Source organism: Hyaena hyaena, unplaced genomic scaffold (genome assembly GCF_003009895.1).
Source record: "Hyaena hyaena isolate Hyena2069 unplaced genomic scaffold, ASM300989v1 scaffold_418, whole genome shotgun sequence".
Lineage (NCBI taxonomy): Eukaryota > Metazoa > Chordata > Mammalia > Carnivora > Hyaenidae > Hyaena > Hyaena hyaena.
Window position 1 is genome coordinate 1,395,038 of NW_024081051.1, and position 144,179 is coordinate 1,539,216.

Consider the following 144,179-nt stretch of genomic DNA (forward strand, 5'->3'; position numbering starts at 1 on the left):
TTCCCAGAGGCAGCCACTTTCAAATTTCCTGATTATTTTATCTGGTATTTATGCCCAAATTTCTAACCAATATGTTTATAATAAATCAATTCTTTTTATAGTGAGATGGCATCAATCGGCTCCTGCTATGATCGATGAGTATTATTCTTCCTTATATCATCACAAACACATACACTTCACAATCTTCCCAGAATAACAGTTTGACATTATGTAATATATGAACTTTATGTTAGGACAATATAAGTATTGCTTCCTGTTGAACCACATGGAATACTGTGATCAATTCCTTTACTACACGACTGATTGTTCTAGAGTTAACAAAAAAATTATATTTCTACCTGCTTAGTTTTCCATGTGCCTGTATTAATTTTTCTTCCAAACTCTATTGGTAATATATATAGGAATCAGTCGAGTTTCTCTTTCTTCTCCCCCTACCCTGCTCCTTCCTCCCTCTCTTCTTCCTCTTCTCCTCCTCCTTCTTAGAAAGTGAGAGAGAGAGAGAGGGCAAAAGCACAGGACAGGCAGCAGAAGAGGGAGTGAATCTTAAGTAGGGTCCACACTGCGCATGAGATCTCACCACTGTAAGATCATGATCTGAGCCAGAATCAAGAATTGGACACTTAAATGACTGAGCCACCCAGGCACCCTTCAAGAAGGTACCAAATTTATCTTTCCAAGAGGTATAAATCATCCAAGCCACTTTCTATTCCTGGCTTTTGTTCCAAACTCTGGAAATTCTCACTTCCCTTATCTTCCATAACCTTGTCCTCTTCTGGTTTGCTATTGATCTAGCCATTCCTGTTTGGTCTCCCTCATCTTTTATCCATGTATCCCTTCAATTTCAGCTTTCCTCACAGTCATAGACTTCTTTATTATCCTAGGCTCCTGAGAGAACTAGGCCATTGGTAACAAAAGCTGGAAATAAAAGGAACTTCAAAACACAGAAGTATTTTTCTCTCTTATAAATGAAGTCCAGTGGAAGCAGATCCAGTGCCAATATGGCCACTCCAGTGTCATCAAGGACCCAAGCTTTTGTCTTTCTGATCTGTAATCACAAAACCGCTGCTTCTGCTCTAGGCATCATATCTGTTTTTCAGGAAGAAGAGAAGAGGAAGGAGTGAGGGGGGCACACCTGGGTGGCTCAATCGGTAAAGCATCCGACTTCAGGTCAGGTTCTAATCTCACAGTTTGTGAGTTTGAGCCCTGCATGGGTCTCTCTGCTCTCAGTGCAGAGCCTGATTTGGATCCTCTGTTCCCTCCCTAGCTTTCATGTGTGCGCTCTCTCTCTCTCTCTCCCAAAAATAAATAAACATTTTAAAAAGTTTTTTTTTTTTTTAAGAGGAAGGAGTGAGGGGAGGAAAAAAGGTACCTGGCGAGTATCTGCCCACCTTCTCAAGGAGCTCTTGATGAGTTCCCATCCAACTTTGGGACTCACAGCAAATTTAGTCACATGGCTACACCTAGCTCTAAAGAAGCTTAGGAAATAAAGTCTTTTGGCTAGGCATAGTGTCACCTGCATATAATTAGTGTCATTTACTAAGGAAGAGAAATAGATTGGTTATATGCTAGGCAAGTAGCTGTCTCTGCCATGATTATTATAGCTCACACCCTTGGCTTTAACTGTCTGGTCCAGCATCTGTACCCTTTCCTTTGGTGACAGCACCTCAGTTTTCCCTCCATTTTTCCTGGCCTGAAGTCTTGGTGGGACTCTCAGTCAGGATGCCAATATGTTCTCTTGATCAAAAAGTAAATATTTAGATGGGCCAATCACATACTCTTTACCTGTAACTTGACTCTTAGATCCATGAAGTAGTTCTGATTCCTATAAGTGTTGTCTTTCAATTCTTCAAGCTGCCTGCATTCTTTTAATAAATCCCCTTTCCTCTCAAAGTTAGAGTCACTTTCTGCTGCTTGCAACCAACGCATCCTACTTGCTGCCACTCAGCCTCTCCCATCTCCATTCTGAAGGCCTCTGCACTGCACAGCTCCAGAAGGTGCCATTTGTGCTGCATTCTTTTGAGCTGTGAATGGTGCCTTGACATTGTGCAAAAGATGGCCCTATCATGCCTATTTGCTCTCTACCCCACTGCTAGAGTTAGCTGTCTAAAGAAAGCTATGTATATATGTATCAACATGCCACCTCCTTCCTTGAAAATCTTCAGTGGCTCTCCATTACAATAAAGAATAATAGCCAAATGGACTTCAATACACTTCATAATCTGGCTGCCATTAGATTCCTTAGCACGAACTACACATTTCTCCTCTCCTTGCCATCTCACACCCACAGTTGCCCCCACAGCTGGGCATACTGGACAAGCCATATTTTAATACATCCTGTGTTATTTACCCCCATGCCTGGTCCAGTGTGGGAACCTCTTCCCCTTTTTTCCCAATACCCCAGCAGTCAACATCCTAACCACCATTGAAGGCATTGACATTCTACTGTCACTGATTTCCTAGCTCTTCTGGTCAGAATGTATCACCTCATCTTCCACTGGTCATTATACTTTGTGCCCCTAAATACTATACTTCCCACGTCTTCTCTGTAATGATAGTCTTAATCAGAAGTCCCTTTCCTCCATTTTATCATAAGCCCCTAAAACGCAATGACTATCCTGTCTGCTTGGTGTGCCCCATGGCTTCCCAGCAAAGTTCCTCACTCTGTTCATGTTTTCCACCAAACAGAATGGAAACCTTTAAAATTAGACAGGAAGCAGTTCAGGGAGCTGGAGAGAGTCACTTTGGGAATCACAGGTAAGTGATTCTTCTGAGCTGGCTCTGTCTTCTTCTGTTGCCCACCATACGAGGCTCTCTAAGTTCTGTGCTCTCAGCTCTGCTGGGGGCTTTGGGTCCCTATGCAGCTTTATTACACCAATGCAACCAACAAGAAAATCTTCATCTTTATGTAAATTACTAAAGAACAACATGCAAAGAAACTGAAAGAATGAATTAACTAAATGAATAAATACATTAAAGATATTTTCTCTAAAAACAGGTGTTTCTTCAAATATTAAATGATCTATCACCATTCTTGTAATTCTATTTCCTGAGAGACTGAGGATACATGTGATTTTAGTAACGTCTTGGAAATAATATCTTAAATTTCAGTAAAAGGAAAAGTAGAATTATATATATATATAAAAGAGTCACATTATTATTCAATAACTTATTATCTTATTAAAACATGTGAGACTGTACCCAGAATAAAATAATAATAGAATTTAAGGGGCAATCATCAAGGAGTCTAATTCTCTTACTGGGAATTTCTGAATACTTAAATGTGGGCTATATTAAAAACTATAGTATTTTATTTTAGTAACATGTTCCCTCCCTGGTAGAAAATTCATCCCTGTAACTTCTATGACCTTTTATTGCTTTTAACCTAACGTGGTGACTCATTTCCTGTACTGAATCACGTACTGTAATTTCCTAATGAAAGGTAATATTACCTTTTATGTGTTATGGTTCCTCTGAAACATTCTCATTCTTGATTCTCATGAAGAATTCCTTAATGATGGTAGGAAGGAAGGAGGGGATGAAAGTAGGGAGAGAAAGAAGAAGAGAGAGAGGAGAAAGAGAAAGGAAGAGCCTTCTGCTTTTTCTGCTGCTAGTGATCACTGAACCAGATTCAGAGGCAAGCTTCTCAAAAAACCTAAACAGTGACTCACCTTCAGCTTTTTCTTTTTCTTTTTCTAAATACTTTTGCAGGTCTCTTTAACATCTGGTTTAACAGAAAGCTCGATTCTCTTACCTGCTTCCACATTCCATCTGTTGTGGTATCTCTGTTTTTATTATTATTATTGAAGCAGAGTTGGCACACCATCTTACATTAGTTTCAGGTGTACAACCCAGTGACTCAACAACTCTATGGGTCGTCGCACCACAAACTCACCACAAATGTAGCTGCCATCTGTCACACACAGCACTATTATGACACTGTTAACTATATTCCCTGTGGTGCGTCCCTTTCAGCTTTCTCTTAAGACTGACTCTTTAATGCAGTCTTCTCTTTCCTGTGGGAGTTATTAATATCATACACAATACCTCTTGTTCCTCCATGCAGACCTCAGGCCACTCGTCATTGTGCTGATCCTCTAAAGCCTTCTCTGCCCCCGGGTCTAAACTTCTTGTCCTAGGGGATCCTGGTTTTCCTCCCCCTCAGGCTGCATCCTCCGTGCCCCAGTCACGCCCCCTGGCGGGCCACCCAACCACCGAGTCCTCTAAAAACCTTCACCAGATACTTTTGTCACAGCTTCTCAGCTTCCAAATAATGAGTAATTTGTCACACTGAATTATCACCATTTTTTTGTCTGGCTTCTGCACTGAACAGGGAGCTTCTCAGGAATAGGAACTTTTAACATCCCCCCCCCCCTTGGTGGGGAGTTGGTGAAAGCCCACCCTTTTCACTTTCTACTCGGGAAAATCTTCCTCTTAAGCTGAGACACAGATTCAGTGAGGCTCTTTCTCAAAAGGCCTCACATGGCCCGTTACATGAGCTCTGGACACTCATGTGGTGTGGATGGTTCTGGACCTACCCTCATCTGCAGCTTGCTGTCCTGTCTCCAGAAGCTATTGACCATATGCTCCCCTCCAGATCGCATCTCTTTTCTTCTGTCACGTGGTCACTCTTTGTTTCTGGATATTCTAACAATTCACATTCACTCAGCAGTAACAACAAAAATAATCCAATCTGAGGACAGTTTGAGTATTTCTAGACCATCAAATCCTATTGTATAATTTTTCTAAGGTTCTTTTGCCAACTATGACACTGCCTTCTCTGTTCAGTGTTACTCAAATCGTAATTCTTTCTTTTGGTGTTTTGTATACTCCTCCGGACTTCCCTAGTTAAGGAAAGAATGGAAGACCTTCGTTCCTGTCAAATTCATCTGTCCTTAACTCCTTCAGAACACCTGCTCTTATAAAATGACAACATAATGACTTTATCCATCTTTCTTCAGTCCCCCAAAAGGGTCTTAAGATTTAATTTTTAAAAAAAATTTTAATCTTTATTTATTTGAGAGAGAGAGAGACAGACAGAGCACAAGCAGAGGAGGAACAGAGAGAGAGGGAGACACAGAATCTGAAGCAGGCTCCAGGCTCTGAGCTGTCAGCACAGAGCCCGACATAGGGCTTGAACTCACGAACCATGAGATCACAATCTGAGCCAAAGTCAGATGCTTAACCGACTGAACCAGCCAGGTTCCCCTTAAGATTGAATTTTAGGGGCGCCTGGGTGGCTTAGTTGGTTAAGCGTCTGACTTTCGCTTAGGTCATGATCTCACAGTTCATGGGTTTGAGCCCCGCGTCGGGCTCTGTGCTGACTGCCAGCACAGAGCCTGGAGCCTGTTTCAGTCTGTGACTCCCTCTCTCTCTGACCCTCCCCTGCTCACACTGTCTCTCTCTCTCTCTCCTAGAAATAAAGAAAACATTTTTTAAAAATTAAAAAAAAAGATTTAATTTTAAAGTACACAGATAATATAATATGTAAAAACTTCAGTAGTTACAGATAAATTTAAAATGCCCCATTTCCAATCTTCACTATTGTTACCAGGCTGGTGTGAACCCTTCCAAGTATTTTCTATACATGTCCATAGATGCTTGGGTAGCTGTGGAAATTTATAATATTTTTGGGTTTTTTTGGAGTTGTGCAACTATTCATGAAGTCAAGACCAAACCCCTAAGAAATTCCAAGAAAGTCTGTTCTAGCTTTTGGTAATATCCTTGCCCTGAGTGGTGGTACAGCTCTTAAGGCGGCCAATTGCTCACTGTCAAACTGCCAAACTAAAGCATAATGCCCGATTATAGGAGTGGGTTTTTGAGAAACAAATTGGCCTATAGGATGCCTATAGCCTCACTTCCTGTTGGTAGCCATGGCAGGCAGAAATGAGGGAGGCTGGAGTGGTTGGAAGTGTTGGCTGCCATGGCCCAGTAGGGGTCTGCTGTCAGGGCAAGAGCATTCTCTTGTCCGCATCCAAGGCTGCTGTCATGGAGGTGACAAGTAACAAGAAAGTAGGCCAAATGCCTACCTGAAATATGGTTTACATTTTCTCTCTCTTGAATTGTGGATAAAACCATTGAACAATTTTATCTGGCATAACTTTAGGTTAGTGTCCTCAAGCAAAATCAAATAAGCTAAGTGCTATGGGAACTCCTGGTTTCCCTTTTTTTAAAATTATTTATTTTAATTTTTAAATTTACATCCAAGTTAGTTAGCATATCGTTCACGAATGATTTCAGGAGTAGATCCCAGTGATTCATCCCCTACATATAACACCCAGTGCTCATCCTAGCAAGTGTCTTCCTCAATGCCCCTTGCCCATTTAGCCCATTCCCCCACCTACAACCCCCCCATCAACCCTCAGTTTGGAACTCCTGGTTTCCTAATGATTAATCATTGATGAGAACTCTCATCTCTTTATAAGACAAACTAGAATTGATGAGAAAGAGAAGCAAATCCCTCATCTATGGTATTGCATCAGCATCCCTACATTTTCCATTTCATAAGGAATTCTGACTACATATCACGAAGTGGAATCTGTTGGTTAATGGATGTTAATGGGAAACCTAATGGTGCCGCAGAAGGCTGGGACACTTTGTGCTGTGGCCCATGGAAAAGCACAAGATTTATGGAGCGGAGATAGCACTGCCAGTTCTTTTGTAAGTAAAAGAAATATCTTATCCAAAAGACATTTTTTTCTAATAATTCAGTGAAGCTTCTTTGCCTCCAAAAGATAGGAAACAATGGCAGACATCACTCAAGTTTTCTTATAATAATTTTTATGTATATATATAGTACCTATCTAAAGAAAGTCTCTTCATAAGTGAACATATGTTCGTTATTTTTCAACCTGGAAATACTCCACAATCAAGAGGGAGGATATCACCTGTATTTGCCTACATGGAAATAACTCACTATAAAAATGGTATGTGTGTCTTTTCATTATTCCTTTTTAATGTTTATTTACTTTGAGAGAGGGAGAGAGAGAGAGACAGAGCATGAGCGGGGGAGGGGCAGAGAGAGAGAGGGAGACACAGAATCTGAAGCAGGCCCCAGGTCTGAGCTGTCAGCCTGGAGCCCCATGCAGAGCTCAAACTTGCGAGCCATAAGATCATGACCTGAGCCAAAGTCCAACACTTAACTGACTGAGGCACCCAGGCACCCCTATTTTTCTTCTTGAGAGAGAGAGAGAGAGACAGACAGACGACAGTGCATGAGTGGGGGCGGCGGAGAATCTTTTTTTTTTTAATGTTCATTTATTTATTTTGAGAGAGAGAGAGATCACTTGTGTGGATGAGCTGGGGAGGGGCAGCGAGAGAGGGAGACAGAATTCCAAGCAGGCACAAAGCCCAACCAAGAGGTCAATCTCACAAACCATGAGATCATGACTTGAGCCTGTATCAAGTCAGCAGCTTAACCGACTGAGCCACCTAGACGTCCCTTTTCATTCTTTTCTCTGTGTTTATACACATTTTAAAATCTTTAAACAGTTCTATGAGTTTTAACACATATATAGATTTATGTTACACTCACCAAAATCAGGATACACAACAGTTCTATCACCCTCCCAAATTCCTCTTGTTATCTCTTCATGGTCATATCTTCCTTTACTCCTAATCCTTGGCACTAGCAAACACTTCTCTGTCACATAGGGTTTGGGTTTTTGAAATTTCATATAAATAGAATCACAGAGTGTGTAATCTTTTGAGATTGGCTTTTTTCAATCAACGTGTATGAGATTCATCCAAGATGTTTTGTGTATAACTAGCTCATTACTTTTTATTGCTGAGCACTGTATGAATGTACCTTGGTTTGTTTATACATGTCCAGGTTGAAAGACATTTGGGTTGTCTCCAGCTCTGATAACTGTGAATGGAGCTGCTATAAATATTGGTGTACAAATAGAGTTTAAATACCTAGGAGTAACATTACTGGGTTATATGGTAAGTGTATGTTTACTTTGTAGGAAATCGAACTCTTTTCCAGAGTGGCTGTACCATGTTACATTCTCAATAGCAATATATAAGAGTTCCAGGCACCCCACATCCTTGTCAGACTTGTTATTGTCACTATATTTAATTGTAGTTATTCTAATAGGTGTGTAGTGATATTTCAGCATGGTTTTAATTTGTATTTTCCTATTGGCTAATGATGTTAAACAGATGTATTTGTTTGCTGTCTACATATCCTCCTTAGATAAAGTGTCTGTTCAAATCTTTCACCATTTTTAAATTGGGATTTTTTTTCTTACTGTTGAGTTTTGAGAGCACTTTATATGTTGAAATATTTATATATTGTTGACTAGGTGACTTACAAATATTTTCTCCCCATCTGTAGTTTATCTTTGTATACTTATAACAGTGTGTATAAATTTTTAAAAAATAAAACTGAAATCAGGGTGTCTGAGTGGCTCAGTTGGTTGAGCATCTGACTCTTGATCTTGGCTCAGGTCATGATCTCATGGGTTTGTGAGTGTGAGCCCTATGTTGGGCTCTGCACTGACAGTGTGGAGCCCGCTTGGGATTCCCTGTCTCTTTCTTTCTCTCTCTCTCCTCTCTCTGCCCCTCCCCCCTCTCAAAAATAAATATTTTAAGAAACCCTGAAATCAGAAAGATTAGAAAATAAAGAAATAAGAAACATTTAAAAAGATTTTAAGGAACCCTGAAATCAGAATGTGCATGCTATTTTATTTTCATTTTTTTAAAAATAGTTTATTGTCAGGTTGGTTTCCATATAACACCCAGTGCTCAACCTGTGCGTGCTATTTTATAATGTGCTTTCTTCATTTAGCAATGTGTCTTAGATATCTATGTGATTAGTTCTTCTCAACATACTTCCAGCGGCTACAGAGTATTCCATTGTGTGCATGTAGACCCATAATCTATTTAACAAACTCATTTTTTGAACATTAAAGTTGTTTTCCATTTTTTACTGTTAAAAACATTACACTGGGGAATAAAGTTCAATTCTTAAAGTTCAGTCTTTTCAATCTGTTCAGTCTTTTCACACATTTTACATATTTCCCTAGGACAGATCCTGAGAAGTGGAATCATTCTTTCTGATTATATACCTTTTCTCGGCTGTGAAAAAAAATACATTATGCTAAATTGTCCTCCAGAAAGGCTATTTAGCTCTCATTGTCAAGGTATCAAATAATACCAGGTGCTATTGTTGCTTTTTAGCTTTGCTTCATTGGTAGCTTAAAAAAAAGTATCTCACTGATTTTTTAAAATATGCCATTCTTTCATTACAAGTAAGGTTGAATATTTATTTACATGCTTTTTGCTATTTGTATATCTTTTTGTGTGTGTGAATTGTCTCTTCATGTCCTTTGTGCATTTTTATATGGGAAAGGTTCATCTTTTTCCTAGTATTCTATAATAATTCTTTCATGGCAAATGTTTTTCCCCAAAGTTTCATTTCAATGCAACTTAATTGTGCAAAGCCCCTCTGTGGCCTGGTTGGGATGCTTGTAAGTGAAGGATCCATCAGTGTGACGGTTGCCAGATTTAGCAAATAAAAATAAACAAATTATTTTTAATAATTATGCCCCAAATAGACTTGGGATATACTTATACTAAAAAATCATTCTTTATTTTTATGATATGTAAATGTAATTGGATATCCTGTATCCTATCTGACAACCCAGCCAGGGGTCACCACTGTAGTGAAGTAATGGCTGAATTGAGTGTTCGGTTCTAAACTCAGCACATTCGGCAAAAATTGTGTACGGCTAAACATGCCTTTAAAGTTCCCTTAAGAAGCTTTCCAAAATCAAAGGAAGCATCTTGGGCATGGAAGTGTTAAGCTGTCTCTGAGAAATGTATGTCAGGACTTATTCATTAGACTGGCAGCAGAGGGACAGAAGGAAGTGTAGTGAGAGCTGTGTGGATGTGTTCATACTTACATGTTAATGATAACCGTTAATGTGTGTGCGTCTCTTTGACTGTACTCTAGGAATACATTAAGTGATTCAGTGGAAACATATCTCTTTGCTAATATTTGAATAGTACATATTGGATAATGAATTCTCTGAGAAGCATTATACTTTGTGTACTCTTGTTACTTTAAGTCTCACTTTTAATTAAACATTAAGGAAACACAGTACTTTAATTGTAACTCTGCTAATATCTGCCAACATCTTTAGGCCTGTTGCCATTTTTGTTGCCAAGAAAGGCAGGATTACATTTTTTTTCCAGACGGTATTGATGTAGTGTATTCTTGGTTATCAAAACACTCATAGTTTTGGGACTTAGAAATGAGAAATATTCATGGTGTGTAAAAAAGCATGATATATAACTGTATGATCTTACATGAAAATGCTTAGTTGTATAAATACACATGGGACCTAGAAGTCAAACTGTAAACTGCTTGTGATTATGGATGACTTTGTTCTTTGCTTTTTGTGTTCTTCAGTTTCCTTTTATGCACATATTAACTTAAAAAATATTTTTTTTATCTAAAAAATAAGAAAAGGAAAGAAGCTTTCCAAAATCGGTATTCACGAGGTTCTATCTTCTACCTTATATAGTAATACTTGGGCTCAGTGAAGTTGAGAACTTCTCAGGAACAGAAAGAAAGTCCCTGGGCAGATGGTTGGTCATTTATACCACTTCACTCTGTGTAACTAGGTATGGGAGGAAAAAAGTGAGGAAGACTAATGTGTTCCTGATTGCCTACAAACTTTTTATGTTTTATATGGGTTTCTGAAATGTTGAAACAAATATTTATTGGTAGTTGTAATTCAACAAGATACAGTAGTGAAGTTCATCTCACATGGGTATTATGTTTCTAAAGTTAGCTCTCAAGGAAAACATGACCAGACTGTGACTCCACTGAATTATTTTTATATAGTTACCCCTCAGTCCATGTTCCCCAGGTCTCCCAGTCCAAACTGTATTTTCAATAAACATTCTGACCCCAAATTACTCAAATATTTTTCTTCTAGGGGAACATGTATATTTTGGCCCATTCAGCAGCTACTTAACGATAATCATGGTGAGGGGCGTTATATTGCTAGTTATGCAATCGTGTGCTGTTTCAGGCATCTTGTCTTTGTTTCTTTTTATGATTTTTTTCTAAAAATTTTGCCCAACATTATATTTTAGTGAAATATATGTACTGATACTCAAAAGTTTCAAATCAATCATTAGCCAGGAGTCCAAAGCAAAATGTATAGAAAGATGTATCATTTTGGGGAACCCACGTGGCTCAGTTGGTTGAGCATCCCATTCTTGATTTTGGCTCAGGTCATGATTCCAGGGTTGTGGAACTGAGCCCTGCATTGGACTCTATACTGATTGTGGAGTCTGTTTGAGATTCTCAATTTCTCTCCCTCTGACCCTCTCTCCTCTCGCTCTTTCTCTCTTTAAAATTAAAAAAAAAAAGATGTATTCATTTTTTTCAAACAATTCATGAATGACATTCAAATCTCTTGTATTTCTAGCATATTCAAAATATTCCTATGAAATAAAAAATGTGTAATCCTAGCCTAAATTCATTTTAATAGGATTTGGCCTGTCATATTGTCTGGATTCTCTAACTGGTTCTGTCATATTGTCTGGATTCTCTTCCATATATTTTAATCTATTCTATAATATACAAATAATATGCTTTATTATTTATAATAAAATTATATATATTTAATAATATATATGAAAAGGTTCACTCAGATTGTTGTTTTACACATTAGATACCTTGTTTTTGTTGGCTTGTACTATTTAAGCACACAAACTTTCTCCTTATATGCTAATTTCCAAATCCAACACATTATAAAGGAACCACATGGCTCTATTCATATTGCTGTGGCCTTTGGGAAGTGATGTTCACTTTTGAATAGACTGGCAGGTCAGGATGAAACTCAAACATTTATAAATAAACATATAAAAATATACATACGTACATAAATATACATACACACAAACATGTATGTGTATATATACATGTATGTGTGTGTGTATTATATATATATATATATATATATATATATTTTTTTTTTTACTGTGGAAAGTTTCAAATGCACAAAAGTGGAGAAAATGGTATACTCAACCTCTGTACCCAACAGTCAACTTCAATGATTACCAACTTTTTCACAATAATGATAAATATTTTAATAAGCTTTTTTGAAAGTACAGCATACATACAAAAAAGTGCACAGATCATAGGTGTACAGCACTATGAATTATTAGAAAGTCACTGCACCCAGGTAACTACCACCCAGATCAACATACAGAACATTACCAGCACTGCACCAGCTCCCTGCCACATGCTCTCCTAATCACCGCCTCTTTATAGCTTCTAAAAGGTAACCATTATCTTGACCTCTAACATCATAGATTACTTTTGCCTGTTTTTGAACTTTATGTAAATGGATCCTGCCAGTGTTCTTTCTCTTTCTTTTACTTAATATCATATTTGTGACATTAATACATGTTGCTTTGTTTAATTGTAATTTGTTTTCATTGTTGTGTGGTATTCTATGGTGGAACTCTACTATATTTATCCATATTACTGTAGATAAACATTAGAGCTCTGTTTTGGTGAATGCATCTTTTGTTGAATATAAGTAGGCATTTAGGTCTAGAAGTGAAATTTCTGGGCTATAGAATATGTGTGCCAAACGATTTCCCATAATTTACCCTCCCACTGGCAGTGTATGTGTCTTTCAATTGTTCCACATCCTTGTCAACACTTGATGTTGTCAGTCTCCTAAATCTTAGCTCTTCTGCTGTGTATGCTGTGTAGCTGTATCTCATTGAAGTTTTTTTGTTTTTGTTTTTGTTTTTTTGTTTTAGAGGGAGACAGAGAGCATACAAGCAGGGGCGGGGGTGGTGCAGAGGGAGAAGGAGAGAGAGTCTCAAGCAGGCTCCACTCAGCACAGAACCCAATGCGGGGCTCAGTCTCACAAGTGTGAGATCATGAACTGTGCCAAAATCAAGAATTGGACATTTAACTGACTGAGCTGCCCAGGCACCCCTCTCAATAAAGTTTTAATGTGCAATTTCCTTGTAAGTAATGAAGTTGAACATGTTTTCATTTATATTGACCACTGATAATCTACTCTTGTGATGTTCTGTCTCTTGTCCATGTTTCTACTGGGTTGTCTTTGAAAAAGTTGATTTCTAAGAATCCTTGTCTCCTGGGTAGGAACCCTTCATTGGTTCTATGCACAGCAAATAATACTAAACTGCATTTGGAAGATACAGGGTCCTGAAATAAAGCAAATAAATAAAGAATATTAAAAGTGTTGTTCACTGTCTCAAGATGAGGCACCCCTATAAGATGAAGGATAAACCATTTTTAAATCCATAAAAATGACCACAATCTGAGATTGAGTATTGGAGTTTACCCAGTGTCTAATATTTTTGCAGAAATGTCAAGAAAAAGGCAAGTATATCCAGTGATACAGAGACATGAATAATTAGTTAGTTACGCAAACAAATGAATGGTATTATTTTGGTGACAAAAACATCCCTGGACATGAGGATCTGGCCTTAGTGAATACATGAACATCAGACAAGGCCACTCTGACCTTGATCAAGACAAAACACAACCCCTTTGTAATTATGTCTAAAGAACAGACAAAACCTCAACATTGGCCAAACCACAAAACCACCAAACATTCCCCCTACTCTGGCCAAGAATAGTAACTGCTGTTTCTTTACCAATTACAGCTTTGACCTCAGTCTAGTCTGTCATCCTTCTAGGTAAGGCTCATTAAGATATCTGGTCTTAAGAATTAGCCTGGCTTCATGGCAGCATCCAATCCAGAGCAAAGCTCCACCTCTTTAAACACTCCTCTGAATCATCCATCACAAGCTCCAATCCTATAATGAGTTCCTTTCTAATACCTTACTGAGATGCCCCCAAGACTTCCCAGGATATACATCCTTCCTCCCCGTATTGAATAATAAATCTGACTAGTAATGAACTGAACAACTGGTATGTTCCTGGTGGCCTTTGGATGGAGGGCATTAACTTTGGGGTATCCAGGACAACCTAGCAGCCTGAGACAAGTAACTTGTCAGAACACTAAAAACATACTTACATTAGCCAAAGACACATAAGTGGATGGATAAAGAAACTTATTTATTTATTTTTAATTCCAGAGGAGACAGAAAAGACAAATTTGTAGAGGTAGAAAGTAGATTTGTGGTTTCTTAGAGCTGTGTGCGGAAAAGGGGACTAAATGTTAAAGGTCATCTTGTTGGGGTGATGGTCTACATCTGTATTATGGTGATGATGGCATAACTCAGTAAATTTGCTAAGAATCATTGAATTGTACACTTAAATTGAATCAGATGGTATGTAAATAATACCTCAATAAAGTTGTTAAAACAACAGTAATCCCACAGGAGAACAGCTAGTTGAATCCAGCAAACATTCTCTGTAAGCAAACTACATGGCAAGCTACAATGCAAACAGGAAGTTGGTTGGAGGCTATAAATTCAGAGTATGTAGAATTAGGTATATGATTAGAGTATGTTACTCTGTATCACAGAGACATACCACCACTCATGTTGCAGATGTGCAGTCTTTGGGCCAGGCCATTATTATCTTCCCAGAGTTATGCTTTGGTGGTGTTTGCCTCTGTGGCTTTCATTCTCCCAGGCTCTGCTGGCCGAATAATCCCTCTTCTGATTTCAACTCCTATTTTAGCTTATAAATGAAGCCTTGTCCTGGAAACCATTATTTCATCTTAAAACTTAAGATCTTTGATACCTTAGCTCTGAACTACTGCGACTTACCTTTATAGCCTATTGTTCAGGGATGGTTTTATCTCCAAGTTGCAGTATTTAGCTTGGGGAAGAGGACCATGGAGGATTCACTTTTTTATAGCCTATTGTTCAGGGATGGTTTTATCTCCAAGTTGCAGTATTTAGCTTGGGGAAGAGGACCATGGAGGATTCACTTTTTTATAGCCTATTGTTCAGGGATGGTTTTATCTCCAAGTTGCAGTATTTAGCTTGGGGAAGAGGACCATGGATGATTCACTTTTTGTCCCTTGGACTACCGCAGTTCTATATCAGAAATTGAGGGACAATGAGGTGATTTTGATCTTTTAGAAAATCCTGAAAGCCCATTTATAGGCATACAATTAGCAGAATACAGCTGCCCTTGCTGCAACTTGACATAGACGTGCTGTTGCCAGATAAAATGCATGCATGTCCCAAGGAATATTTGGGATGTACATGCCCTAAACAAACTGTTCATCATTAATCTTAAGGTTTAGCTAGGCATCTTGTACTTTTATTTGCGAGTAAATACATAGAAGCCGTGGGAAACTCAGAAAAACAGTCTTTCTAAATTTGGCAGAGAGAAGTGGGAAAAAAAGGGCAGGGGGCCAGATATTAATTAAGAGCCTTAAACGGGAGTCATCAAATGCTATCTGTCTCAGAGGAAAGGAGAAAATCGTATCTCTCAAGTTTTACAGCTGAATCTTTTAAGTATTAGTACTTCGGGAAAGGGAGCATCACAGTCAAAGGGAGGACAGAAGGAAAACTATTTCTCCCTAGTTTATAACTGGAATCCCCACTCAGGCTTTCTGTTTGACAGAGCCAACGAAAGAAGGATCCCCAACCCAGGGACTCCATTTTGCTGTCCGGGCGAGGGGGTGGGGCGATCTCCCTAAGCCACGCCCCGGGTACCGCGCAGATACCAGGTAGCCAAGGGAACCCCAGGGAAGGCGTTTCCGGGAGAGGCCGGATCCGGAAGTAAAGTGTCCGCTCCATCCCGCGGCTGAGCCCCGCCCCTTTCCTCCCTCCGGGCCGGGCAGCGAGGGATGACGTGTATGAACTCTGGAGGCGGAAGCCGGCAGGAGGTCTCCGGGGTAGGAGTTCGTGAGGTGCTGCCTGTTGGCCTTGCGCATGCGCCGTCCGCGCTGTGGTCAGACAGGTTTGCGACTGGTCTCCGGAGACCAGTTATTTAGGAAGACTCCACTTCTCCGGGTTTTGGGTAATGCTGAGTTTCCGGGAGTTAAAGAGGCGGCGCGGTTTGGAGGAAAGAAGGTTGGGGACCTTCTTGAATCCCTCGACCATTGTGGCCTCAACCTCAATTGACTGTGGGCAGTCCTTCCCCTTTCTCTGCACTGCAAAAGGTTAAATGCATCTGGAAAACCTGAGGTTTATTTCAACGCTGAAAATCTGCGATTCTAAATTCAGATTTAAAATTTCTTTTGTCCGGCCAGTACTAGTCATGTAGTGTTTTCCACTTACTTGCTGCTTGTCTCCTTTATGTGCCACACGCTGCTCTAGGCTCTGGGGATGTAGGGATGTAGGATGTAGACGAAGCCCTTACTCGCACGGAATTTACATATAAACGGGGAGCAAGACAGTGAACTTAACCACGTCAATTCCAGATAGTGACAAGCAGCATAGGGTGCTGGGGTTAAGCAGAAGGATTGAGGGATTTAAAGATTTTATAAGATAGCTCTTGGCAAGAATGGAAGTTGAGACGCAAATTGCAGTAAGTAGTCCAGGATTTTGGCTTGGACTAGGGTGTGGCTGTGGACACGGAAAGGATTTAACCTAGTTCAGCGCTAGCAAGCAAAGCTTGGACTAAGAGAATGAGGAAATAGAACATTTAGGTTATCTCCCCGGTTTGGTTCCTTGAGCAAGGGAAGGCGGTGGCATTTCCTGAGATGGGGAAAACTGGAAGAAAGGTTGGGAGTGGGGGCAGTGAGATAGTGAAGGTCAAGGAAAAATAAAAGGTAGTGAACAAAAATGTTACTTTCCATTCTCTTCTAAATGAAGAACATCTGCTTCCTCTTATATTGGAAATCTCCAAGTATAGAATATAATAAACCCCATTCCCTAGCCCAAAGTAGATATTCAACAAATATGTTGATTGATTTGCTGGAGGAAGAGGGTGCAGGGGAAGAATGGCCACTTCTCAGGTCCCTGCTTAGCTTGGCTTTTGTTATAAAAATAGCTGTCATTTCTCTGTGCCAAGCAGTTATGCTCAGCGTTTAACGTACATTTTTTTCCGCTTAATTTTCACAACAACCTTAAGAAGATGGACACTGTTTTCTCCTTACTTTCCAGTTCTACTGCTTGGGACTTGATTAACTTGCTGGAGATCACATTAGCTATATAGTATTCCCACTGGAGTTCTCAGTGCAAGCTGCCTTTGCAAGCAAGAATTTTATCTTTCATTGTTTTGGTTACTCCACAGTACGCAATAGTGGTTCTTAACCTTTTCTTGGTAAAGTCATAGATCCCTTTGAAAATTTAATGAACGTTGTAAACTTTACAGGGAGGAAATGTGCAAACACTCACAAGAATTTAGATAGAATTGCAAGGGGCTCCACACTTTTCTGAATTGCCCATTTAGCAAACTTGCCCGTTCTTGAGCCGGAGGTACTACCGGGTTTGGATTCCTTGCTATGTAGTCTAATTGATACACTCTTACAAAGTATTTTTTATTTTTCTTAATGTTTTATTTATTTTTGTGAGAGAGCACAAGCGGGGGACGGGCAGAGAGAGGGCCTGAAGATTGGAAGCAGGTTCTTTGCTGACAGCAGCGAGCCTGAGGTGGGGCTCGAGCCCGCAAACCGTAAGATCATGCGTGGCGTGAGCCAAAGTTGGAAGCTCAACGGACTGAGACACATTGCCCCTCAGAGTATTCTAAAGCTCAACTGAATTGACTTTATGTCACCAAAAGCAAGTTGCTCCTTGAAAAATAGTCAAGAATATTCACACACACCCCCAACACACACAAATACAAAAGTGCACATACAAACACGGATATGGTGTCAAGTCAATAAGTGACAGAAACTTCCTCGAGGGTGATCATACCAGATTGCTATTTCACTTTCCTAACTGAACTTCTGTCCCCGTCTTCCTGCGCAAGGAAATGCCGGGGAACACTACTTTCTTCTGTTCTGCTACTCCAGTTTTCCTCACCACCTCATTTCCACTCATCTTTAAAGAGATCTTGTTCATTCTGTGTAATTTCTGTCCCATGGCATCCAATACTCGGAACCTGTCCGTCCAAACACCTGAGTAACTATTTGAGACTTTCTAGCTAGTTTTTCCCCCATTTGTTTCCTTAGCCTCCTCCCAACCAGGTGTCTCCTAAACTTCTTACCGCCCCCATCAGCAAGCACTTTCTGAAGCACCAGCTCTTTAACTCTTCAACTTAGGGGTTGAAGTGCTGCGGGCAGTGTGGTGAGGAAACCTCAAGATATTTAAGGGAAATTGAGCTAAGGCAGCAAGCCGGGAGCACCAGCCCCGCAAGTGGGGTGCCCCCGGACACCCCGAGGGAGCTCCAAACCGGAATTTGGACTAGGACATTGAACGCGGAAGCAAGCAACCACCTAGTCGGCCGGCTGAAAACCCGGAAAGTGGATTGGCTCTACGATCCCTTCCGGAAACTCCTCGGGGCGCTTGCGGCCCCTTTCACTGAGCATGTGCAGGCGGCGTCGCGCATGCTCCGTCGAGCTCCGGTTCGGATTCTGTTGCGGGACTCGCGGTGTCTCCTAGCGCAACCGGAACTGCCCATCGCGGGCCCGGCCTCCTTCAGCTCCCGCGGTCTGGTAGTCGTCTCCGAGCCTCCCCGTCCCTCCTTCCCTGCTCACCCCCCTCGGCTTGGCTGCCCTTTCCCCGAAACGGCCGTCATGAGCGCGAGGCTGCCGACGTTGTCGCCACCTCAGCGGTCGGCGCTGTTGCTGCTGTCGCTGCTGCTTGCGGCGGCCCCAGGCCCGCGTCCGGGCGCCGCCTTCTACCTGCCCGGCCTGGCGCCCGTCAACTTCTGCGATGAAGAAAAAAAGAGTGACGAGTGCAAGGTGGGTGAGGCCTGGCGGACCTTGAGTGCTCTGACCGAAGGGGAAGTCACCCTCACCCGGGAAGCTGGGTTCCGAGGGGAAGGGGGCGTAGCTGGGATGGGATCAACTGTCGGGAGAAGCGCTTGGGGTCGCCCCGGCCGTAGGTCGGAGGTTCTGGGACGGCCTTTTGGGGGAGTAGATTGTGCGGGGCGCGGTGGGCCTCCGGCTCGCCTCCCGTCGGGAGGACTAGGTCGCACGGGCAGCTGTATTCCGTTCGCCTGGGAGCGGGGGCCGTGTCTGTGCGGCGCGCCCTCGGAGTTGGGTGTGTGCGGGTCCGCAAGCGTTCCACGAGTGAGTGTGCGCTCACAGCCCTGTGTCCAGGTCTTCCAGCCACTTTTTATGTCCTTGCTTCCGGTTTTATTCTACTTTCCTGGAACCCCTGGTTGGTTTTGAGAGCTTGTTTCTTTCTGAGACTTTGATATTTTAACTTGACTTTGGTATTTTAACTTAACGCTCGTGCAGCGTGAATTATAACACTTATTTGTGAATTATAACACTCAGAACCGGATGAATTGCATTAATAAAGAGTCAATGTAATGGTTGAGACCGTTAATGTCTACCTCTTAAGGTAAAAATAATTTTTTTTAGGATGCAAAAAATGTGTAAGATTCCACTATTTAGTTTCTGAGGTTGTTTTAGACACTTCAGAGAAGCAGATGATAGGTGAAACGTGTTTTCTTCCTAGGGCAGATCTTGAAAACTTTGATCTCTTACGACCTTTAGGTTTTCAGTTTCACTGCGAGCAAGCTAGTAACTTGCTTTTAGATTATTCGGTAATGAGCCTGACAGTATACATAACACAATCACTTTAAGTTGCTAACGCCATTGGGGCGTGAGGATCTCAAACCATTAATAATTTTAACAATTCAAGTAATCATTCAGCAAACTTTTACAGTCTATAAATAGGTTTACTTACTAAATTTGATTTTATTTTTAAAAGCTGGTGTTTATTTTATTGCTGCTAGTTTTACTGTAGCTGTGAATTTCGAGCTTATTTTAGGGCATTAAATACTCTATTAAATTTTTCATAGCATTTTACAGTTTCAGTTTTAAAATCTTGGATCTCTAAAAATGTCTAAGGATCTTTAACATTTAGTCAACAGTCACCACTTGGCATTCTGTAACTTTCATACCCTGCAGAGCAAGAGGCTTTCACTCTTTGAGAGTAATGACCAAAAGAATATATAGTGCTTACGAGTGGAAAAGAGAACTAGTCTTGAAAGTACACTGGTTTTTCCATTAAATATTTTAGTAACCAACCTTTAAAACCTAGTATTTGGTCTTTAAACTGAAATTTAACAGCAATCCTATATTGTATTCCTACTGCCGTAGAAGCAAAAAAATGTATCCCTGTCTTCTGGGGATACACCCTTCACAGTAAAGGGTGTAAGCTTATGAACAGATTATTTAAATCTGATATGTTACAAAAGATGTACTTCCAAAGCGCTTTAAAACACAAATGACAACACATGTGTGGATTGGAGTCTTTAGGGAAAGCTACAGTGAGGAAGTGACATTTGAGATGGACTTCAGAAAAATGAATATGACTGAAATTTATAGTTGGTCTGCTACTTAGATGATTTTTGTTTCCTCAATAGGGTCTTCTCTTTTTTTATTTTAATTTTTTAAGAAATTTATTTCCTTGCTGAGGCATAGGAGCACATGTACCCCAATGTTCATAGCAGCACTCTCCACAATAGCTAAAACATGGAAAGAGCCTAAGTGTCCATCAACGGACGAATGGATCAAGAAGATGTGGTTTATCTATACCATGGAATACTACATGGCAATGAGAAACAATGAAATCTGGCCATGTGTAGCAACATGGATGGACCTTGAGGGTGTTATGCTGAGCGAAATAAGTCAGGCAGAGAAGGACAAATATCATATGTTTGCACGTATAGGAGGATTAGGAGGAACTTGACGGAGGAACAAGGGGGAGAAGAAGGGCGGAAATGGTGGGGGAAAAAGAGAGGCAAACCATGAGAGACTCTTGAATGCTGACAAAAACTGAGGACTGATGGATGTGGGGGGGAGGGGGGATGGGCACTGAGTGTTATGTGGAAACTAATTTGACAAACTATTTGTAAAAAAAAAAAAAAAAAAAAAAAGAAATTTATTTCTTATTGAAAGCCAGAGAGAGACAGAGCATGGACATAGGAGGGGCAGAGAGAGAGGGGAAGACACAGAATCCGAAGCAGGCTCCAGGCTTTGAGTTGTCAGCACAGAGCCCAATGCGGGGCTTGAACTCACTTAAACCGCGAGATCATGAGCTGAGCCGCAGACGGATGCTTAACCGCAGACGGATGCTTAACCGATTCGACTGAGCCACCCAGGCACCCCAATAGGGCTTTCTTTAAGTAGCTACTTTTATGTTAACTTTTGATTAATTTTAGGGAGTCCTTTGGGATTTTTAATTTTCAGAACTATAGCGATAAAACAGGCAAGGCAAATAATTTTTTTTTCCCTGAAACGTTTGGATTTCATCTTTGTTGCCAGCTGCTCTCACATCTTGGTCAAAGGAAACTATTCTTAGGAGAGCAGGAAGATGTACCTTTAGCACTTTTCCCCTACAATTTGACTAACTGGGACGGGGAATTTGAAGTAAACTTCAAGTAAAATTCAAAATATATTTTCTTATTGCCTCTCAAAGGAGAAAAACCGTAAATAATTCAAATTTTCATTACTTCAATCAGGGTATTAAAGGTTTTTTTTTTTCTTCTCATCTAGTCCATATTTAAGGAGGACAGTCATGTATACACTGTTCAGAAAACCTGAAGGGAATTTTAGGGGCTGTTGGGGGAGAGTGCAAGCGGGGGAGGAGCAGAAAGGGGACAGAGATCCAAAGTGAGCTCTGTGCTGACAGGCTGACAGCAGCGAGCCTGATGTGGGGCTCGAACTCATGAACTGGGAGATCATGGCCTGAGCCAAAGTTGGTTGCTCAACTCCCTGAGCCACCCAAGTGCCCTGGTTATTTTTAAAATAAATAATGAAAAGTAAAATGTTGTGGATAGGAAAAATTATTTTCAGAAGATGTTGTTAGGATAGGGAATCAGAAGTTAGATGAATTGGGTAGGACACTAACTGATACTGTTCCATCAGTTTTTTCTATCTATAGAATAGGGATAATCTTAATGGTTATTATATATTTTCCATGAAAGGTATTTTGCATTTTTTAGAGAAAAAGCATAATATTTATTCATTGTGATACTATAAAATGTTTATAAGTATAACGATGAAACAAGTATATCTTTAGCATGTGTAATTTTTGTGGTGTAGTCATTACATATAGTGTCCTGCATTCATTTCACTATGTACATTATTGAGAGACATTCACAAGAACCCTGAAGATTTGGTCATTTTCTTTCAAAATTATTTTATGTTCAGTTTACTGACAGAGAAACAGATGTCCATTGAACATAAAATTCTATTTGTGGTGCTCTGACTTCTGATTTGTGATCTTTATAAGCCATCATAAATAATGTGACTGTGTTCTCTGGGTTCCTTTTTTTAAAAATCTTACTATCATTACATGTATGTACATTTGAATATCAACAGGGCCGCCTAAATGGCTCAGTCAGTTAAGCATCCGACTTCAGCTCAGGTCATGATCTCATAGTTTGTGGGTTCGAGCCCCGTGTTGGGCTCTGTGCTGACAGCTCAGAGCCTGGAGCCTGCTTTGGATTCTCTGTCTCCCTCTCTCTCTGCCTTCCCCTGCTCACGCTCTGTCTCTCTGTCTCAAAAAATAAATAAACATTAAATTTAAAAAAAAAAAAAAGAATATCAGCATAGTGCACATTCTTATGGTTTTTATTGACCATATAGTATTTTATTCTATTACTGTGCTGTGGCTTGCTTAACTGTTTCTTGTCTGTAGGGCATTGAGATTGGTCCCAATTTTTTTTCTTTATAAATAACTTTGCTAGGGTATATTTAGCAGGAATTACTTGCATATTGCCAAAGATAAAATTACTAGGTCAAAGGCAAGAAGAAATTTTATAGTTCTATTTAATATTGCCACATTTCTTTCAAAAAAGTTAGGTTTGATTTACATGCCTTTAGCTAAATGATTCAATGTCTCCACAATATTTTATCATTTTTATTTATCAGTTTATTAACTACACGATGGTACCAAAAACTTTTTTTTAATGTTTATTTATTTGAGAGAGAGAGAGAGAGAGAGTGTGTGTGTGTGCGCGTACATGCGCGTGCAGAGGAGGGGCAGAGGGAGAGAGAATCCCAAGGAGGCTTTGCGCTGTCAGCTCAGAGCCTGACTCAGGGTTGGATCCCACAAACCCTGAGATCATGACCTGGGCAGAAATTGAGTTGGATTCTCAACTGACTTAGCCAGCCAGGTGCCCTGGTACTGCAAACTTTTTTTTTTTTAATTAAAAAAGTTTTTTTTAACGTTTATTTATTTTTGAGAGACAGAGACAGAGTGTGAGAGGGGGAGAGGCAGAGAAAGAGGGAGACACAGAATCCGAAGCAGGCTCAGGCTCTGAGCTCCCAGCACAGACCCCAACATGGGAGTCAACCCCATGAACCATGAGATCATGAAGTCGACTGAGCTGAAGTCGAAGCTCAACTGACTGAGCCACCCAGGTGCTCTGGTACCAAGAACATTTTTTTGTTATTTTAAAAAAATATTTACTTATTTTTGAGAGAGACAGAGACAGAGCGCAAGCAGGGGAGGAGCAGAGAGAGAGGGAGACACAGAATCCAAAGCAGGCTGCAGGTTCTAAGCTGTCAGCACAGAGCCCGAAGCATGGCTTGAACCCACAGACTGTGAGATCATAACCTGATCTCACTTGATTGAGCCACTCAGGTGCCCCCCTGAAAACATTTTTAATGCTGTATTGCTTTCATTGCTCTTAAGGTTTCTCTTTTTTTTTCCTCTTTGTCTTTTGTTGTTAGCTTTTGAAACTGTAGTAATAAAGGCTTAAACTGTGGTATTCTTTTCCTCTGGAATCCATTTTACTTTCTTAAAATTAAGGGATGATGTATTGACTACCATAAATAGAATAAAGCTCTGATCAGAAGTTAATAAATCTTCACAGTAAAATGTGCAGTTCTATTTTGCGAAGGTTTGGATCATCTCTATTAGCTGCTGCATCCTGTTTAGCTTTAGATTGAGTCTTCAGTGTGCTGAGTGGCTTTCTGATGGCTAATAGCTGATTAGTGAGCAGTTCACAGGTGCTGCATTTAACTTTCAATTAATTGTTGGCTTGTTAACCTGAAATCAGGCCGAACAACTAAACTCTCCAAAACATCTGCCACTTTTTTACTCTTTATGGATTGTGTTCTTAGATGAAAGGTTATGATTTTCTTTCCTGTCCCATAAGGAAAAATCACCAAATATTCCCCCATTGTGTGTGTGTGTTATTAAAAAAAGAATGTTGAAGTAATTAGTTTAACAACTTTTTGATAAAAATGGAACAATCATATGCTTTTAAATTTGTAGTTGACATACAATGTTCCATTAGTTTCAGGTGTGCAACATAGTAATTAGACAGGTCTGTAACTCTTATCATACAGTACTGTTACAGCCCCACTGACTGTGTTCTCCCTGCTGTACCTTTCAACCCTGTGACTTACTCATTCTGTCTCACTCCATAACTGGCAGCCTGTACCTTTCACTCCATCCATTTTGCCCAACACCACATCCCCTTCCTCTCTGGCAGCTACCAATTTGTTCTTTGTATTTATCGATGTTTCTGCTTCTTTTTTGTTGTTTATTCCTTTGGTTTTAGTTTTTAGATTCCACATATGAGTAAAATCACACAGTCTTTCTTTGTCTGACTTACTTCACTTAGGATAATACCCACTCAGTTCATCCATTTTATTGCAGATGGCAAGATCTCATTCTCTTTTATGGCTAAGTAATATTGTGTGTGTGTGTGTGTGTACACCACATTTTCTTTATCCATTCATGTACAGATGGGGACTTAGGTTGCTTCCATATCTTGGCTATTGTAAATAATGCTACAATAACCATTGGGTACATATATATTTTCAAATTAATGTTTTTGTTTTTTGGTTTTTTTTTTTAGGTAAATGCCTAGTAGTATAATTACTGGATTGTATGGTATGTCTGTTTTTAATTTTTTGAGGAACCTCCATCCTTTTTTTCCACAGTTCCACTGTACCACCGATAGTGCACAAAGGTTCTTTTTTCTCCACATCCGTGACCAGCGTTTGTTGTTTCTTGTCTTTTTTATTTTGGCAGGTGTGAGGTGATATCTCATTGTGATTTTGATTTCATTTCCCTGATGATGAGTGATGTTGAGCATCTTGTCATGTGTCTGTTGGCCATCTGTATGTCTTGGAAAAATGTCTGTTCAGGTCCTCTGCCCATTGTTTAAGTGGGTTATTTTGGCTTTTTGGTGTTACATCTTATGAGTTTTTTATATGCCTCATTTATTTAAAAACATGTTTTTAATGATTATTTATTTTTGAGAGAGAGACAGAGTGAATGGGGGAGGGGCAGAGAGAGAAGGATACACAGAGTTCAAAGCAGGCTCCAGGCTCTGAGCTGTCAGCACAGAGCCCAACATGGGGCTCAAACTCATGAACCTCGAGATCATGACCTGAGCCAAAGTCAGACACTCAACTGGCTGAGCCTCCAGGTGCTCCATGTTCTTTATATATTTTAGATAATAATCTCTTAAAGGATATATTTTCTCACATTCAGTAGGTTGTCTTTTCATTTTGTTCGTTTCCTTTCCTTTCATTTTGTTTGTTTTACTCTACAAAGCAAAAGCTTTGTGTTTTGGTGTAGTGCCTATAGTTTATTTTTGCTTTTTTTCCCTCCCTTCCCTGAGGAAATATATCTATAAATACATTGCTAAGAGCGATGTCAAAGAGATTGCTGCCTATGTTTTCTTCTAAGAGTTTTATGGTTTTAGGTTTTACATTTAGGTCTTTAATCTATTTTGAGTTTCTTTTTGTATATGGTATAAGAGAGTGGTCCAGTTTTCTAAGCACCATTTGTTGAAGAGACTGTCTTTTCCCCATTGTAAATTCTTGCCTCCTTTGTTGTAAATTAATTAACCATATAAGCGTGGGCTTATTTCTGGGTCCTCCATCCTGTTATATTGATCTGGATCTCTCTCTTTTTGTGCCAGGATCATACTGTTTTGATTACTGTAGCTTTGCAATATGTCCTGAAATCAGGGATTGTGTTGCCTCCAGCTCTGTACTTTTCCAGATTGGTTTGGCTGTTCAGAGACTTTTGTAGTTCCGTATGAATTTTAGGTTTAATTGTTCTAGTTCTGTGAAAAATACTATTGGTACTTTGATAGGGATTATGTTGTGTCTGTAGATTGCTTTAGATAGTATGGACATTTTTTTTAATGTTTATTTTTGAGAGGGTGCAAGCAGGGGAAGGGCAGAGAAAGAGGGACAGGATCCAAAGCGGGCTATGCTTCGACAGCAGTGAGTCCATTGTGGAGCTTGAACTCAGAAACCACGAGATCATGACCTGCGCCAAAGTCAGATGCTCAACCGACTGAGCCACCTAGGTGCCCTGAGGTAGTATGAGCATTTTAACAATATTCTTCCTGTCCATAAGCATGATGTATCTTTCTGTTTGTTTGTGTCATCTTTAGTTTCTTTCAGCAGTGTTGTATGGTTTTCAGAGTGCAGGTCTTTTACCTTCTTGGTTAAGTTTATTTCTAGGTATTTTACTCTTTTCGGTGTAATTGTAAATGTCACTGTTTTCTTAATTTCCCTTTCTGCCACTTTATTATTAGTGAATAGGAATGCAACAGATTACTGTTTATTTATTTTGTGTCCTACACACTTAGTGATTCATTTATTACTTCTAATAGTTTTTTTGGTGGAATCCTTAAGGTTTCATGTACAGTATCATGCTGTCATAGTAACTGTTTTACCAGAATTGTACTTTTTTCTTTTTTTCAGAATTGTACTTTTTTTAAATGTTTATTTACTTTTGATAGAGACAGAGTGTGGACTGGCGAGGGGCAGAGAGAGGGAGACACGGATGGAGTCTGAAGCAGGCTCCAGGCTCTGAGCTGTCAGCCCAGAACCAGATGCAGGGCTTAAACTCACGAACCACGAAATCAGGACTTGAGCCGAAATCAGACTCCTAACCAACTAAGCCACCTGAGTGTCCCCAGAATCATACTTTTAAATGTCTTTTCTTGGTAGTTATTTTTAGAAATGTTTAATAAATTGTCTGTTATTTTGGGAGCAGTTGCCTATAAATCTGGAATAAGTAAAATTTAAGAGAACAGTTCTAAATGTTGCTTTGAACAGATACAATGTATATTTACTTGTTTTAATTTGACCATAGATATAGTTTGAAGATTTTGAAATGTCTAAAAAAAATATGATTACACATGAACTTCCTGATACAAAAATTGATATATAGTTACTTCTTGGTATTTAGTTTCATGTTATCAGAGTTTTCTTCCGAATAAGAGATTGACTCTTAGCTTCTGGAAACTAATCAGTGTATGTGGGCTACTGATATTGTTTTATATATGAAATTTGGCATTGGAATGATTTTGACTATGATAAATTTCACAGTCTAACAACTTTTTCCTTTCTGTGAAAAAGTAAATGGAGCTTAGAAAGTTTGCTTTCATAAATTACATTTTTGAGTAAAATTATTTTAAAACTGATTGTTCTGTGACACTTGGGTCGCTCAGTTGATGAAGCATCTGGCTCTTGATTTTGGCTCAGCTCATGATCTCCCAGGTTTGTGAGTTCAAGCCCCACAGTGGGACTGACAGCGAAGAGCCTGCTTAGGCTCCCCCCCCCCTTTGCCCCTCCCCTGATTTATCTCTGTCTGTCTCTCTCTCTCAATATAAATAAATAAGCTTTAAAAAACTGTGGTTATTCATTATAGTGCATTTGGGAGCTAGGATTGGGAAAGCAGGCGAGGTCAGTACGGATAAAATACCGCCCTGCTGTTGGCTCTCCCCAAAGGGCAGCCCTTCCAGAGGTGTGTATTTGAACACGTGAAACAAAGCCACAGACGTGGCTTCATACCCCACGCCCCCACATACTCACAGAGACACACACAAATTCTAGATACTGGTCTGTGCTCTCTGGGTCTCAGAGCCCAGTTCTTGAAGCTCCTACTTCCTGTTCTTCCTCACACGTTTTTTTTTAAAAATCAGTATCCTTTTAGAAAGTGTTGGAGTTAATTGTAGCTACTTTAAATGTGCTCTACAGAGTTTTTCTTTGTTACCATTAAAATTAAGTATTGATGAAAGCCTTTGTAGGAAACTTTTGAAATATTTTTTCTTTGTTGTTCTTCTCAACTTTCAAACCTGTTTATTTCCCTATGCTAATAACAACAATAAAAATTACAATTTGTGTACTTTGTGTGTGTCTTAGTTAATTTTCTGAACAATTTTATGATTTGTAAATGGGGAAACTGACGCTGGATAAGATGTAGCAACCCTCTCAAGTGTATATACCTAGCAAGTGGTGAAGGGAAGATGCAGCTCCTAGAGTGTGATTTTGACTGTGATTTTGACATTGGGGCGCTGCTGTATCTCTCACACTGAGTACTTGCTACCTCTTCTGCCTTACTCTGGAGATCCCTGGCTTCTACAATGAATGCAGTTTTAACCTATGTAACCAATTTTTGAGTAGTCAAATTTTGTATTTATTCCTTTCTTTGATACAATCTGAAATTGAAATTTTATTTTTTAGTGTAGTAGGGATAAAAGGAAGAACGTTAGTGTCTTAGGATATCAGCTTCTGGGCATTGCTGGTCAGATAACTCAAGAGTTCATGAGCATCCATTTATGAGTTCCAGCATTTCCACTGGGTTTGTTTTATTACATCTCAGTTAAGGTTTCCCTGTGGAAGTTTTCCCACTGTGGACTCCCAATATTAAGCAGTTGAAATGCCCATAGTTTTCCTCTTCTGTGGCTGTGCCTTGATATGTCAGACCCTTTTATGAGTATTCAGTTGCTTTGATTCTTATTCAAAGTCATATTTCTTCTCTATTTCTTTGTACCTTGAAAACCAGTCATGGGTGTGGGGTTACGATAGATGTGATGGCAGGGAAGGTGGAGTAAGAGCAAAACAAAGGAACAAGGAAATGGGGAAAATGCGGTTCCGTGGCATGGCGCACATGGCTCAAACAATAAAACAAAGTATAGTTGTGACCAAAGCTGGGATTGCCTGTAGACTGGACAGATTAGGGCCAGAAATCAAATTGTACATTTGGGGAAGGAAAGGATTTAGAAGGGAGACCAGAGCACTCTAAATTAAGTAAACTGCTTACAGAAAACATTTCTTAGGGTGGGATTGGTTTAGGACTTATATGTAATTTCCTTAAAATGTTTACTGTTGTCACACCTTTTCATGCTGATAATAACTCTGTTTGGGACATTTTGAAAGTGGCAATGTGAAGTAAGTAACCTTTAAAGCACTTTCTAGTCATGTCAGTGGTATTTGGAATTGGCTGTCTCCATTTCAGGCAGATTCCAGGAGATGGACTTAATTAACTTTTGGATGGGAAATAAAGATGTTTAGAGTGGAAAGTGACCATAAAATTAATCATATATTATCATGTTATAGCACATTGCTGTTTTAATGATAAAAAAAAACCCTAAATCCCTTGGAGATTCAGTAACTACCTAAGAACTTATAAATAACGTTGTCACTTTTTTTCTTTTCCTTTCTTGAATCTATGTTTTATCTCTCCATCTGGATTAGAAATTCTTTGAGGGCGGGGCACCTGAGTGGCTCAGTTGGTTGAGCGTCCAACTTCAGCTCAGGTCATGATCTCACGGTTCGTGGGTTCGAGCCCCGCGTCAGGCTCTGTGCTGACAGCTAGCTCAAAGCCTGGAGCCTGCTTCAGATTCTGTATCTCCCTCTCTCTCTCACCCTCCCCTGCTCACACTGTCTCTCTCAGAAATAAATAAAAACATTAAGAAATAAAAAAAATAAAGTACATAACTAATTAAAATATATTTAAAAAAATTCTTTGAAGGCAAGTATTCATGTCTTTTGTATTATATCACTCACAAGGTCTAGTGTTGTGGGCATTAAATAAATGTGTTGAGTGAATGACTTTCTCGTGGTTGTTCAGGATTTTTTGTTCTTGTGAATTTCAAATTCTGTTTCCTCCTATTTAATACTTATTTTGAAGTCATCTTTTCTTCCTAGAACAGCTTTCCGCACTAAATGTTAATCTTTCATCTTTATTTCTTATTGCTTTGATTTGGCTTTTGTCCCTGAAGTCTACTCTCAACTTTTAAAGCCTTTTCTTTTTCCAGCTTTTAATTGTGACACTTTTCAAAATTTAAAAAAGTTGATGGAATAGTATAATAATTACCTGTATATCTGTCTAGACCTCTGGAGCCAATAGTTGTTTATATTTTTCCTATTTGTGTATTTATATTTTTTAGGGATAAATGTCATAATGTTTATAGCAAACTTTTGCCTTTTTCAAACCACATAAACTCACTTTTTCTTTCCAGTTTTTAACATTTTCTCTACTGCCATATTACAAGGATTTTATTCTTAATATATTTTAAAAATGTTTGTTTATTTGGAGTAAGAGATGAGGGGAATGTGAGAGGGAAGAGAGAATCCCAAGCAGGCTCCATGCCGTCTGTGCAGAAACACATGTGGGGCTTGATCTCATGACTGTGAGATTGTGGCCTGAGCCAAAATTGAGAGTTGGACGCTTAACCAACTGAGCCACCCAGATGCCCCCTTAAAATAGTTTTGAAATTTCCTGTTTCAGTATAAGAATTGATATTTAAGATAGAGATTCATAAATGTAGCTTATTTACAAATATGTTGTAAATTGCTCTTTTTTTTTCATTTTTAAGAAAGGGTGCAAGTGAGTGAGGGGCAGAGAGAGAGGGAGAGAGAACCCTATGAGGGGCAGAGAGAGAGAGAGAGAGAAGCAGGTCTCACCCAAAATGGGGCTCAAGCTCACCTGAAGCAGGGCTAGAACTCATGAACCTTGAGATCATGGCCTGAGCTGAGTTGTGGTGCTTAATCAACTGATCCACCCAGGTGCCCAGCTCTGTTTCTTGTTAAAGATATCATTAATTGTAATTTATACTTCTTAGCATGTTGTGAGACAATAATTCTCAAATTTTCAGATTCTTACAATCTAAAGGAAGAATCAAAGTGCCACAGAATAGCCAAGATGAAATGAATATCCCAGGTGTGTTTTGATTAGTTTACTGAATAACAGGAAAAAGTCCATAATTTCAGTGATATTTGTGATAAACTAACTTTCCTGTAAAAGTAAGTATGAAAAAGTGTGGTAAGAGACATGAAGGAAGAGACGTAGAGAACTGAGAACAGCAGAGATTAAAATTGATGGTAGTAGCACTTGAATTCACTTACTGTTTTGAGTTGGCAGTCCAGTGTTTTAACTTACTTCCTTGTCTTAAAGTAGAGCAAGTAATCCCTAGTTCATAAGGCTATTGTGAGACTCGGGCTTGATAACTCTTACCTTCCCCTGCCCTAGACTAATAGCTAAGAAGAGGGTAATGAATAGGCATAAAGGGTAGATGATAAGGCTGTTGTCTTAGTGTCCTTTAATGGGAGGGAGGAGAAACTCTCCACATTATCCTTATACTAACAAATATTCAAATCCAGGAATGTCCATTTACTCGGAAATAACAGTAGTAGCTATGCTTATTTAGTCATTATCTTACAATTCTTGTGCACCAGCTGTAGGCCAGCTTGTGTATCATTATCTGTTTTATTGTCACCTCATTCATTTCTCAAATTCAAAATTACTACTTGATGAAAAGCACATATTTATTAAAAGTAAACTTAGGATTTGAAATGAACTCAGCAGTCTGGTGCTATACAGCCTCTGGTCTGAAGTTGTATTCCCCACTTATGTGTTGAGTGTAAAAATAAATTTTGTTTTTAAGTGAAAGATTTGTGAGAAGGGTTGTGCTTTGGAGTTTGCTATTGGAAAATTTTGTGGGCAGCCTTTTAAATCACAAAGCAAACCTAAAACATAAGCTTTGTAATACCTTTGTTATTAGGATTAGAATCCGAAGCTACCTCACCAGATTGGGAAAAGTTGACAGATGAGATATTAACTAAAATCCCAAGGATAAGATGAGTAGAAACTAATAATATGCAAATAAGAAAATAGGAAGGGGAAGGGTTTGTGGGTCTTGCGATGTAGACCAAAATGAGTATGTATGTGAGAATAAGTGATACTAAATTATGTAAACAGAAGACTAACATGACATCTGGAAGAAAAATTTTCCTGACTTGTAGAGTTTATTCAAACACTTAACAGTGGATTTAGAGGGAGCCAGTGAATGTGATTTCTAAAATTTTGACAAGATTGTCTTTTAAAAAGATTAAATTGGAATTTAAACTGATATGGGTTACCTTGGGCAGAGTACGGTAGGCAGTAAATTCATGGTGAATGGTGAAATTCATGGGAGATAGAGACAGACTTCCCAGACAAGTGCTTGAGGCTAATTTGGGTCTTAAATTTGGCAAAGAGAATGCACTTGAGATGTTTCAAGGTGCCAGTAGTATTAAGTTGCCATGTGTAACACAGTGTAAAGTCAATGGACTGTATTTCCTGGAGTGCTCTTGAAGAGAGCAAAGAGCAGAGTGCCTGGGTGGCTCAGTCTGTTAAGCATCTGACTTTGGCTTAGATCCATCTCACCACGTGAGTTCGAGCCCCCCCCCCCCATCAGGCTCTCTGCTGTCAGTGTGGAGCCCCCTTTGGATCCTCTCTATCTCTCTCTGCCCCCATACACTGGCGTTCTCTCTCTCAAAAATAAACATTTTAAAAAGAGAGAGCAAAAAGTAAATTATTTTGACCATAGGCAAGTTAAAAAGGTATATTTGAAGAAAACCAATTAATATATTTTTGAGATGATGAGCTGTGAGCTATCATTTATAGAACATAGGAAAGAGGTGAAGAGTATCATTGAAGAATTTATGCTTATGGCCAAAAGGCTAATGAAAAAACAATGTAATTCTATACATACATGACACTTTGATGTCTAAACCTTGAATTTTGCCTGTAATTTTTTTAATGTTTATTTTTGAGGGGGAGAGAGAGGGACCTAGGACGAGTAGGGGAGGGGCAGAGAGCGACAGAGACACGGAATCTGAGGCAGGCTCCAGGCTCCACATCGTCAGCACAGATCCCGACGCCGGGCTCAAACCTATGAACTGTGAGATCATGACCTGAGCCAAAGTCGGATACTCAGCCAACTGAGCCACCCAGGCATTCCTCTGCCTGTAATTCTTTTTCTTTTTTTTTTTTATTTATTTCTAGGAGAGAGAGACAGCGTGAGCAGGGGAGGGTCAGAGAGAGAGGGAGTCACAGACCGAAAGAGGCTCCAGGCTCTGAACTGGCAGTCAGCACAGAGCCCGACGCGGGGCTCGAACCCACGAACCGCGAGATCATGACCTAAGCAAAAGTCGGACGCCCAACCGACTAAGCCACCCAGGCGCCCCCCTCTGCCTGTAATTCTTAATGACATACCTTTTAAGAACGATATGAGAGTAGGGTGAGGTCCTGAGAAAAGCAGCTGGCATGATCAAGGAGATAATTCAAAAGATTAAGACCTTTCCGTTTTCAAAGATTAATTCTCAGAGGGGATAGGAGAAAAGTCAGAAACTGAAAATACTGTCTTCCCTCAGTGTATAATTCTGTAGCTAAAAGATGTGTCATGAAACTTCAGAGTGAACATCATAGGCTAAAGTAAAAATTCTTGTCTCATCCATTGAGTAGAGGTGGAAGAAAATTTTACCTTAAATTTATATGCCCTTGAACAATACCCTGAAATTTTTCACATGGCAACAGCCCTTTGAACCCTGTGTCCTATTTTGGGTTCTCTAAGATGTTAATTTATGGAATACTGGAAAAATAGCCAGAAAGCACAGCTCAAGGATGGTCCAGTGCAGCTTGCAGACTGCTTTTATAGTACCCTTGAGCTAAACGTTGTATTTATATTTTTAAGTAATAGGGAAAAAAATTGAAAGAATAATGTTTAGTGATGAATGGAAATTACATGAAAATCGAATTTCAGTGCCTATAAATGAAGTTTTATTGGGCTACGGCTGCACTCACTCACCTATGTAACATCCATGGCTGCTTTCATGCTGTACAGTGGCAGAGACTGTAAACTTTAAAGCCTAAAGTGATTACTCTCTGGCCTTTTAAGACGTTTGCTGATTTCTGGGATAGACTAACAACTTTATTTTTCCACGTAAAGGAAAGATTGTAGTGAATAGAATAAAAACTAATAAGTATATGAAAAGAGTATATCAGTGGTACTATATACCAGCAACATTTCTTTTCTGTTACTGTGCTTTCTTTTTTTTTTTTTTAATTTTTTTTAATGTTTTATTTATTTCTAGGAGAGAGAGAGAGAGAGAGCGTGAGCAGGGGAGGGCCAGAGAGAGAGGGAGTCACAGACTGAAACAGGCTCCAGGCTCTGAGCTGGCAGTCAGCACAGAGCCCGACGCGGGGCTCGAACCCACGAACCGTGAGATCATGTCCTAAGCAAAAGTAGGATGCTTAACCTACTAAGCCGCCCAGGCGCCCCTGTTACTGTGCTTTCTAATACAGAAGCCATTAGCCTCCTGTGACTTTTTAAATATAATTAAAATTAAAACAATTCAACTCTTTAACTCTGGTAACCACATTTTAAGTGACAGATGGTCACATGTGTATTTGACAGTGCAGATAAGAATATTTCCATTATTGGGGTACGGGGGTGGCTCAGTCGGTTAAGCGTCCCACTCTTGATTTTGCTCAGGTCACGATCTCATAGTAGTGAGATTGAGCCCTGAGTAGTGCTCTGTGCTGACAATGTGGAGCCTGCTTAGGATTTTCTCTCCCCCTTCTCTCTCTGCTCCTCCCCTGCTCTCTCTCAAAATAAATAAAATAGGGGTGCCCGGGTGGCTTAGTCGGTTAAGCGTCCGACTTTCGCTCAGGTCATGATCTCGCGGTTCGTGGGTTCAAGCCCCGCGTCGGGCTCTGTGCTGACTGCCAGCTCAGAGCCTGGAGCCTGTTTCAGAGTCTGTGACTCCCTCTCTCTCTGACCCTCCCCTGTTCATGCTGTCTCTCTCTCTCTCCTAGAAATAAATAAAACATTAAAAAAGAAAAACGTTTAAAAAAAATAAATAAAATAAACTAAAAAAGGAAATTAATAAAGTTAACATTAAAAAAAAAAGAATATTTCCATCCTTGCTTAAAGTCCTCTTGGACATTGCTGCATAATAGTAAGTACTTAATACTTTGTACCAAGCACTACTCTGGAATCTTCTTAAAACAGCTTGAAGCAGAAGTTATAATTACTTCCATTCTACAAATGAGAAAACTGAGTGAAGTGAAGAAACTTACTATCACACAGCTAGTAAATGTCGTTTTTAGGATTTAAACTCAGGCAGCGTAGCTTCAGAGTCCCCACTCTTGATTACTTTGTACTGAATGAAGTTGAAAGTAAGGAATAGGCTTAATTGTGGCACAAGGGATTCAGCTTCTGTGGTGAAAATGTGACTCTTCAGATTTTGAAACTCAAAACCTAGAACATTATATAGAATATAATAGCTGTGTTTATCCCTAAAAAAATCTAGAAATGTGAACTGGATTAGCTTTTTAGGGACCTTTCTGTCTTCATTAAGATACATTAAGTAGAGTGCTTGAATTCTGAAGTATCTTCAAAGCAGTTGTTGACCTCTTATAATTAGTGAAAATTATCTTGGCAGAGTAAGCCATCAACTGGGAATTTTGCCTTCACAACAGTTGCCTATATTTGTGTTAATTACTCAAGCATTCTGTAATGCTTAAATGTCGTGTCCCATTATCTTTCTAGCCAAAATTTAGGCCAATGATAAAGAATGTTTTATGCAAGGACACACAGTTAAATTTTTTGTGTATGTTTGAGACAGTGTTGCCATTGAGTAATTTCATTTGCTTATAATTTTAGGGATTGCATATGATACTGTTTTCACTACTATTTTCAAAGTATATAGTTTTTAATGTTTTATCTTCCATTATATATCAGGAATATCAGGTGAGCATTTATTTTAGCAGATGAGCAGTGTAGTTTAGGTATTCTCTATTCTGAATATCATTAAATTTACTTGCTTTTATTCACTTAACAAATAGATAGGACTTCATGTTTCAGGCACTATTTTTAAATAGTTTATACATGTTAACTCATTTAATCCTCATACCTCTGTGAGGTAAATACTGTATCTCTATTTTGCAGATAAGGAACCTGAGGTGTTAAATAACTTGACCAAATAGTAAATGCTGGGATTTGAACCCAGACAAACTGGCCCTAGAATCTGTACCCTTTGCTTTTCCAGTGGCAGTGTATTATTACTTTGTACAAACTAAAATTTAGTTTGTACATCAGACATTTTGTCTCACCTTTGGGATATTAGCAAATATAGGGGACTGCTTAGCAGTACCAGTGAACAAGATCACAATGACAAATGTGGCTTTATGCCATTCCAGGCAGCCTCATGATTCGAGTCCGGAGGCAGCCATAGCAGTCTAACTCTATTAAAATACTTGTCCAAGGTAAACAGCTCCTATGTAAATGTTTTTGGTTAGCACATAAAGTACTTCAGGGCATACATTACTTACTGGTTTCTTCAGCTTCAACTAAAGGATTCTGTCATGAGTTGCAGTGAGCCCCTATTCAGAGTGGATATGTATTTTGGGCCCTGCAGATCTTTGAATATATCTTGGAGGCATTTGGGGAACTTCAGTAGGAAGTATGGCTTGGGCAAAAGGCATGAACAGACACTTTTCCAAAGAAGACATCTAGATGGCTAACAGACACATGAAAAGATGCCCAATATCACTCATCAGGGAAATCACAATGAGATATCACCTTACAACTGTCAGAATGGCTAAAATTAACAACTCAGGAAACAATAGATGTTGGCGAGGATGTGGAGAAAGGGGAACCATTTTGCACTGCTGGTGGGAATGCAAACTGGTGCAGCCACTCTGGAAAACAGTATGGAGATTCATCAAAAAATTAAAAATAGAATTGCCCTACAACCCAGCAATTGCACTATTAAGTATTTATCCAGAGGATACAAAAATGCTGTTTTGAAGGGGCACATGCACGCCAATGTTTATAGCAGTGCTATCGACAATAGCCAAAGTATGGAAAGAACCCAAATGTCCATCAACTGATGAATGGATAAAGACGATATGGGGTGCCTGGGTGGCTCCGTTGGTTAAGGGTGTGACTTCGCCTCGGGTCATGATCTCATAGTTTGGGAGTTTGAGCCCCACTTCAGGCTCTGCTGTCAGTGCAGAGTCCATTTCAGATCCCCTGTCCATCTCTCTCTCTTACTCTCTCTCACAAAAATAAACATTAAAAAAAAAAAGATACGGGGTGTGTGTGTGTGTGTAATGGAATATTAATTGGTGATCAAAAAGAATGAAATCTTGACATTTGTAACAACACGGATGGAACTAGAATATATTATGCTAAGCAAAATAAGTTAGTTGGAGAAAGATAAGTATTATGATTTCACTCATGGAATTTAAGAAACAAAACAGGTGAACATAAGGGAAGGGAAGGAAAAATAAGATAAAAACAGAGAAACCAGAAAAGACTCTTGTTTTAAATAATTCTTTAAAGTTTATTTTATTTATTTTGAGAGAGATTGCGTGCACAGCAGGGGCAGAGAGAGAGAGAGGGAGAGAGAATCCCAAGGAGGCTCCACACCATCAGCATGGAGCATGTTTTGGGGCTTGAACTTACCAACCATGAGATCATGACCTGAGCCTGAGCTGAACCCAGGAGTCGGACATTTAACCAACTGAGCCACCCAGGTACCCCCAAAAGAAACTCTAAAATACAGAGAATAAACTGAGGGGTGCTGGAGGGGTGCTGGGTAGGAGGATAGGCTAAATGGCTGACAGGCATTAGGAGGGCATGTGTTGGGATGAGCACTGCATGTTGTGTGGAAGTGATGAGGCACTAAATTCTACCCCTGAAACCATAATTACACTATATGTTAACTGATTGGGATTTAAATAATAAATTGAAAGAAAAAAGCTGAACTGTAAAAAAAAAAAAAAGGAAATATGGCTTTAAATTAGCCTATGTAGAGGCACCTGGGTGGCTTAGTTGGTTAAGCGTCCGACTTTTCGCTTAGGTCATGATCTCGTGGTTCGTGGGTTCAAGCCCCGCGTCGGGCTCTGTGCTGACTGCCAGCTCAGAGCCTGGAGCCTGTTTCAGTCTGTGACTCCCTCTCTCTCTCTGACCCTTCCCTGCTCACGCTCTCTCTCTCTCTCTCCTAGAAATAAATAAAAAAAAACATTAAAAAAAATAAATTAGCGTATGTATTTCCTAGGAAGGTGATATAACATTTCTCCTCTTGCCCCATCATAGAACTTGATTTGGTCTTTGTGAATTTCTTCACTGTTGTTACCTTTGTAGTTCAGCATTCTCCGTTTGAATCAGAGAGGCCCTCCAAAGTTAGATCATCTTTCCATCGTCTGTCTCCTATCTGCTTAAGAGCAATGATTGTATTTCTAGTATAGTTGATCTGGATATTTCTTCTCACTTGGAAGCATTTCTTCACTGCTGTGAGAATGTTTAAGAAAAAGGTGTTTAAAAATAAGAATTATTTTTGTGCTGCAGAATGAAATATTGAATTTGAAAAACAGACTTTTAAGAACAGGATCTATATTGATATGATTTAAATATTTTAATTTTTAAAATTTTATAACTTAAGCATTTAGAAGTTATTGGCAACATTTGCAACTGAAAATATTTTATTGTAATTTAACTGCATATAAGCCCACTCAGTGAATGGATTTATAAGAGAATGTTTAAATATCATAAAATTTTACATTTCAAGAATGTCAAATTATTTTTGAGTTCTAAGCATGATCTCCAGTTGTTTATATTCTAATTCTGTGTTTCCTCATTTTCAGGCTGAAATAGAACTATTTGTGAACAGACTTGATTCAGTGGAATCTGTTCTTCCTTATGAATACACAGCGTAAGTTTTTTAGCTTAATTTTTCTATAAAATTGTATGTAACTCGGGGTGCCTGGTTAGCTCAGTCAGTTGAGTGCCCATTGAGTGTCCAACTCTTGATTTCTGCTCAGGTCATGATCCCCGGGTCATGGGGTCGAGCCCAGCATTGGGCTCCACACTAAGCATGGATCCTGCTTAAGCTTTTCTCTCTAAGATAAAAAAATAAAATAAGGGGCGCCTGGGTGGCTCAGAAATCAAGAGCCGGAAGCTTAACTGACTGAACTACCCAGGAGCCCCAAAACCCCACACAATTTTAAAAACAAAATTCTTTTTTTTTTAAAAATGTTTATTTATTTACTTTTGAAAGAGAGAGAGAGACAGCATGAGCAGGGGAGGGTCAGAGAGAGAGGGAGACACAGAATCTGAAACAGGCTCCAGGCTCTGAGCTAGCTGTTAGCACAGAGCCTGACGCGGGGCTCGAACCCACGAGCCGTGATCATGACCTGAGCTGAAGTCGGATGCTTAACCAAATGAGCCACCCAGACGCTCCTTAGATGTTTATTTTTGAAAGAGAGACACAGAGTGCGAGCAGGAGAGGGGCAGAGAGAGGGAAACAGAATCTGAAGCAGGCTCCAGGCTCTGAACTATCAGCACAGAGCTCACTGTGGGGCTCAAACTCACCAATGGTGAGATCATGACCTGAGTGGAAGTCAGATGCTCAACTGAGCCACCCAGACACCTCTAAACAAAATTCTTATGTCCCTTATAATCAATCCCCAGAAATAATTGCTTTGTTTTCTGCTCTTCCACATTTTTTCTCTGCATATTCTAATTTACCTAACCACATCTGTACATTTTTGTTTTAAACAAAAGTTGTTTTGCACCTTGGTTTCCTCACCGAATCTATTACAGGCATCTTTTCATGTTAACAGACAGCTATAGCTATCCCAGTCATTTTCATCATTGTTTATGTTTGCTTTTTTTTTTTTTAAAAGTAAGCTCTTACCCAATGTTGGGTATGAACTCATGAGATCAAGAGTCACATGCTCTACCTACTGAGCCAGCCAGGTGTTCCTTTATTATTTCTTTGTAGAGATTATATAAAGTTGTGTATGATTTGTTTCACTAATTCTCTGTTTATAAACATTTTATTATTTTAACTTTTTTGATATTATAAAAAATTTACATGTATATATTATGTTCATTCTTTGATCACTGTATATCATATTGAGTATAAAACAGTTCCTAAATTGTAGCTGGCTTCTAAATTTCTATGGTATCTAAGAGTTTTAAAAGAAAAATGTGTGCTTACTATAGAAAAAAGCACACACCAAAAAGTGAGACTATCCTGTTAGAATCCAGCTGCCTAACTATGTATAAAAAGAAAGTACATCATTCATAAGTGAATGGACTATTATTTATGTAACTATTGGAGACCTGAATGCTTTTTTAAGTTTTTGTTTCTTTTGTTTTGTTAAATAAACAAACATATCTCCTGAAATCTTTGTGGGATGTGTCTGAGAAAATTCAGCGGATCTCTTACATCCACTACATGGAAAGTCTTCATTTGAGGACTTTCCAGGTCCAGTTTTGTGTGTGTGTGTGTGTTTAAAGATTTTATTTTTAAGTAATCTCTACATCCAACGTAAGGCTCGAACTCATAATGCCAAGATCAAGACTTGCATGCTCCACCAACTGAGCCAGCCAGGTGCCCCCACCCAGCCCATTTTTTAATCACCTAAGATTCATCTTTCTTTTGGGAATCTCATCTGTAGCCATCACTGCATGGGTCTTAAGTATTCCCATATCATTCCAGAATGAACACAGAACTCTCCTTTAATCTTCTGTAACAAAGCTGAAATTTGATTGTAATATTTAAAGCAAATTATTTTAAAATCTGGTTAATAGGGGCACCTGGGTGGCTTAGTCAATTAAGCATCTGACTTCAGCTCAGGACGTGATCTCACGGTTTGTGGGTTCGAGCCCCACGTCGGGCTCTGTGCTGACAGCCAGCTCAGAGCCTGGAACCTGTTTAAGATTCTGTATCTCCCTCTCTCTCTGATCCTCCCCTACTCACGTTGTCTGTCTGTCTGTCTGTCTCTCTCTCAGAAATAAATAAAACATTAAAAAATTTTTTAAAAATAAAATCTAGTTAATAATACAAGGGAATTAGAGAGAAGCTTATAGCTGACTGATTATGGCTTCTTCACAATTCCCTGTTCTCTAGGATCTGTCTCGCCATGCTTCTCATGTTGGGATGTGTTAGCCATTGTATAGGGATGAGGCAGAAACCCAGGGAACTTCGACACGTCTTCCTGAAATGTTATGATTAAGTAAAGCTTTGGATTAGAAAGTGAGAACAAAAGGAGATAAGTTTGCAAAATTCACTTGAAGAAGAAAAGTATCAGTTTTATCATTGGAATGAACAAAAATAAGTGCAATGTGTTAACTCTTTAAATTCTGTAATTTACATCCTCATAAAAGATATTTAGACATCAAGGTTTTCTCAGGCATGATTTTCTGATATTTTGTCTTTTTGCTTTGGGGAGACATACATGGAGTGTGAACCTATTTCTTACTCATCTCCTAGAGCTACTGGAATGATCAGTACTAAGTTTTCTGCCCTCTAGATTGCATAGAGGCTTGATATGCCATTGTTTCCTTTTATGTGTGAAAGCTTACATACTTCTCCACCCGCTCCAGGTTTGATTTTTGCCAAGCATCAGAAGGAAAACGCCCATCTGAAAATCTTGGTCAGGTGTTATTTGGGGAAAGAATTGAACCTTCACCATATAAGGTTGGTATTTAGTGTTATATAAAGGTTATTTACTTGTTTCTTTCTCTTTCATTTGTTCTTTTTTCTTTTTTCCTTACAGAAAAGCCTAAAATAACTTAGCTATTATAGCTAAAGAGGATTTCATTTGTCTTTTAGCTCTGGGAATAATTTCTTAATGTTACAGTTTCAAAGGATCCCTCTCCTCATTATATGTCATGGGTAAATTTGTCTTAACAAACCGTCATGTATCAGTATTCTAAATGATGAGGTGTTGGCCTAAAGGATAGTACTCAGTGCCCTGCCTTATGTTATAGAGGGACCAGAAACCCAGCCTTCAGTCATGAAAAGTTGCCCCAGCTGCTCCAGATCTCCTTCTTCCTCTTTGAGAGAATTCATACATATTTACCTATTTTCTCTTAGCAAGTATAGCACTACTTGGATTCCCTCATTGGGGGTTTTGGGAAGCTAACTGTTCTCTTTTGACCATTGAAAGTATATTTGGAATGTTCTCGGTATATTTTTAGGAACCAGACTAAGCACAATATAAGATATTCTCTTCAATTTATGTCCTCCATCATCACCCAGAATTATTCCTTTTTTTAAAGTTAATTATTAAAAAAAATTTTAATGTTTATTTTTTAAAGAGAGGCAGACAGACAGACAGACAGAGTGCAAGCGGGAGAGGAGCAGAGAGAATCTGAAGAGAGAAGCACAGAATCTGAAGCAGGCTCCAAGCTCTGAGGTGTCAACACAGAATCTGATGCAGGGCTTGAACCCATGAACTGCGAAATCATGACCTGAGCTGAAGTCAGACGCTTAACTGACTAAGCCACCTAGGTGCCCCTATAATATTTATTTTGAGAGAGACAGAGAGACTGCAAATGAGGGAGAGACGGTGCGGGGGAGGGTGTACGGGGAAGGAGGGAGAATCCCAAGCCGGTTTTACACTGTCAGGGCAGAGCCCAACGTGGGGCTTGATCCCATGACCGTGAGATCATGACCTAAGCTGAAATCAAGAGTTGGATGTTGGGTGGCTCAGTCAGTTGGGCATCTGACTTTGACTCAGGTCATGGTCTCACGGTTTGTGGGTTCAGGCCCTGCGTCGGCCTCTGTGCTGGCGGCTTGGAGGCTGGAGCCTACTTCTGATTCGGTGTATCCCTCTCTCTGCCCCTTGCCCGCTTGTGCTGTCTCTCTCTCTGTTTCTCAAAAATAAATAAAAATGTTTAAAAAAAAAAAAAAAAAAAAGAGTTGGATGTTCAACCAACCAAGCCATTCATGCGGCCCCTAGAGCCTAGAATTATTCTTTTAAACACTTAAGCCTATTTTCCTTCCACTTTGCATAGTACCCTGTTCATTTTACACTGTTCTCCTGCTACACAAAGAATGATGCTCACTCTCTTTTAGAAAAATTAAACTACTTTATCATAACAGTGTATCACCATATAAAAATGTAAATGGTGCAGAATAATATAAAATGAAAACTAAAACTATCTTCCCTCCAGTTTTACATCAGTTTCTTGTTAATCTTCCCTGAAATTTCCCATGCGCTTACAAGCATATGTAAATAAAATTAGATTTACTTATTTATGATTTAACATATTATTCTGCACTGTGAATTTTTTCCTTCAAGTCTCTACTTTGGACATCTGTCTGCATCCGTTTTAATTGTTGTAACTTGACTCCAGGTTTTATTCGCCAGGCTAATCCTCTCTCAGTGTCTTATCCTTGTCTTCTGTGGCTTAGACCCCATGGTTAGCTGCCTTCTCTGCCTCTCACTGAGCACCGCCATCTGTTTTCCTTGGCACTTCATTGTACTGAGAATCTGTCCAGCAAATCCCCCACACCTAGAGTAGCCCCACCACTCTCCTGACCCCCTCGAGCGCTATACTAGACTGGAAGCGCTGAGAAGATGCGTAATTGTGCAAGTTTAGTCCACATAAGTGTACGGTTTTACAGTTTTAACCATAAGTCCTCTTAAAATAATTATAATTTATTATAATAATAATAAATTATAATTATAATTTTCTACCCTAAAGATACCAGTAATTCAAAAATTTTTCAAAGACAGATTTGAAGGCATATGGGATGAGGCCCCTGGGAAGGAAGGAGCTCATATATATGGACATGGGTATTACTGTGCGGGTCAAGCATATTAATTATGTATCATCTTAATTGTGTATCACTCCCTGATGTCATATTTTGAAAGATTATTTTGGAAGTTATTGCATTGTTTTTTATAGTAGAGGGTTATTTTCAGGCATATTTATTAAATTACACAATTAAGATATTCTTATGGTGTTTCAGCCCCATCATTCTGTTTAGTTATGTCTTTGCCTTGAAAAATGATGGAAGGGAAGAACATCAGTAACATCTTCAGTGAACTTGAGGGACAGCAGGAGTTTCTTGCAGTAAACAGCTCCTAGCAGGTTGCAGATAAACAGAGGGAAGGCCAGCAAAATATTCAAACCCCAGAAGTTTTGTCCCTTTGGGGAAGAATTTAAGGGCAAAGTACGTCCATGGTAGGTTTCCATCGAGGGAAAAGACAACTTTGCTTATGCCAAGGACCCTTCTTTTAGGCCTAGTGCTTCACAGTTTTAATTTTGAACCAGGAGTTGAAGAAAAAATAGGAGAACAAGAGTGCTTTAAAATGGAGAAAGATGTGCATCTCACATTTTGAATGAGTTTCCTCGAAGTTTTTAGGACCCAGATCTGTGCTAAAACAAAATCTTTGAGTCCCCTAAGCTTAAAGAGACAAAAAGCAAGCATTTCTTAAAACTAAGGAATAGGTAAACAGAAACATGGAGCTAAGAGATTAGATTTTTGTCGAAGTCAGCGATAAATGCATTGACCCATATTTTTCACTATTGATTCAGTATTGATTCTTTGTCCTTTATTTTAATAGAATTTTGCCTTATTTTCTTTTTAATGTTTATTGACAAACCGAGAGACAGAGTGGGGGAGGGGCAGAGAGAGAGAGACACACACACACACAATCTGAAGCAGGCTCCAGGCTCTGAGCTGTCAGCACAGAGCCCAACACAGGGCTCAAACTCATGAACCACAAGATAGTGAACTCACCTGAAGTTGGATGTTTAACCACCTGAGCCACCCAGGTGCCCCTTATTTTGCCTTATTTTAGATGTGCAGTAAAAACAATGGTGGCAACCAGCAGCAAAATAAAATTCCAAATCTGCTTTGCTGTCTTTTATCTATGACTCTGTTGAGGTCAGGAAAACAGCAAGATTGGGTGTGTTATGTGAAGCTGGAGCCACATTCTCAGGGTCATGGAATCTCATCCCAGATCTAACCAGTCATCCTTATTCATTCAATCAGTTAATATATTCATGCCAGGCACTGTGGTAGGTGTGGCATGCAGCAGTGATCAGAGACAAAAATCTCTGCCCTCATGTATCTTATATTCTGATGAGGAGAAGGAAACAAAATGAATTACTAAAATATATAGTATGTCAGTTGCTGATGTAAAAACTATCAAAAATAAATCAGGAGAGGGGAATGAAGAATTGGCAGTTTTAAGTGGGCTAGTGGAAGTCTTGCTGAGAAGGTGACATTTGAGCAAAAGACATGAGGCAAGTAAAGGAGTGAACCATGTGAATATCTGGGGGGAGTGTTCTCTGTGAATATAACAACAGGTGCACCTGTTCTGAGATGTGAGCTTGCCTGGTGTGCTGAAGGTACAGAAAAAGTTGAAATGACTTGAACAAGTGAGCAAGAGAGAATAGCAGGAAATGAGGGAAAAGAAACAATGGGACCACATCACACAGTGACTCCTATTTAAAGACTTTGGCCTTTGTATCTGAGCAAGATGGTTAACACTGAAGGGTATTGAATAGGCTTAAATTTTAACAGGATCACTAGGGCCACTGTGTTGAGGAAGACCATGGGAGAGCAAGGAGAGAAGCCAGTAGACTGGTTAGGAGGCTGTCACAATCATTGAGATATCAATAATAAATAGCTCAGACCATGGGGTATATGGTGGGTGTTGTGATGTGGTCAGAATCTCAGAAACTGGCTACATTTTGAAGGTGGGGTCAGCACAACAGAAATTGCTAAGGGATGGCATGTGGGGTATGGACTTACTGTTTTTCTAGAATGGCACAGTCTCTGGGAAGAGCAGGTTTGGGGGGATTGGGAAATTAGGCATCTAAGTACAGATGTGGAGTAAACACTTGAATATATGTGTCTGACATTTGGAGGAGGAGTTCAGCCCTAGATATATTCATTTGAAAATGATCATCGGTGTATAAATACTACTTAAAGTTGGGAATTGATGAGATCCCCAAGGGGATATGGGTATAAATAAAGAGAAGGATTCCAAAGATTGAGCCTTGGGGCACTTGGTGCTACTAGGTGAGGAAGATGAGAAGGATTCAGCAAAGGAGACTGACTACCTCAAAGGTGGGAGGATTACATGACCTAATAAACGTTTATTATTACGATTAAACATCCTTTCTAATTTTACAATTTTCCATCACAGTTGAACACAGAGCTAATTTGCCTAAACCCAGTAAGCATTGGATTGAGGTGTAAGATTTTCTACTTTTAGTATACCTAGCAATGTCTATGTCTGCAGAATTTAAATTTGACACCTATCCCTCTGATTGCTTAGTATGTATCCTTCTTTTTTTTCATTTTCCTCTCTTTAAAAAAGAACATACAAGGGGCATATAAGGTTAAGAATATTAAATAATTGCACAAACATTGCTACATTTACAGAAGCAGTGTAGCCAAAACTAAACTCTTGGCTGACAGATGGCAGCAGCGGGCTGCACTTGAAGCACTTATCTGTCAGCTCAGGCGCGGAACCTGGTTTTAGGTCTTTTAATCATGTGCAAACGACTGGACTGCTTAAAAGTAAAACATATGCAAGTTTTTTTTTAAACTCCCTGTAATAAAGTTTGAGTTTATTGAATGGTATACAATTATGGACTATATATAGTTAAATAAATTACAGCCTTTAGAAAGCTAGGAAATAGGGTTTAAAAAAAATTTTTTTTAATGTTTATTATTTGTGAAATAGACAGTGAGAATAGGGGAGAGGCAGAGAGAGGGAGAATCCGAAGCAAGCTCCAGGCTCTGAGCTGTCAGCATAGAGCCCGACGTGGGGCTCGAACCCACGAGCCGTGAGATCATGACCTGAGCCGAAGTTGGAGGCTTAACTGACTGAGCCACCCAGGTGCCCTAGAAGATTTCAGCTGTCAGCACAGAGCCTGGAGCCTGCTTCGGATTCTGTGTCTCTCTGGCTCTCTCCACCCCTCCCCCACTCATGCTGTCTCTCAAAAATAAAATGTTAAAAAAAATTTTTAAATAATAAAATATAAAATGAAGACATATATGGATCCTGATAAAGTAAACTTACATTATGCAGTATGTTATGAATACTGTTATTTTACACAGGAAATAAATCGTAGGCTCCAAAATTGGAGGAATCCTTAGTGTTTTAATTATCAATTTTTGTTTAAACCTTATTATTTGTTTCAATTTTATTATTAAATAAGATCCTGAAAATTGACAATCTTTTCAAATGTATGTAAAAAGAGAATCACATTTACCCTGAGTTTTAGATATCCAAATTTGACTTTTTCTTGTATCATCCCAGTCTGCTATTCACTGCTGAGTCTCTATTACCTGGTCATAGGGGGCACTTAACAAACCTCCATCCAGTAAATATATGGGCATGGAAACTTGTCTGCTTATTACTAGAAAGGCTTCAACTCCATAATTTCAAAACATCAGAGGCCATTACTATAGAAAGACTGATGTTCCATTTTGTTCTACATGTGGTTTTTCCCCCCCTCTAGGATTTATTTACATTTAAATGGTGAGTTGATTGAAATTATAAAAAATAAAAATAAAAACTGTTACTTATCAAAAGAAAAATTTAGATTTTTATAGAAACAGTAAGATTAAAATTTAAATGTAATTAAGTATGAGAAATTTTAAAATATTATCAATGTTAATGCACTGTAGTAATTTGACAAGATTAGTGTTTTTACTCTACTTACAGACTTACAGCATAGGCGTGAAGAACCTGGATATTTTATAATTTGCTTTTCACTTTATTTTAATACAGTTTACATTTAATAAGGAGGAGACCTGCAAGCTTGTTTGTACAAAAACATACCATACAGAGAAAACTGAAGACAAACAAAAGTTGGAATTCTTAAAAAAAAGCATGTTACTGAATTATCAACATCACTGGTAAGACATGGAGATTTGGCGCTTTTGGTATTTTACTTTCCTAGATGAAACCTCTGTTTCATTGATTGTATAAATTACTTCATTAATTCTATAAAATAGAGCAAATCCATTAATTTCCTTTTTTTGTTGCTAGTAATAGCATGAAGTCTGACTTTTACGTGCCAAGGATTACTAAGCTTGATGGCTTAAAGTATCATCTTTTAACTGCTTAGATTACTATAATACCTCATACTTTTAGTAAATAGACCTGGTACCTAGAGTACTTCTTTTCTGCATATGTACTTAAGAGAAACATATTTATGCTTTGAAAAAAGGAAGTGGATCAGTTGTCTAGAAAAATACTGTTATTTTATACTTGTAGGCTGTAAAAAAGACCATAGGAAAACAAATTTAACCTGTTTAATGTTTGATACATAGCATCTACTTCAAATAGAGCAGTTATATTTTGAGTAATCTGTTTTTTATTTTATACATGTGATTACATTAACTGGGTCTTTACCAGTTTGTGTTGTAATCAAAAAGCATTTAAACCTATTTTATTTCTGCTTCTAAGGTATTGACTCAAAAAAATAAAATAGTATTGACTCTTTATACATAATTCAAATGTAGAATGTTTTTTAAAGGGTCTAAAGGTCCAGCTTTTGAAGTATGATCATTGCTACTCTTCAAGATAATTTTGCTGACCAGTACCTTACTCTTTGTGGGGTCCTAATTTTTAAATGTTTTGCCTCTTCTAAAAAGTATAAGGCCTGGAGATAGTGAGCAAGAAGACTGTCTTCATGCACTTCCTCTTGACTGTTTATTCTTTCAGGATCCCAGGCTCATTTGCCCAAGCAAGGGAGGTTAGGAACCATTGATCCCAGTTTGACATGCCCAGATCCTGAGGCTCAAATACTATGACTGTAGCCTGTCATTTTGTCTTGCCCCCTAAAAGTCCTAGGGAGGGGCAGCCTTGGGGTCACTTGCCATCCATGAACTAGTCTGTGATTAGGGGGATTCACTCTGATTGGCCAGACCTGGGTAGAGTCTGTTTCAGTCTGCTAAGCCAAATGGGAACACGTTTCTCATAGCAGAACACCGTTAGAATAAGGAAGGACACTTGCCCATTACTCTTGTTTCAGCTTCTTCCTCTTGTGAGCCTCAGTGCAAACAAGAACTTGAAATCTCTTCATTTCTTTGGTACTGTGAGAATGCTATGTAATTGCTGAATCAGTGTAACTTGGGTACATTTGCTTATTCATAAGTAATTGAAATTTCCCTTGGTGTTTTCAGTTTGTTTCCAGATTGTTCTTTAACAGCCTTCAAAATGATATCTGAGGCTCAGTTCTTAGAGTTTCATGTTAGCCTCATCCACCTCCATTTACTCTAACCGCTAGTCATTTGTTGACAGAATAAAAGAATGACTTCAGGTCTACTGGTGATTTTTAGCTATTTCTTCTACCCTCTGTTCTCGGAATACTGTTTAGAGGTTTGCTCCTAAAGATAATAGAAGCACCTCTTCTTCAGTAGCTTCTTCACTTTAGTAAAATATTTAGAAATATATTTAATTAATTCATGATGCAATTAACGTAGATACTATTTCATGCCAAAATGCATAATAATAAGAATAAACAGTTTAGTATAGTTTTTGAAGTCAGCATTTGATAATGAAATTGATTCAGTAATTCATAGGTATATCAGTTGCACACTTAAACTATATTCTGCCTAAAAACTTGAAACTAGATGGTGAATAATCATTTTATTCTTGTATTAGAAGAGTTTATGGAGCAGCTACCTGGGTGGCTCAGTCAGTTAAGTGTCCACCTTCACTCAGGTCATGATCTCACGGTTTGTGTGTTCGAGCCCCATGTCAGGCACTGTGCTGACAGCTTGGAGCCTGCCTCAAATTCTGTGTGTCTCCTCTCTCACTCTCTCTCTCTCTGCCCCTCCCCTGCTCATGCTTTGTCTACCTTTCTCTCAAATACAGATAATAAAACATTTAAAAAAATTTTTTTATAAAGTTTATGATTTCAGGTCTGAATCTATTAGCAAAACTCTAAGCCATATCACAAACATATCACCTGGTAATTGTAGACAATGGGCTTTATTATTTATCTTTATTATTATTTCAACATTTATTTATTTTTGAGAGAGAGATAGAAACAGAGTGTGAGCAGGGCAGGGGCAGAGAGAGAGGGAGACAGAATCTGAATCCAGCCCCAGGCTCTGAGCTGTTAACACAGAGCTCGACACGGTTCGAATCCATAAACTACGAGATCATGACCTGAGCTAAAGTCTGATGCTTAACCAACTAAGGAACCCAGGTGCCATTCGGCTTTAGTCTTTAAATCAGTACACTACATATTTGGAGAATGTTGGTTCACATTGATGAATTTAGTTAAACAGTAAGTTGAGTATATTTCTGTCTTTGACCTACTTCAGAAACTTTTTACTATATAATTTGGTTTTCAGCAAAGATACAAGAGTTGACAGAGATAAAATAGCATGAACCTTTGGAAATCTGAAAGACCTTTAAAAGTATAGTGTTCTGTTAGGGAATTTTATTGTGAATGTAGCACTTATTAATCTTTACACTGAGACATTTTGGGGAGAAGCATAATCATTTTCTAAATTATGAAACTATATATCTATCTATCTATCTATCTATCTATATATATATATGCCTGTGAAAAACCACAAGCAGCATAAGAAAATATTACATGAAAGGTAAGTATCTTCTACCACCCTCAGCTTCTTTAATGCTGCTCCCCAGAGGAAGCACTAGTATTTCTCATGTGTTCCCAGATACCCTGTGCATGTGCAGTCATGTAACAGGAATGTACCTTTTTAAAATAATGCAACTGAGGGGCGCCTGGGTGGCTTAGTCGGTTAAGCGTCCGACTTTCGCTTAGGTCATGATCTCGCGGTTCGTGGGTTCGAGCCCCACGTCGGGCTCTGTGCTGACTGCCACCTCAGAGCCTGGAGCCTGTTTCAGTCTGTGACTCCCTCTCTCTCTGACCCTCCCCTGCTCACGCTGTCTCTCTCTCTCTCTCTCTCCTAGAAATAAATATTTAAAAAAAATAAATAAAATAAAATAAAATAAAAAATAAAATAATGCAACTGAAATACTGTACATATTATTCTGTAACTTGCTCGTTTCTTTTAAGAAAATATGGGCATTTGTCCATGTAAAGCACATCTGTAGATCTATATCTACCTTATTCTTTTCATAATTGTGCAGTATTACATTGCATGAATGAACTATAGTTTTCCCCCATGACATTTTTTTACTTATATCAAACTAGATTTTTTTATTTTTTATTTTTTATCTTTAACATAGTTTATTGTCTAGTTGGTTTCCATATAACACCCAGTGCTCATCCCATCAAATGCTCTCCTCCATGCCCATCACCCATTTTCCCCTTTTTTCCCACTCCCCCCAGTCAACGCTCAGTTTGTTCTTAGTATTTAAGAGTCTCTTATGGTTTGCCTCCGTCCCTCTCCTTAACTATTTTTCCCCCTTCCCCTCCTCTATGGTCCTCTGTTAAGTTTCTCCTGATCCACATATGAGTGAAAACATACCCCTGTGGTCCTCTGTTAAGTTTCTCCTGATCCACATATGAATAAAAACATATATTTTTAATCATACTGCCTTTTAAATGATTAGAATGACCAAATATTAGTTAATATGCCAACCCATTATAGAGAACAGTTAATTAAGAATAGTTAATTTTCTTATTTAAATGAATGAATATTTTTAATTCTAATTTGTGATGTTAGAGCACCATTTGAGGATTTTCTTGTCTTACTCTGTCCTAAGCTACTTCTTGATTCTTGAGACTAGCATTTTGATACTAGCACCAGGCACTGAATTCCCTTCAGTTATACTCTACGTGATTCGTGCTTATACTTCTTGCCCAAGTTGCCAGGTGTTTGTGACCTTTATAAAAGTATAACTATATAACTAGTTATCACAGTACTTAAATTTTCTAGGTTCATAGCTTCCTGGACAGAGAGGAGTCTTTGAAGGTATTTTAGTATAGTGAGTTCTAATCCTGGATCCCAGCAAGCTTCAGAAATTCAAAGTCCTAACAGATAGTGGGACTTGTATTAAAACTAACGTACTTGTGTTAAAACTACATAGAATATCTTAAATGCCAAATATCTTTGCTTTTGGCTATGATTTTCTGAATATTGTGGTAACATGGGTTATTATGTTCTGATGGGAAATTCTGGGAATTTAACTTATTGGGGAAAAAATTATTAATAGATGAGGCTTCATAGAAGTGTTTTAAATGGAGATCAAGGAGGGTAGAGGCAAATAATAGAAAGGAGTCCTTGATGGTTAAAAAAAAAAAAAAAATTGGGGCCTGTCATTCAACCTTTATCCTTTTGAGTCCTTTTTCGCTGTATCAGATTGAAAATAAGATTTTTAGTTTTTTCGGTGTTAATTTAAAAAATTACTCCCTAACTTATTAGCAAGGCAGTAATTGAAAATTATATTCATTCAATTTTATTACATTTATTTCCAAGTGTTTGTTGTTTTTTTAAATGCTTCCTGTTACCGGGAAAAGGTTATTGTGTCAAGGCATTATGCAAATGATAAACTTAAGATGCTTGCTTTTAAAAAGCCTTAAATTGCTCCTTAATTTCTCGTTTTGTAGCTAACACTATAATTTTTATGTAGTACTTTGCTGTCATAGCATAAAGGTATTATAATTAATATATTGTATATACTCAGTGATTGAATTTCACTATCTAAAAAATTACAGCAATTAACTGTTTAAGCTACCAAAAAATCTGAATATTTATTTTATATAGCGTTGTTTTTATGCTTCTAATATTTTATAGTCTTTCCATGGGAACTGCTAGCCTGCTGGCTATAATAATAAGCAACTTAATAGTGTAGGTGATTCTAAAATTTGGTATATTGGGTACTATTAAGTAGCATTTAAATATGACGAGACATGTTTTATTAGGTCATTAATGTACACCTTGGGTGCATATAGAATCATAATTTTACTTCCTAAGGCATACATTAATTAACAAATAAAACATGCCCTGGAGTCATCTTATGACTGTAATATAGCTAGTATATTTTTAGCAGTTTTTTTTTAATTTGTGTCCTGTAGTGTGCTCTTGGCACTGGGGACCACATGCTTGGACTTTAATGTGGTTAGACGGTGCTACAGAACTTTCTTCTTTACCTATTCTTTTTTATCCTCCTTTTTAAAAGTTGTTTGTCACTAAAGCACTTTAAAATTTTGTTTCTCTAGTTTTATAGCAGTATTTCTTTTAGACATAAGTTGGATTTACACAGCTTTAATAGGTAATACTATAATTTTCACTTTTTCACCTGGCCCTTTAGTTGAGTATTTTTCCATCTTGCAGTTATGTTCTTCCCCCTTTTATTGAATTACCTAGTAGTAAAGGACATTTGCTTCTATGCTGTTCCATTTAATTGTTCCCAAGGAACTAGATATATTGCTTTGCACCTAATGTAGAGCTTTTGAGTGTTCTGCAAAAGCTAAATTATACTTAATAGATCTACATAATGATATTAAATTAGCAACTGCAGTAAATTAATTTCTAAAACTCCCTTTCCTATATATGTTTATAGTTTCAAAGAAGCTATAGTCTTTTTCTTCACTACAGTGTATCAGTATTGGCATAATGCTATTGCTTATGAAATACTGCGTTTTATCAAAATTCTTTTATTGTAGTTTTGACATCTGAAGGTATTTATAGATATCTGAATTCTATGAAGTGGTAACACAGCTTTGAGCAGTATTTGTTGGTCATGTTTGATGATTTCTAACTTGACTTTTACTTATGTGCTTAGGATTGTGGATAATATGCCTGTAACATGGTGTTATGATGTGGAGGATGGTCAGAGGTTCTGTAATCCTGGATTTCCTATTGGCTGTTACATTACAGATAAAGGCCACGCAAAAGATGCCTGTGTTATTAATGTAAGTTTGTGAACAAAACTCAATGCTACTTTTTAAATATATGTTTTTTGGTAGAAGGATTCAGTCTTCACCTAGACAAAATTGGTTACATTCATTGTATGATTCACATGTCTGAAGCACAATTACTTAGATCCTAAACTTAAGCTAGATTAGCAATATATAAGTTTAACTCTAGCACTAAAATAATTCAGATTCAGTTTAGCATTCACTGAGAGTGTCTGTTATATAAGGTCTAGGACTTTGTGTGTTCTGACTCTATTAAAGTTAGACTAATAAATCTTATATATATTTAAAAAAAAGATTATTGGAGTGCCAAAAAGACCTCATTATAAGCCCATGAAATTTGTATTATAAATTTAAACCCATAAAACAATATACTGCAAGAGTTTGGTATTATACCTTTTCTTAAAAGGTAAAATGCCTTTATAGCTGTTCTTTTATATTTAAAGATGATAATAAAGACGTTAATATAGAAAGTATTAAAATTACTGGGGATATGTGTTAAATTTTCTGTAATCTTGATTTAATCTGTTAATATGACCTGGTAGTAGAAGTTAGCATAAGCTTGATCAGGAAGCTGGTTTGGCTAATGCTTTTGGGAGAGTTGACCACACACAGTTAAGTAATTTAGGCTGTTGGCTTAGTCTGAAGTTACAAACTTCCATGTTGAAATGTGTAAGATTTAGCATGCTCATAACATGTAATATTTTAAAATTTATTTTGTTAGTTTTATCATAAGTGGAAAGATAGAAAATATTAGATGTGTTTTTTTTAACGGGTATTTATATGTAAGAATTAAAATATTAAAGAAGCATAATTTGTACTCTGCCAATTAATTTTGGCCTTTGGAGAGTTTAAGCTTAAAACTTAAATGTTTTTATGAGGAAGGATTAAAACTCTGTCCTAGCTCAAATTTTCCTACTTGTGCCTCATGTTAGAGTTTTGACTCTTGTATAGCCAGTTTTCTACCTTTAAGTTTTGTTCCACAGTCAGAATTCCATGAAAGAGATACATTTTACATCTTCAATCACGTTGACATCAAAATATACTATCATGTTGTTGAAACCGGGTCCATGGGGGCAAGATTAGTGGCTGCCAAACTTGAACCAAAAAGGTAACTATACAAAAAAATAAAAAAAGTAAATACATGTGGGGATGCCTGGCCAGCTCAGTCCTCAGTCAGAAGAACTTGTGACTCTTTATCTTGAGGTCATGAATTTGAACCCCACATTGGGTGCAGAGATTACTTAAAAAAATTAAAATAAAGAGGGGGGGGTGCATGGCTGGCTCAGTCAGTTGAGCATGTGACTCCTTATCTCGGTGTCATGAGTTCAAGCCACGTTTTGGGCATAGAGCTTACTTTAAAAAACTAAATGAAAATAAAATAGTAAATAAGTAAATGTAAGTGAAATTATTCCCAAAGAATAAATATTTGGAGCCCAGTTAAACTTTTTTAAAATCAGTGTTCTGGCATATAATCTGGCATTTCAGAGTTGATTTTACTAAAACTCCCTTTAGTGTGATTTGTTACCGAGTTGTGGGTTGTCCAGAGAAACCATATGAATATGGTTTTTCTTCCTGTTATGGTAAGTGGTCAAGTCAGAGTGTCTTTTTGTTTTGTTTTTTAGTCAGGAAGTTTTGATAGCTTTTCTTTGTCAGCCTGGAATGGAGAACATACGTGGTTGGCACACATTCCCTCTTATAGTGGAAAAGCATTGCCTCCAGTATTTGCAACTTGACCTCTCATCAATGCCCAAATGAGCTGATTTTTTTAAGTAATCTCTCCACCCAAAGTGAAACTTGAACTTACAACCCCGAGATCAAGAGTTCCATGCTCCAATGAGTGAGCCCACTGGGCGCCCCCTAAATGGGCTGATTAGTGCTATCCTTTCTAAAGTCTCCATGCATGTTAGATGCCAATGTGTGACAAGTCATTGAAACAACATCTCTTCAAGTTGTCAATATTTTTAGTGACAGTATCTGTCAGTTATTTGTGAGTTCCTTTTTTGACTATTCCATTTTTTTCACGACTTCCCCTCAGCCCCGCATTGAGTTAGTCTTTTTCCCAGGATTCTGTTGATAAAGAAATGCATGCCATTATCAGATGGCAGTTAATTTAAATTCCTTCAGTGTTTGTTTTTATTTTTTTAAAGATATTTAATGCTCTTCAAGTATAATGCTTTCAAAAGTTTGTTTCTAACTTTGAATAATAATTTCTTACATATACTTAGAACTAAGCCCATTATTTATATGAAACAAATATTTGTACTATTAAACGTGACATAAATAATTTCACCCTTGACTATCAGTAGCATTGTAAAATATGTACAAAGTCTCTATAATGTTTACCCCATGTTTTTCAACTGTACTTTATCAGCATCTTGCCAAAATGTTTCCTCCCACAGCTTCAAACATACCCATATAGATAAACCGGACTGCTCTGGACCCCCCATGGATATAAGTAACAAGGCTTCTGGGGAGATCAAAATTGCCTATACTTATTCTGTTAGCTTCCAGGTGAGTTTGTTTTTATCTCTAGTATAACTTAGAAATTGATTCTAAATTCATACTACTTAAACTAATTAAAAATACTAATGACTAACCTTGTCAAATAGATAAGCTTTTAATGAGCTGATTTGGAATAGTTTGTCAGTGCACCAGGCAGCATAATCACCCTAAAAACTAAGTCTCCATTTAAATGAGAAGTCTAGTCAGTTGGAGAATTGAACCTGATTAAATGTTAAGTCATAAGAGATACATAGAAAACAAAAGGTAGAAAATAGACGTAGAGGTCGGTTGGGGCCTTTGGGTGACTCACTTGGTTAAGCTCAGGTCATGAGCTCACAGTTCGTGAATTGGAGCCCTGCATTGGGTTCTCTGCTCTCAGCACAGAGTCAGCTTCAGATCCTCTCTCCTTCTCTCTCTACCCCTCCTCTACCCATTCCCTCCCCCTCCCCAAAATAAATAAACTAACTTAAAAAAAAAACCTTGAGTGGTGCCTGGGTGACTCATTCAGTTAAGTGTCTGATTCTTGGTATTGGCTCAGGTCCTGATCTCACAGTTCATGAGTTGAAGCCTTACATTGAGCTCTGTGCTGATAGTGCATAGCCTGGTTGGGATTCTGTCTTTCTCTGCCCCTCCCATCCGTCTCTCTCTCTCTCCCTTCCTCTCTCTCTCTCTCTCTCTCTCTCTCTGTATGCCCCTGCCCCGCTCGTGCGTTCTCTCTCTCTCTCTCTCTCTCTCTCCCCTCTGTGTGTGTGTGTGTGTGTGTGTGTGTGTGTGTGTCTGTCTGTCTGTCTGTCTGTCTGGCTCACTCTCTCTCAAAATAAGAAATTTAAAAAATTAAAAAAAAAAAAAAGCATCTGAGTGGCTCAGTCAGTTGAGTGACCAAGTTCAGTTCAGGTCATGACCTGATGGTTCGTGAGTTTGAGCCCCACATGGGCTTGCTGCTGTCAGCACAGAGCCCATGTCAGCACATGCTCTGTCCCACATCTCTCTGCCACTTCCCTGCTGGTGCTCGCTCTCTTAAAAATAAATAAAATGTTTAAAAAAATTAAAAAGAAATAAAAGAAATGAAAAAAAAAAAGAGAACAGGCACAGAGGGTGGTATGAAAATGTCAAAAATTTATACAACAAGTATTTGGGAGAGCGACACTATTTTTTCTTCTAAAGTTTATTTTTGAGAGAGAGCAGGAGCAGGAGCGGGGCAGACGGAGAGGAGAGAGAGAATCCCAATGAGGCTCCAGTGCAGAGCCTGACATGGGGCTTAAACCCATGAACCATGAGGTCATGACCTAAGCCAAAACCAAGAGTCAGATCCTTAACACAGCTGAGCCACCCAGATGTCCCAGCAATACTATTTTTAAGTCTGGATTAGTATAAACTTTAATTAAGAATTTCATGATGGTAGGTGATTTACATAGGGAATTCAAGGAAGTGTTTTCATTAATGGAGACGTTTCTTAGGGAAGTAGAAGTTTATTTGATGAGAATCTTAGGCAATATTCCATCTCTGTTTTTAATAAACTGTCTTGCCAATTGAATATAGTTCAGTCATTTACTATCCTGATATAGAGTGTAATTTTGAAAGCCTAGTGCAATAAACACTATGTATTTCTTTTTAGGTATAAGAGTTCATTGTGGGTGACACCTGCCAGATGCTCGGTGTATTTGAGTTATGACTCTGGTGTCTCATTGACATGGATAGATGGCATCAAAGAGCATAAAGAATGTTATACCACTCAATTTTCTGAAAAAAATAAATACAGCTCTAAATTTTGATATCTAAGATAAACTTTTACTAGTTAAAAATTAAAGCAAGACTTTTTAAAAGTACAGGTAACTAGGTACTTTTAGGAATTCTTGGGGTGCCTGGGTGACTCAGTCGATTAAGCATCCGACTTCAGCTCAGGTCATGATCTCACAGTTCGTGGGTTCGAGCCCCGCGTCGGCCTCTGTGCTGACAGCTAGCTCAGAGCCTGGAGCCTGTCTCAGATTCTGTGTCTCCCTCTCTCTCTGACCCTCCCCTGCTCATGCTGTCTCTATCTCTCCCTCAAAAATAAATAAAACATTAAAAAAAAAGAAAAAGGAATTCTTATTGTTGTTGTTCTTTTAATCTCATTTTTATTTTCCCTGAGACTTGAGTTAGAGCTAAATTCCCTTAAACTCCTGACTAAACCAAGTTATGATAATGAGAAATTACATTTGTTAACTGAGTGAAAGGTCAGGCTTTGAGCAGAAATGTTTGGATTCTTAATATACTTTGTCAGCAAATGCTTAAAGAGTTTTGTTTTATCCCCCTAGGAAGATAAAAACATCAGATGGGCTTCTAGATGGGACTATATTCTGGAATCTATGCCTCATACCCATATTCAGTGGTTTAGGTAAGAGTACAGAGTTAATCCACTTTATGCTTTATGCTTATTCTGTGTTTTGTCCCTTTGAATATCACCTTCACTCTGTTATCCTCTCCAGTTATCCGGAAGTCTGGGCTTTTGAATTGGATAGACTTGTGTTCAATCCTGGCTTTAAATCACTGGTTGTAAGTGGGTGCAGGCCACCCAGTTTCTTAGAGTACATTTCTTAATATAGAGATACCTGCTTCACAAGACTGTTCCTGAGGATTAAAGGAGATAATGAAACAGAACACCTGAGCACCTCACCTGAAATGGAAGAGTGCTCAAACAGAAGTTGTTGCTCGTGTTATGTCTGCTTATAATTATTCTCTCTTCAAAGCATGATTCAAAATTTTTGTCTGGAAAGCTATTCATGATGCCATGATTCTCCTTTTTTCTATTTTGTTGACTGCCTTTTGACACTTACTAATTTATTGAATAAATTTGTCATAATTTCTTGAGGATACAGACCTCTGTTGGTCCTTGCAGTGTTGCATTTATATGGGCATAGTGGTTATTTAATAATAATGATCATAGACCAAAAAAATTCTAGTACGTGGGGCGCCTGGGTGGCTCAGTCGATTAAGTGTCTGACTTGGGCTCAGGTCATGATCTCATAGTTCCTGAGTTTGAGCCCCATGTTGGGCTCTGTGCTGATAGCTCAGAGCCTGGAGCCTGATTGGGATTCTGTGTCTCCCTCTCTCTATCTCCCCTGCTTATTCTCTCTCTCTCTCTCTCTCTTTCTCTCTAAATAAACATTTTAAAAAATTCTAATTCTTAACAAATTATAAGATTATTATGTAAAGTTCTGTATCCACTAGAAGGACACATAGGAGAGCACAACTCATTGAATCTGTTGGATTTTAGGTCAAATTTTTATTTTGATCAGTGCTGTTGTAATGTGCCCGAATAAACGTTTTGGAAAGGAAATGAAGCTACACATTAATCCTGACATGCTTGTTCCTACAGTATCATGAATTCTCTGGTCATTGTCCTCTTCTTGTCTGGAATGGTGGCTATGATTATGCTACGGACACTGCATAAAGATATTGCCAGGTATAATCAGATGGATTCTACGGTGAGTGAACATCTGAACTGTTCTCTGGTCTGCTGAGAATAGTCCTTAATTTTGCTCTTTGGTCTGCTAAGGATAGCCCTTATTTTGTTCTTTGGAAAAAGTTAAAATAATAGCTTTAGACACAATCTGCTTCTAAAACATTCTTCTCAAAAGTAATCCTGAATTCACATTTTCAATAAGAAGATATTCCATAAGAATCAATATTCTCAAGGGGCACCTGGGTGGCTTAATTGATTAAGCATCTGACTTCAGCTCAGGTCATGATCTCATGGTTCATGGGTTCGAGCCCCGTGTTGGGCTCTGTGCTGACAGCTCAGAGCCTGGAGCCTGCTTTGGATTCTGTGTATGTCTCTTTCTGCCCTTCCCCACTTGTACTTTGTCTCTCTCTTGCTCTCTCAAAGATAAATAAAAGAAACATTTAAAAAAATTCTCTAGAGGTCTTCTCTAGAAATTTAGTCACTCTGGCACTCAGAGCTGCGTTGCTTACAGCTCCAGTTCTGTCCCCTCGTTCACGTGCCCATCAGCTCTCTCAGTCTCCATGCCCAGCGTGCCCCCAGCTGGTGACATAGCAAAACTAAGTGGAATAACTCCTAGGCAATTTTTATTTGTGTGTATTTAGTTTTTCAAAATTAGCTTTAACTGAATTTTATCATATCAACCTTTTGGTGTATTCAAAGTAATTTAATGTCCCAACCTCATTTATTCTCAAAGCATTTTTTTTTTTAATTTTATTTTTTGGAGAGTGTGTGCAAGCAGGGGAAGGGGCAGAGGGGGGGAGAAAGAATCTTAAGCAGGCTCCGCTCAGCTTGGAGCTCGATGCAGGGCCTGATCCCACGACCCTGGGATCATGACCTAAGTTGAAATCTAAGAGTTGGATGCTCAACCGACTGAGCCACCCAAGCACCATCTCAAAACATTTCAAATTGGGGGCATCTCGTGGCTCAGTCAGTTAAGTGTCCAATTCTTCGTTTTGGCTCAAGTCATGATCTCACAGTTCGTGGGATCGAGCCCCATGTTGGGCTCTTTGATGACAAAGCAGAGCCTACTTGGGATTCTCTCTCCCTCTCTCTCTGCCCCTCCCTCACTCATGTGTTCACTGTCTGTTTCTCTCTGTCTCTCCCTCAAAATAAGTATAAACTTGAAAAAAAGAATTTTAAGTTGTATAATATTTTACATTTTATACTTTTTCATTTTATAGCAACTCTTTAATAAAATTTCCACAAGAATCACAGTGACTTATAATAACAAAAAACTCAGATTTTATGTTTTCATTTTCCTGATTTCTTGGCTTTTTCTTCTCAACTTTTTTGTCCTATTCTAATTAGAAAAAGAACATATTAATGTTTATAATCTTTTTAGCATTTCTACCCTAAAGTCCCATTTTTATTGATTGTTAAATATTTTATTAAAATAATTTCAAAATACTCTTTTATAATTGGAGATTTCAAATAATTGCTCAGCTAATGGCATTTTTTCCTTAATTTTCCATGGGCTACAGGCCAGGGCGACGCTGCTTCCGCTTTTTCCTCTTCCATTCCTTTTTCCTCCCTTTCTGTAGCGGTCAGAGAGGCTCTATTCAAACGTAACACAGATTGTTTCACTCCTGATCACAGCCCTCCAGTAGTTTCCCATTTCACTCAGCATGAAAGCCAGGATCTTTACAGAGGCCACTGTTGTGTTCTGTTGAAATGTTTTAGAGGTAGAGCTGAAGACTTGTTAAAGAACTGTGTCCAAGGTGTGAAAAAAAGGAAGGAATCGAGGAGGATTCCAAGGTTTGAGGGAATGAACAGCTGGCAAATTGGAGCTTCTACTACAGGGTTGGGGGCTGACCTACAGAAAGAGCAGGTGTCAGTGGGGGAGAAAGTCCCTTCAGTTGTGGGTAATTCTGTTCAGGATGCTTGTTAAATAACCAGGCAGAGCTGTTGATTAGGCAGTTGTATATGTGTGTGTAGAGATAAGGGGAGCAGTTAGGGCTGGTGACACCAGCTTCTTCATATGCTCATAGCTAAGCCTGATGTTGTCAGCAAAGTAGCCATGAAGTCTAATACCATTTGCTCATTTTGGAGATTAATAGATGTAGATGGGAAAGGGTAGAATGTGAGTAAAAATTAAGCCATCAAGTTGGATCATAAAGCTTGAGTAGAACTAGGTAAGTATCACATTATCTTTGTATTTCTTTTTAAAGTTTCTCAATGACTGTATTTATAGGACTTAACGTACAACATTCCTTTAAAAACAATTCAGGAAAACTATATAAAGCTCTATGAATCAAACTTTATAACATAAATCTTGGGAATTGAGATCAATATTAACATTTGTAAGTTTAAAAAATTTTGTCTATATCAGCATATTCACCAGTGAACAAACTGTGTGGCTGTCTTGGGGAGACCACATTATCAATTAAACAAGTTCATTCCCTTTTTAGGAGGATGCCCAGGAAGAATTTGGCTGGAAACTGGTTCATGGTGATATATTCCGTCCTCCAAGAAAAGGGATGCTGCTATCAGTCTTTCTGGGATCAGGGACACAGATTTTAATTATGACTTTCGTAACTCTTTGTAAGTATGAAGTGGAAATTTAAAAATAGAAAATGCTTTTTCTAAATAATTGTTAGAAAACTAGTTTTCCTAAGTGAAGTAGCTAGACTAGATTATATCTAAGAGTACTTTTGGCTTTTAAATCTGTGTGCTCTGGCCATGCGTTATTTGGGGCAGGGTTAGCTGTGCTGGAAAACTGACTTCCTCACAGCTGCACAGAGACCAAGCCTTATTAGTCAGGGAGTCAGAGCTGGGGCGGTTAGGTACCTGAAGACCGTCTGGGTCTGAGTCTGGGTGGCCTGGAAACAGGGTCATGCATGTTGACTGTCCCACGCCACCAGGAGCAGTAGGATCAGGATTCCAAGATGTTCTTGGCTTCCACTGAGAGAGACCAAAAGAAAGAGTATAAAGCAGGAAGCATTTTGCAGACCTTCCTCATCTTGGAGGGATTTAGGAAACAGAAACTAACTTTCTCTAGCATTGTTCTGGAGGGATCTTCCCACACAAAAAATAGCTCGACCTTATGCTACCTGAAAATCTTTAGAAGTGTTGTTATTTAAATGTTTGTCAATTAGGACAACCTTTTTTGTTTTTGCTGGGGGGAGGGGTTGTTTATTTTTGAGAAAGAAAGGGAGGGAGGGAGACATAGGATCCAAAACAGGCTCTGCGCTAAGAGCCCACGAACTAGGAGATCATGACCTGAGCCAGAGTCGGACACTTTGGCTGAACCACCCAGGAACCCCTAGGACAACCTCTTTTTTTTTTTTTTAATAGCTCATCCTCCCCGCCCTTAGAGTTATTGATTAGTCTGGGAGTACAGTATTTTTGCAGTTTATTCTACTTGTGAGAGAAAAAAGTGATCATGGAATTTTATGTTTCCTTTATTGGTTCTTCTACTGATGAACAGTAACAAATGAGTTTTTATCATAAATACATAAATAAATGAATTATTACTGGAAGAATTCAGAAACCACTGACCTTTTAATAATTTTTTTAATATAATTTATTGTCAAATTGGCCAACATACAGTGTGTATAGTGTGCTCTTGGTTTTGGGGGTAGATTCCCATGATTCATCACTTACATATAAACAACCGTGAGAGTACACGAGAGGGAGAGAGAGAGAATCTTAGGCTCTATGCCCAGCAAGGAGCCCAACATGGGGCTTGATCTCGTGACTGAAATCATGACCTGAGCTGAAACAAAGAGTAGGACATAACTGACTGAGCCACCCAGGGGCTCATAATAATTTTTTAATGAACACTTGTTCTTGTGTTTGATTGCACATTAAATATGTAATGCTAAAGTCATTTTATGTTAGTAAAATTATTCCAAATTTTTATAATAGAATTAACTATATAAATACTTTACAAAGAGGATTCATACTTCCAAATGTCTGGCACCTGAGTCAGTTTGAGAACCACTGATGTATACCTCTAGGTATACATCATTTAGAAGCTTAACCTGATGATTAACTAGAACTAGTATCTCTATCTACTCATATAAGGAGATGCAACTGTGATGGGTAGGGCTTGAATTCTAAGTGTATTGTACTGAAGAGGGCAGGTTGGGAGAAGGCATCATGACAGAAGTTTGGACACAACCAGAGGATAGCATGAAGGCTAGTTGGGGATCACTAGATCCCCAGAGAACCAGAGTAGAGCTGGAGCAGAATGGATACTTTAGGATAAAATGTTTCTTGAAAATTTTATTGGGAGTTCCCTTCTATCATCATCTGGTCTTTGTTGGAGTCTACTAGAAAGTGAACTTATAAGGAAGGAAAGTTTCAGAGTGCCCAGGGATCATTTTCCTTAGATGCTCAAATATGAACTTTTTCCTTCAGAACAGTCCATTCCTCAGTCTTGAGGGAATGGGAAGGGATGCATTTTGGTTGAAAATCTGATTGGTTTCCTGCTGATCATGAGTTTCTAGTCTTGCCCCTTGGTCGGTGCTGATGAGAAGGTATGGGTAGACATGTGCTTGATTATGTACACCTCAGAGAAATACTTGCTCCTGAGGTTAGAAAGCCACTTGAATTTCTTTCTGAGAAAAGTCATAGTCCCAGTTTAAATCCAGGAATCTCTACAAATATAAGATAGCGTTATGTAAGGAAGAAAAATAAAACCAACCAACTAAATAAGGAGAGAAGCCAGAATTTCCCTGAGTCAGTGACCAAGTCCTTGAGTAACTTGTGTTCAGAAAGCTAATGGTACTATGAAATCTTTTTTGTTTTATTCATTGATTAGATTCTATCTTGTCTCTTTTGTTTGAATGTTAGATTTCTCACTCTAGAGGGCCCAGTATTATTTTTAAAGTGGGAATATTTCATGGTGGGAATGTATATATTCGTATTAATTTTAATGTTTATTTTTTTGAGAGAGAGCGTGAGTAGCAGAGGGGCAGAGAGAGGGAGACAGAATCTGGAGCAGGCTCCAGGCTCTGAGCTGTCAGCACGGAGCCCGACTTGGGCTCTGAATGCACAGACTGCAAGATCATGACCTGAGCCAAAGTTGGATGCCTAACCAACTGAGCCACCCAGGTGCCCATATTAATTTTAAAATCTCAGAAGAGCTGAAAGCACTCGTGAGCTTCCAGTCAGCCTTCCCTGCTAACAGGAAAGGTTGAGTCTTATGGACCCTACAAGAAACATCCAAAATAGAGGTTGCTTTATTTATGATCCTATTGATATAGTACCTTAAAATAGTGCTAGGATTTAGGATGGCCATAGGTAAGATAGTGTATTCATGAAATCGTATGTGGTTTCTTGTTTAAAGAATGTAAAGAGTCTCCCATCACTTTACAACAAAGGGAAGAGTAATAAAATTTTTAACTTAAAATTACTTATTTTTTAGTTTTTGCTTGCCTGGGATTTTTGTCACCAGCCAACAGAGGAGCATTGATGACTTGTGCTGTGGTCCTGTGGGTGCTGCTGGGCACTCCTGCGGGCTATGTTGCTGCCAGATTTTATAAGTGTAAGTAAAAGCCACTCTGTCAGGTCAGGAACCTAGCCTGCTATATCACTGCATCTCTTCTTGAAACAGTTATGTATTATAGGTGTGTATCTTTATTTAAAAGAAACTTGTGAAGTGGATGGCCATCCCTAGATTTATTTGTTAAAAAAATATTTGTACAGTGAGGTAAGCACATTTAGGTGTTGCTTATCCACCATTCCCTCTGTCTTTTTTATGTTTTGACGAAAGAGATTTGACTGAACAACTTAGACTTGCTACATTTATAGAAAGATATATAGACTAGTAAAGGAAGAAAGTATACTTATGAGTATCACTAATTGATTAAAACAAGTAATACATATAGTAACACCTTTTCTTGCATAAGAGAGGTCGTGCTTATAATTACATGAATTTAATATTTAGAAAAATAGACTGTACTTAAAGTAAACTAAGATTGCATTATTTTAAAGAGCCCTGAGGTAATTTGCTTTTATAATGTAATTAGTTGTAATTTCTTGTATTGTTTCTAAAAGAAAAAGTTAAGTGAAAGAAAGCTTCAGGGCCACAGAGTAAGGTTGGGATATGACTAGATGACTAGAAGCAGCAGCTTTGCTAGGGACAGTGAATGCCCATGTTTGCTGTGGGATCCTGAAGTCTGTCAAATGGTCTCCTAGCTAATCTGCGATTTAAAGTGACAGGAGATAAAAACAACAACAACAACAACAAAACCTATCCTGAAAACTGTAAGACACTTATGAAAGAAATTGAAGATAATGGAAAGATATACCATGTCACGGATTAGAAGGAGTATTGTTGTTAAAATATTCATACTACTGAAAGCAGTCGACTGATTCAGTGCAATCTTTATCAAAATACTAAGAGTATCTTTCACAGAACTAGAAAAAATAACCCTAAAATTTGTATGGAATCATAAAAGACCTTGAATATTCAAAGCAATAGGGAGAAAGAACAAAACTGGAGGTATCACAATCCAAGATTTCAAGGAACATCACAAAGCTGTAGTAATGAAAACATGGTACTGGCACAAAATTGGACACATAGATCAATGGAACAGAATAGAAAACCCAGAAATAAGCTCACACTTATATGGTCAATCAATCTACAGCAATGAGGCAAGAATATATAATGGGAAAAAAAGACAAGTCTCTTTAAAAAATGGTGCTGGGGAAACTGGACAGCTATATGCACAAAGGTGAAACGGGACTACTTTCTTGCACCATACACAAAAGTAAGCTTAAAATGGATTAAAGACCTAAATGTGAGACCTAAAACCAAAAAATTCTTAGAAGAGAGAACACAGGCAAGTAATCTCTTTGACATTAGCCTTAGTGGCATATTTATGTTGTTTCTCCTGCCTGAGGAAAATACAACTATTGGAACTATACCAAAATAAATATTATTGTCCATTTGCACAGTAAAACACAAATATCTTCTATGGTTTCACTTATGTAGAGTCTAAAATACAGAAAAAACAAAAACATGGACCCTTAAATACAGAGAACAAACTGGTGATTGCCAGAGGGGAGGTTGCTGGGAGATGGGAGACATAGCTAAAAAGGGATTAAGATGTACAGACTTTCAGTTATAAAATAAATAATTCGCAGAGGTAAAAAATACAGTTTAGGAAATGTGGCCAGTGATACTGTTGTGTGGTGACAGACGGTGACTACACCGTGTCATGGTGAACACTGAGTACTAGGGGAATCAGTATGTTGTACACCTGAAGCTAATATTACATTGTGTCAGTTACACATCAGTAATAAATTAGGGGAGAAGTGCCCACCAAAAACAAAAACAAACAAACAAAATGGAAGATGGAACAGAACGACAGTTGATGTGAAGAAGGTTTGAGGTAAAACACAGTCAGGTTACATAGGCAGCCTTGAAAGTGAGGTTGGCTAGACTCAGCTCCAAGTAGAAATATTCGTTAGACTTTGCCAGGTACAGCGCTCTCCTATATGTATGTGTGTCTGTGTTTTACTTTTTGTGTATTTTGTCCAAGTCTTTTACTTTTCATCCTTTCCTAAAGGACAGAGGATTGTGGGTGTTGTGTGTCATTTCACACATGAGCTGAGCCCCATTTGGACCCCTGCCTCCCAGGCAACACTCCCTCTCTCTCAGCCATGCTGGCTTTCTTTCTGTATCTGCAGCCCTGCCCAAGGACCTCCCTGCTTCTTGCTCCCTGTGCTGAAAGCTCCAGCTCATGCTCCCTCTCAGCCCAGACGCACCCCTTCTGTAACTCCTCCTCCATCCGTCAGGGCCCCCAGCTGCACATTGATTCGGCAGAACATTCCAAGAGGTGCTGTCATGTGGCCCCAGTCACAAAATACTTCATTTTATAGAATCATTTCTAATATTTCAAAAAATATTATTTGAATTTTGGATGGAATTGTATTAAACCCAGAATTAATAATTTCTTAATAGTCTCTTTATCAGTAATGCTGTGAAATCAAATCTCCTATATATAATTTGTCATTTTGTTTTAGAGCAGGTGGTACTTGCTTATAAACTACTAAAAGTCTTTTAAGAAATCAGAGCTGTTCTCACACCTCAGCCACTTTCATCTCCAGCATTTAAACTGGAGGCAGAAGAGTACTTTCATTTTTTCACTCTATGTACTTTAAAAAAAAATGTTAAGCGTGGAAAAGAAATTAGGGGCAAAGCAGATGAAAAAGTTCATAAGCAAATTTGTTCTGTCAAGTGGCCATAACCGTCCTACTCTTCTCAGTCACCTGATCTGACGCACCCAGGCCCCAGCCCCACTTTGAGCCTCTCCCAGAGACTGCGGTGCTACACGAATCCTGGAGATTCAGACCTGCCGTGAAAACTTAAACGTGTTGCACTTGAGGCTTGCAGGTTCCTAGTTGTATAACAAACAGTTCCTTGAAACTGGCTGCAAGGAAAAGGAGAATCCTCAGTATGCCCATTCTCTACTCAGTCCCGTGGATTGAAGCTGGCCTAGAACTTAAGGGTTTGTTCTGTTTTGAAGTAAAAAGATTGGAAAAGAAGTGTCTGGGTGAACTTCCTCTGATATTAGATTTATGCTGAAGCAAACATCTTGAGAGCAGGGTTTATCAGCGAAGTCCTGTGATGTGTGCGTCTGGTCTGGATCCCTTACTTAGACAATACCACATCGTTTGCTAGTCTGGTTTCTAGGAGTGGCACCCAGTGCTGTCTGACAATTTGTTTAATGCCAGACATATATGGTCATTTGGTTTGCTTTGAAGAAAAAGTCTGTTGTTATACCAATTTGTTTTCTTCCACAGCCTTTGGAGGTGAAAAGTGGAAAACAAATGTTTTATTGACATCATTTCTGTGTCCTGGGTAAGTGAACATTTCAGTAGGAATTTTCTTACGTAATCATATTTTAATTCCCAAACTTTCAATCTCTTAGCTCTTTAATCTTCCCTGTCTCTAAATCTTGTACACTAGAAAATGAATTCAATTTTTTTAAAAGGGATAAAAAATGAATATTTACTAAACATTTGCAGAATGACTTCCACCTGCTGTTTCTGGAAAAAGTATCTGTGGACATAAGAAATTTGTAGATTGCTTTTCTTAAAAGTTTATTTCCTAGTCTGTGTAAGTTGGTCTGGCCTGCTGTTATATAAGGCTACATTGAAAGCTTTTGACCTAATCACAAGCAGGTGTTTTCGCTTGCAGATTATTCAGACAGTCAAACATTTTCAGATTTCCATCAAAACTATTGCCACTATTAAGCAACCTAAGTGTCCAATGATAGATGAATGGGGTAAAGATGTGGTGACATGTATACATATCCACACAATGAACTATTACTCAGCTATAAAAAAAAGAATGAGGTCTTGTCTTGCCATCTGTGACATCATGGTGGACCTAGTGCAAAGTGAAATAAGTCTGAGAAAGACAAATACCATATGATTTCACTCATGTGGAATCTAAAAACAAACGAACAAACAAAACGGAAGTAGACTCATAAATGTAAAGAACAAATTGGTGGATGCCAGAGGGGAGAGTTGGGGAAAGGGATGGGTAAAATAGGTCAAAAGAATTAAGAGTTACAAGCTTCCAGTTATAAAATAAATAAATGATAGAGGTGAAAAGTAGAATAAAAAGAATATAGTCAGTAACATTGTATGGTAACAAAAGGTGACTTAAAATGGTCAGCACTGAGTGATATATAGACATCGTCAAGTCACTATGTTGTACACCTGAAACTAATATAACATTGGATGTCAGCTATAATTCAGAGATAAAAAATTGTTTTAAAGTATTGCCATTTTATTTAGAGTTTATTCCATTAAATAGAGTAATATATAGCAAATATTATTTTAAATAACCATCACATTAAAAAAAAGAAGTAATTGTGACTCTTTGGAAGATAGCTTTTGATATCAAGTATCTGATTGGGGTCTGGTCCGAGAAATAGAACCCACTTTTTCCCCAACTCCTAGATTTCTGGTTGACAAGAACCAGCCTCTGAGCAGTCAGCAGCAATAATGAAAGCCAAAGGTTAAATCTAAAAGCCAGGCCATAAACAAAAGAGTGACAATAGTTGCATTGTTTGTACATGTTTGGGGTAAATATTCCCTCAGATAATTACCTCCATTGAAGAATGACATGATTCTCAGCCATTCATGATGTATTCTTATTTCTTTATTTATTTATTTGAAAGTAGGGGAGGGGACAGAGGGGGGGAGAGAGAGAATCTTTTTTTTTTTTTTTTTTTTTGAGAGAGAGAGACAGAGTGCAAGTGGGGGAGGAGCAGAGAGAGAGGGAGATACAGAATCCAAAGCAGGATCCAGGCTCTGAGCTGTTAGCACAGAGCCAGATGAGGGCCTCGAACTCACGAACTGCAAGATCATGACCTGAGTCAGACACTTAACCAACTGAGCCACCCAGGCACCCCAAGAGAGAGAGAATCTTATCTTAAGCAGGCTTCTCAGCACAGAGCCAGACCCTGGGATCATGACCTGAGCGAAAATCAAGAGTCGGATATTTAGCTGACTGAGCTGCCCAGGCACCCTGATGAATTCAGATTTTTATGCTTTTCTCAAGCCAAATCCTTTGTCTTCTTTCCCGTCAACTAAAGAAGTATTCCTTCTTCCCAAGACAAGTCGGCCGCGATTTCCTTCAGAATCTTCCCTTTCAGACACTCCTACTCCGGCGTCTTTTGTTTCTCAGTGTTCTGTTTATGTGTTTCATCGTCTTTCCTATAAATATACTTAGGTTCCCAAATCCTAAAAGGAGCTTCTCATAAACATCTTCCCCTCTGCTATCTTCTTCCTTTTACGTTCTCAACAAACTACCTTGAAAAAATACTCTACACTCCTTTATTCTCATTTTCTTCTCAGTGTACATTTACAACGTAAACTCATATCCATTTTCCTTCCCCTATGACTTTAGTGAAAACTTCTCTGAATACCAATGATAATCCCATTTCTAAATCCAGAAATCATTTTCTCTGTCTTCACGCTATCTCTCTAAGTTGTCTAACATTGGGATACTTTCTCCTTGAAATGCCTTTCGTTTTTGGCTTCATAGAAATTATGAAGTTCTTTTATATCTCTGATCAACCCTTCTTTGATTTATCTTCTTCATCCCATCCTTAAAAGTAGGTGTCCATTTAAAAAAAAGAAAGAAAGAAAAAAGTAGGCTTTCACCAGAAGGATAGTGAGGTAACAAATGAGGGAATAGCCAGGGTTGGTGCCTCAAGGAAAGGCACTTAAGAGTGCACCAGGAACCCAGAGGGGCAAGGAGAATTGGTGTTTGCCTAGGAAAAGAAGTACCGTTTAATGACATGAAATTAATTCATGTAATTTTATGTAGATACCTGCATATAATTATTACAGTAGACACAACAATATGACATTTGATAATATTAAACATCGTTTCCAGATTTAAAAATAATTTAATGAAGGGGCACTTAGGTGGCTCAGTTAGATATCTGACTCTTGGTTTAGCCTCAAGTCATGATCTCACCTTTGATGAGCTTGAGCTCCAAGTTGGGCTCCTTGCTGAGCGTGCGATTCCTGCTTGGGATTCTTCCTCTCTCTTTGCTCCTCCCCAACTTGGGCACACTCATGCTCTCACTCTTTTAAAATAAATAAACTTTAAAAAATAATGGAGAGAAAAGCTTCCTTATATTATTAAGAATCTCATATTTGTGATATGTATACAGAGAACAAGTTTCACCTATAAAACAACAACAGAAAGGAGTATTAGTAATAGAAAACCTTTGCAGTACCCTGAAACTTGTCAAAACATGTACCACCCATCTGACAAGTCTACAAAGCTAATTAACTAGTATAAGACACAAATTTACCAAGTTATTTGATCAGAGTATTGACTGTATAAGGGGTTTGGTAATGTGCTGCAGCTACTAGCACAGAAAACATAGAAATAGACCACCTATTCACGGAAGCAGCTAGATATGGCATCTCCAGTCAGAGAAAATGTTAGATGATGCTCATAATTGATTGTGTATATGAGGGAAGAAAAAGTCTGTTTTTACCAGTCACACACAAAATCAGGTCCAGGTGGACTGTAATCTAAATGTAATGGACTTACCAGTTGGGAGAAAATATGGAAGAGTATCTTCATGGAGGTCCCTGGCTAGCTCAGTCGGTTGAGCATGTGACTCTTGATCTTGGGTCCCACACTAGGTGTGGAGATTGCATAAAAATAAAATCTTTAAAAAAATAAAAAAAGAAGACTGTCTTCGTGATCCCAGGTTAGGAAAGACTTTCTTCTCTTAAATAAGTTACACAAAGGATAAAAGGAAAGTTGATCACTGATCACATTAAAAACTGTGTGTAGGGAATGTAGAAATGATTATTGTGTGATTACAGGCATGTCTTTAAAAAGTGTACTCAGCAGAAAGACTGGAGGGAAGTTAAGTGCACCCATTCACTTGTTTGGGTTCATAAAAACCCATTAACTCAGAGAATTTAACAAGGAATTATTAGTAGCTAGAATATATAAATAACTCACATCTATAACTTTGGAAAAGATGTACACCCTGAGTGAAAAATGAGCAGTAGATGTAACCAGCAAGTCACAGAAATAATAACTGTAAAGCCACAGGCACAAGATGTTCCACAGCAGTTGTGAACAGGAATGAAATTAAACAACAAATTTGACAATCCAAAGCATGGTGAAATATATAAAGAGGTAACTTTCTTAAGCTACTGGTGGGAGTCAGGCAACACCAATCTGTAGAGCAGTTAGGCAATTTCTAGAAAGTAAAGTTTTAAATCCATGCACCCCATTAGACAGCAACCTCATTTTTTTTTAATTTAACACAGAAATTGTAATATTAATTACATATGATCGGTACTATATCATTTTGCTTCTGACTCAAGTTTTACCCAAAAGCCTGTTGTGTCTTTCAGGATTGTATTCGCTGACTTCTTTATAATGAATCTGATTCTCTGGGGAGAAGGATCTTCAGCAGCTATTCCTTTTGGAACATTGGTTGCCATATTGGCCCTTTGGTTTTGCATATCTGTGCCTCTGACATTTATTGGTGCATACTTTGGTTTTAAGAAGAACGTAAGTTTATGTGCTGATTTATTCAAATAAATTTCAGCTATGAAAACTAGCATATGCCACCTTAAAAGAACAGTGTCTTAAAAAGAAAAATGTCTAAAAGATATACACTTACCCTGTGGGACCTGGATTTCTTAGAAAATTGATGACCTCTTAGTTTGACTGCAGTCATTCTTAAAATAGTAGAATTTTGTGGGGTAGAGAAGTCACAGACATAAACTTAGATTTCAGAGTTTTGTAAGTAAATGGAAACTGTAGATTAACTGAAAATGAAATGCTAATTTAAACAAACAAAAAATTTGACTTTTTAAAATTAAAAATAGGGTTTTTTTTTTCCTAACCTAAAAAGTATGGCATTTCCCCCTTAGCGTTGTTTCTGTATTACTTAACAAACTAAACCACGAGTATGGGTTAGGAGGAAGGCCAGAAGAAAAGTGACTATACAGTGGTCGTTTTTTTAACATTTAGCTTTGCAATAAATTTTCTGTGGTTTTCCTGCTAATATTTGATTTTAAGAAAGATTCTGATCAAAGCTCAGTCCCTTCCTCCCTCCAGTCTTTCTCTATGTCTGCTGCCTCCTTTTGCCTACAGGCTAAGAGGAAAATGAGAATTTGTTTGTTTGTTTCTTTTTTTTTTTTAAAGGTTTATTTGAGAGAAAGAGAGTATGAGGGGTGGGGGGGGCAGAGGGAGAAGGAGAGAATCCCAGGCAGGCTCCGCACCCAGAAACAACAGTGTGATCATGACCTGAGCCAAAGTCGGATACTTAACCGACTGAGCCACCCAGGCGCCCTGAGAATTTATTTAGTGTCTTCCTCACTTCACTGTCCTTGCTCTTCTCTGAGAACATCCAGTCCACAAGGTTAAAAGAGATAATGTATTACCCTGCACTTTGTGAAGGAGACCCAGAATGTCCTGAAAGAAACTGCCATTGCTTCATTGTTGTCACTGCACCTAACATGCTAGCCTACTGTAAGATTTTTCACTTCTTTGGCATTTTGCTTAATTTATGATTTTAAGTCTGTATAGCATAAAAAATATATACATAGCACAAATAGTGACCTGACAGGATTTAAAAATTTTTGATTACATAAATATTTGAAATTCTAAAAATATGTCTTATAAATACAAACACTGAAGAATGATACAATGATTCTCTACCTGTATACACATATATCTACATGTAAAATAATCTAGTTCATGGACATATACTCTCAATGAGAATACGAAATTTTAAGTTTTTTTCCCCTAAGTATTTATTTATTTTGAGAAAGAGAATGCATGTATGTAAGTGAGGGAGAGGCAGGGGGAGAGAGAGAGACAGAGAGACAGAGAGAGACCCAAGCTGGCCCCACACTGTTAGTGCAGAGCCCAACATGGGGATTGATTCCATGAACTTCGAGATCATGACCTGAGCCAAAATCAAGTGTCAGATGCTTAACCGACTGAGCCACATAGGTGCTCCACCAAGTTTTAAGTTTTGACATGTACCCTTATTTCCCTCAGCTATGTTTCAGTACATTAGGTTTCATTTATTTTTATACTACCATGTCGTATGTTAGGAAAGGGAGAATATTATCAATATCTTATGGTCATAAAGCTTCATATAGCCATTCATTGTTGCCTTTGTGTTCTGAAATCATAGTAGAATTGAGCAATTTTAATAAAGATAATATTGCCCATCTCCAAATAAAAATTCATTGACAATAACTTCAGAATCAGCTAATTTCTTACAATAATTATGTAATTAAAAGGGAAAACCTAACTTTACCTTTGTCTTAGCTATTATTTTTTAAGAACTGTATTACCTTCTTCTATGCATTTCTTACTTTTCCTAAAGCCATTAATGGATAACTGCTGGAAACAGTGGTGGCTTGTTCCAGTAGACAGACTGAACGTTATACCTGATAGTGTCTGGGCCGTTGCTTCTAAATACAAATTTCAGTTTGATGACTTAAGTAGACTTATATTACCAGTAGTATCATCATGGAAGCTGAGACAAAGCAGGCAGATAGTCTAATATAGAGAAAAATTTTTGAAACAGATAAATAATTAGGAATCCTTTCTCTTTTTTTACTAAAGGCCATTGAACATCCAGTTCGAACCAATCAGATTCCACGCCAGATTCCTGAACAATCCTTCTACACAAAACCATTGCCCGGTATTATCATGGGAGGGATTTTGCCCTTTGGGTGCATCTTTATACAGCTTTTCTTCATTCTGAATAGTATCTGGTAAGCTAAGGGTGAAGCCCTCTTTTCCCCATTCCCATTATATGTAGTATTAGCTTTCTCTTTCTGTTTACTGGGATAGATGAGTATTTATATCTTATACATGTAAACCATTCTCTGATAATCAGAAATCTTAAGAGCCAAAAGGTTATTTTATCTTTTCTTTGTGAGAAAAAGAATAAGTGATAGCATCTCTTACTATTCGAGTGCTTATTATTTACTTCTAACTTGATTCTCAGACCTCAGTGAGGTGGGTATTATCCCCATTTTACAGAGACAGAAATGAAGCTTTGGAGATTAAGTTAAATTACCTAATATCCTGTGAATAACTTAATATCCTGTGTCACAGGGCTACCATGTGACAGAAAATTAACCTGTCTCTCCATACCTGTGTTCTTAAGTAACTAATCTGTACTACTTCAGAGAAAGATACTCTGAGCCCTGGATAAAAAAGGGATTTGAGCAAGCATTGGGAGGAGGGGGGAGGTAGATGACCTTCAAAGTTCTTCCTGATCCCCAGATTCCTTCATTCTTTTGATTTCTTATTTGCACAGAGAAACTCATAGTGCTAATTCTGAGCCACTTTTTTTAGAGTGTATACGCTGTAGTGTATTATCATAATTTGACCACATTGACATGTTACAGCAAGTACCACAGTTTGTAGTCACATGAATCAGAATTGAATTTGAGCTTTTTAGTGATTCGAACATATCTTTCCTTCCCAATTATTAACAACATTTTCAAAATTCAGCTGTTTTTATCACATATGATAAGAAACAATAAGTACCAAATGTTACCCTTTTTTAGTTTGGCTCTGGCTGTGTATTAATTTTTTATCAAATTTGTCTGACTCACCAGTAAACAGACTAAGCATATTTGACTAAATAAGAGTTTCAGGTTCTACTTGAGTGAGAAGGCAAAATCCAGTGACATTACCAAACCTTTTCCTCTCCCTGCCTACCCCTACTCCATCCACATCTATGAGAATGCACTGTCTCCAATTAGTTGGGGGAAAGAAGCAAACTTTTTCCAGTCCAGGGGAAGTGAAAAGACTGTGTCATGTACTGTGTCGAAGAGAAAAGATTTATAGTTTAATCTTGACATTTGATTACAGGTCACACCAGATGTATTACATGTTTGGCTTCCTATTTCTGGTATTTATCATTTTGGTTATTACATGTTCAGAAGCAACTATACTTCTTTGCTATTTCCACCTATGTGCAGAGGTATGTATTAGCAAAGTTTGCTTCTATTAGTTCGTAGCCAGTATTGATAATTTTGGCATAAGACAATTTTGAATACCATTAATTGAAATGCTTTCTATAAATATGTGTTAATAGATAGAAATTGACCTGTATTCCTCAATTAAATGTAGCTCTTTTTAATTAGATTAAGATAATAGTTCAGTATATTTATTTAGAGCTTAAATTTAAAATGTTAATTTTCTTGTTTTTTGTTTTCTTCTTTTAAAAATGTTTTATTTTTATTTAAAATGTTTTGTTTTATTCGAAAGTTTATTTTGACAAAGAGAGGGAATCCCAAGTAGGCTCTACACTGTCACACAGAGCCCCGAGTGGAGTTCCATCCCACAAACTGTGAGATCATGACCTGATGAGTCAAAATCAAGAGTCAGATGCTTAACTAACTGAGCTACCCAGCCACCCCATTTTAAAAAATGATTATTTGTTTTGAGAGAGCACGTGAGCATGTGCATGCACGTGAACGGGAGAGGGTTAGAGAGAGGGGAGAGAATGCCCAACAGGCTCCACACCCAGTGCACAGTCCAATGTGGGGCTTGGTCTCATCACAGCAAGATCATGACCTGAGTGAAATCAAGAGCGTCTGCTTAATCAACTGGGCCACCAGGACACCCCAAAAATATTAAGTTTCTAAGAATAGCACATTATGTGGAATTTTCATTTTTGAGTTTTTAAATGTCTAAATTCACATTCTTTATGAAATATGGATATTTCTAGACTAGAAATTGAGTGAAAACATTTTTTTAATGAATGAATACACTTTTCTTGTGGATTTTTAAAAAATATTTATTTATTTTGAGAGAGAGCAAGAGAGTGCGTGCAGGTGGGGGGATGGGCAGAGGGAGAGGGAGACAGAATGCCAGCTAGGCTCTGTGCTATGAGCTCAGAGCCAAACATGAGGCTTGATCCCACAAACCGTGAGATCAGGACCTGAGCTGAAATCCAGAGCCGGACACTCAGCCAGCTGAGACACAAAGGTACCCTTAGTATAAAACATTTTTAAGTGAGAAAACTCATTAAAACATTTCAGTGATTACATTATAATGAATTATAGTCATTATGCATGCAAAATGCAAAAAGAATGCAAAATGATTGCATTCTTAGGTAGAAGTGATTTTTAAAGATCTACGTAGTATTAAAGCATTCTTTTGTAGTTATTTTCAATATAGGAGATTAAATCTAATGTTGTTAAACTTAGGTGCTTTTTTAAAAAATTGAGGTTAAATTCACTTATAACTTAATAAAATAACTTACAGTTAAACCATTTTAAAGTGAACAATTCAGTAGCATTTGCTATATTCATTTACAGTGTTGTGTAACTACCGCCAAAATATTTTTATCACCCTTAAATACAACTTTATGCCCGTTAAGCAGTTACCTCCCATTCTCCTCTCCCTCCAAGACCCTGGCAGTCACCAGTCTGCTTTCTGTCTACAGATTTACCTATTCTGGACATTTCGTATAAATAGAATCCTATGTGGCCTTTTGTGTCTGGCTTCTTTCACTTGGCAGAATGTTTTCAGGATTTAGTACTTTGTTCCTTTTTATAGCTGAATAATCTTCCATTGTATAGATAGGTCTTAATTTGTTAATCCATTGATTTGCTGATGGAAATTAGGTTTGTTTCCGCCTTTTGGCTATTGGGAATGGTGCTGCTCTGAGCATTCATATATAAATACTTATTTTGAGTACCAGCTTTCAGTTCTTTTGGGTATATACATAGGAGTGGAATACAGAGTCCTAGGGTAATTCTTTAACTTTTTGCAGAGCCACCAAACTGTTTTTCACAGTGGCTGTACCATTTGCATTCTTATCAGAAATGCACAAGTGTTCTAATTTCTCCATATCCTTGCCTACCCTTGCTATTTTCCTTTTTTTTTTAATTATAGCCATCCTTGCAGGTATGAAGTTGTATCTTATTGTGGTTTTGATTTTCATTTCCCCAGTGACTAATGATGTTGAGCATGTTTTCTTTGGTGGTCGACGATCTGTGTATCTTGTTTGGAGAAATGTCTGTTTAGATCTTTTACCTATTTATGAACTGGTTTGTATATCTTTTTGTTGAGATGAATACTAAGTAATAAACTTATAACAGATAAATAATTTGTGGGGCACCTGAATGACTCAGTTGGTTAAGCGTCCGACTTAAGCTCAGGTCATGATCTCGTAGTCCTTGAGTTTGAGCCCCGTGTCAGGCCCTGTGCTGACAGCTCAGACCCTGGAGCCTGCTTCAGATTCTCTGTCTCCCTCTCTCTGCCCCTCCCCTCTCACTCTCTGTTCTTTTCTCTCAAAAGTAAATAAACATTGGAAATAAAACATTTTTTAAAATAATTTGCAAATATTTTCTCTCATCTTATAGGTTGTCTTTCAACTTACTTGATAGTGGCCTTTACACAAGTTTTTAATTTTAGTAGAGTCTGAATTATCTATTTTTTTCTTTTATTGCCATATGTAAGAATTCATTCTAAATCCAAGGTAATGAAAATTTATATTTTCTTCCTAGTGTATAGTTTTAGCTTATATATTTAATTTAGGTCCGTGATCGATCGTGAGTTTATTTTTGGTTATGGTAATTAGTTAGGAATCCACCTTCATTCTTTTGCTTGTGAATATCCAGTTTTTCCAGTACCATTTGTTAAAGAGACTATTATTCTTTCCTCATTGAATGGTCTTCCAACCGTGTGGAAAATCCATTGGCCATAGATGTGTGGATTTATCTCTGGATTCTCAATTGATTCTATTCCAGTGGTGTATATGTTGTCTTTATGCCAGTACCACACTGTTTTGGTTACCATAGCTTTGTAATAAATTCTGGAAGTGGGAAGGGTAAGTTCTCCAACTTTGTTCTTTTGTGAAGACTATTTTGTCTATTCAGGACCCTTTGCAATTGCATATGAATTTGGGGTTTGCTTTTCCTTTTTTGCAAAAAAGCGTTGTTGGAATTTTGATAGGAATTGCATTGAATCTGGAGATCACTTAGAAGAGCATTACTGTATTAATCATATTAAGTCTTCTAGTCCATGGACACAGGAGGTCTTTCCATTTATTTCAGTCTTTAATTTTTTTTTGTTTTGGCATGTTGTGTATTGTAGTTTTCAGTGTATAAGTCTTTCACGTTCTTGGTGAAATTTGTTCCTAGGTATTTTTTTTTTAGGATGCTGTTGTAAATGGAAGGTTTTTTAAAATTTCCTTTTCAGATTGTTCATCGTTACTGTATAAAAACACAGCTGATTTTCATATCTATCTTGTACCTCTGCAACTTTGCTGAATTTATTTGCTATAGTAGTTTTTGTGTGTGGGTTCCTTAAGATTTTCTGATTTATGCTGGCATGCTTTTTAAATATATTTATTTTTCACATAGTCTAAGGGTTAGGAAAGAGTGAAGTATTTTCTTTTAAGAACTCTCCTGCTAAGCTATAAGCTACTTTATGTAAAAGTAAGAAGAGCTCTTTTTAAAACTTAGCTTGTTTAAATTATGTTACTCATAACTGAAAAAAGATTTCAACCAGGCTTTAATAGGATAATCTTCTTCCTGACATAGAGTTGACCAGACTATAAGATAAATAATATTAATTTTGAATTAACTATTGTAAGTAAGCTCTTGTACATTGCTTTTCTTTGGGAAGAGTATATTTTAAAGTACAGTCTGATGCTTCATTATTCATAAACCATTTAAGATTTTTCCACGTGTTTTTAGCCTGACTTTAAGTAATTCCGCCAAAAGTAGGGAATGTGTCTTAGCATCTTCATTGAGGAGGGAAATGGGCAAAGTTCAGTAGAAGGAAAAAGCTGGAAATGATAACAAAGTTAGGTTTGGGGGCTTTGTCACATAGCTGCGTTTGCTTTGTAACTTTGTTCTGCTACATGTCATCTAGAATTGGAAAATAATTCTTATTCTTTAACTTGTTCTTTTCTACCTAGGATTACCATTGGCAGTGGCGTTCATTCCTTACCAGTGGCTTTACTGCAGTTTATTTCTTAATATACGCAATACACTACTTCTTTTCAAAACTGCAAATCACAGGAACAGCAAGTACAATTCTGTACTTTGGCTATACCATGATAATGGTTTTGATCTTCTTTCTTTTTACAGGTAAGAATTAAAATGATTAGTTTTAGTTAATAAGTTTTTAGGCAAATTATTTATAAATATTTTCCTTTTATAAATCCACAAAGGCTTCTACTACTCAGCACTCCTACATTTAGTCCTAAGTGCAGCTGAGCATTGTTGGTCAGCTCCGCTGTGAGGTGAATGTCAGTAAACCAAAGTAAAGAAACAGAACCTAAAGGAAGAAGGCTAAACAGGATCCATTGTTGGGCTACACATCCAGGGGTACCTGGGCCCATACCTGTCAAAAGTTTTCCCCTGTTAACCTGTTAATTGTACAGTGCTTCTTAAGCTCATTTCAGAAATAGGGTAAAAAGCTTTAGCTGTCTAAGTCTAGGGATAAGTAGAAACTGAAGGGGCGAAGTCAAGATGAAATTGACAATAAATGTTACCAAGAAATGACAATCATAGAGTACCTCTTATTCTAGAAAATTTAAACTACAAGTTTATGTCTCCACTTTAAAATATAAGTACCTGATAGGAAAGTGTATTGTATTGGTATTTATTTTATGTATGTGCCCCTTATCTCTTTACCTGGTTAAAAGTTTTCTGCATCTAAGAGCCCTTAGAGTAGCTGCTTACTAAACAGTTGTGGAATAACCAAACTAAAAAAAAGAAAATTATGGGATCTTTCTTTTTCACAAAAAATATGCATCTAAAATTTTATTTTAGATTGTTTTGCCTGCTCTGTGAGGAAGTAAAAGATCTGAAAACTAAAAGGAATTAAAAATAAATTAGAACTGTTCTGTGTTTAGTTATCTGTTAACATTTGAGAGAATTAGGTGGGGTTTTGAAGTTCTCCTGTTGCTGGATCAGCATGTAAGGAGCTTCAGGCTCTTAATTGATTCTGATTCCAGGTCATTGGTCAGATGCAGGGAGGAAGGTATATGTGGGGTTGCTTGTCTTAGTTCTGCATGGTACATAGATAGCTAGGTCCGCAGCCGTAAATCCTAATCTGTGACCTGCAAACCAAAGTGTAGCCTCTGAAACAAGGAATTACTGTTGTACATATGGATCTGTGTGTCTGTAAATGCATATAGAGAGGAATTTACTCCTTGCCTACACACAAAAAGTAGTGATCTTAGTGAATGTCTCTTGTTTTTCCAGGCACGTGATATGATAGTTTATCATGTAGTTTATCACCTCTCTTTATTGCTCTTGATTTCTAGTGAGATATTTTATTTATTCAGAGTAAAACAAACTGTTATCTAAATTTTGGAGCCATCCTAAAGTGAATCAACCAGTTAAGCCAGTAACTTTGGGCGTATTTCACTTTATGGGAAAGAGTCTCTGCAGGGGAACGGTGAGCCCTTTTAGTGTCTTTCTAAAGTGGGGTACATCTGTATTTACTTCAGTACTCCAAACCAGCACCATTTTATTTAAGTCAATCTCGTTTACAAAAAAAAAAAAAAAATTATTCTGTTACATAAGGAAAATGCCACTTTTAATATGTATATTATACTTATCCCATATTAAGAACAAAATAAAATACTAAAGTATTTTGTTAAGAAAGAAATAAACTTGACTTACCTAGGGTTGCCAGTTTGATGATAAACGTATTTTGTCACTTTAGAATATTTTCTCTGTATTATCTTGAAGCTCTTGGTAAGCATAAGGTTGTTTAAATACTTTTATGTTTTACCATTACTTTTCTAAAACTAACCCCAGCCTCTTTACAAACTTAATAATTGTCTTTTGAATATCCAAAAGGTATATTTTTATGTCCTCTAAAACACACGATGACTGGCACATAGTAGGTACATGTATGATGTTTGAGAACAATAATGTTGCCACTTCCCATAATAATGTCCCATATGTAGTCTCTTGACTTAGAAAATTTCTTTTAATACTTTTCACCATTGTTTTAAATGTAATAAAAAGAAAACTTTAAATATAAACCTTACACAAGGATATGTAGATCTCCTTCTGTATTCTTTTGCACTTCCACTCATTGACTATTCTCAAGGGGTATTTCTGGAAAAAAATCAGTTTTTAAAAATATGTCAGGCAGTTAGTAAATATTCTTTTGCAAAACAGAGTCTCTGAATTTATCTAAACATGGCAAAGTTAAAAATAGCACTATATTTGAAGTCAGAAAAAGTGAATTCACATTCTGATCCTGCTTACCAGGCATGTGGCCATTAGACAGTTACTTAACTAAACCTCATTTTTTCATCTGTCTAGCATTCAAATTTTTTGGAATCTAGACTGATAAAGATACTCAAAAACCAAAGCACGTATTTTTTCATGAATCATCTCATTTACTCTACCTAGGGCAGATAAAATGATCTCTGTTTTATAAGAAACGGGCTTGGAGATTTCAGTTGACTAGTGCAAGGTTGGTACACATAGTCAGGACAGCTGCCCTGTCCTCTGATACCATGCCACATCTCGTCTTCAGTGGGGTGCATCTTTGTTATTATCCTAATTCAATTGCCTTTCACACTTTGTGGAAGCTTTCTGAATTTAGTTTTATTATGGTTCTTTGAAAACTGATAATTCTCAGTAACTATACTTAGAAAATGCGCCTACTTAATTATTATATGAATCTGATACTCTGTTTAAGGTATCCATATCATACCTTGAATTCATTTTCATAGCAGTTTTCCATTTGGTGATAAGAAAATACTCTGAAATAGGAAAGGAAAATTGGCATCCTGTTTATCTTTTAATTTTGGGGGGGGGATTGCATGTAATAAGAAAAAGAATGTATTATAGAAACTTTAGGTAATCTTAAAGTATAAAAAGTTCTATCAATTTCTGTAAGAACTTTGAGGTAGTTGTGTAAGTTTCAAAAAAATTATGGATCTATGGTATATTCCTGGTAAGTAATAGTTTATAGTTTTGTGGCTTTTTTTAAGAAACCAATCATTTTAAGCCTGTGCTCTTGTGTAATTATGAAATTTCCTTGGGAAAAGAGTTTATTTTTGTTCTTTTCTTTTATAGGAACAATTGGCTTCTTTGCATGCTTTTGGTTTGTTACCAAAATATACAGTGTGGTGAAGGTTGACTGAAGAAGCCAGTGTGTCCAGTTAAAACAGAAATAAATTAAATTCTTCATCAACAAAGACCTGTTTTTGTGACTACCTTGAGTTTTATCAGACTTATTGGCCTAGTAATCCTTCAGAAACAACATAATTCTAAATACACCTCTTCCCGTACACCTGTCCCCACAAAATGTGTTTTCAACACTAAAACATTTGTATTGTGATTTGATTAAGTATATATTCAGTTGTTCTCAATGAAGAGCAAATTTAAATATTATGTGCATTTGTAAATACAATAGCTATAAAATTTTCAATACTTCTAATGGCAGAATAGAGGAGGCCTATTAAGCAGTACTGATGAAATGCAGGACAGTTCATTGTAAATAGGATTTTCTAGGCTCGGTAGGTGGAAAGAATTATTTTTCTTTGAAGGAAATAACTTTTTATCATGGTAATTTTGAAGGATGATTCATATGATGTGTTTATTGGGGGGATGTGGCTTTTAAAAGACTCTTGTATTGGTTGTAACTGTTCATATCTTCTTTTTTCTGTGTTGACTTCATTATTCCCATGGTATTGGCCTTTTAAACTATGTGCCTCTGAGTCTTTCAATTTATAAATTTGTTATCTTAATAAATATTGTAAAAATGTCTGCATTGCATCATTACCTATTGTATATTCAAGGAGTGTCTATAAATAGAAATCTGTTCACCAATGGTATTTTAAAATGGTTATTACTGTTTTATCAGATTTTACTGATTTTTGTTCATGTAACATTTTCTTGGTTGATCTAAATGAAACTCCAGCCTCCTAGGCCTTGTGACAAATCTGGCAGTAATAGAAATTTTAGTTGTGTATAGCTAGCCAGAAAAATGATGTAAGTCTACTAGTAGTTAATATGGGCCTCACTGCATTGTCATTAAGGATTTTATGTTTTTGACCTATTTTTCAAAATACAGTGTTTCTCATTTTTTTAAGTTAGTGTTTATTTATACATTAGCAATAGCTAGCAGATCTTCCTCTTTATGATTACACTGTCTTAATTTGGATTTCACAGTTTTATTTCTTAGAGTTAAGAAATAACTATTTCTCTTTCATATTCATCTGCTAATTAAAAACCATTTATGTGGAAATAAAAGTTTGGGATTATTTCAGGAACATTAGTCTGCTTATACCTGTAAGAATATTCATCTTGTATGTTAGGGGCTGGATGCTTGCTGCTTACGAGAACAAATCAGATCCTGTTTACACTAAATTTACACTAAAATGATTAACTATTATTCATATGATGTTGGGGGCTCTTACTCATTATTTTATATCAATATCCCTTTTTAAAAAACTAACCTGTCCATGTTGAAGCATGAAGGAGCTCTGGTTATTTTTGCCCTGTCCCATAGAGATTTAAGAGAATTTCCTTTCAAATTTATTTTCTACATCTCTTGCAGTATAATTTTTTTTTTTAGGTATAATACTGTTAAAGTACAGTTGGGATAGGATGATTGACTGAAGAAAAAGTTTATAAAATGTGGATTGAGAACAAGGCTAGCTTTGTTGATCAGAGTTAAGCTTCTTCAGTCTTATTTTTCCTTCAGTGAACAATTAGCTTAGTGACTAAAAAACTTACTACTTAGAATTTTTTATATAAAATTTTTATTTTTCTTTATACTTTGCAGTAACACATTTCACATTTAAATAATGATGAGGCCATTTGAAAAATTTAAATATCGAAAAGATTTAGGAGGGCGTAATAACGAGGAAGGAGATAGTGAGGAGGAAGGCAAGACCAGTGGTGAGAAGGGCCGGCGAGGACACAGCCTTTTCTCTGCGGCTTTCATTAGGACTTCCTGAGGACACAGCTGCCATGGTTCTAGCTCACACACCTTGGTTGCCATGGTGTCGTGAACACAGGGCAGTCACATGATTTCTGAGTCCTTTTTCCTTTTCTTGTCACTTCAGAAGTTACCCAGTTATGCCTTTCTCTCAGTGTCCCAACTCTTGGCTAATTGGAGAATCTTAAACAATGCCAGTAGCGAAAGTGGTGTTAATTAGCAGTGCTATTTACTGTTTGCAGTGTGAGTTCTATGGCATCTGACCAGTGCTGTGAGTGAAATGAGTGCCTCAAAAGGGTGCCTGCCAGTGGGGTAACGGAGCAGTTGGGGGAAGCAGCTGAAGATAGGCCTCTCCGTATTCATCACACCGTACAAGGTACGAAGCTTGTCCACAGTGCGGCCCAGAAGTTGCTATGTGGTCATCCATGGGCATCTGGTGCCTTTGTTCTATCTGATGTTTGACTTGAAAATTAACCGATACCTTAAATCTGTGCTATCAGTCCCTCCTACTTTCACATAGACTAGCTGAGATTATGCAATGGCATGAGTCACAGAACAGTTTTAAAATTATAAAGCATTATAGGCCTGAAAGATTTTTTTAAATGATTAACTTTAGAAGTCTTTATAAAGTATGGCCTGCTTTTGGTTTTTAATGAAGAGGATAAATGACTTCTGTTCACAGAATTCATTCCTCACCTTTTGCCTATGGATAGCAGGACATTCTGATATTTCATTAATATGTAATTTTATGCCATTAAGAAAATATTTTCCATATTTATATTTTTATCCTGCAGCCTGAATAGTGGCCATAACGTCTCCCTCCACCTGCAGTGAAATCTATATGTAGAAAATAATGCTTTGCTTTCTCAGAAATTTTTACTTTGAACAGCCTGTTTGTTTACTTTGAGTCAAACTTGTTTCCTTCTACTGATTTATTCTCTCAACCGTAATTTGAAGTCTAAATACAAAAATCATTGTTTCTGCACATTTCTCTAGCTTTTGAAATTCTGGATTTCTTTGGCCTGCTCATTTGAACTATCTTCATTCTCACATTTTGATTATCTTTTATTCTTTGGCCCACTGATACAGTTGACATTTTCATTAATAATGAATTATTTTATAAAGAAGAAGACATTGGTTCCTAAAGAGTGCTGTTTATTATTTCCTTTGGGTATTTTTAGCAAAAAATCTGTTCTAGGCCACACAAATGGTCTTGACCCTGATACATATAGGTCCTGGGTCATTAATTTCTCTGAAAAGAGTTTAAAATATGGTAGATTTAACTCGAAAATGATAGCTTGAAGGATTAGGTTGTTTTTGTTTTTTTCAGAAAGCACGAGTGGCAGTGCAGCAGAGAGAGGTAGGGACAGAGGATTTGAAGTGGGCTCTGTGCTGACAGCAGCTAACCTGACGTGGGTCTCAGACCCACAAACTGGGAAATCATGACCTGAACTGAAGTTGGACACTTAACCGACTGAGCCACCCAGGCGCCCTGGATTAGTGTTTCCTTTAAAAGCTCGTTTTTACTGATACTTAATAATCAATGATGTCTACATAGAATTCAAATCCGATTTTCTTCCTAAATATAAGCTCAGTGTTTTTAGCATTATTATCAAAGAAAATAATAAGCCAGTAAGTCAGAATGAACCAGGCTCTCTTCTCTGGCTGATGCTATGCCAGACATTAGCCAGAGAAGAGAGTTGGGTTGCAGTGTTGACTGGGACGCTTGCAGGTACAACAGCAAATTAAGGCAGTAGGGCGAGACTTAGCCACAGGAGAGTTGCTGCCCATGTCCTGCTCTCACAGTGCCAGGGTAGAAGGAGCTGGGGACTCAGAAGAGCCCATGCTATGACATTGCTGCTGAGCCGGTGTCCTCAGTGGCCACCACCACTAGGACTCAGACGACACCTTCCAGACTTACTCCCCTGTTCTGCACGATATGACTTTGAAGAACTTTGCCAACCCCTTGAGGAGAGGGGTCGTGATGAGAAGCTGATGGAGCTTCAGGAGGTGGTAGAATCTTGAGGACATCAGGAAACCAGCTGGTAAGGAATAGGAGCACCGGAGTGCAGTGCATTCGCTCTGCTTGCGGGGAAACTGTGCACCAGTCATTACTGGCATTGCACAAACCAGCTGCCATCAAAAGTGACCCCTCCCACATTCATATATCTTCCTTGAGACCCATTACATAACTCCTATCAGAGAATTGGGCAATCAACCTATGCAGGATGGGGCCCAGGAATATGGTGTCTGACAAACACCCTGGCAGGCAGTGACCAGTAGGGCCAAGATTCATGCTGTTTTTCCTTAAAGCCATGAGGGTTGTTTGGACCTTCACCTATGCAGTGACGCTTCTTTGGGTTACCTTTAACCATTCTAGAGGCTGTACATACCTTTGTAAACCTCCTGCTGTGTGTTGAAAGAGAGATTCGAGTGGAGGTGATGTGGAAGGGACACGGGCTTTAGAATCCTGCTCTACCACTATTGATCAGATCTCTCCCAGTATAACGTCTTTGACCCAAGTGATCCTTCCCATCCTCTGCACTCCTTTTTTTTTTTTTAATGTTTTATTTATTTCTAGGAGAGAGAGAGACAGCGTGAGTAGGGGAGGGTCAGAGAGAGAGGGAGTCACAGACTGAAACAGGCTCCAGGCTCTGAGCTGGCAGTCAGCACAGAGCCCGACGCGGGGCTCGAACCCACGAACCGTGAGATCATGACCTAAGCGAAAGTCGGACACTTAACCGACTAAGCCACTCAGGCGCCCCCGCATCCTCTGCACTCCTAATAATTTGTTAGCAGTGGTGTTTGACACCTCTCCTAGTATTGACTTAAATATTACTCAAATTATTGTTTAACTTTGCAGGCTTATCCTCCCAAATAGATCACAGACCTCTCAAGGGCAAGAACCACCGCTCGTATCCTCTTTGGTTCATGCCTAGGGCATAACAGTACTTGGCACATAGTAGGTGTGTATTGATTGAAACTAGGAATTTAGGTAAGTGATGTTGATTTTAAATAATTATTTGATATAATGATGTAAAGACACCATTTCAATATTTTGTTGATTAGCTCTCAGGTTCTAGAATGTGCTATTTTGATTCCATAAAATTATGCATTTTAATATGTATCCAGCAACATTGTCTTGTACACTTGTTCTGTGATCACTGACAGTTGTTAAAACAAATCAGCACTGGCAGAACTTGGCCAGCTCCTCTGTACACTTAGTTTGAACTGTTACCCATGGAAGGAGCTCAAACATAAAGCTACAAAGAGGCTAATTGAAATCAGAATGCTGGGTCATTTCTCATTCAAACAAAACAGATGGCCCTCCTTGCCACACTTCTGTCAAACTTGGGCGGGGGGGGGGGGCGGTGATTAAATGCATTTTTAACTCCCACACATGCTTAGTAGGCTCCTTTAAGAAACTACGCAGCTACCAAGACGCAGAGGGTGGTGGACAGAGAGGGCTTTTATTTAACCGCAGAGCAGTTGCCCTTTATTTTGAAGCTTTAAGAAAAAGCACTCTAACAGGATATCTAGTATTCTCGGTTTCAACTTAGATTCTGAATATTTTAATTTTCACTATCTTAATTAGATTTTTCCTCGGGAATAGGTAATCCATGTACACGGTACACAATTGAAACTGTACTAAGGAATATAGAGGAAGTCTGCATTCAGGCTCCAGTCACTGAGTTCTCGCCCCAGGACACAGTCGCCGGTAACAGTTTCCTGTGGATCTTCCCAGAAATCGAAACTTCATTTTTAATTTACCTACTCGAAACCTCTTATTTGGATCCTCATTTAGCTGACAATATTAAAAGAATTTAGTTTCAAAATTGGTGTGAGGACTTTAAGAAAGTAAGTGTGGAGAGAGTAAGTTTTATTGTGCAGAGTGTGTCTGGCATGAAGTATAAAGCATCTCTGTTATTAAATGACTCCCCAGTGATATTTAATACATAGGTGAAGTGATATAAGCTACTTCCTAAGACCTGTTTGGTGAAAAATTTGAAGAGAAAAGCTTCTATACTCCGTAACTCGCCTACACACAGTCGGTAGAGGCTGACAAAAACCAAAAAAAGCATTGCCAGATCCCAGCTAATGGATGCATCGTCTAATTTCGTGTGCTGCTACACAGAAATGTTGCCCCTTATTACCAATCTATTAAAAACAACTTAAAAACAACCTGATGCCCAGCTCAACTGTGCACTTGACTGTTGTGTTTGCACCTCACTGTCTGCCTCCAGAGCCCACGCTCTCTCTGCTTTCTCGCCACGTCTCCCTTCCTGCCCCTCTCATTCAAAGTGCAGTTTCAGGAGAAGTCACAAAGTGATTTATTTCTACCTCGCATGTGATTTTCGGTTCTTCAGATCTGTGTCGGAATGGTTACAGCTTTAACCATATGAACAGCGGGACAGGCTTTGTTTCCTGGAAAAGAAAATCCAGAGATCAGCGGGAACAGAAGTGGGATACACCCTGACACTGCCCCCACTGCGCTGGCTGCTTCCCTTGCTCCCCGATGCTTCGTGCCACAGCTGTGGCTCACTCTCACTCCAGAGCAGCCCTGCGCGGCCCCTGTGAAGGACACATCCCTTTTCGTCTCCCTCGTCTGTTCTGGAGACTTTGACTAGAAGCTGCACGTGCTCTGAACTCTGGCTCCAGCTTCTTTTCCGGCACATTCTACCCCACACCCCGCTGCCCAGGCTGGTCCCAGGAGAGTGAGCCACGCCCCACTAGCCAACCCCAAGGTGGTGCTGGTAAAAGCCTCCCTGAGTGCCTGTGAGTTGCTCTCTTCCACTGGAAGACGTAGCCGATTTTCAAAGTTGTGAAAAATCTGTACAATCTACTCTTCTCCTTTTTTAAAAAAATTAAAAAATTTTTGAGACAGAGCAAGTGGGGAGGGGCAGAGAGAGGAAGAGACAGAATCCAAAGCAAGCTCCAGACCCCGAGGTGTCAGCACACAGCCCAACACGGGGCTCAAACTCACTGAGAGATCATGACCTGAGCCAGTCAGACACTTAACTGACTGAGCCACGCAGGCATCCCTCTCCTTTCTGACGTACATTTACATTCAAATATTGAATCTCTAGGTTGCTATAGTTATGTATGAGAAAATATATGTGAAATATGTCATTTTATATTAAGCCACAACTACCTCTGATTCTCCCAATATTCTTGTTACACAAGCAATGGCTTGGCATTTGTGATATTTATCCTAATTTTGCCAGACTTTCTATAATATTTAAGTGTTCTGTATACACATTATAAAGAGTAACATATTACCTTTTTTTAATTAAAAAAAAATTATTTCCAGTATAGTTAGTATTCTGTGTTGTATTAGTTTCAGGTGTATGATATAGCGATTCAACAGTCTATACACACTCCGTGCACATGCCTGTAAGTGTATTCTTAATCCCCTTCCCCCGTGTCACCCACCCGCCCACCCACTCCCTTCTGCTAATCACCCGTTTGTTCTTTATAGTTAAGAGTGTTTTGGGTGGGGGGTGCCTGGCTGTCACAGTCAGTAGAGCATATGACTCCTGATCTCAGGGTTGTGAGTTTGAGCCCCATGTTGGGTATAGAGAAAGTCTGTTTTTTGGTTTCTCTCTTTTCTTCTTTGGTTGGTTGTTTTGTTTCTTAAATGCCACATATGAATGAAATCATATGGATTTGTCTTTCTCTGACTGACTGATTTCACTTAGCATCATATCCTTTAGATCCATCTATGTTGTTGCAAACAGCAACAATTCATTCTTGTTTTAAATCTTGGAAATGGCAAGATTTCATTTTTTTATGGCTGATATGGCATATGCCACATTTTTATCCATTCATCAGTTGATAGACACTTGGATTGCTTCCATATTCTGGCTATTGTGAATAGTGCTGCCATAAACCTAGGGATGTAAATAGCGTTTCAAATTAATGCTTTCATATTCTCTGTGTAAATATCCAGTAGGGGGATTACTGGATCCTTTGGTAGTTCTATTTTTTAATTTTTTTGAGGAAACTCCATACTGTTTTCCACAGTGGCTGCACCAGTTTGCATTCCCACCAGTGGTGCACGAAGTTCCTTTTTCGCCACATCCTCACCAACTCTTATTTCTTATGGTTTTGATTGTAGCCATTCCAACAGGTGTGAGGTGATATCTCATTATAGTTTTGATTTGCATTTCCCTGATAATGTGTACTGTTGAGCATCTCTTCAAGTGTTTGTTGGCCCTCTGTATATCTTCTTTGGAGAAATATCTTCATGTCATATGTCCATTTTTAATTGGATTATTTGGGGGGGTTGGTATTAAGTTGCATAAATTCCTTATATGTTTTGGATGTTAACCCCTTATCAGATATGTCATTTGCAAATATCTGATCCCATTCAATAGGTTGTGTTTTTGTTTTGTTGATTGTTTCTTTTGCTGTGTAGAAGCCTTTTATTTTGATGTAGTCCTAATGGTTTATTTTTGCATGGTTTTCCCTTGCCTTAGGAGTCATCGCTACAAAAACTTTGCTACATCTGATGTCAAAGAAATTACTGCCTGTATTCTCTTCTAGGATTTTTATGGTTTAGGTCTCATATTTAGGTCTTTAATCCATTTTGAATTTATTTTTGTGTAGGATGTAAGAAAGTGGTCCAGTTTCCTTCTTTTGCATGTAGCTGCCCAGTTTTCCCAGCACCTTTCGTTGAAAAGATTATCTTTTTCCCTTTACGTATTCTTGCCTCCTTTGCTGAAGATTAATTGATCATAGAAGTGTAGGTTTATTTTTGGGCTCTCTATTGTGTTCCATTGATGTATGTGTCTATTTTTGTGCCAGTACCATACTGTTTTGATTCCTACAGCTCTATAGTATATCTTGAAATCTTGGATTGTGTTGTGATTGCCTCCAGTTTTGTTCTTCTTTTTTCAAGATTGCTTTGGGTTATTGGGGTCTTTTGTGATTTTATACAAGTTTTAGGATTGTTTTACTCTGTATTCTTATAAAACCATCACATGACCACTATGGAAAAGAGAGGAGTTGTTAGAGGATAGCAACAGGCAACTGGTGTGGTTCACTTTGAAGGGTAGAGTCATTGCTTGGGTGGTGGGAGGCAAGCCCGAGTCCCCTCCAATCAAGGCAAGGGACAGTCGTAAAGACCAGTTGAAGGTTGATCAAGCAATGTTCATTGACTGGGACCTGCTAGTTGAAGAGCCCAGATCTGCTGGTCTTCCAGTGAACAGAAAACATGAATTAAATATAGGAGAGGATACAGCAGTTATATGGTAACTGTCATTTTGAGACTGAATGGAGAGGTTAAGGGAGGACAATGAATTGGTCTCCACTTATGGAGCCTGAGCTCCTGCTACCATGCCACTTGCTCTCTGAATAAGGCAAGTGCCCTGTTGGCTGAATTGGCGTTCAAGATGTTCCCCGTGTTTCATGCCTCTTGTTTCCGTGTCTGCACTGGGCAGGAGGAGAGCCAAAGCTGCAGTAATCAACCTGTGAACACCCCATAAGCACTGAAGAAACAATGGGTGGAATGCCAAGAGATGCCATGGAGGGAAGTTCTAGAAGTCTCAGTCTATAGGCAAACAGCAGGCCTCAGGAAGACAAACTGTTGCATGAACTCTCTCCTGTCTTTAAATGGAATTTGATGAGTTCCTCAGTCAAAGGCAGGTGTTGGAAGTTGTTCAGGGCCTGGATGCAAGAAAGGCCTGAGTCAGTCCAAGCCACCTTGTGGAGTGTGGCTGAAGTGACATCCCAGAGAGACTTCTCCCATGTCCAGAAGCTGCAGGTCAGTGTCCTGCATGGCCCATGTAGAGGACATCCTACTGACATGTGGCCCCCCCATTAAGGGACAAGGAATCTGTCTTATAATTTCTTAGGTTTTCTGGTGTGTTCTGAGGTATGTGCTGGCTAGGCTTTGGTGAACAGTTACTTTTTGAGGAACAATGGTCTAAGTGATAGTGTCCAATTTGCATAGAAATAAAGGGCTTCCAGAGAATAATTAAAAATCCCTCCTTTTCTCCCTTTCCTGTCCTCCGTTCCCACTCCATACCCAGCAGAAGCACCCAGAACTCCTCAGCTATTGAAGAATCAAAGTACATTTCTCTAATGGGGACCGGGACACAGCTCTCTTCCCCCCTCTTTTTTTTTTTTCTGACAGGAATAATTTATCTTCTTTATTTTTCTCTCATTCTATCTTTTTTTTAAATGTTTATTTTTGAGAGAGAGAGAGAGAGAGAGAGCAAGAGCTTGTGAGTGGGGGAAGGACAGAGAGAAAGGGAGACAGAAGATCCAAAGCAGGCACCATGCTGACAGCAGCAAGCCCAATGCAGGGCTCGAACTCAAACCATGAAATCATGGCCTGCTTAACTGAATGAGCCATGCAGGTGCCCCTCATTCTTTTTCTTTTTTGAGAGAATTTTAAATTTATATGCAATTGTAAGAAATGACGGAGAGACCTTGTGTTCATTTTACCCAGTTTTCCCCAAGAGTAATGTCTTACAAGACCACAGCACAATATCAAAATCAGGATATTGATATTGATACATCAGGATACAGAACATTTCCATCATCACAAGAATCCTTCAGGTTGCTCTATTACAGCCACCCCCACCTACCTTATGCTCCTCCCACCATCTGCTCTCCATTTCTGTAATCTCGTTATTTCAAGAATGTTATAGGGGCACCTGGGTGGCTCAGTCAGCTGAGCATCCGACTCTTGATTTCAGTTCAGGTTGTGATCTCAGGATTTATGAGTTCTAGGCCTTCCTTGGGCTCCGTACTAACAGTGCAGAGACTGCTTGGGATTCTCTCTCTACCCTCCCCCACACTCTCTCTCTCAATAAATAAACTTTTAAAAAATGTTATATAAATGGAATCAAGCAGTATTGATCTTTGAGATGGCTTCCTTCACTCAGCCTAGTTCTCTGGAGATTCGTTCAGGTTGTTGTATGCACAGCCAGAGTGTGTTTCCCTTATTGAAGGACATCTGGGTTGTTTTCAGTTTAGTGCTATTGTGAATAAAGCCTCTAAGAACATTCTTACATAGGTTTTTATGTAAATGCAAGTCTTCATTTCTCTGGGACAGATGCCCAGGAGTGAAATCACAGAGTCTTATCTCCCTTATGATAGGATATTGGACATATTTTCATGTGGCTATTTACCATCTGTATATCCTCCTTGGTGAAATGTTCATTGTCCATTTCTCATTGGATTGTTTGGGGGTTTTTTGGTTTTTGTTTTAAAGTTTATTATTTTTTTTAGTAATCTCTACACCCAGCGTGGGGCTCAAACTCAAGACCCCAAGAGCAAGTCACACACTCTTCCAACTGAGCCAGCCAGGTACGCTGGATTGTTTGTTTTTTACTGTTGAGTTCAGCTCTCCAGTTTTATAATATGGATGTATGGAAGATTGCAGTATGGAGGCTGGAGAAGTCCTTAAATTAACCCATTAATCCTGTTGGGTTTTGTGCATTCCCTAGATCTTTTAGCCATGGATTAGCAAATTGGGGTGGGAGGGTGGGGGGCACAAGCATTTGAATCTTTGTTTTCTTCTCTGAATGGGGTGGGGGTTGCCTGCAAGAATGGAGCCTTTCCTGTGTGTATTTACAGTGGCTAAGAAACAGGGACAAACGTCTTACCTCCAACCTAGTCTCTGAGGGAAGGAAACTAGGGAAGGGGGAAATTTTAAGTTTCATAGTGATGGGTTCCTTGGTCTCCCTCTGTGACCACCAGACCCAATGAATCTTAAATCAGTGCTTCTTAGATTTCCATGTGCATGTGAATCAACTGAAGATGTTAAGATGCAGATTCTGATCCAATAGGCTTGGGAAACATACAGAGATTCCACATGTCTCACCAGCTCCACATAATGTGATGCCCCTGCTTTCTGGCCCACGTTTAAGTAGGAAGGGTCTGAAGACCATGGGAACCATTGAGTCCCTCCCTCTCACAGAGAAGGAAACTGAAACCCAGGTGAGTTAAGCAGTTTAGCCAAAGTCACCCACAGTGCCTACAACCAGCCCCTCACTGCCCTCATCACTCGTAGCACCCCATAAACCCCACCACCTACTTAGGGGAAATGACATTCTTCTCAGGAAGCAGTCAGAAAATCCTGCTCTAGTATACATTTAATGAGCTAATGCAATTCCCTCCCAGAGATTTCTGCAGTTTTAGTCTTATCTTAAATGGTTTTCATCCACTAAACAGATTCCAGGCTCTATCAATATCAATGAGCACCTATTTCATAAATTGAGTATCATCAAACCAGCAGACTAAAAAACTTTCAGGTCTCTGAGAGTGACATGCTATTAATCTGGTTACCAGCTGTTAGGGGTTGAATTGAGTCTTCCTAAAACTCCCATGTTGAAGTCTTATCCCCCAGCACCTCGGAATGTGACTGTATTTGGACATAGGGCCTTTAAAGAGGTAATTAAGTTTAAATGAGATCATATGGGTATGCCCTGATCCAATGTGACTGTTGTCCTTGCAAGAAGAGATTAGGACACAGACACGCATGATAGAGAGGTGATGTGAACACACAGGGAGATGATAGCCATCTACAAGTCAAGGAGAGAGGTCTCAGGAGAAACAAGCTTGCCAGCACCTTGATCTTGGACTTCCAGCCTCCACACCTGTGAGAAATACATTTACATTGTTTAAGCCCCACAACCTGTCGTACTTTGTTATGGTAGCAGCAAACGAACACCCCAGCTATTAGGATAGAGATGAGAGGTAACAAAAAGTCCTCAGCATGTTCTACAGAAAAGTGTCTTGGAGGGTGGCTGTCTCTCAGCAGCAGAGCCAAGTTGCAGATCCTAGTTTCTGGGAAGATGCAGGCCGGGCAAAGCAGAATTTCCATTCTCCAAATTGCATACCCTTCCCCAGTGAGAGATCTCTTTGTGCTCCTTCTAATTAGGCTCATTCAAAAGGAAGAAGCGTTATTGACAGCAGCCAAAAGGTGGAAACAACCCAAATGACCATCAACGGATGACTGGATAAGCAAACGTGAATGTACATACAATGGAATATTATTCAGCCTTAAAAAAGAATGAAATTCTGACACGTGCTACAACATGAATGGACCTTGAAAACATCACGCTAAGTGAAATAAGCCCATCATGGAAGAACAAGTATTGTATGATTCCACTAATAGGAGGTACCCAGTGTACCTCATAGTTACAGAGACGGGAAATAGAGTAGGGCTTAATGGGAGGTGGGAGATACTGTGCAATGGACACAGAGTTCGTGTTTGGGATGATGCAAAAATTTCAGGTACAGACAGTAGTAATGGTTACATAATATTATGAATGTATTTAATGTCACTAAACTGAACACTCAAAATTAATATTTTTTAAAATTTTTTAAGGTTTTATTTATTTCTGAGAGAGAGAGAGAGAGCAGGGGAGGGTCAGAGAGAGAGGGAGACACAGAATCTGAAGCAGGCTCCAGGCTCTGAGCTGTCAGCACGGAGCCCGACGTGGGGCTCGAACCCACGAACCGGGAGATCATGACCTGAGCTGAAGTCGGACACTTAACTGACTGAGCCACCCAGGCACCCCTTGAAGTATCATTTTGAAAGGGGAAATCAGGACTCTTTTACAAATATAAAGTGCTTGCATGTGAAAGCGTTTATTTAACTCATTAATTAATGACAGACCCACTAAGATGTTAACACCAGATCAAATAAGATTTAGACTTAGAGATTTATGTTCTCTGCTGGACAAATCCATTTTGCATTACTGTGGACAGGACTCCTTGGCATCACTACAGACAGGAAGCATTGGCATGACTGAATTTTCTCCAAATTTACTCATACCTCTACAGAGTTGTAGATTAGTCCAATCAAAGACTATCAGATCTGATACTGTCAGATCAGATACCTGGCCGGGCTGGGGGACAATACCCCAGCATTTCATTGGAGGAAAACGAATAGTCTTTTTTGCCCATTTCCAAATCTTTGGCAATTTTCCCCCCATAGCATTTTGCAGTGTATGAGCGTGTGTGCCCATGGGGCTCTCGAGTTCTCATCCAACTTCGTGGGTCAGGCATGGATGGGAAGGAACCTGCCACTAAATCCCTGACTGTATCTGAACTTGGCCCCCTGTGGGTCTGCTCCAACTTGTCTTTCCTGAACTGAGCTGAAATCACTTTTACCAGTATTGAAACATGTATTAAATTGAGAGCCCATTATATGTTAGTCTTTATGGTAAGAGATAAGATAGATTTTTAAAAATCTAATGGGATAACATCCAGGAAAGCAGATAATTAGCAAACAATCTGAGAAGTGCCTTGACTGAACATGGCATTCTAATGTCCCCATCTTCTACAAGCTAGTTGCTTTGCCCTGATGCCCCGTTGCTATAGGTTCCAAAAGAGCATATTTATGAGTTTCCCCAAGCGTATCTTGTGTGCCAGGAGTGACTTGTTCAGACAAGCCATACCACATAGGCTGAGTCTTCCCAGTCTTGGCTTAATATTATCACTCATAGGTATGTCAGTTAATATGCTTTTGGGAAAATCTGGGTTTGATTTGGAAAGAGAAGAGAGTGGAGCGACATGGTAGATGTTATGGGTTAATTGTGTCTTCAAAAAAAAAAAAAAAGTCAAAGTCAAAGCCCTAACCCCCAATACCTCAGAATGTGACCTTATTCAGAAATAGGGTTGTAGACGTTGTAATTAGTTAAGCTGAGGTCATACTGGAGTAGGATGGGCCCTGAACCAATATGACAGGTGTCCTCGCCAGAAGGGAAAAGAGAGGAGACACACAAGGGAAGGCCGTGTGATGGCAGGGCAGAGGCTGAAGCAATGTGGCTGCAAGTCGAGGAGCACCGAGACGGCCAGCCCGCCATGAGACGCAGGGAGAGGAAGGGTCTTCTCCCGCAGGCCCCAGGGAGGGCACGGCCCCGTCGTCACCTTGCCCTCAGACTTTAGCCTCTAGAACTGCGTGAGAGCAAATTTCTGCTGTTTTATGCCACCTGGTTGGTGGGAATTTGTCCTGGCAGCCCTAGAAAACTCATACAGTAGGCACCCAATAATGTCCCATATTTGGGAAATGTGCTCCTTTAGTGGGGACAGAATTGAAATTAAAATATCCATCTAAAGGAGCTCTGGAGCCTCCACTTCCTCAGCATAATTTGGCTTTAAACCAGATGATGGACACATAATAGCCATTTTCAGGAGGTGACTCTCTTAACCACCCTTCAAAGTGATTCTGATAATTTTTAGTTTCTGTTCTATTGAAATGTGGATTCAGACCCACGATGCCTTTATCACACCAAATACCTTTGACCTGAGGGCTCTGGCTGAAAGTGTGGGATTCTGAGGGAGACAGATGCCAACTAAGCCATTAACCCGCTCTGACCATCCCAGCTGGGGCTGGGTTCTGGGGCAGTGTGATGACAGCTTTCATGAAGAAGACTTACCCATGCCACCTGCCACCATTGACAATGGGGATATTCCAGGGGACAGGAATAGGTTTTGGGATTTTTTTTGTTTTGTTTTTGGGGGGGAATTTTGGAATTTTTTCAAGACAGGAAGCAGCAAAATCTGCTATTCTCTGGAAATTGCTATCTGGACTGACAACATAGAAATGCTTTCAATCTGTCCATTACTTCATGCCAAGCCTCTGAGGTTTGACTGTCTTAACCTCTCACTCCTTGAAACTCTTGGCACTCAGTGTGGTTCCCAGACCAGCAACATCAGCATCACCTGAGAACTTGTCAGAAATGCAGATGCATAAGGTCCTGATCTGGACCTGCTGCATCAGAAACTCTGCTGGTGGGATCCAGCAGTCTCAGTTTCCAGTAGTCCATCAGGGAGATTCTGATGCCCACAAATATCTGAGAACAAAACCCGAATCTGTGGCCGTCTGTGGCAATGTATTGTCTTTTTTTTAAATTTTTTTTATTTTTTTAATTTTTTTACAAATAGTTTATTGTCAAATTAGTTTCCACATAACACCCAGTGCTCATCCCCACGAGTGCCCTCCTCCATGCCCATCCCTCCTCCCCCCCACATCCATCAGTCCTCAGTTTTTGTCAGCATTCAAGAGTCTCTCATGGTTTGCCTCTCTCCCTTTCCCCCACCATTTCCCCCCTTCTTCTCCCGGTTGGTCCTCTGTTAAGTTCCTCCTAGTCCTCCTATACGTGCAAACAGAGCGAAATAAGTCAGGCAGAGAAGGGCAATGTATTGTCTTGAGGCACTGGCCAGCCTTTTCAGTCGCCTCTTCACCATGTCCTATTATGGCTCATTCCTCCTTTATCTCCCTGCTCGTACGTGGGTGTGTATGTCAGCATGCACATACACATCAGCAGATGTCCAGGAAAGGGTATGCTATGGTCAGTTAGGGAAGTGGATCTACAGTTAAGCTCCTTCTTAAGGTTGTAAGGAACGAAGATCCTTTCAGATTTTTTCAGGTGGCTGCATTTATTGTAAAGAAACAATGAGAATGAACATCTCTTACTACAACAGTCAGGAGAAATTGCTGAAGTGGAATCGCATATAATTTGTAGGTCTGTGGCTAATAGTGAAGTTGAACACTTCTTCATATTTTTCCTGACATTTTTTTGTTAATTTCATTATATATTCTAGGTAAGATGTCGATAAACTTTACCGCAAAGGACCCAGAGAATAAACGTTTTAGGATCGCAGGCCATATGTTCTCTGCTGCAGCAGCTCAACTCTGCTGTTCAAGCATGTCGCAGCCGTGACAGTGCGTAAATGCATGAGCAGGGCTGTGTTCCAATAAAACTTAAACTAAAAGGCCAGATCTTGCCTGTAAGCCGTGGTCTGCCAACCTGTGTTCTAGATACCACTTCTTGTTGGATTTTGACATTATAGTTATCATATCCTCCCTCTGTGGGGGTCCTCTGTTGACCACAACCATTTCATTCTGATGGGTTCACATTTATCAGTTTTTCCCCCTTATAGTTGGTGCTTTTAGAATTTATTTAAGTTCTTCCCAACCTCAAGATGACAAAATTATCTGACAGTTATTTGTATTGGTTTTACATTTTTTTCTTTTCACATTTAGATTTTGGATTATACAGAATAGACCTTTGTGTATAGTTTATTTTCCTCCATTTTTCCCCCAACATCATCTGATAAATAATCTATCCTTTCCCCACAGGTTTGTGGTATCAACTATCATATATTCATGCCCAGGTGTAAATGGACCTGCTTTTGAGCATCTTATTCTGCTTCACTCGCTTGTTTACCTGTTCCTCTGCCAACAGCACATTGTTTTTATTACTATGGCTTTGTAGTGTGTCTTCTTATCTCATGGTGTGACTCTTTTCACATTTCCTTTCAAAAGCCTGTGCATCCATATTTATTTCAATGATGCAGACTTCATAAGTTTTCGACTGCCGTTTACAGGACAAAGCACAGAATATCAAGTCAGGCAAGCTCTAAGTGGTAATTCTCTACTTAACAGTGTTTAACTACTATTTCCTTTTTTAATATTTTAGTTTTTAATGTTTTATTATTTTTTATTATTGAGAGCATGAGCAGGAGAGGGCAGAGAGAGAGGGAGACACAGAACCCGAAGCCGACTTCAGGTTCTGAGCTGTCAGCACACAGCCTGATGTGGGGTTCGAACTCATGAGCCGTGAGATCATTACCTGAGCTGAAGTCAGAGGCTTATCTGACTAAGCCAACCAGGTTGGCTCAAAATATTTTATTTTTAAGTAATTTCTATACCCAATGAGAACTCATAACCCCAAGATCAAGTGTCACGTACTTCACCAACCGAGCCAGCCATGTGCCCGTTAGCTACTATTTCTTGACTACCTGCTAAATGAAGACTCTTGGCTTCAAGAGCCAAAAACTCCCCTCAAACAACATTAATTTAGAAAATATATACACATTGGCTGGAAATGTGTACATACATACCTGGAAAGTCTAATGAATGACTTTATTAGATCTAAGAATTCAAGCAATATCATTAAGTCTCTCTCTTTCCCTCGCTCTGTTTCTTATCTCTGTTTTTTTCTGTTGCTTGTGTTCTCAAGCAGTATCTCTCCCCAAAGTAGCCTGGATGGTAATACTGTCAAGTTTACAGTATCCTTACTGCTCTGGATATCAGGAGAGGAGATCCCTTAGTCACTGAACATTCCTTCCCACACCTCCTCTCCCCACACACCTCCCAAGGACTCCGATTGGGTCACATGCCCTCATCTGGATCAATCACGGTGGCAGAGAAAATGTCATGTGAATGACAACCCCGCTAACTACCAGAGGGGCATTCCCAAAAGGAAAGGGACTGGGCAGACTGAACACCCAGAGTCCACTTCACCTGAAAAAGCCAAGGCGGAATTAGCAGCAGTTCAGGGGATGCGGGAGCTGGCTCCCTTTCCACTGTGCCGCACTGCCATCGGATCATGCCATTGTTACTTCAAACCTGCCATGGCACAAAGTAGGCTCATCGTTTTTCCTAAAATCATGTTCAAAGTTCGAAGTCTCCAAAAATAACTGCCATTTTCCTGGGTCTCCTAGCTGTGAAAATGGCCTCCTTTTCCATTGATTCAGCCTTTTTCTTTTACCCTTTGTCAGTCTCTTCCCTCTTTCAGTTCCTTCTGTTACCCACTGTGTACACACCTGTTCATCTGACCTGTGAGCCACTGCACTATCTGTTCCTCACCTCAGTCCAGCCTGTGTACAGCTACACATTAAACTCCCCAAAGTATAGTAAGGGTTGTATTTTTAAAGAAAATTTATTATTTTTCTTTTTGCTTAAGATGTGTTTCAATATGTATCACAGTAATGCAGCATAGCAGAGCACTCCAAATCTCAGGGGCTTAAAAAACAATGGATATTTATTATTGGCCGGTGTGTCGTGTCGGTTGAGGATCGGCCAGCCTGGGCTGGGGCAGCTTGGTTTCTCCCTGGGTGTGTGTGTGGGCGGGGGGGGTGCAGCCCGGCTCCGTGGGTCTCTCCTTCTCCACTACCGTGTGCTTTTCAGGGCTGCTTCTCTGACAGCGATGGCAACAGTGCAAAGGGCAACCAGAAGCATGCGAGGCCTCTCAAGGCCTGGAGCTTCAACAGACATGGAGTCAAGCTCAAAGTCAAGGGGCAAGGGGACTGCACCCTGTGCAGAGTGAGCCGATGGAAGGCTGCGGAAGCAGAGAAGGTGGAAGAATTGGAGTCATCAACTCAATCCACCATTAGGGTCCATCTAAACTCCACTACCTGGATTTCAAAGTCTATTGTCTGGACTTGCTCCATTCATCCAACCCAACCCCCGACTTTGGGCTATTCATTTGGGACACAATTCATGGACCTTAGGAATCTTCCAGAAGCTGGACAATATTGGGCAATTCCAGACAGCAAACCATATTTCAACTGCAGGCCAAATTTAGCTTACTTCTGCTTTCCCATCACACAAAAAAGAGGGGGCAGTTTTATGGGCCCACTTGTTATTGGTAGTGTTTATAAAATAAACAAATGTTAAACAATTTTTCCTCTAGAAATACACTAAGCCAGAGATCTTCTTTATGATCTTTTTTTTTTTTTTCCAGTGCTTTGGGGGAAAAAAATCCCCAGGAATTATTTTCTCAATAAACAATGGCAACAGTTTATTTTTGTTGGATTGGCTTGAATCCTCCCCTACGTTCTTTTTTTGGATGAAGTGGTTGACTACAGAAATGAGAAAGATATTTTTTTCTATTCTTTTTTTTTTTTTTGTATGTGGTTTCTCTGGCTGGAAAATAAAAGCTCTGCATTCTTTCTGTATTCAGTGTACTTCAAAGTTATAAAAATTTAGATAAAGTACATCAGGGTTATGGTTGTTCTAGATTTCAGTCTATTTATAACTTCCTCATATTTCACATTTGTTTGACCTCGGGGTTAAAGGGATGCTTTTGAAAAGTATAATGATTTGATCCTAGCAACGGATATAGCAAAGATACCGGGGTCAATAAGTTAAATTAAAAGGCTTAAAATAAAAAGAAGAAAAAGAAGAAGAAAAAGAAGAAGAAAAAACTAGATTTGGCAAACTTTAAGTTTGGGACTGCATGACAATAGAAGAATTTCCCAGCTGTGTTCTCATAAAAGAATAATGATGTGAAAAATATTTTTCAAAGCTTACCAGTAAAAAAGTTTGGACCAGAAGAAACTAATTTCCTAATACTCTCATTTTCACAGCTTACATAGGGATTTTCCCTGGATTTGTCTTTAGCACCTTTACATATGTGCTTTGTTTATTTTCTTTTCCACAAAAGTCTGAATAATGCCAAATGACTGGAGTTTTACAATATTAAATATATGTTTCAGTAATTTGCTGAGAGGAAAAAAGCAAGTTTCAAAACTGTATATATATATATATATATGTGATTTTTTTAAAATATATGTATGAATGCGTGTATTTATAACTATTTAGAGAGAGACACATACACACATACACAGACAAATGTGTAAGAACATGTCTATGAGGATGGGGCGCCTGGGTGGCTCGGTCGGTATAGTGTCCAGTTTTGGCTCAGGTCATGATCTTGCACTTCGTGAGTTCCAACCCCACATTGGGCTCTGTGCTGACAGCTCAGAGCCCAGAGCCTGCTTTAGATTCTGTGTTTCCCTCTCTCTCTGTTCCTCCCCCACTCATACTCTGTATCTCTCTTTCTCTCTCAAAATAAATAAACTTAAATAAAATAGAACATTAAAAAAAAAGGAACCTGTCTATTAGGAGGATATCAAAATACTAACAGTTACTCCCTCCATGCCCCTATTTATTTTTGTATGTTTCAGTTTGTCTGTAATGAACATATATTATCACCTATATGATACTAAGTGGGATTTTTAGAAAAGAGAATAAATTTTAAAAAAATTGTTAAGAGGGAGCACACACGTGCATGTGTAGGGAGGAACAGAGGGAGAGGTAGGAAGGAGAATCCCAAGCAGGCTCCCCACCCAGCACAGAGCACGATGTAGGGCTTGATCTCACAACCCTGCGATCATGACTTGAGCAGAAATCAAGAGTGGGTAGCTTAACCAACTGAGCCACCCAGGGCCCCAAAAAGGAGAACAAATATTTAACAATCGGCCTTTTCACCTGAGGAATTGTTTCTTTTTAAAAAATTATTTTATTGGGGCTCCTGGGTGCCTCAGTCGGTTAAGCATCTGACTTCGGCTCAGGTCAGGATCTCAGGGTTCGTGGGTTCGAGCCCCGCATCGGGCTCTGTGCTGACAGCTCAGAGCCTGGAACCTGCTTTGGATTCTGTGTCTCCCTCTCTCTCTGACCCTCCCTGCTCACGTTGTCTCTCTCTCTCTCAGAAATAAATAAAACATTAACAAAATTATTATGTTTTTAATGTTTAATTTATTTCTGAGAGAGAGAGAGTGCCTGCGTGTGGACCAAGCAGGAGGAGGGGCAGAGGGGGGGAGAGAGAACATGGCATCCTTGTTGTGGCCTCAGGTGGGGCCGTGTTAGGGCTCAAGCCCACGACCCTGGGATCAAGACTTGAGCCAAAATCAAGAGTCAGACACTCAACCAACTGAGCCACCAAGGTGTCCCTTCCCTGAGGAATTCTAAAAGTCCTCTAACTGTAGGGAAACTGATGACCAAACCTTCCATAGGGAGCTTATTTGAACGATGGAAACCGCGTGGCTAGCATTATAGTTTCATTAGGCAGAAAATCAGATGGGAAAGGATGAGTTTGGATTCTACCGACTGCCTTCCTCACCCGGCTGGTCCTAACACGCCCCTAGAGAGGCATGCTGTGTGCAGGAGAGTCTGAGCCTGTGTATCAGCATTTCGTGTGCAACTCCTGCAGCCTCGGGGAAGCTGTCCCTAGACCAAGGGGTCAGGCAGATGTTGCTAAGTGAGATACTAACTTCTGTTTAGGAAGTGTTCTCGTGCAGTAATCCTTTACTGTGCTGTTATGGATAAGATTAGATACTAACAATATGCGTAGGTTTAGAATTTGGCAGATGGCGTTTTACTTCTTATATATAAAAGGAATTACAGATCTAATTTAAATTAATGTCTCTTTGTGTTTCCAAATGTAGTCTTAAAATTTAGATATCTGAGGATGGAAATTATGAACGTTTATGAACAAGGCAAGCCCACAACCGGTTTGGAGAACGTGCTGAGTGTTAGCTCCCGTAGCTGTTGCTGGGAATGAAGAAATAGACTTTGCATTCAGGGATTTGTGTTTTTCATTGCAACAAGTTCAAGATTTGCTTTGTCCTTTTGTTTTAAATCTTAGAACAACAAATAAAAGTTAAGAAGAGTGACTAGAGAATCTCAGCCACATGAACAATTATAAACAAAGGGTCCAATTTGTTAGATGGACCATTTTGGCATCCTGGATCAAGGCTATTGTGGGCAGGGGCACAAAGGGTTAGTAAATGGGGATTAAGGAACAGCTCAGAGCAATTAGATCATAGAAAGTCCTAAATGCCTACTTTATCAGGATGAATCCAAGTTTGGCTCCTATTGCTAAAGGAAAAAATAAAAAGCGACGCACATGTTACTTACAAGCAAACCCGAGGGCATGCCATCTATTATCAGCAATAAACAGATTTGATTCTTTTGTAAGTGAGATTGTCAGGGCCCGGGGGATTTGTCAGCGCCCAGATAATCCTCAAATCATCTGCCTGGCCTACCATGGTAATAGGAAATTGTCAGTAATAAGGCTGGTTAACAGTCTTCTTGTCTGGTGCATTAAAGATTATTCCACAAAACCTAGAGGGTCTTAGCCAACCAGGCTTCATTATATGGTTCAAGGTTACAAGTCCACAGAAGCTGTGAAGACTGTCACCTGTACAAGTCGCTAGGCCCTCACTCTGCACAGCACAGGCTGGGACTCAAAGAGGTTTTTCGGGGTTTTTGTTTTGTTTTTTTGTAATGTTTTATTATTTTCAGAGAGAGAGAGAGAGTGTGTGTGTGTGTGTGTGTGAGCAGGAGAGGAGCAGAGAGAGAGGGAGACACAGAATCCAAAGCATCTCCAGGCTCTGAGTTGTCCACACAGAGCCCGATGAGGGGCTTGAACTCACAAGCTGTGAGATCATGACCTGAGCTGAAATCAGACGCTTAAGTGACTGAGCCACCCAGGCACCCCAAGACCCAGGGAGTTTTTAATGCAATATGGGATATGAAACAGAGAACTCGGTGGCCACGGGAATGTCAAAGTGTACACAGCCTCCCACACTCCACATACGAAGATGGAGTGGGTGCGAGGCCAACTTGGGGACCCACAGCTTCATGAAGGTCACACTGTGGTTTCCTGTTTCTCCTTTTTGCCTTATTGTTCATATGGTTCAAATTTAGTGTTTTGAGTAAGTAATACATACCCATGGTTCAAAAAAGTTTTATTTATTATTTATTTATTTATTTATTTATTTATTATTAACTAAGCACTATGCTTAATATGGGGCTTGAACTCATGACCCTGAGCTCAAGAGTTGCATGTTCTATAGACTGAACCAGTCTGGTGCCCCTCAAAATTTTTTTTAACTGCAAGAAGGATATAATGAAAAGCTTTCCCCATCCCTCTTCTACTTGCTCTGTTCCCACCTCCCTCAACAGGTAACCCCAGTCATCATCAGCAGCATTTTATCCTTTCAGAGCTTTTAAATAATTGATTACAAGAAAATATGAAACATATACTTTTATGCTGTTTTAATACAAAATACAGTTGTTCTGGGCCTTGTCTTTTTTTTCCCCTAACAACGTAGCTTCTATTATACATAAGAAAATATCTTCTATATTAGTACATGGAAATAGTCCTTAATCTTTTTATGGTTGGATATACTCTTCTGTCGTTTCATGTACCATACTTCAAAAACTTGTGTCCTGTTGGGGCGCCTGGGTGGCTCAGTCTGATTCCTGATTTCCACTCAGGTCGTGATCTCTCTGCCCCTCCCCTGTGCTCTCTCTCTCTCTCAAAATAAATAAACATTAAACTTTATAAAAAAAAAAAGTTGGTCCCCTGTTGATGGACATTTAGATCCATGCCCCCCCCATAATAAACAATGATGCAGTAACTTTACACATAAATTCTTTCACATGATATGATTACTTTTCATAGGGCTGCCTGGTAGTGGCCAAGACAGAGCCTTCTCCCCCTGACTCTGTAAGTTAATAACCAGAAATTCCTAATAGATTCTTACAGTAGGCAAACATCCTCTTTTATTTCCCCAATACATGAAGGGCTAGCCACAGGATTAATTTTGAAGACTGGCTAACATTCCTGTGCTCCCCCAGCCCTCACCCTTATTCTTTACATGACTACTTCTTAATTTCTTCCTATTACTCAAACTAATAATCTGGGACTGCTTGCTCTCTCTTTCTTTTTAAAAGATCTCATCATTTAAGATGTTATATTTAAAAATTTTTAAAAGTAATCTCTACCCCCAATGTCGGGCTCAAGCCCACAACCCCCAGATCAAGAGTCACATGCTATCCCAACTGAGCCTGTCAGGTGCCCCTTTAGTCTGATCATTTTAAACTGCCTTTGGGGTTGCTATCAGCAATCATTTATTTCCTCTGAGAAGTAGGAGAAAGTGGTGCTGAATGACTTCTTATATCATCTTACAAGTCAACTTCTCAGTCACTAATGCCACAAATACTTATTTAGCATCTGCTGTGTCTCAGGTATCATTGTAGGCATTGAAAATATAGTAACAAAGTAACTTAGTTCCCACCCTGATGGGGCTTCCATCCTAATGGTAAGTAACATAATGTAAACAAAATGACAGTAATGACAAACAATAAGAAAATAAATGTGTAACATAATTTGAGGTAGTGGTAAGTTTTCTGTGTCTGTTTAATGAGTTCAGGGGTGAAGAGCTTTTCTTAAAATGACATATAAAGAAAGGGTTCCAATTCTCTCTAGAAAAGTCACTGAAACTGCTGTCTTTAGAAACTTCCATGCTGAAGGAAGCTCTGGCCAGAGCATAAGCTTGTCGATCCTGTTTGAAAATGACTGAGATGTCTCTGGTCTTTTGAGCTATACTGTCACTTTGTACTTACAATTGACCTTAAAGGCACTCTTTGAGAACCAGTTGGTATGTACAGGTGTTCTTGGGAAGATTTCTTTTACTAGTGATAGCAGTTTCTTATTGCTGCTGTGATAAGTTACCATAACCTTGGTGGCTTAGAACAACACAGCTTTATTATCCTGCTGTTCTAGAGGTCAGAAGTCTGAAATAGCTCTTGTGGGGATTAAATCAAGGTGCTCGCAAGACTGCATTTCCTGTGGAGGCTGGAGGGGAGAAGCTGGTTCCTCTCCTTTTCCAGCTTCTAGAGAGGTCTATGTATTCCTTGGCTTGGGGCACTTCTGACTCTAGGCTTGACACCACGTTATATCTTGTTCTTACTCTGACCCCCTTGCCCCTCTCTCCTAAGGACTGGTGATTCCATTGCCCCCCCCCCCCATAATCCAGGATAATCTCCCCACCTCAAATTCCTTACTGTAATCACATGTGCAACCTAACATATTCAAAGTTCTTAAGATTAGCTTGTGGACATCTTGCGGGGGGTCATTCTTCTGCCCATCACAGACAATTAAGAAACAGGCTGGCTGGCTCAGTTGGTGCAGTATGCAACTCTTGGTCTCGGGGTTGTGAGTTTGAGCCCCACCTTGGTTGTAGAGATTACTTAAAGATAAAATATTTTTAAAAAATAGAGAAACAGCAACTGGGGGGGGCAAGATAATTAATATACGAAGTGAATTAAAGGAACAAGGAATTATGTAAGGAATAATTTTGGCAGAGGATGCCTCCAGTTTCAACACTTGGTGTTTTAGCAAATGAGTTTTAAACATCTGGTGTGTGCCAGGACACATTAGTGAACAAAACAGGCAAAAATCCCTGCCTTTATGGGGTTTGCATTCAACAAAGGCATCATAAATAAGCTCATTGTGTAGTAATTTGGAAAATGGATAAGGGCGGTGGAAGAAAGGAAGCTTGGATCAGCAGAAGGGACTGGAGAGCAGGTAGTGGGCGTGGGGAGAACCTCTGCCTGCGGACACTAGGGGGAGCTGCTGCACAGTTTTGGCCGCTGAGACTGGTGAAGGATTTTAATTATATAATCAATGTTTGGGAGCCAGAAGGAATTTTAGAGGTCAGCTAGTTTAACTTTCTCAGTTCATAAAGAGAAAGCTAGGGCTCAGAAGGTCCACAATGCAGTCGTTAGTTATTCTGCATTTGGCCTAAATTCGAGACTCTCCTCCTCTCTCTCCAAGAAAGCCAGACATAGTCATCATGTTATCAAAGGCAGTGCCTGTCAGGAGGTGAGGCTGGGAGGGTTTTGTATCAGAGCAGCAGGAGGGATAGATGATCTCAGAGCGTAGTTCTATCTATGCCACTGTTGAAAAATCATTCCACAGAACTTCTAATATGTCTCTTTCTAAGTGCAGCATTCTGAAGTCTTAAATCAGTGACACTGCCCTTCAGCCTTTGAGACTCAGCGTTGGTGAAAATAACCTACATCGGCCAGACACCAAAAGGAAGGGAAAAATGGATTATGATAAAGAGACTTTGCTGTTTATAACAAAAGAATAATGCAGCTTCATTTTCCTAATCGTTACGGCTTCAAATAGTTATTTAAGTTATTTAAGCTTTACATGGTTACAGTAAATCATGGGTTGATTACATATTTTCATCCAGTATCTCCTGGGGTGTGACAATTGGCCAAAAGTGTAGTTGAGCCAATACAAAAGCCCAATATTTCTAAGATTAACAGGGAGAGGTATTTGAGTTTCATGGTAATTACAAGACCAGGTAGTTAACAATGTAATGCACTTCTATTTAGGAGACCAGTATTTTTGAGGGCAACATTGGTTAAGACTTGAGCATTGAGGTGGATTACTCTGGCCCCAGGCAGTACCTTCCCCCAACAGGCAGTACATTTTTAAATTCACTAGCGAGTCCCAGCTGCCTATCCCCTTTCTGCAAAGTCCCTTGGTTGCCCTGCCCCTCTCAAGCAGAGGGGATTCCAGAATTCTTTCTATTCTTTTATTTATTTTTATTTTTTTTTTTATTTGAGAGAGAGTGTGTACACAAGCAGGGAAGCATGGCAGAGAGAGAGAGAGAGAGAGAGAGAGAGAATCCCAGACAGGCTCCATGCTCAGTGCAGCTCGATTCCACAACCCTGGGATCATGACCTGAGCCAAAATACACTGAGCCCCTCAGGTGCCCCCCAGGATTCTTTCTGCTTCTGTATTCCTTTCCCCATATCACCAGCAGATCTCAGGACCCATCCACTTTTCCCATTTATCCGTCTGCCTCTTTCACTAGACTGAATAGCTTCTTTTTAAAATCTTTTTTCTTATGTAAAATATACATAACAAAATTTATTATTTTAAGTCTTTAAGTGTACAGTTCAGTAGCAGTAAGTATATTCACACTGTTGTGCAATCATCACCACCATCCATCTCCAGAACCTTTTTCATCTTATAAAACTGAAACTCTGTACCCATTAAACAGTAATTCCCCATCCCCACTTCCTCCCAGCCCCTGGCAACCCTCATTCTCTGTCTCTGAGTTTGATTACTCTAGGAAACTAATAGAAGTAGAACCATACAAGATTTTTGTGTATGTGTGCCTGGCTTACCTCGTTTAACATGATGTCCTCAAGGTTCATCCCTGCTGTAGCATGCTTCTTACACTTTATTCAGATAGCTTCTTGAAGTCAGGAATCATTCAATAAATGTTTAAATTGGTTTGAATTGAAAAAACTGGGTGGATATGAAGGTAAAGTAATGAGATCTGTAAACAGTCCCAAAAGGGAGGAAATAAACACTGACAGCCCCATATCAACAGGGTGAAGCCACAGATCAACAGGCCTGCATGTGGCCAGAGTGCCTGGTACCCCACACTGACCTGTAGCTTCAGTTCTACCTTCCAGATCTCATGCAAATGTCTCTTGTGAACATTCTCAGCCTGAAACTACACAGGCAAGGAAATTCAGGGAGAAGTGGTTCCAACTGAACTGTGTCAAAATGTGAAGGCCACTATAATGCCATTAGAGTGTATCCCAGGGCACCTGGGTGGCTCAGTCAGTTAAGCATCCGACTTTGACTCAGGGCATGATCTCATGGTCCAGGGGTTCAAGCCCCCACATCGGACTTGTGCTGACAGCTCAGAGGCTGGAGCCTGCTTCAGAATCTGTGTCTCCTTCCTTTTCTGCCCCTCCCCTCTTCACGATCTCTCTCTCTCTCCCAGGAATAAACATTAAAAAAAAAAAAAAAGAGGAGCGTTTTCATGCTGACCAGATACAGATGGGAACCAATCCTTCTCTTCGCAGTTTTACATATCTGGTGGCTAGAAGATTTTTCCACAGTTGGTCTCTGGCTCCATACATTTCAAACTTTCTCTTCTACTACTCACATGCTTCTGGTTCCAGGTGCCTTAGGGGCATATTCTTATTGGGACGTGACCTCTGGCCTTGCATGTCTACACATGGGAGGCAGCACATTGGACAGTAGTATTCCTAGAAAGCATTTCTAAACCAGGACAGCTAGGAATAACTAAACATGGAAGTGGTTGCAAATCACATAAAAGGGCGCCTGCCTGGCTCAGTTGGTAGAGCATGCGACTCTTGATCTCTGAGTTGGAAGTTTGAAGCCCTATGTTGGGTGTAGAGATTACTTAAAAATAATCTCTTTTTAAAAAATCATGTAAACATGTGTAGCAACATGGATGGACCTTGAGGGTGTTATGCTGAGCGAAATAAGTCAGGCAGAGAAGGACAAATACCATATGATTGCACGTATAGGAGGATTAGGAGGAACTTGACGGAGGAACAAGGGGGAGAAGAAGGGCGGAAATGGTGGGGGAAAGGGAGAGAGGCAAACCATGAGAGACTCTTGAATGCTGACAAAAACTGAGGACTGATGGATGAGGGGGGGAGGGGGGGATGGGCATGAAGGAGGGCACTTTGGGGATGAGCACTGAGTGTTATGTAGAAACTAATTTGACAATAAACTATTTGTAAAAAAAAAAAAAAATCATGTAAACATATTCTACTAAATCTAAACCAAATATATTCCAGCCCAACTTACCCTTAGCTGGACCCTCAAAATGCTGCAGCCACAAGTGTGCCTGGCTGGCTCAGTCAGTAGAGCATGTGGCTCTTGATCTTGCGGTTGTGAGTTCAAGCCCCATATTGGGTGCAGAGATTGCTTAAATAAATAAATTTTAAAATGCTGCAGCCATTCCAAGACCACCGAACACAAAAGAGGCTTGGGAGAGGGAAAGCTGGAGTACACAGAGAAAGCACCTTGATGAATGGTAGTTAAAATATCTCACTTTTATACATTTTACAAACACAAATGACCTAGAAGGGACCCGTTCAAGTCAGGGACCCTGAGGCTTAACTTCCACTGGCTTTGGGTAAATTTGCCTTTGGCTCCTTCTATGCTAAGCATTAGTTAAATTGATTTTTGTTTTAATTTTTTGTTAAGAATGTTTTCCAACAGACACAAAGTTGAAGAACGTGTAACAAATCCCATTACCACCCCATGTACCAGTCACCAGGCGTCAATAATTATTAGCATTGGTTCGTTATTCTGGTGTCCACCATTGCCACCCCCACGCTTATTACGCTCTAGAGGAAATGTCTCTGGCCCCTATCCTTCTTTCTCAGATCTCTGTGAGGTTCTTACCCTACCAGATTGCTTAATTCAACAGGCTAATATGTGTTCCCTACATTTCATATTTTTAAATGTCCTTGGGGGCAAACATGTACTTTTATTTTAGTTTTAGAGGCTGTGAATAAAAACAGATTTGACCACCTCAAAGAAGGAACTCTGGATCCCTTTCTCTATTATATCCAGCAATGCAGGAAGTGAATAAAGCTTTATTTTAAAATACACAAAATTAGAAAACAGTTCTTGAAACCTATGAGTTAGTGACCTCAGGAAGAAGCTCAACAAAACCACAGAAGTCCTGGTGAGAATAGGCATAGCTACAATGTCTTCAAGCAGAATCTGAAGGAAATGAAATCACCTCCAGTAGGAAGTCTTACTTTACTTAAAAGGCCATAAGGTCCGGAGCATTTTAATAAGGATAACTACTCATAGAGCAGTTCTTGGAATTATAATGAGGCTGGTGGAACATTTTCATATAATATTTATTAAATGCCCACTAGTTACAAATCACTAACCCAGGTGCTGGGGGGACACAGCACTAACAAGATAACCAGGTCCTTGTTCTCAAAGGGCTCACAGTCTCTTCCTAAAGATGATGCTTTTTAAACCATAGAACTAGTGACTTTTCTAACAGGGGACCTCCCACACAACCCCAGCACCGTCCCCTAAAGAACAATAAAACACTCCCAACTCCCCCACCGCCTTTGATTACTGGATAGGAGTTCCCTCCCACCTTGAGAACCACTGAGGAAAGGCAACAGTAAGAAAGCAAATTCATGGGGCACGTGGGTGGCTGTCAGTTAAGCATCTGCTTCTTGATTTCGGCTCAGGTCATGGTCTCATGGTCTGTGGCATTGAGCCCAGAATAGGGCTCTACACTGACAGCATGGAAGCTGCTTGGGATTCTCTCTCTCCCTCTCTCTCCGCCCCTTTGCCACTTGCACTTTCTCTCTCTCTCTCTCTCAAAATAGATAAATAAACTTAAAAAATATATTAAAAAGCAGGGAATTCACACACCGACAAAAATTGTGATATGGGCTGCGATGGAAACCGTCAGGTTGCTGTGCCAGTGGTATAGAACAAGAGGACCCTCTAGTTTGGGCAGTCAAAGCAGGCCTCTTTGAGCAGGGGGCAAGTAGTCTAAATGTCCCAGAGGATGAGAAGGTGTAGCTGTGAGCCTTCTGGGGGTAGGGAGCAGCATGCATAAGGGCTCTGAGGTGGGGAATGTCTCAGTGAACTTAAGAAAAGTGGAAAGGAGAACGTGGGGCTGAAATAAGGTGGAGAGAGAGGCAAGGGTCAGATCCTGTAAGGCCTTCAGAGTTGTGGTGATGAATTTGGATTTTATTCTAAACGGTTCCTATTGGAAGCCACCAAAGGGTTTTAAGAAGGGAACTGATGTAATGATGGTAATTATAAGTAATTAATGCTCTGACCACCTGCTCTAGGCCAGCAAGGCTTTAAGCTCTTTATATATATTAACTCAACTTATCCTTAGAACAGCCCTATGAAGTGAGCACTACTTGTATTTCCATCTTAAGAGGAGGAAACTGAAGCATGGAGGACATGTAACTTGCCTAAAGTCTAGTACAGTCTGGTAACCACTGTGCTGAACCAAGTAAAGTGCTGAACCAGTAGTGTCTAGTACAGCTGGTAAAGTCTGTTTTACGACTTGAGCAGTCCCCCGATTGTGAAGCGGCAGAAGTTGTGTTTGCTAAAAGACTGGCAGGAAGGAGTGAGAATGAAGAGTTGTGTCTGCTGCCCAAGTCTTCAGCAAGCGTTTTTCTGACCCAGAAAGTTGCCCACATTTGTTCTGATCCGATTTACGCATATGTATCTCATGATGAATTAACTGTTAATTAAGGGGTGCACATGGTGAGGCTCACATATTTGTTAGGCTGTACTTCTAACAACAAAAACAAGGGATCCCTCGCAAATGTGGCCTGCTCTGGCTGGGAAAAGGCAGTCTCTCAACGTCGCCTTAAAAACCCAGAAGCACGGGGGCGCCTGGGTGACTTGGTTAAGCGTCCGACTTTCGCTTAGGGCATGATCTCGCGGTTCGTGGGTTCGAGCCCCGCGTCGGGCTCTGTGCTGACTGCCAGGTCGGAGCCTGGAGCCTGTTTCAGTCTGTGACTCCCTCTCTCTCTGACCCTCCCCTGCTCACGCTGTCTCTTTCTCTCTCCCAGAAATAAATGAAAATATTTAAAAAAAACAACCCAGAAGCACGAACAGAACTGGATTGAGTCACCAGAAAAAACAGCTCAAGAAAGGGCCGTCCATTCCGCGCCTCCGCTCTGCCCGCCAAGACAGCGGGGAAGGTCTGAGCTCACCTGCACCCCTGGTTCAGGGCAGGAAGCGGTGCTCACGGCAGCGGGGCGTGACTTGCGGGGACGAGGTGGGCGGGGCGGGGACCGAGGGGGCGGGGCCACGCGGGGGCGTGCCCGCGGGGCGTGGCGAACTGAGGAAGGACCTGGCTGAGGCGGGGCGCGCACGTCAGGAAGATGGCGCTGCGTTGGCTGTGGAGAGCGCCACGCGGAGCTGCGGCGGCGGCGGCGGCGCTGCCGAGGCTGTGAGTGCAGGTCCCTGTCCCCCGCCACCCGGCCCGGCCTCCCCAGTCCCTGCCGGGGACCCCCGCCGGCCAGGAGCACTGTGCGCCTCTCGTGCGCCTGTTCGACCTCTGCCAAGGTCGCCGACGCCCCGCGAGGGTCGCCTGTCCTGCGCGTGCCTCCCTGTGAGAGGGTCGTTGCTTGGGGGCCGGGAAAATGGGTACAAACACTCGTTCAGCAGCCCCAGAACACAAAACCAGCCACCCCCACAAGCGGAAACCGCGAACGTGCGCTGTTTGATGAAAGGGGTCCGGGAATCCGCCTCGGCGAGGCGGTTCGCCTGCTGAGGGAGAACAGCCGCCGCTCGTCGGCTCGGCACAGCGGCCCCCAGACTGGTCCCAGGACCCCTTGACACGCCGAAAAAGTATTGAGGACCCCGGCGAGCTTTTGCTTGTATCCAGTAATTTTTGCGGTGTGAGGAATTAAATTTAAAAAAATCTTCATTTACAAATAACACACCCATTACATTTTAACACAGCCGTGTGTAGTTGAAGAGTGGTGTGGTGGTAGATTCTCGAAAATCTCTGGCTTAACAAAGGACAGCTGGAGTCCCCCGAGCTGTTTTCTCAGACCATCTCGAAGGGTGTCGGGAACCCGCAGGTGTCCTGGGACCGCACTTTGAGAACCGCTGGGCTAGCAGGTGCCTGTTTGGCAACTACATGCACACACGTTATATTATCTGAGTCCCTGACCACCGGGAAGTCGGAACGAGGAAACTGAGGCTTAGGGAGGCTAAGTGACGTCAAGCGGAGAATGGCAGAGTTTGGGTCAGAAATCAAGTCTGTGGCTCCCGGTCTGGAACTTGTTACATTTGCTGGCTCCCTGCTTCCGGACTCACCAGTGTGTCCCCGGCCAGGCCCTATCGTCTTGTACATCACGCCTTCCCCTTTCCTAGACCTGAGCCTGGGACATGGCCCTGGGCTCGGGGGATGACCCCTGGAACCAGAGATGGCTGCTGAGGCGGGACACCCAGACCCTTCCAGAAGGCCCCTTTTCTTGCCAGTTTCAGTGGTGTCTTTAATAATGTGGTCCAGTGACCACATGCAGTCACCTGTTTCTAAGGCACTGGGGGCTCATCTCAAAGTGCTCTTTGCTTGCTTTAGCCCCCGGGCTCATTCTCCCCACACACAGCCTACTAAGGCCATGGCAGCAGCCTTTCTTTCTGGGTGCGTCAGGGAGCCTGCTCTCCAGCTTAAATCCTCTGCGTCCACATCTTCAGAACACACAGAGGTGGGAGAAGTTAAGGTGCAAATGTCAGCTTAGAGATGCCTTTAATTTCTAGTTAGGTTGCATTTAAGCTTCAGGCCGGTGCACCTGCTTCTGGTGGCTTTTTCCTTCTGTTTTGTTAGGGTGTCAGGACCATTGCTGGTAGGCGGAGACCACTCCTTGTCTTCCCCAGCCTCCAGCATTTGCCTCTGTTGCAGTGCTGTCCTTGATGCTCCCCTTTCCATCCTGTCTCCGACCCAGGTGCTTTCTGTAGTCACTGCTCAATTTATGTAAATGCCCGGCCCTCAATGGGGGAGCATAACTCTCCACTCCTAGGGATGCTGTTGGTAGGACTGTCTTTTTTTTTTTTTTTTAATGCTTTATTTATTTCTGAGAGAGAGAGAGAGAGACAGACAGCGTGAGCAGGGGAAGGTCAGAGAGAGAGGGAGACACAGAATCCAAAGCAGGCTCCAGGCTCTGAGCTAGCTTTCAGCACAGAGCCCAATGCGGGGCTCAAACCCACAAACCAAACCATGAGATCATGACCTGCTCCGACGTCGGACGCTTAACCGACTGAGCCGCTCAGGCGCCCCAAGTGTAGTAGGACTGTCTTTTAAGCCCTCTTGGCTGACAGAGCAAATTAAAAAAAAAAATGTGAATAGTAACCCATATATATATACATGTATATGTTCATTTATAAATAAATAAAGATATATATATATATGTTTTAAAGTAGGCTCTGCACCCAAGGTGGAGTTAGAACTCACCAACCTGAGATCAGGAGTTATGTGCTCTACCAACTAAGCCAAAGCCAGGCACTCCTAAATATTTCTATATATAACCTCTGTATCTATATTAAGCTAAACATGAGTTTATATCGCCTCCAATTCTAATCCATTAACACATGGATCATTCTAGCCTCCTCCCCTTTGCTTAATTAATACATTTTCACTACAACAATTAGAAACCTGGCTTCCACCATCCAGCGTCCAGTTACTTAATTGTTCAGTTTTAGCATACCCATATAACAGTATTTAAATTGTTAGACCATACTCTGGGAAAGAACTGTCAACTAAGTACAGTACTAGTGTGCAGTTCCTTTTCCTTTAGTCTTACAGGTTTCGTTCATTTCCGTAATTACTTAATTCAGTGCCTTTCTCTCCCATCCCCTTCAGTGAGGTTGTTTGATACATTTGTAATACAGTTTTTTAATTATTTTTATTTTTTAATGTTTATGATTTTTGAGAGAGAGAGACAGAGCATGAGTAGGAGAGGGGCAGAGAGAGAGGGAGACACAAAATCCGAAGCAGGATCCAGGCTCTGATTTGTCAGCACAGAGCCCAATGGGGGCCCAAACCCAGGAGCAGGGAGATCATGACCTTAGTCACCCAGGTGCCCCTGTAATACACTTTTAGATTCCTTTGTCACAGTCTGGATTCTTTCCTACCTCCCACATGATTTTTTTAAAGTGCATGTATTTTTGCTATAAAATTCTATGGATTTTCACAAATGCACAATATCATGTATCGACCATAACAGTATTATGCAGAATTGTTTTATTTCCCTGAAAATCCCCGTGTGCTTCGCCTATTTGTCCATCTTAGCTCTTCCCAAACTCCTGATCATATTCCTGTCTCTGTAGTTTTGCCTTTTCCAGAATGTCCTATAATTGGAATTACATTGTATATAGTCAGGTTAGACTGCATTCTTTCACTTAGCAGTGTGCATTAAGGTTCCTCCATGTCTTTTTCAGTTTAACTCATTTTCTTTTATTGCTGAATATTCCACTGTGGAGATGTTTCACAGCTTCTGTTCACCTACTGAAGGACAGTTTAGTTGCTTCTACAAAGGTTTAATAAAGCTACTATAAACATTCTTGTGCAGGTTTTCTATGGGTATAAGTGTTCATATTAATTGGGTAAATACCTAGGAGCATGATTGTATGGTAGCTTTGTAAGAAACTACCAAACTGTCTTCCAAAGTGCCTGTACCATTTTGCATTCCCGTCATCAGTGGAAGTTCCTGTCGTCGTGCATCCTTGCCGACATTTAGTATTGTCAGTTGAAAAAACCTGTTTAGTCATGCTAATAGGTGTGTAGTGGTATCTGTTGTTGGTTTTAGTGTTCATTTGTTTTAACTTGAAATTCCCTGATGTCAGATGATGTTGAACATCTTGTCATATGTTTATTTGCCATCTGTGTATCTTCTTTGGTGAGGTGTCTATTCTGATGTCCCTATCTCTTGCTTGGATTGTTTTTTTTTTATTGTTGAGTTTTACTTTTTTTTTTTTTGCATATTTTAGATATAAGTCTTTTTTAAGATATGTGGTTTGCAAATATTTTCTCTCAGTCTGTGACTTGTCTTTTCATTCTCTAGTGGTATCTTTGACAGAGTAGAGTTTTTTTTTTATTTTAATGAAGTCATGCTTATTTTTTCTCTCATGGATCATGCTTTTGCTGTTATATTTAAAAACTCATTGTTAAATTCAGAGTCATAGATTTTCCCCTGTATTTCCTTCTAAAAGTTCTACAGTATTATGTTTTATACTTAGGCTTGTGATCCATTTTAAGATGGTTTTTATAGGGGCGCCTGGGTGGTTCAGTCGGTTAAGCGTCCGACTTCAGCTCAGGTCATGATATCACGGTTTGCGGGTTTGAGCCCCATGTTGGGCTCTGTGCTGACAGCCAGCTCAGAGCCTGGAGCCTGCTTCAGATTTTGTATCTCCCTTTCTCTCTGACCCTCCCCTGCTCACACTGTCTCTCTTTCTCTCTCAGAAATAAATAGAACAGTAAAAAAAAATTTTAAGTTGGTTTTTATAAGTAGAAGGTGTTTGCCTAATTTTTTGGAGATTGATCCAATTGTGCCATACCATTTGTTGAAAAAATTACCCTTTCTCCATAATTGCGTTTGTTCCTTTGTCAAAGGTCACTTGGCCCTATTTGTGTGGGTCTGTTTCTGGACTTTTAGTTCTGTTACATTGATTTGTATGTCTATTCTTTTGCCAATACTATGCTGTCATTATTACTGTAACTTTATAGTAAGTCTGAAGTTGGAGGAGCATCGGTCCCCCAATTTCAGTTTTCTTTCATACTATGTTCTTTATACTATGTTGGCTATTCTGAGCTTTTGCCTTTCTATATAAATTTTAGAATCAGTTTGTTGATATCCACACAATAGCTTTCTGAGATATGATTGGAACTGCATTGAATCTATAGACTTAAATTGGGAAGAATTGACATCTTAACAATATCGAGTCTTCTAATCCATGAATATGGAATATCTCCCCATTTATTTAAATCTTCTTGATTTCTTTCATGAGCATTTTATAGTTCTCTGCATACAGGTCTTGTACATGTGTTGTTAGATTTATACCTAAATATTTCATTCTTTGGGTGCTGTTGTAAGTGGTATTGTGTTTTAAGTTTCAAATTCCAATTGTTCATTGCTAGTTTATAGGAAAGCGATTGTCTTTTAAATATTAATTTTGTATCCTGTAGCCTTATCATAATCACTTATAATTTATGTGAGTTTTTTATGTGGGTTCTTTGAGATTTTGTACATAGACAATCATGTAATTCTCAAAGATTTTAAAAAATTAATTTAAGAGACAGTGTGAGTGGAGGAGAGGCAGAGGGAGGGAGAGAGAGAGAATCCTAAGCAGGTTTTGCACTGCCAGATACAGAGCCTGATGTAGGGCTTGAACCCACAAACTGTGAGATCATGACCTAGACTGAAGCCAAGAGTCAGACACTTAACTCACTGAGCCACCCAGGCACCCCTCAAAGACATTTTTATTTTTTCCTTCTCAATATGTATGCCTTTTATTTCCTTTTCTTGTTTCATTCCACTAGTTAGTGGCTCCAGTAAGATGTTAAATAATAGTGATGAGAGGTGGCATTCTAGCCTTGTTCCCAATCTTAGGGAAAGCATCCAGTTTCCCATCATTAATTATGATATTAGCTGTATGTATTTTTTAGATGTTTTTTATTCCCCATTTGCTGACATTTTTTGTTTCTGTTTTTTATTGTGAATGGGTGTTAGATTTTGTCAGGTTCTTTTTCTGCATCAATTGATATAATCAATTGATACGATTTTCCTTGTTTAGCCTATTGATGTGGCAGATTACATCAATTGATTTTTAGATTTGAACCAGCTTTGTATACCTGGAATAAATCTTATTTGGTCATGGTATATAATTCTTTTTATACATTGTTGGATTTGACTTGCAAATATTTTGTTTGGGTTTTTCTATTTATGTTCATGAGAGATATTGGCCTGTAGTTTTGTAGTGTGTGTGTGTGTGTGTGTGTGTGTGTGTGTGTGTGTTTGAGAGAGAGAGAGAATGCAGGTGAGAGTAGGAGAGAGGAAGACGGAGAGAGAATCTTAAGCAGGCTCCACGCAAAGAACTTGATCCCATGACCTGAGCCAAAATCAAGAGTTGGTTGCTTAACCCAATGAGCCATCCAGGCGCCTCTGTAGTGTGTTTATTGGGTACTGGTTTCTGTATATCTCATGACTTTTTTGTTCCTGTATTTCTTCTTTACTCTTTCTTTGGCACTAAGTGAACACTTTGCAATGTTTTAATATTTTAAATTTCTTTAAAGGTTTTTAACTACTCTTTTACTTTTTTAATTGAAGTAAACTTTAGTTTAATTGAAGTCAACTTTAGTTGACACTTTTTTTTTTTTTTTAACTATTTTTAAAGAAATTTTTTAGTGGTTACTCTGGCTTATCATGTACATTTTTTAAAAAAAGAATTGTGGTAAAATAAAATATGTGTAACATAAGCTTTGTCATTTCAACCATTCTAAGTGTACAGTTGAGTGGCATTGCCACATTCACACTGTTGTGCAACCGTCACCACTATCTACATTTTTTTCCTCACTCCAAACAGAAACTCTGTACTCATGAGGCAACAAATCCTTCTCTGTTATCTGGTAATCTCTAGTCTACTCTCTGTCTCTCGGAATTTGCTTATTTTAGATCTGTAAGTGGAATCATATAATTTTCATTCTTTTGTTTCTGGCTTATTTCACTTTGGATGTTTTCAAGAATCAGTCATGTTGTAGTATATATCAGAACTTCATTCCTTTTCATGACTGGCTAATACTCCACTGCATGCATATTACCATATATATCTTAAAAGAATCTACTTTTGATTTATACTAACTTAATTCCAGAAGATAGAGAAATGGTACTTCTATATAACCCTATTTCCTTTTCTTCTTTTTGTGGTATTACAGTTACACATATTATATTTGTTAATTTATTAATGTTTTTTATTTATTTTTGAGAGAGAGAGAGCGCACCAAAGTGTGAGCAGGGGTGGGGGAGGGAGAGACAGGGAGACACAGAATCTGAAGCAGGTTCCAGGCTCAGAGCTGTCAGCACAGAGCCTGATGTGGGGCTGGAACTCATGGACTATGAGATCATGACCTGAGCCAATTTAATTGTTCAACCAACTGAGCCACCCAGATGTCCTTTAATTGATTAATTTTTAAAGTAAGCTCCATGCCCAACGTGGGACTTGACCTCATGACCCTGAGGTAAAGGGTCACATGCTCTACTGACTGAGCCTGCCAAGCACCTCAATTTTATGTCTTTTAAAGAAACTTAGAGAAGGAGAGATAAGTTCACAGACGTACACACGCATTTTATAATTTTTGTTATAGTTATCTTCTTATTTATTTTTTCTGGTTCTCTTCATTTGTTCCTGTAGATTTGAGTCACCATCAGATGCCATTTTTTTTTTTTTTTTAGCACAGTACATATTTGCTCTCACCCACCTCCATTGTATTATTACTGGTAAATATTACATTTCTGTATATTATAGGCCTGACAACACAGTTATATACTATTCTTTTATATAGTTGCTTTTTAAATTAGGCAAGAGAAGAAAGGAGCAGGAATATGCATTTATCCTTAATTATCTTACCACTGTGTGTGTGTGTGTGTGTGTGTGTGTGTGTGTGTGTGAATTTGAATTACTGTTTGGGATCACTTACTTTCAGCCTGAAGAACTCCCTTTAGTATTTCTTTAAAATTATTTTTACGTTTATTTATTTTGAGAGAGAGAGCAAGTGGGGTTGGGGCAGAGAGAGAATCCCAAGCAGCATCCTCATTGTCAGTGCAGAGCCTGATGGAAAGGCTCGAACTCATAAACAAAGATCGTGACCTGAGCCAAAATCAGGAGTCAGGCACTCAACCAACTGAGCCACCCAGGTACCCCTCGTTAGTATTTCTTATAAGGTGGGTGTGCCAGCAATAGCCCTACACATGTGTGTGGCCTTTCAGAATCCCAGGTATAGGTCAGAGCTTTTCAAAGTTGTCTGTGGATATCTCATTTTCCAGCTTTTCCTTTTTTTAAAAAAAAAATTGTGTATGTTTCAAGTGTACAGCTTTATTTGTTTAAGATTTCATTTTTAAGTAATTTCTAACCACCCAACATGGAGCTTGAACCCCCAACCCTGAGATCAAGAGTCGCATATTCCGCTGAATAGGCCAGCCAGGTGCCCAGGTGTATAGCTTTATAATTTAACATATGTATACACTACAAAATGATTACCACCACAAATCTAGTTACCAACCATTACCACACTGTTGACCCTCTTCACCCATTTTGCCCACCAGTCCCTCAACCCACTTAACCCTCAGGTAACCGTTAGTCTGTTCTCTGTATCTATGAGATTATTTTTTTTTCTTTTTTTTAAAATTTTTTTTAGATGCTACATGTAAGATCATATGGTATTTACCTTTCTCCATCTGACTTATTTTGCTTTAATACACACAAGATCCACCCATGTTGTAGATGGCAAGGTTTTGTTCTTTTTTGTGGTTGAGTAGTATTTCATTGTATAAATACAACACATCTTTATCCATTGTTTATTGATGGATATTTTGTTTCCATATCTTGGCTATTGTAAACAGTATTGCAGTGGACGTAACAATAAACAGGAGTGCCTATACCTTTTTAATAAAAGTTTTCCCACTCTTTGTATAAATACCTAGAGGTAAAATAGTTGGATTGTAGGGTAGTTCTAGTCTTAATTTTTTGAGGAGCCTCCATATTGTTTTACTTAGTGTCTGCTCCAGATTACAATCCCACAAACAGTGTGTGAATTCCCTTTTCTCTACATCCTCTCCAACACTTGTTATTTTTTTGTCTTTTTGGTAATAGCCATTTTTACATATCCCTAATAATTAGTGATGTTGAGCATCTTTCATTTGCCTGTTGGCCATTTGTATGTATTCTTTGGAGAAATGTCTATTTAGAACCTCTCCCCATTTCATAATCAGGTTATTTTTTTATTTTTGATTTGTATGGATTCCTTTTGTGTATTTTGGATATTAATCCCTTACTGGATATATGGTTTGCAAATATTTTCTCTCATTCAGTAGGTTGACTTTTCATTTTCCTGTTGATTTGTTTTGCTGAAACTTTTTACTTTGATGTAGTTCCATTTGTTTACTTTTACTTTTGTTTCTCTTGCCTTTGAAGTGAGATCCACAAAGATGTTGCTAAGACTGATGTCAGGGACTTTACCGCCTATTTTCTTCTAGGACTTTTATGGTTTCAGGTCTTACATTCTAATTTTTAATCCATTTTGAGTTAATTTTTGTGTATGGTGTAATATAGTGGTCTATATTCTTCTACATGTAGCTACCCAGTTTCCTCAACACTGTTTATTGAAGAGACTATTCTTTCTCCGTTGTATATTCTTGGCTCCAACTTTTCTTTTTAAGCTTTTTGGTTAGCCTGTTGTTTGCCCTGTTATCCAGCTTCTCAGGTAGCAGTGGTATTAAATAATTGATTCTAATTGTTTTGACAAACACCTTCAGGGAGAATGCTGTTCCCACTGTTCAGGCTCTAAGCCAGGTGAGCCCTGCAAATGGGGTCTTCCAGGGAGCTAATGGTAGGTCACATAGTGGCAGTTTTCTGTGAGTGGTGCTTTGACAGGCTTCCCACCCTGCCTTGTCCTCTCCAGTGGCTGCCAGGCCGCTGGTTTTCACAAGGATTGTGGTTGTTGGTTTTTAAAGTTACCACTGAGCTGGAGAGAGGGAGTGGGTAAGTTTAAGAAAAAAAACAAAACATAGTTTGCTGTTCTTACTGAGATTCATCCATGTTTCTTGAATAAATGCTCCTAGATTGCTGTAAGCCTTTGGTTAATGTCTAGAGTTCTAAAAAAGTTGATTCTGACAACGTTGCCAATATTCTCATTGTTTTTGCGGAGGATTAGATTTTTGAAGGTCCTTTCTCTGCAATTTTCCTGAAGGCACCCTAGCTTAGAATTTTGATCAAGAATGGAGTTGAGTTGGGGTGCTGGAGTGGCTCAGTCAGTTCAGCATCTGACTCTTGATTTTGGCTCAGGTCATGATCTCATGGTTCATGGGATTGAGCCCCGTGTCCCACTCTGTGCTGACAGTGTAGAGCCTGCTTGGGATTCTCTCTGCCCCTCCCCTGCCCCCCCCCCCAAAATAAGTAAAATAAACTTAAAACAATGGATTTGAATTTATAAAATATTTCTTCATTGTTGTGGTGGTGATCATGAGGCCTTTCTTCCTTAGTATGTTAATATGAATTAGATTGATTTATTTTTATTTATTCGTTTTATTATTTTTTAATGTTTATTTTTGAGAGAGAGAGAGAGGGAGGGGGAGGAGGAGGAGCAGAGAGTGAGGATGACACAGAATTTGAAGCAGGGTCCAGGCTCTGAGCTGTCAGTACAGAGCCCGATGTGGGGCTCAAACTCATGAGCTGTGAGGTCATGAGCTGAGCTGAAGTCAGACATCTAACTGACTGAGCCACCCAGGGCCCCTAGATTGATTAATTTTTGAAGTTAAACTAACCTTGCATTCTGGGAATAAACTGGACTTGGTCATGATGTATTATTTTTATATATTGTTGGATTGAATCTGCTACAATTTTGTTAAAGTTATTTGCATCTGTGTGCATAAAGAACATTAGCCAATAGTTTTTTTGCACTGTCTTGGTCTGGGTTTGGTAAGGGGGTAATAATGGCCACATAGAATTCACTGGAGAGTGTTCTCTTCTATTTTCTGGAACAGTTAGTGTGAATTGGCAATATTTTTACCTAAATATTTGTACCAGGAGTTTTCTTTGTAGAAGAATTTGAAACTACAAATTTAATTTCTTTAATAGATACAAGGCTACTTAGGTTGTCTAGTTCTTCTTGAGTGAGCCTTGGTGGTTTGTGTCTTTAGAGGAATTTGTCCACTTCGTTTAAGTTGACAAGTTCACTGGGCATAGAGTTGTTTGTGATAATCCATTTTCCTTTTTCTTACAGCTTTATGAGGTGTAACTTGTATATCATAAAATTCATCTTTTGTAAGTGTGAAATAATGTAAATTCACAGACTTGTGCATTCATTACCACAGTCCAGTTTTAGATCACCCCCCAAGTTTCCATCATCCCAAAAATTCATTCAAGTCCCTTTGCAGTTAACCCTTATTCCCCCTGCCAGCCCTATCATCCTTCAATAGTCATACTGTTAGTAATGATGTGCCCCCTCTGTCCCTGATACTTATAATTTTTCCCCCTCATTTACATTTGATCAGTCTGGCTAGAGTTTCATCAGTTTTAGTGATCTTAAAGAATCATCTTTCGTTTTACTGATTTTTTCCCCCTATTTTTCTGTTTCATCGATTTATGTTCTGTATTATTTCCTATTTTCAGCTTACTTTGGATTTAACTTGCCCTTTCTTCTTGTTTCTTTTTTTGAAGTTTACTTATTTTGAGGGGGAGAGGGCAGGAGGGGCGGAGAGGGAGAGAGAGAGAGAGAGAGGAGAGAGAGAGGGAATCCCAAGCAGGCTCTACGCTGTCATTGCAGAGCCTGAGGAGGGGCTCCAACTCACAAACCACAAGATCATGACCTGAGCTGAAACCAAAAACCACTGAGCCACTCAGGCACCCCTCTTCTTGTTTCTTAAGGTGGAAATTTAGACCTTTCTACTTTTTTAATACAAGCATTTAATAATACATTGCCCTCTAAGGCTTGTTTTAACTATCTCTATCAAACTGTGTGGGCTTTTTGATCTCTATAATCTCTTTTTACTTATTTTGATGCTCTGTTTTGTAAAGTAGTTAGTAGTAAAACTCTTACAGGAACTACCTCTTGCTCTGCAGTATCAGGTTCGAGGGGAACCTGGTTTGGAAAAAGGCAGGGGAAGACAGTTTAGACAGGGACAAATACAGGCTACCCGAGACTGGGCAAACAGGAAGGAACACTATGTGAGGAGGCAGCAGGGCTGTGGAAGGAGCTGGAGGAGCTTTGCTGGGGTTGCCTGGCAGAGGTCCCAGCAGGCCCTTTTGTAGAGCTGGTCTCAGTTTTGAAGAGTTCTGAGGTTGTGGTGACAGCCACTACTGTCCTCCTATATTACTTGTGATGCCATTAAAGGAAGAAGGGAGGGAAGGAATTAAAAGGAAGAATGGAGGGGCGCCTGGGTGGCTTAGTCGGTTAAGCGCCCGACTTTCGCTTAGGTCATGATCTCGCGGTTCGTGGGTTCGAGCCCCGCGTCGGGCTCTGTGCTGACTGCCAGCTCAGAGCCTGCAGCCTGTTTCAGAGTCTGTGACTCCCTCTCTCTCTGACCCTCCCCTGCTCATGCTGTCTCTCTCTCTCTCTCCTAGAAATAAATAAAACATTTTAAAAAAAAAAAAGGAAGAATGGAAAGGGGGAGAAAAGAGGTATAGAGGGGAGAGAGACTGTAAGGGAGAGAAGAAAGAAGCAGTGTGAGAGGAAGAGGAGAAACACCCTTCATAGAAAGAATGCTAAAAAGCAGACAGGGATTAAAAAGGACTGAGAAATTTTTAAATGACCATTTTTTTTTTTTTTAACTAGAACCCATCATTTATTGGTATTTTCTCAGTTTTTTTTTTTTTTTTTTTTTACAAATAGTTTATTGTCAAATTAGTTTCTACATAACACTCAGTGCTCATCCCCAAAGTGCCCTCCTTCATGCCCATCCCCCCCTCCCCCCCACATCCATCAGTCCTCAGTTTTTGTCAGCATTCAAGAGTCTCTCATGGTTTGCCTCTCTCCCTTTCCCCCACCATTTCCGCCCTTCTTCTCCCCCTTGTTCCTCCGTCAAGTTCCTCCTAATCCTCCTATACGTGCAAACATATGATATTTGTCCTTCTCTGCCTGACTTATTTCGCTCAGCATAACACCCTCAAGGTCCATCCATGTTGCTACACATGGCCAGATTTCATTGTTTCTCATTGCCATGTAGTATTCCATGGTATAGATAAACCACATCTTCTTGATCCATTCATCTGTTGATGGACACTTAGGCTCTTTCCATGTTTTAGCTATTGTGGAGAGTGCTGCTATGAACATTGGGGTACATGTGCTCCTATGCCTCAGCATTTCTGTATCCCTTGGGTAAATTCCTAGCAGTGCTATTGCTGGGTCATAAGGGAGTTCTATTGTTAGTTTCCTGAGGAACCTCCACACTGTTTTCCAGAGGGGCTGTACCAGTTTACATTCCCACCAACAGTGCAGGAGGGTGCCCGTTTCTCCACATCCTCGCCAGCATCTAGAGTTCTCTGATTTGCTCATTAAATGACCATTTTGAAAAGAACTCAGAATAAAAATGATTATGTGTATTTTGTCACTTGAACTGTTAATAGGTCAATGTGAGGTATTAGTCATTTTATCTTTTTAAAGTTTATTTATTTATTTTGAGAGAGAGCGTGGGAGTGGCAGAGAGGAAGAGAGAGAGAACCCCAAGCTGGCTGTGCACTGTCAGCACAGAGGCTGATGTGGGGCTAGATCTCACAACCATGAGATCATGATCTGAGCCGAAATCGAATTGGACACTTAACCAGATGAGCCCCCCAGGTGCCCCAGAGTGTTATTTTGAAATATTTATTGGCATCGTTAGAAATTGACTTTACCTGCCCAAGTGCATGGTGAGAAGTTAAAGGGGATGCTGTAAACAAATATTATGTTTTGGGTTGTGAAGAAAGTTATGTTAAGTGGCCCAGAGATGCAGGGGATCAACCATCTCAGCTTTCCCAGGACTGTCCTGCTTTTAGCACCTAAAGTCCCACATTCCAGGAGGTCTCTCTGTTTCAGGCAAAGCAGGATAGTTATTCACTTTAGAGATAGAGAAGTGAAGGCTGGGGGTACCTGGGTGGCTCAGTCAGTTAAGCATCCAACTTTGGCTCAGGTCATGATCTCGTGGTTTGTGGGTTTGAGCCACGGACTCTGTGCTGACAGCTCAGAGCGGAGCCTGCTTCAGATTCTGTGTCTCCTTCTTTCTCTGCCCCACCCCTATTTGTGCTCTGTCTGTCTCTGTCTCAAAAATAAATAAACTTTAAAAAGAAGGGAAGGGCTGAAGGATGAAATGAAAATGATCTGAGAAGGTAGACCAGGGCCTCTGTTAAGAATCTGAAGAGAAGAGAAAAAGGGAGGAGACTCTGAGGATGCAGGAAATACCATGACGGGGTACATATACCAGGGAGAGCCTGGGGGCAGGGAACATCCTTCGGCTGGACAGAGGAACTGGTGGGAAATGAGGTATCCCAGAGCAAAAACTAGTGGGCAATAGCCAGGCTGGTGAGCAAGAACTAACAGTGGTAGCTAGGCCTGAATCGGAAGATGCACATGTCCATGGATGGTGCCTCCTGGAGAAGATGTCCCTGCAAGGGGAAAGCGAGGCACTGTTTGCTAAAACAAGGCTGTGCCACATCAACTAAATAGCGTAGCCTTTGCTTGTGGATCTACTCCAGTGTGTGGTGCTTCAGCTCTCCTTGTACTGCATCCCTGTCATAGACTTTTGCTGTGTGAACTGGAACCATCTGTGTGGGTACAGGCCAGGAGGAAGAACATTGGGTAACCTAAATGGTTTCTGTGGGAGGGGCTGGGGGGTAGGTAGGAAAGGCCAGGACCTGAAGATGAATTCCTGACTAAACTACCATTACTCTTTACCCACTTCGCCCCGTGGATCCATAGGGAGTTGAGGACAATTTCACCACACGTGCTTTTCTCTACTCCCCAGACTGTGGCCACCAAAGTCTTTTCCCTCTCAAGGAACTGCCCCGAGTGCCCCTGTGTTGCAGAATGTTTGAGTGATATATGCACTTTATTATTCTAGAAATATTTCTTGGTGGTGTGTAGAGGATAGAGTATTCTCTGAAGTTACATATGAGGCTTAGAAAGTGAACACATATGCTTGGTTGTGGATGACCCTGGGGGAAGACATCATGCATAGTGTAATCGCATCTGCAGAGTGGCTGACATGGCTCATCATCTCTAGTTAGGGCTTTACAACAGCCAAGGTCTGATTGATGTAATTTCTGAGAACGGCCTTTGGTCATTTTCCTTGACTAAATGTTGTGGCTTCTCTATAGGAGTTGCTGTTTTATATATGACTCCCCGTGGGGAAGGCCGCAGGTACATGTGTGAGTCCCCGTGGAGAAGGCCGCAGGTACACTTGTGAGTCCCCGTGGGGAAGGCCGCAGGTACACGTGTGACTTCCCGTGGGGAAGGCCGCAGGTACACGTGTGACTCCCTGTGGGGAAGGCCACAGGTACACGTGTGAGTCCCTGTGGGGAAGGCCGCAGGTACACGTGTGACACCCTGTGGAGAAAGCCTCAGGTACATGTGTGACTCCCTGTGGGAAGGTCGCAGGTTCATGTGTGACCCCTGTGGAGAAGGCCACAGGTACATGTGTGATTCCCTGTGAGGAAGGTCGCAAGTACATGTGTGACACCCTGTGGAGAAGGCCGCAGGTACATGTGTGACACCCTGTGGAGAAGGCTGCAGGTACATGTGTGACTCCCTGTGGGAAGGTAGCAGGTTCATGTGTGACAGCCTGTGAGGAAGGTCACAAGTACATGTGTGACACCCTGTGGAGAAGGCCGCAGGTGCATGTGTGACTCCCTGTGAGGAAGGCCACAAGTACATGTGGATAAAATTTTAGGAAGGCAGGGAGAAGAAAGCTGAGCTCCTTGGAGAGTGGTTATTGGTAGCTTTGATGAATATTCTTAAGATTGGAAGAGTTGTTAATTGTAAAAATAATATGCATTTGAGCCCCTGAGTGCAGTGGCCCTGAGTTTTATTGTTATGTTTTGCTTCTTTATTCCTCATGATTGCAACTAGTTTAGAATTTTATTCTTAATAAAAAAAATTAAGGAAATACGTTTATGTTTTCATATAGGTCACTTGGGTATGAATTTAAATCCGTTGTAGTTCAAATAGGTTTAATTTATTTCATGTTGTTACTTGAATGTTTTATGGCTTATCAATTAACAACTTACTTGAATGATGTAGACAATAAATGGGCTCCAGAATTGAGATTTATTCCTTCCTTCCTTTTGTTCCCCTTTCTTTTCGTTCTCTCGTTTCCTTTTCCCCATCTTCCTTCCCCAAACCAGGTTTAAAGTGGCTTTTTATTTAGTTGCTTTGATTTTATATTTTGGTTAAGTTTTAGGATGTTAACTAATCTTGGAGCATTGATGTTCACTACTGTTCCATGACTCTATCACATTTATATTTGGATGTATATAATTCCAGCTATTCATTTAAACTTTTCCAAGTTTTCTGTCTTGGGAAATGCAGAGATAAATGTCCCTACATCCAAATCCCTGTGGCTACTCTTACTCATGTACTTAGAGGTGAATTTCTGTATGTGAACTTGCTGAGTCAAAGACTGTGGACATTTTAAGCTTTTTGGTGCTTGTTTCAAATCACCCTCCAGAAAGGGTGAGGTACTTGGATTGCAATATGGCCTTTGGATGCTCATTTTCCTTGGCATCTGCAGGCGCATGCACAGCAAAGTAAGCAAGACTGTGTTGCTGCTCACACAGCTGGCAGTGCCCGGCCTCGAAAGAACCCACCCCCTGGCTGTCAGTCAGGGGCAGCTTTTCTCTGTGGCCTCATCTGTCACATTGACCTTGCTTGTAGGTGTTTCTATAGACAGCTATGAAATTTTACCCCTTTTGCAAGTTCTCTTTTGAACTACACCACACGTAATGTCTTCCTCTTAGCCTTTTGAGATTGACAGAGGTGCCTGATTTTATAATAAAGGATTCAAAGTAAATATCTGTGAGAAAGTAAAATTTCTATTTTAATAAGATGCTGGTATGGACAAGTCTTACTTACCTGTTCCCCTTCACTGTGTTTTGGCTGAGAAGGTAGAGTGACTGTATGTTCTGTAAGTATTTGCAGGACACTTTTCAAACATGAATATTCAGAACACATAAAGACTGGAAATTTTAGAAGACAGTCCTACTTTATTGCCCTACTTGACACCTTCAGTAAAATTAGGGCCACAATTCAGTGGTAAATTGTGTTCATGGTTTAACTGAAAGTTCTGCATTGCTAAAAAAAAAAATTGAATTAAAAAAATAAGGGACTCTCTGTGAATCTTTTAAAAGTGTATATGATTATTTAAAAATACTATTGCACATGTATATATTGTACCACTTTACGAGTAGTGCAGGCTCGTTTTAGAGCACACTTGACTTATTTAATCTCACAGTATTGTTTGTGAGAAAGATGATATGTCTTTCTTAATATACATATCAAAGACAATATGTATTTATTTTTTGCCAAATACAAAAGTTTAAGAAATGAAAAACAAAAAATCTGTGCCAAATGTGGTTTTCACACAGAGGCACTGGAGGGCGCACTAGCAATGAGAGATGTAAATTGTCTCCTTACAAACCTGCCTCTTCAGAAAAGATAGTTGGTTTTCCTGTCACTTTAAAAAACAATTTTTTATTTTTATTTTATTTATTTTAATTTTTATTTTTGAGAGAGAGACATACAGACGGAGTGTGAGCTGGGTGAGGAGCAGAGAAAAAGTGAGACCTGCAAGCTGAAGCAGGTTCCAGGCTCCGAGCTGTCAGCACAGAACCCAGTATGGGGCTTGAACCCAGTAACTGCACAGTTGTGACCTGAGCCAAACTCGGATGCTTAACCAGCGGAGCCACTGAGGCACCACAGTTTTTTTTTTTAATTAAGTAATCTCTAGGCCCAATGTCGGGCTTGAACTCACTACCCTGATATGGAGAGTCATATGCTCTACCGACTAACTCAGCCAGGTAGGTGCTTTCTGTCACTTTTTAAGACAAATTAAAGACACTTAGACGGCAGAGGAAATATTTCTATACTGAGCTTTTCCCTTGAAAGATTTATAAGGAACTTAAGAAGCAGATCTGTGCCCCCAGGCTCCTTATTACTTCCTCCAGTCACATGGGCCTTGTTGGCAGAGCTGTGTCTCTGGCCTGGGGCACTGTGCTCCTTCAAGTCTTTGCTCAAAGACTTGTCACCAATGGGAGAGGTCTTGCCCCACTGCCCTATACAACATAGCAACTTCCCCCCAACTAGCCTCCACACTCTGATCCCTCTCACTCTACCTGATGTTTTTTCCATTGCATTCACTTCCACCTGACATATTGTATGTTTATCTGTTTATTGTCTGTCTTCACCCCATCCGCCAGCCAGCTATTCATGAGAGCAGACACTTGTGTTTATCCCGTTGCTGTATACCCCAGCCCTAAAACAGTACTTGACACATAGTAAGTGCCCAATGTAAGTTTGCCAAATAAAAAAGAACATTTAGGAAGTGAAGTATTTAAGATAGTGTTTCTGGAAATGTGTGCCTTTTTTTTTATTGTGGTAAAATATACATAACATAAATTTATCATTTTAACCATTTTTTTAAAAATTTTTTTTTAATGTTTTATTTATTTCTAGGATAGAGAGAGAGAGAGCGTGAGCAGGGGAGGGTCAGAGAGAGAGGGAGATACAGACTCTGAAATAGGCTCCAGGCTCTGAGCTGGCAGTCAGCACAGAGCCCGACGCGGGGCTCGAACCCACGAAACGCGAGATCATGACCTAAGTGAAAGTCGGATGCTTAACCGACTAAGCCACCTAGGTGCCCCTCATTTTAACCATTTTTAAGTGCATAGCTCAGTGGCATTAAGTTGACTCACATTGTTGTACAACCATCACTACTGTCTATCTCCAGAACTTTGTCATCATCCCAAACTGAAACTCGTACCCACTGTGTAATAACTGCATTGTCTCCTGTCCCCAATCCTTGTAACCACTATTCTCCATTTCCGTTTCTATAAATTTGACTCTTCTGTATTCTCACATAAGTGGAATCATGCAATATTTGTCTTTTGTGTCTGGTGTATTTCACTTAGCATAATGTCCTCAAGGCTTGTCCATGTTGTAGCATGTGTTAGAGTTTCCTTCCTTTTTCAGGCTGAATAATATTTTAGTACCTGTATATGCCACATTTTGTTTATCAACTCATCCATCAATGCACATTTGAATTGTTTTCATCCTTTAGCTATTGTTAGTGCATATTTTATATAGAGCATAGAAACGTGATGGTTAGCTTTTGAGTCTAAAGTGGATTTCTTTGGAACAATGATAGCTTCTTTAGATTATATAAGCGAGTCATAGTTCACCCTTGGGTGATTTCTGCCTCAGGAAAATACTTTTAGTTCAGATTAAAGTAGAAACCTCCTTAAAATACGCTTCAAAAAGATCAGAATTGGTTTAATATCCCTATTGGTGCTATTCAAGTTTTTCTTACAAATGCAAAAAAAAAAAAAAAGTTCACAAAGTCAAATTACTAACTCTATGGTATAAGTAAGAAGATCCTGGATAGATACTCTGGGGTTCTAGTCCAGTGCTGACCCTGCAGTTAGCCCTTGACCTTGTTCACGGCTCTTGTCTAAACTGAGCCTTATTTTCTTACAGCTAAAACAAGGAGGGTGGACTAGATGCCTCCTGCCAGTTGACATTCCATAATCTATAAGGAATCTAGAAAGGAATTATTGACCTAAAGTTAGAGGACTTAGGGGAATTCAGAAATTTAAAATATATGGCTTTTTGAGTATTTCAGCTCAATTTTAACAGAGATTGAAGATAATAAAAGCTCTGCCTTCTCCAAATTTGTGGGTTCAGTCTGCACTTAATTGATTTGAACTCTTCATGCCATGTTGGTAGGTTGTTTTGTTCGTGCGTTGTTCATCCTTATCCTTTAGGTCTCCCAGACAGGAGGTGTCTTCGTTCCTCTCTCTCTGCAGCAGGGGCTGCTGCCAGCTGCTTGCTCTGTTCAAGCCCTTAGTTCAAGTGGCTGCTGACTGTCACAGTACAGATGGGCTCTGATTTTGAAATAACTTGGGTGTACTGGAAATACAGAACCTAGAAGAAATCAGGAATAATTAGAGGTAGATACCCTAAATATTAGTCTAATCTGCACGATTGTTCAGAGAAGTGGAGTTGTAATTTTTGCCTGCATTCTATCCACTTCTAGTTATCTCCTGTGTTCGTAGAATTTTCATGCTGACCCACGAATGCCCCAGTGGGTGGAGCACAGAGCTCTTAGGGCCTGCCATTCCAGCTCCTATAGTCTGCAGTTCACCTAGTGATGCCTGGTGAATATGAGAAAGCCAGCTTGTGCTCATGTCATGTTTGTAACCCTCCCACATGCCTTACCTGCAAAGGAGTGGGCCACTAAAGAGAATTTCTCTTCTACCAGGGAAGCAAATGTGGGCATAGCTTGTGGTGCCCCTCCTGTCCTCCAATTCCTGGACATGGGTCCAAACTATGAATTTGGGTCATCAGTGTCTCCCTATGCTGCAGAAATGCCAGGAATTGACCAGGTGACCTGGTAACATCCTTGAGACTGGGGAGAGGACTTAGCTTTAGAAACCTCCCTGCTCCTCCCTATCCCCTACACCCAGTTCTTACTGACCTCAAGCTTCCTAAAGTGGGCTCTGATCACCCTCTTACATGGCATAAATTCCCTGATATCCTTTGTTGGCTGCATGAAGTCCAGATTCCTGAGTGTGTTGTGCATGTGCCTCCTCACTTGTCACCCACCTTTTCTTTTCTTTTCTTTTCTTTTTTTTTATTTCTGAGAGAGAGAGAGAGAGAGAGAGAGACAGACAGACAGACAAAGAAGTGAGCAGGGGAGGGTCAGAGAGAGAGGGAGACACAGAATCCAAAACAGGCTCCAGGCTCCGCGCTGTCAGCACAGAGCCCGATGCGGGGCTTGAACCCACAAACCGTGAGATCGTGACCTGAGCCGAAGTCGGACACTTAACCGACTGAACCACCCAGGAGCCCCTATCACCCACCTTTCTAACATCTCTCCCAGTGCTGCTTACCTCACATCATTCAACCAGAATGCTCACCAGCCTGCACACCACCCTGCACACCACCCACCGGCTCTCTCCCATTTGCTGACCCTCTCCCTCCCACCTCTCATCTTCAGGTTCTACCCACCTTTCAGGGCAGTCCCAAATGCCACTTCTCCCAGAAGCCGTCCTTCCTGGGTCCTCTAACACAGCAGCCATCTGTCCTTTCCCTCTAAAGCCCTGACCCCCCCCCCCCAACGGCTCTTGCCACCATTTCCTCCATTAAGGTCATCTGGGATCAAAACTCTGAGTTGTGGGTGATGCTTTCCTCTCCCTTTCCCACCTACACCCCATCTGTTGCCTGGTCTGTTGAGTTTTCCCTTCATTTGTCAGCTCTGTGCCACTTTATTTTCTGTTGCTGCTTTAACAGATTGACACAAACTTAGAGGCTTAAAATAGGACAGATTTATTCTCTGACATTCTAGAGGTCAGAAGTCTGGAATGGGTCTCAATGGGCTGAAACCAAGGTGTTAGCAAGGCTGCATTCTTTTAGGGGGAGTTGGGGAGAATCCATTTCCTTGCTATTTTAGCTTCTTTCTAGAGGCTGCCCACATTCTTTGGCTCATGGCCCCTTCCTTTGTCTTCAAAGCCAGCAAAATGGGCAACCAATTCTTCTCCCACTGCCATCTTTTTTTTTTTTCTGTTTCTTTTATGCTTCCCTCTTCCTCTTAGAAGTTCACTTGTGATTATAATGGAGCCCACTTGGGTAATCTGGGCTACATTCCCTATATCAAGGGCAGCTGCTTAGCAACCTTAATTCTACCTGCAACTTTAATTCTGTTTTGTCATATAACCTAATGACTTCACAGGATTCTGAGGGTTTAGGACTTGGATGTCTTTAGGGAGCCTTTTTTTTTTTTTTTAAGTTTGTTTATTTTGAGAGAAAGAGAAAAAGCATAAGTGGGGAGGGGCAGAGAGAGAGGGGAGAGAGAGAATCTCAAGCATTAGCAGTGCAGTGCCCGATGCGGGGCTTGAACTCACGAACTGCAAGATCATGACCTGAGCCGAGGTCAGATGCTTAACTGACTGAGCCACCCAGGTGCCCCTTTAGGGAGCCATTGTTAGGCTTACTACGCCTCTGCTCCTAGATTCAGATTTGAGCTCATGGCATAACTGTCTAATTGGTTGCCCACCTTGCCTCCCTCATTGCCTCCCATGTTGCATACAACCTGCATAGATATTACCATGTATATTCTGTTATCAAGACCTGTTGGGTCTGCCTCCAAAACTATTTCTTGGATCTGTCCCTTTCTCTTGGTCTCTACTACCACCAGCTTGGTGGTCATCTCCCATCTGGACCATTATGGAAAAAGTCTTTCCCACTTGTACCCCTCCAAGTTATTTTTGAAAACTGAGGTAAAATTCACACTACATGAAATTAACTATTTGAAAGTGTACAATTTAGTACATTTACAATGTTGTACAACTATAATGTCTATCTAGTTCCAAAACGTTTTCGTCACCCCAAAGGAAAACTCTTTTCCTATTAACAGGTAGTCCCTGTTTCCTCTTCCACCAGCCCCTGGCAGTTATTAGTCTGCTTTCTGTCAACGCCTTTACCTGTTTTGGGTATTTCATATAAATGGAATCATACAGTATGTGTGGCCTTTTGTGACTGGCTTCTTTCACCTAGAATGTTTTAGAGGTTCATCCGTGTTAGAGCACGTATCAGTCAGTATTTCACTACCTTTTGTGGCTGAATAGTATTCTCTTATAGGTATATATTATATTCTGCCTGTCCATTCATCAGTTGATGGACATTTGGGTTATTCTGTCTGTTGGTGATTGTGTATGGTGCTATTATGACTATTCATGCATAAATATTTGAGTGCCTGCTTTCAGTTCTTTTGGGTATATACCTAGCTGTGGAATTGTTGGGTCATAAGGTAATTCTGTGTTTAACTTTTTGAGTAGCCATCAGACTGTTTGCCACAGTGGCTGCACCAGTTTACATTACACTGGCAATACGTAAGGGTTTCAGTTTGCACACTTGCCAACTCTGGTTATTTTCCGTTGTTTTTATTGTAGCCATCCTGGTGGGTGTGAAGAGGTATCTCATCGTGGTTTCTTCTAAACCATTGTTCAATACACACATCAGTTAAGTAACTGGAATTTAAATAATTTGAAAAGAAAAAATATGCCTCAGTTCATTTCACTTCTCTGCTTAGCATCCTTAGAACTCCTTCTCTTGGCCCTTCAGGGCAAGTCTGGTCTTTTTCCTACTACCCTTTGTAGCTCACCTGCTTCCACCCTCCTCACACACCCTACCCCCTCCAAGTATCATTGACCTTTGCTTGCTTTTTTAAGCAAGGAAGGCAGACCACAGGCTTTGAAGCTTAGAGGAGTTCTGACACTTCCCCAAGGTCACACAGACCTGAGCGAGAGCCCTGGCCCTGCCACTTACTAGCAAGTTCCCTTTAGTTTTGACATCTATAAAAGCAGCTTGTGATCCTTAGCACAGAGAGCAGTTAGAATTAAATGAGCTCGTGCACTAAATGCATGGTGCGTGGCTCATAAGGACATCGATAAACAATGGATACAAAGGAAATAAGATAAATACATAAGAGCCACCTCCTTGGGGAGGGGAGCGACCATCTAAAGCATGTCCTCCCTCGGAGTTTCCTGTTCTTCATTACGCTTGCCATTCAATGTGATGTGAACAGGTGCATTTCACTCTTATGTCTCGTCTCACCCACTCAACTGGAATCTCCATGTTTACTCTTTATACCTGTACCCAGCATAGTGCCTGACACATAGTAGGCACTTACTAAATATTCTTGAATGAAAAAACCATCATAGGGTCCCAGTAAACAGAATTCCTTATTCTTTATTCACTTGACATGAGAGGGTGGAAAGGCAAATTTTTTTAATGTGTGAGTGTATGTATGTTTTCCTAGATTATAGATTTGTCTAAACATTCCTGCTAATTTAAGATGTCAAATCTGAAGGTTCTTTCTTGGCTTGAGTTTTTGAACACAGTCCAGGGCTGTTTTCAGATTCCTCAGTATTCTCCTTTTTGTGAAAGAGTTTTTGAAAGCATAAAGGGGCATCTTCTGTACATGCTTTTCTACATTATTCATTTATGTAAATGAGTTGTGGATAGAGGGAATATTTTAATGTCAAAATGTGGCTTTACCTTGGCATCGAAGTATCACTAGGAGAACCCAGTCTGTTTGAGTCCATGTGGTTGAAACATCCCTCCAGCCAGTGTTTCTGTCCCGGGTACATTCTGTTTATTTCAGAATTTCTCACCTGTGGAACACGCTTCTTTCTTTCAACTCAGGATCAACTCAGCACCTGGAAGATGTGTTTTTAAAAAAAGTCACAGTCTTTAAGTTCAGTGGAGGAATCTTAGGATCCAAAGCAATATTTACTTTTATTCTGAAATTTTCTCTTCTGCTTTTGTTTTTTTCCCCATTCCACACCCTTCTCCACTCCTCACCCCAGATACCCTGCTTGATAGTAGGGTCAGGTGTCCTGGAAGGCTTGGACTTCTGGCTTTGACTATAAATGTGGATTACTGACCACTGTTGGAGAAGAGCCCTCTACTCTCATAACTTCTCCTTTGGGAATTAGTGAAATGAACCCACAGGCTGACAGGGGCAGAATTCTTTTGTTGATCTGATGCCCGGTGGGCTGGATGCTCCCTGAGGACAAGGCACCACGTTCCTCGCTTCTGTCTCTGTGAGTGCCTGGGCGGAACTGCTCACCAGCAGGTGTCTGAAACCAGCCGCATGCATGACTCTACACATTCTGTTGTGTGTGGGAACCTCTCAGCTTTAGCAATGAGCTAATGGCCAGCAGTGAGAAGCATTTTTAGGCTCCACACACATTGGATGTCCTAAAACGAGGACCCCAGGCATCAGCTGAAGAAATAACTTTTTTTTTTTTAATGTTTTATTTATTTCTAGGAGAGAGAGAGAGACGGCATGAGCAGGGGAGGGTCAGAGAGAGAGGGAGACACAGACTCTGAAATAGGCTCCAGGCTCTGAGCTGGCAGTCAGCACAGAGCCAGACGCGGGGCTCGAACCCACGAACCGCGAGATCATGACCTAAGCGAAAGTCGGACGCTTAACCGACTAAGCCACCCAGGCGCCCCAGAAATAACTTTTAAAGATAGAAACACACTGAGTGTTATGTAGAAACTAATTTGACAATAAACTATTTGTAAAAAAAAAAAAAAAAAAAGATAGAAACAGGACTATTAACACAGGTGCATTTTAGTAATCAGAGTACTATTTTTGAGGCATTAGTGAAAGTGTTAGTATTTCCAGCATTATTGTTAATGAGAGATAAAAAAAAAAAACTTTACCTTCACTACCATATGGCTTACTGCTTGATGTGGTTTTCTTTCCTTTTTCTTTTTTTTGATATTTTTAAATTTGGCTTTTATTTTAGTAGGCACAAAACCATTTTCTTGCAGGAATTTACTAATCTTATTCTGCAGGTAAATAGGAGAAGTATTTACTTCATGGAATATTTCCTTATAACAAGAAATTCTAGAACATATTGATAGTATTCTTAAGAGTTCTATTATTCCTTGAGTAGCCAGCATAGTGCCATGGCCCATGGTAGATACTTAGTAAATGTTGACTAAATGGAATGTGTCACGGGAAGTGGTAAAGCAGAGGTGGGAGAGACTTTCAGAGGGCTGGGGACTATTCCCAGGGAGGTCGACCTCTGAGCAGATTTGAAAGGATGACAGGGGAGGGAAGGGCATTCCTGGCTGAGGGAACTGCACGTGCAAAGGCACAACAGGGGAATTAGAAGTGGGTGGTTGTGGAGTAGGGGTGCTTCGTGGCAGAGGGGCTGGGCATAGCTGAGCAGGTGGGTTGGTGCCTGCTGTAAAGGATTTCAGATTTACATCCTGTTGGCAATGGGGAGGCAATGGAGATGTTTACTGCCTCTCAGCTGCCATTGAGTGCTTCACTCCACACTCTGGTTTAGCGTGTAGTCCCTCATCATGTCAACCTCTTGCCTTTCTCTTTCCTTTTAATTACACTCAAATTGTGCTAGGAAACCTAATTGGAACAGAGAGAAAGTGATGAAACTATAGCCCTTGGGGCAGGCCAGTTCATCCTTTCCTCCTTATGCACTTACTATATTTAAATACTTCTAGTTTTTTGGACCCTTCAGGTGACTTCATTTCTCTGAATACTATACACTTAGCTTCCTACATCTGCAGTTAATTTCTTAAGCAACTTTAATGAGAAACTTCAAACAGTTTAAATGTCAATTACCAAGAAAATGAGGTTTTCAAATTCCAGTAATCTGTCGATATTGGTCAGTGGAACGTAATCCCAGGTGGATATAATTTAAGACAGATGAATTCCAGAGCTTCCCTTACAAAGAGCTTATATATCTTTAGGACCAACAGGCAGGCCCTGTTGTTGCTACACTCACAGAATGGCCAACAGTTCTGGCTTATCTGGCACAGGCTCTGTGCTCAACACTTCCAGTACACGACACTCATTCTCGTTCTACGTTTTGGCTGGTGCTTTTTGAAGCTGAGAAGACCCGAAACCTACTCTGTACATAAAAGTATGTTGAGAATATAGTAACTTTAATAATTCCAATTTTTAATCCTGTACTTTTGAGAGGAGTTAAGTATTCATAATGTACTTTATCATAGATTTATTCTTTTTCTTCATAGATTTTTTTGTTTTTTTAAGATTTTAAGTAATCTCTACACCCAACATGGTGCTTGAACTCACTGCCCTGAGATCAAGAGGTGCACGCTCTGCTGTCTGAGCCAACGAGGTGCCCTTTTTTTTTTAAAATTTATTTTTAAATTTACATCCAAGTTAGCATATAGTGCTATAATGAATTCAGGAGTAGATTCCAGTGATTCATCCCCTGTGTATAATAGCCAGTGATCATCCTAACAAGTGTCCTCCTTAAAGCCCCTTCCCCACTTAGCCCATAACCTTCCCCCCACCCCACCACAACCCCTTCAGCAACCCTCAGTTTGTTCTCTGCATTTAAGAGTGTCTTATGTTTTGTTCCCCTCCTTGTTTTTATATTATTTTAACTTCCCTTCCCTTATGTTCATCTGTTTTGTATTTTAAATTCCTCATCTGGGTGAAGTCACATAATATTTATCTTTCTCTGGCTAATTTCACTTCACATAATACCCTCTAGCTCCATCCATATAGTTGCAAATGGCAAGATTTTATTCTTTGTGATTGCCAAGTAATACTCCAGTGTGTGAGTATGTGGGTTTATCCATTCATCCATTGATGGACATTTTGGCTCTTTCCATACTTAGGCTATTGTTGATAGTGCTGCTGTAAACATTGGGGTGCATGTGCCCCTTTGAAATAGCACACCTTTGTCTCTTGGATAAATACCTAGTAGTGCAGTTGCTCGGTTGTAGGGCCAGGTGCACCTTCTCAGCTCATGGGTTAATCTTAAATTTATGACTGAGAAATCCTGATTTGTTTGTTTCTTGCCACCCTCACCTTTTTTTTTCTCCTGTGTTTCTTCCTTTGCCTTTATTTTTGATTAAGATAAATTGCATGAAGAAAAGAGTTGAATATAAGGATAAGTACTATTTTGACAAGAAGTAAAACCAAAACCATGCAGACTAAATTAAGCTTGCATTTTCTCTGCAGGTCATTTAATGAGTGTTATGTGCTACAGAGTAAACAATTTTGGGCAGCTAGTTTAGTTTTCTCCACTTCTAAGCCTCTGACAAATGTTCTTAGATGATCCTTGGTCTTAAAAAGGAAAACTTTATATGTATGACTTTTAAGTTCAGTTTTATTATTCTTTGAAGACTTTTTTTATATAAACCATTTATGCGAAATTGTTTTAGTTGAATTTGAACTTTTAAAAAAGCTTTAAAAGTAGAGTCTGCCATATTGAATTGTTTTTCACATGTTTTACATTTAAAAGTTAATTTTCAAAGTGCCTGGGTGGCTCAGTCAGTTGAGCGCCTGACTTCGGCTCGTGATCTCATGGTTCGTGAGTTCTAGCCCTGCGTCAGACTGTGTGCTGGCAGCCTGGAGCCTGCTTTGGATTCTGTGTATGTGTGTCTATCTCTCTGCCCCTCCCCTGCTGATGTTCTGCCTCTCTCTCTCTCTCCCCAAAAAAAGTTAATTTGCCTTTTCTTTTTAATGTTTACTTATTTAAAAAAAAATTTTTAGTGTTTGCTTATTTTGGGAGAGAGAGAGTGTGAGCAGGGGAAGGGCAGAGAGGAGAGAGAGACTCCCAAGTAGGCTTCGTGCTGTTATCACAGAGCCTGACATGGGACTCAGTCTCACAAACCAGGAGATCATGACCTGAGCTGAGATCAAGAGTAGGATGCTCAATCAACTGAGCCACCCATGCGCCCCTGATTTGCCTTTTCTATTTTTAAAAGATACTGAGAAAATAAAAGTTCCTTCATTAAGCAGTCATTATTTATCAACTGCTTTTGAAAACTGAGAAATTATGTTTAGTGTATATGGCTTTAGAGAAATAATGTAAATATTCTTCATCCTACTATCTATCTGTTTATTTAGCCTGCTATAAGTCACTTTCAAAGGTAAGGAAATAGTCATACAAAGTTAGTTATATCTGAACATGTGAATTTCATGTATTTTCTGATAATCAGCCCTGTTTTATTTTTTTATTGTTTAAAAATTTTTTTTCTAATGTTTCTTATTTATTTCTGAGAGAGAGAGAGAGACACTGTGAGCAGGAGAGGGTCAGAGAGAGAGGGAGACACAGAATCTGAAACAGGCTCCAGGCTCTGAACTAGCGTCAGCACAGAGCCCGATGCGGGGCTCAAACCCATGGACCTTGAGATCATGACCTGAGCCGAAGTCGGACGCTTAACCAACTGAGCCTCCCAGGTGCCCCAATCAGCCCTGTTTTAAAGGCTTCTAGAGTTCTTTCAAAAACAGCTCATTGGTGCTGTGTTTGGCATGTTGTATGTTGTTAAAACTTCACAGAAATGTAGACATAACGAATTGTGCACTTTATAGAATCTGGTATGCTAACATCACTTTTCCATGTAAAAGTAATCTTTGTATTGTGAGATACACATATCATGTTTACGAAACTTATGTCTGGCTTATCTGATTGAAATTGAAATGAACATTTTCCAGTAGTTACTTCTCAACATTCTAATTGATTAATACCCACTAAATGAATATTTAAGGCAAAATATAAAGGATCAGTGGCTTGCTTAATCAGCTTTAGAGGTATAAAGTTAGGATGTGAATTCACATCCCCTCTCTCCCCAGAGAGGTTGACTTGATGACTTCTCTTTCTCTCAGCAATGTAGTAGAACTTATTTGGCTTAATCAGCAGCCTTGGGAGTTGGAGCAATCATTTGAAATATTGAGTGGAAAAGTTCCTTGCACTTGGAAAAGTCAGGAGGCCAGGAGTGAGAGACATATCCACATCCTTTCCCTGGTGGCCCCTCACCTGTGAATTCGCACCAGGGTGGTAATAAAATTGTAGGAG

The 144,179-nt window shown here is 39.6% G+C and overlaps 1 protein-coding gene and 1 long non-coding RNA gene across 2 annotated transcripts; both read left to right on the forward strand.

Annotated features, from left to right (window-relative positions):
- The first annotated feature begins 18,415 nt into the window (after nt 1-18,415).
- TM9SF2 (transmembrane 9 superfamily member 2) lies at nt 18,416-83,981 on the forward strand. The gene is made up of 17 exons (XM_039252531.1): nt 18,416-18,782; nt 38,746-38,813; nt 41,495-41,588; nt 47,659-47,786; nt 53,608-53,737; nt 54,727-54,851; nt 56,143-56,254; nt 58,540-58,619; nt 59,601-59,709; nt 62,135-62,267; nt 65,098-65,217; nt 68,484-68,541; nt 72,591-72,750; nt 74,827-74,978; nt 76,090-76,201; nt 80,156-80,327; nt 83,289-83,981. The coding sequence occupies exons 1-17, from the start codon at nt 18,426-18,428 to the stop codon at nt 83,354-83,356; spliced, it is 2,178 nt and encodes a 725-aa protein (XP_039108462.1). The 5' UTR covers nt 18,416-18,425; the 3' UTR covers nt 83,357-83,981.
- Nucleotides 83,982-96,263: 12,282 nt separating this feature from the next.
- LOC120245465 lies at nt 96,264-102,685 on the forward strand. The gene is made up of 3 exons (XR_005531797.1): nt 96,264-96,292; nt 100,265-100,551; nt 102,098-102,685. It is a non-coding gene; the product is annotated as an uncharacterized LOC120245465 (long non-coding RNA).
- The last annotated feature ends 41,494 nt before the right edge of the window (nt 102,686-144,179 follow it).

Coding starts and splice junctions, on each gene's coding strand:
- TM9SF2 (XM_039252531.1), top strand. CDS start 18,426: ATGCTCCGTCGAGCTCCGGTTCGGATTCTGTTGCGGGACTCGCGGTGT. Junction 65,218..68,483: donor TGCTGCCAGATTTTATAAGT/GTAAGTAAAAGC, acceptor TTTCTTCCACAG/CCTTTGGAGGTGAAAAGTGG. Junction 76,202..80,155: donor ATTTCCACCTATGTGCAGAG/GTATGTATTAGC, acceptor TTTTCTACCTAG/GATTACCATTGGCAGTGGCG.